General features: G+C 46.7%; 1 protein-coding gene across 1 annotated transcript; it reads right to left on the reverse strand.

The window, feature by feature from the left end:
- Positions 1-1,056: 1,056 nt before the first annotated feature.
- On the reverse strand, positions 1,057-114,426 carry CNN3 (calponin 3). Its single transcript, XM_063939827.1, has 7 exons — positions 114,201-114,426; positions 47,838-47,959; positions 39,164-39,230; positions 12,545-12,682; positions 5,516-5,632; positions 4,518-4,664; positions 1,057-3,759 (listed from the first exon to the last, which is right to left on the reverse strand). Exons 1-7 carry the CDS (start codon positions 114,255-114,257, stop codon positions 3,412-3,414), a joined length of 996 nt encoding a protein of 331 aa, XP_063795897.1. The 5' UTR covers positions 114,258-114,426; the 3' UTR covers positions 1,057-3,411.
- Positions 114,427-144,179: the final 29,753 nt, after the last annotated feature.

Below are 144,179 nucleotides of genomic sequence, written 5' to 3' on the forward strand. Positions count from 1 at the left end.
CCATTTTAATTGTGTCCACCCGTCCCCCACGCAGACATAAAACTTACAAGACTGCAGGGCCGAGTGGGAAACTTCACTCATGCGGTGACTGCATGGGGAGCCAGAAGGAGGAGGCGGGTGACTGCCGCCGTACCATCGGGCTTAGCGGCTGCTGACTGCGCAGCATGATCTCACAGGTCACGCTGCGCGGAGGGAGCCGGGCAGCGTTGAGCGTCCGAAGGACGCATTAATGGGCCGCCTGATCCTGGCCTATTTTTGGCCTAAATCCCAGTATCCCGCCGGTCCCGGGATTGGCCACCCTACTGCAAATCATAAGCTATGTGGGCAAACAGGTGAATCCTGTCCCTCACCACATAACTGAACCTAAAGATCACATATAAAACACAACTTATTTCATATTTTATTCTGAATTTGTCAGTAACAAACTTTTAGTGTCGTGAAAAAATATTGTGATACTCTAGGGCAGGCATTCCCAGCCGTGGCCCTCAAGGCACACTAACAGTGCAGGTTTTAGAGACATCCTGGCTTTAGCATAGATGGAAAAATCAAAATGACTGAGGTACTAATTAGGTCACCTATGCTCAAGCATGGATTTCCATAAAACCTGGACTGCTAGTGTACCTTGAGGACAGGTTCGGAAAGCCTGCTCTAGGGTGCAGGGATTCAAAAAAGTTAGGGAACCTCTGGCCTAGTCAGAGTACTTTGGCGATGTCATTTCTGTTGCCCTGCCCCCAAGAGCAGCTTTTTGTAGTTTCTGCACTTTGTAGCAGCCACCAGCTCTGATTAGTCTATAGAGCTAGAAGCGGCATTGCTGCCATCTCCGTAGACCAATCAGAATGCAGAAGCAGCCACCAGCTCTGATTAGTCTATAGAGCTAGAAGCAGCATTGCTGCCATCTATAGCCCAATCAGAATGCAGTAGAAATGTAATTTGCTGGAGGAAGCCATATTAGTTTTTCTGCTTCATATTTCTCCTGTAAGAAAAAAGCTTGGTTAGAAATAGTCTGAAAACAACTTACAAGTAACACAGTACAAATAAAAAGGACACTGAAGCAAGTTTGAGATTCAAAAGGAAAAAAAATAAAACAATTTATTTATTAAAAAAAATAAAATACACTGGGATCAGTTTATGCTGAGAAATGTGGCAATAAATACACAAACAAAAGAAACCAAGCACTTCTACATGGATAGAATATGGCACAGACATTGTTAATGCACTGTCATTTTAAGCTTTTGATGCCCAAAAGATGCCCGCAGCACAATCTACTGCAGAGCCCTGGGGCAGTGGAAACACCATGTCCTGATCTTTGGACCAGCTCCCTTTGAAGACAAGTTAAGTATTACAGTGCAAGCTTTAAAAAAAGGTGTAAGGTTTTCAGGCCAAGAACACAAGGAAAATGTGTTCTACACGCTCCGCATCACCGATTATGTGGTCCCACAATGGGCAGTCGCACCCTGCCAGGTTAGAACATGAATTACCATTTACATTCTGGAATGTTGTGATCAGTAGGGATAGGTGCAGACTACACTAAAACACTTATTAACCCTGGAAGAGTTACTGCTGAAATGCCAAGTATGTAAATAGCTTCCTTCGCCTAGGTCAAAATGCAGGTAGCAATTTTGTTGGCTTTACCAATAGTACTCATCAATATGCTGCCTCTCAATTCACTATGCGCCAGTGACCTGCAGCGAGGCAGAGTGGTGTCAGTCCATAGGAAATTGTGGGACTGAATATTAGTCCATCGCACAAAACGGCTGCCAAGGTGTAGGCAATAGAGGATACTGGTCACGCGCATGCACTACAAAGTCTTGTCCAAGACATAAGGTGCCCAGAATCTGCCCTATGTCAGAAATCCTGATATCTGGTATACGGTAATACAGGGGCAACCAGTGTCCTACACTATGCACCCACAAACATACATGCATATAATCATAAACATTTAGCTTTTTGTTTTATGCTGTGAAGAATATTTCGGTAGTTTGGGAGGGGTAATTTTCCCTTTCATTAAAACCAAATAGAGGTCATAAGAAAAAAAAATTGGTGAGTAAATGATATCAACCTATTGAAATGTCTACAGTAACGCACAATCAGCTCTTCCAGCACAATTTAAATCATTCACATACCGAGATCCCCACTTCTGCCAACATAGCGCTTACCAACTGGTGAAATTCTGCTTCCTGAACAGGTCTGCAGCTGGAACGGCACCAAGAGCCCTGTTCTTCCAGAATTTCTACACACAAAGGGGTAGATTTACTAAAGTGCGGGTTTTCAAAAGTGAAGATGTTGCCCATAGCAACCACATTCTAGCTATTACCTAGACCAGGCTTGGCCAACCTGTCCCAGCATGGTCTGGCACAGTTTTGCCATAAGGGAATGCTAAAAATTATTATGAGTTAAGACTGTAATCTGTGTATATCCTCAACACTGTACAGGTAGAAAGGGGGAGTGTGGTATAAATCGGGTATGACTGCTCAAGTATGGAGAAACAGGAGAGAGTGCAGTTAGAAAACATCCACTAGAAAAATATATAGTCTGCCATTTAAAAACAATCTTAATTTCTAAAACTGTAGCAATGTCACTGTATTTATCCACATAGGTCACATAGCATGTGCAAAAACTCTGAATGCTATCCCATTTAACACCATGCTGCACCACCGCTGACAAGTGGTCCCAAGAGAACAGGTCAAGGCAAGGATTAGAACACTTTACAACTATCAAAGCAATTGTTACTTATTAAAAAAAAAAAAGTGGGGCCATTAGCCACACACAGACGAGGGAGCTAGTCTGCAGGCCAAACCAATATGCAGCTAGTGACATCACTACATCATGAGGTACTTCATGCCTAAAACCTCACTGACTGCAATCGCACTCAGAATGGCTAGGCTGAAATCACATGAATATTGGTTCTGTGTACTGTGTATAGACAATGGCTTCATATCAGGGAAACACAAGCATAGTGTAGACAAAATAGTAGGAGAGAAACTTAAAACTTTGTTTAAAAAAAAAAAAGAAGTTACCTCTCATCATTATATTGGTCTCATGTATCAATGACATTTAGTAAAACACAAAGCGCTGTAGAATTTTATGATCCTAGCGTGCACCATGATATGTGTAGCAAAAATGCATAGTCCCAATATAGCATAACTGACTGTACAAAATCTCCCTTCATTATTCACAGTATTCCTTTTACTTCATATGCAGTGTCTGTGTAACGCTGCAAGACAACCTCCATCTTAGCACTACAAGGCAACTAGGGGACACAAGGCAGAAATAAAAAAGGAATGTACATAAGGCAAATTTTCTTTCCATAGTAAAGCATAGTAGTGTTTAAGGAAGACAGATAAAATGACACAAGGCTAGCTTGGTGTTCATAGAATAAAATAAGGCCCTAATACTGATTAGACTATAAATCTAATAATCTATGCCCTGATCACTGTACTGCCCATGGTAATCTCTAGGGTAATCATCAGGATACTCTATAGGGTAGTCTTCGGGGTACTCTGCCTGGTAATCACTGTCGCTGATTTCTGAGCCATTTGTTCCAGTTCCTTGGCTGCCATTGTGTATGATGGGCTCAGTTGGGGCAGCACAGTACTTGGGGTCGTACACTTGTCGCCCAAGGCCATACACGCTCATTCCTTTCTGGGATGCCACTTTGTTGGTGCCCATTTGTAAGGAAATTGTGGAGTTATCCAACGGCTGCAGAATTCCTTTCTGATCATAGATATCTCGTCTTGTTCCCGGTGCAGACATGCCCGCCTAACAGGAGGTAACAAAAAAAACAAAAAAAAAGTTATAGGTTTTCAAAATTGTTACTTCATTACAAACATTACAGTTATCCGGTTTACTAATATTGCGCCCCAACTCTGACTACATAGTACCTGAGCTGCCGACACACTGCCTGAGGGGGCATGGCCATAAGCGACCTGGTACAGGGGCTGTGGTCCCCAGACAGCCCCAGAGAGGCCCAGGCACTTTGTACCTCCACCTTCCCCCCTCTCTTACACCCCCGGCCCAGATTTACTACTGAATTGAATCTAAGGGCCTAATTCAGATCTCACTGCAGCAGCAAAATCTTTCTCTAATGGACAAAACCATGTGCACTGCAGGTAGGGCAGATATAACATTGCAGAGAGTTAGATTTGGATGGGTTATATTGTTTCTGTGCAGGGCAAATACTGGCTGCTTTATTCTTACACTGCAATTTAGACTTCAGTTTGAACACACCCCACCCAAATCTTTCTCTGCACATGTTATATCTGCCCCTCCTCAGTGCACATGGTTTTGCCCATTACAGAAAAAAATGTGCTGCTGCGATCAGGTCTGAATTAGGCCTAGAGTCCCAAAAAGAAAAGAAAAAAATCTGAAAACCATTATCTAAATTGTTCAGATGTCATTTCAGTAATGACATCATGATCTACGCAAATATAGATTCTTACATAAAACTGCTGGTGAAATTCAGCTGAACTGGCTTATTGCATTAGTAGACAAACATTTGGTTTAGAATTCACATTTACCTGGCTGGCGCCTTTGTTTGTTCCCATCTGTAAACTTATTGTTGTCTGATCAAATGGTTTATCGGTTTGCATCTTCGGATCATACAGATGCCTTCTTGTACCGTAGGCGGTCATACCAGCTTGACTTGCACATTTGTTGGTTCCCATCTATAGGAGAAAGTGGAAAATTAGATAGATATATGCAGTAACCAGAGGAAGTAGGCTGCATCTAGGGCTATTGCTTAAAAAGGTACAGTATAACGACAGGAGTCAGTATGTATATATCACGGGCACTATATTTGCGGTAAACCAGTTGTGGCTGCTGTGAATAGTGTTCCGGCGGCTAATTGAAGTCCCCCCTCAGTGACCAAGCATGTCATGACAGTAATGCTCGCTACCTGATGCCACCAAGCTGTGCAAGACACCACTGTTATCCCAGGAGACTAAGCCACATCACTTCCTATATAAATCATACGTACAGCCTTGCTTAATGAGGTTATATAAAAGCAAAGAGGTGGGGCGTATAGGTTGCTTGGTACATCACATAGGCCCTTAAGGGTCAGAGGTAATCTGTTGCTAACAGACAGCGATTTTGTGGGCTTTTCCAATATTCATGAGAAAGCAGAATACCAACTCTCTAGGAACCAGGGTCATCACCCATGCAAACAGGACAGACTGCCACAAATCTGCATGGCTTCCGATTATGGGCAAATTATGGACCGATTTTCACAAAGTAGACTCCGCACCAGTGAGAGAGGTCCGGTGTATAACACATATCTGTCAGCACCAGTGAGAGAGGTCCGGTATATAAACATTTGTCAGCGCCAGTGAGAGGAGTTTGGTATAGAACACACATTTGTCAGCGCCAGTGAGAGGGGTTTGGCATAGCACACATTTGTCAGCACCAGTTAGAGAGGTCCAGTATAGAACACACATTTGTCAGCGCCAGTGAGAGACGTTGAGTATATAACAAATATAAGAAGCACACATGAATTCCGTTTCCCTCCTCCAGATGTTACCTGTAAGCCAATAACGCTCTGTCCAGCTTTCAGTTTCTCGTCATCAAACTGTCGTCTATGCTTTTCTGCATACTTCACTCCAATGTCCACTGTAGTGTGAAAACCTTTTGTTTTTGCCTAGAATGAGAGCACATTTCTGCTTTCACACTGGGATTTTTGGCAGACTTAAACAAAGCTGAACTCTTAGAAACCAGATGTAATGCTGTGCGTTACAGGCTACCTGCTGAACATGACAGCTCTCCAAGTGTGTGCACTATTCTGACTGATTACGCTCAAAGTAATCAGTTACACACTTTGATCTCAAAAGCAATCACTTAAGACGTGAGTACCCACATCCTACCTAGGAATGCCACTACTGCCAAGCTGATTCAAAATAAACTGAAATAGGAAGAAACAGATTATCTGCATGGAACGAGTATTTTCCAAACCCTATAATAAAGTGAGGTCACATGCACAGAGGATAGTAGCTTGAAAGCAAGGAGCCAGGACAGCGGGCCTAAATCATATGTGGTTGGAGTTGCTATCACTGCTGCTTCCTTGGAAGTGATCAGTTACGATCCAAACTGCGTTGCATGAAATCACTCACCATCAAGCAGCTTGTGGCACCCATGGGGGCACGCAAGCCGCCCATTGCAGAGGCCAGGTAATCTCCGTCCAACGTATTGGATCCCTGGCCTGCCTCCCCCTAAACGGCGACATGCCTCCATTTTCACAAACAAGCCGTTGCCACTCCCTGCCCTCCAAACAGCAACAGACCAATAATCTGTACTTTGCACATCAGGAAGCAACTCCAACTACATCTGAATAACCACCTTTGGTGCCTCCATTGTGTATATTCAGGAGTTACACAATTTACTTTATTGATGAAACTAAAATCTATATACACTTTATGGAGGAAAGACTGGCCGTGGCTCCCAGTTTGCTAGGAAAGAATTGTAGCGTCACACTTAAATAGAACTACAATAGAACCTTCAATACTTTAACGTAGAGTTCAATTCCTAACCCATATTTACGAATAGTTGATTTGATAATCAACCCAAAATCACAATTTTCAATAGAACCATCAGAAATCGTTCTATTTGATTTTTTTTTCATTTCTCTCCATATAGAAAGGTCTGAAGCCTCAATATGATGGGAAAAAATAGGATTTTGGTACTTACCAGGTAAATCCTTTTCTTTGAATCCATAGGGGGCACTAGAGTACTCTTGGGATATGGACGGCTTCCGCAGGAAACAGGGCACTGAATATTTAAATTTAGAACTCTCCACCCCTCCATATCCCCGAGTACCTCAGTGTTTTTTACGGAGCCGAACAGGAACTATAGAGAGGTTGACAATGGAGAATTACATATAACATAACGGACAACAACAAAGTTGACACATAACGTTACTGACAACTAAACAGTTGACACCATAACCGATAGAACTTTATAGTTTGAACCAGTCGGTGAAAATGTGTTACCATAAGATCCCCTGAGCTTACTACAAACCAGGTAAAACTGCTCTGGGTGGGCGTCCAGTGCCCCCTATGGATTCAAAGAAAAGGATTTACCTGGTAAGTACCAAAATCCTATTTTCTTTTTCATCCACTAGGGGTCACTGGAGTACTCTTGGGACGTACCAAAGCTTCCCCCGTGGGCGGGAGAGCTGTGTCACCTGTAACACTAGGCGGCCAAAGCTAGATGCTGATGCCGCAAAACGTATCAAACTTGTAAAAGCGCACAAACGTGTGCACTGAAGACCATGTAGCCGCACGGCAAAGCTGCGTCGTAGAAGCTCCACGACCAGCTGCCCATGAAGTTCCCACAGAACGTGTGGAATGAGCTGTTACTGATGTAGGCAGCTGTAACCTAGCATTAAGGTAAGCCTGACGTATAGTCAGTGTTATCCTTCTGGATAAGGTCTGCTTAGAAGCTGGCCAACCCATCTTGGCAGCATCATAGAGAACAAACAACGTATCCGTCTTACGTACTGTAGACGTTCGGGATACATAAACGCGTAATGCGCGTAACACATCCAGAGTTCCAGAATGTGCTGTTAACACAGGAACTACTATTGGTTGATTGATGTGAAAAGATGACACTACCTTTGGTAAGAAAGCGGGATTCATCCGAAGTTCCGCTCTGTCATCATGAAACACCAAATACGGTGGCTTGCATGACAAGGCACCCAAATCTGAAACACGCCTTGCCGAAGCTAAGGCTAGAAGAAAAATTGTTATCCAAGTGAGAAACTGTATATCCACTTGCTGTAAGGGTTCAAAATATGAAGACTGTAAGAAATCTAAAACCAGATTCAAGTCCCATGGCGCTGTAGGTGGAATGAATGGAGGCTATACTCTGAGGCCACCTTGTAGAAAAGTGTGTACCGACGGCAATAGAGCCAATCGCCTTTGACAATAAATTGACAACGCAGATACCTGCACCTTTAGTGTAGATAAACGCAGTCCTCCATCTAACCCCGTCTGTAGAAATTACAAAAGACGGGATAACTTGAAAGAGGATGTCGGAAACTTCCGAGCTTCACACCAACCTATATAGGCACGCCAAATTCTGTAATAATGATCAGCCGTACCCGGCTTCCTAGCTCGTAACATGGTTGGTATAACCGATACTGGAATGCCCTCTCTTCTTAAGAGGGCGGTCTCAACAGCCACCCCGTCAAACGCAGCCGCGCTAAATCGGGGTAAAAGAACGGACCCTGTTGCAACAGGTCTGGACGTAGTAGGAGCGGCCAAGGATCGTCTGCGAGTAGTCCGCGGAGATCCGATAACCAAGCTCTCAGAGACCAATGAGGCACCACTAGTATGACTGTGACGGACTCTTTTGATCCGTTTTAGCAACCGAAAGAGCAGCGGTGGAAACAGATACACGAGGCTGTACGGCCACGCGATTGTGAGAGCATCCACCGCCACTGCCTTTGGATCTCTCGTTCTGGACACATACTGGGGCGTTTGGTAATTGTGGCGAGATGCCATCAGGTCCACCTGAGGGTAACCCCACCTGTGGACCAACATGTGAAACACCTCTGGATTTAATGCCCAGTCTCCTGGATGAAAATCCCGACGGCTGAGATAATCCGCCTCCCAGTTGTCCACTCCCGGAATGAACCCTGCAGACAATATCACCTGGTGGTATTCTGGCCAATTGAGGATTCGAGCTACTTCCCGCATTGCCATGCGGCTTCTCGTTCCTCCTTGGTTGTTGATGTATGCGACTGCCGTCGCGTTGTCTGACTGCACTTGGACAGTCAGAGAGCGAAGCATGTGTACTGCTTGTCGTAGTGCAGTGTAAATTGCGCGGAGTTCCAGGACATTTATAGACAGCAATCTGTCGTGATCCGCCCAGAGACCCTGTCGTTGACAATTTTGAACTACAGCTCCCCAACCTCTGAGACTCTCGTTCGCCGTTAGAATTATTCAATTCCAGCCGCCGTCTGCGGTTAAATTGTGTACCTTGAGCCCCAGAGTAGAGACACCCTCGCCCTTGGCGACAAGCTCACCCTGTGGGGAACCTGCAGATGCGAGGCCGACCACTGTGCGAGCACATGCTGTTGAAATGGACGCGAGTGAAATCTTCCGAACTGAAGCGCTTCGAAAGCCACCACCATTGTTCCTAATAGGCGAATACACAAATGTACCGAGAGTGTGCGTGGCTTGAGCACTAATTGTACCAGATGGCGAATAAGCTGTACTTTCTGTTGTAGTAGGTAAATTCTTTGATTTACCGTATCGAGAATCATACCTAGGAATTGAAGTCGTTGAGACGGAATTAGATGCGATTTCTTGAAGTTGACACTCCAACCGTGGTGTACGTTAGCAGCGCAAGTTGGAGGAGCATCTGTTGAGATGGAGCTTTTATGAGCAGATCGTTTAAGTACGGAACGATTGTCACTGCCAGGGATCTGAGATGAGCTATCATCACAGACATCACTATGGTGAATACCCGAGGCGCTGACGAGAGGCCAAACAGTAGAGCCTGAAACTGTTAATGGTTGTGGCGTATTGCAAACCGCAAGAACCTCTGATGAGGTGACCAAATCGGAATGTGTAAGTACGCATCCTTGAGATCAAGCGCAATCATGCAATCTTGTGGCTCCAAATCTGCAATTACTGACCACAGAAATTCCATCTTCAATCTGTAGTAAGTGACTTACTGATTGAGACTGTGACGGAGCCCTCCGGCTTCAGTACCACAAACAGACGGGAATAATAACCCTGACCTTGTTGGTGTCGTGAAATTAAAAACTGCTGAATCCAGAAGAGACTGAATGGCAATATGCCCAAACGCCTTCTTGTCGTCCGACAGAGGCAGTCCTGTCTTGAAAAAGCGCAGTGGCGGGAGACAGATTTCTTTTAACACTAAATTGCGGATACATCCATCAGTGGATGTCTGGAATCCCGGCAAATGTAACGTCTGAAGGCGCGCTCCCACAATTGGAAATCCGAGATGGCCTGGGAGCCCGTCAAGCCACTGGCTTGTTGGTGACTTTAGCGCCCTGGCGTTACAAGGAGTGGCTGTTTCTCTACCACAGCCTTGAAAGGACTGAAGTCTAAAGGACTTGAACGCCGGACCAGAGTATTTCCGTCTTGGTACCGGTGGAGGTAATGGCAGGAAACTAGACTCCCCACCCCCCCGCCTTGGCCTGAGAAATGAATTTGTCCAATTTAGGATCAAACAACTTCTGGCCACCATATTCTTTTGACCTCTGACTCCGCTTGCCAAGAACGCAGCCAGAGTACTTAGTATATGTTAGAGGCTCCTTAGTCTCTGTAAACTTCAGAGACTGACGCACTGGTCATTATCAATGTCTGGGCTGTCAAAAACTGCACCATCTGACTGCTGGTCTAATGTGCCCTCCTCACCCTTATTTAGCGCCGTGAGGTTTAGCATAGAATTGTCAGACTGCAACATAGCAGAAACGGTTAAATTATAAGACCAATTAAATTAATACCTTGTTACCCAAAGTGAAGTTGGACCTTTGCAACGGCTGAGACTCCATCCTTTAGATTTGGCGGTCTCATCCGAGACTGCGATCTTGCCGCTAGTGTCGAGCGGCGGCCAATTCTAATTGCAACCCAGCCCTTACATTTGCGTAACATAGGAATGAAACCGGGTTCCGGGGTGGAAACCTACAAAACATACTGAACATGTGGTAGATTCATGTACAGACATTGCAGTAAAACTTCTTTTTAGTCTTTGCTGGTGCCGTACTCATTATGCAGACAGACAACACAATAGACAAAGAGACACTTGCACGACTCAGTAAAATTGTTACTTAAGGTGTGTAATATACATATATATATGGCCGAAGTGCATTCACATGGCCAGCCTATATGAAACCTGAACCAAAAATTCCCACTAACACCCCTGCGCCTCCGGTGGAGTAGAGATGTAGGACAGGAACGTTCTGGAATTACAAACAGGAAGAAACAGGAAGCATGGTTAAAATGGCCCCCATGCCATGCTTACACTGATAATCACAGGTCAGGTTACAATACATGCCTCCTGTGTTTAATATAGGCTCAATAGTCTATTAACATAACCTATGGTGCATATGAATGTGGCAGCCCGTCATGCATCCTATTATAAGTTTTTCTTCCCTTGCAGCAGCGCTGTCTGTGATCAGACTTGTCCCCACCCCCCCCCCTCCCCCTCCCCCTATGTGTGTCTCAGCGGGGAGCGGGTACCAGGAAGCTGACCTGGTCATTGCAGGGAGGCGGGGGACGCTTGTGAAGACAGCGGCCGAGTGAACTGACTTGGCTGGCTGGAGCGGCGTGTAGCGGCTTCCGGCGGCACTAGTGAGAGCGCTGTGCTGCGCGGTTCTCCCTCGTAGCGCTGGCTTTGAAGTCCCTACAGCGCGGACGGAGCGGCTGGGGCGGGCGCTGGTATTAGCGGCGGGTGCGGGCGGCAGTGACGAACACGGACCCCACACAGCGGGGCGGCAGCGCGCGCTGACCGCCTCGTCCCCCCCAGCATACCTTCTTTCCTTGTAGGGAGGGCTGCGACGGGCTTCCTTGTGTAAGCTCCGTCCAGCTCTTCAGTTCATGGCTGCGACGGGGCTTCTTTGTGCAAGCTCCGTCCAGCTCTTCAGTTCATGGCTGCGACGGGACTTCTTTGTGTAAGCTCCGTCCAGCTCTTGCATCAGTTCATGGCTGCGACGGGGCTTCTTTCTGTAAGCTCCGTCCAGCTCTTGCAGCAGGCAGTGAGCTGCGTGTGGCTGTAAGGGTGCTCTTTGTGAGGACCGACACGCCATGCGCTGCACCGTGCAGCGGCACTATCCCGGACCCATGTTTTTAGTAGAAACTGGGAAGGGATGTGCTGGAGTAGTAAAAAAAAGTAAAAATTAAAATCAATATTCAACGAAAAGTGTGGGAATCCACACAAGCCTCTGTTAGTGCATGAGCACAGAAAGAACACTGAGGTACTCGGGGATATGTAGGGGTGGAGAGTTCTAAATTTAAATATTCAGTGCCCCGTTTCCTGCGGAAGCCGTCCATATCCCAAGAGTACTCCAGTGACCCCTAGTGGATGAAAAAGAAATACAGTGTATGTAACCTGTTTTGACCAATAGAAATGCTTTGGTCTATTTTAGGTTTTGATTTTTTATGAATAGAACACTCAGAACTTCAAAATAGAACTCGCATCACACAGCAATTTTTAAAAGGAACTCAAAATCGACTTTTAGTAAATGAGCTATTTGGAACAGAAACACTGTAGTCAATTTTGTGGGGATGCGGATTCTATTCTGGTACATTTTAAATAGAACCAAAATCAACTTTTAGTAAATATACCCCGGGATGTCCATTGCCCTCCGGACATGAGGTAGTAATGATTTCCAGAGAGATAAAGTAAGACGTAGGAGATGATGCACGAGCAAGTACAATAAATCAGGACCTTAGGTTATGTGCTTGTACGCACCCACCGTAATGAGTGACTAGACTGAGCTGCTTGTACGTTGTGTTTCTTCTCTTGGTTTAATCAAATATTTATCATAGCAAAAATGTCTAGCAGAGTCCACCATGCTTACCAGACCAGCTAGAGCTGCCAGGGATGTCTGAACTTGGGTCATGTTTCCATTCTCAAAAAGATCATTAGCTTCAAAAATGTCATGTGGCTTCATCCCGTAATCCTGTATGGCTTTAATGAAGTTCCCGATGTTCTCCAGCTGTAGGACAATGACCAGGTTACACAATGTACAGTACATACAAATTCATCAGATTCTATAAAATGGACAGTATATTAACCAATCATTCAAGAGAGTGAAAAGGTATACACAATTAAAGTTGTACGGTGCTGAAACTAACAGAGCACCCGCCTGCCCTAACAGAGCACCCGCCTGCCCTAACAGAGCACCCGCCTGCCCTAACAGAGCACCCGCCTGCCCTAACAGAGCAAGCTGTTGCTGCTGTAAATACAAAGCACATATAGCTGAATATGACAGTGAATCTGCCGACTCCAGCAATACATGTTGACCTTTATGTTTGAATTTAAACATCTAACTAGGTTATTGAACATCCTAAGCTTGGCAGTGGTTGCATAAAACCTCAAACTATGGGGTCAAACAAATTAGGTGCGAGCTGCATTGTTTTATGAAACTTGCAGACATTTGCATGAATGTACGCTCTCGACAATTCTCCAATCCACCTAAAAAATACCTATTCACAGTACTCGCAGTGGAGGTTTGTGCATTGTCCGCCATATGCGATGTGAGAGAAGTGCATGAACTAGTGGGATAAAATCCAGAAACCCCCCCCCCCCCCCAAAAAAAAATATGACAATTTCGTTTGCAGCATCATATAGAAGGCTTCAGTGGGCATAAGGAAAGTCCTAGAGGTATTTAAAGAGCAAGCTGTTTTTGTTTTTTGCGTACGCTTTTGGGGCACTTGAGGCGACTCGTGAAAAATATAAGTGTACAAGTATTTTTTTACATGTGGAGTACCCTTTGAGAAAGGTGCAGACGCACCGAAACAGCCGCTGTCAGGGTGGGGGTAAACATGCTATCCAATGCCTGTACTCACCTGCTACATGTAAAGTATGGTTTTATGCCCTTGAGATGGCTTGCTAATCCTGCTTTTTGATAAAAAATAAATTGCATCCGGAAAGTATTCAGAGCGCTTCACTTTTTCCACATTTTGTTACAGCCTTATTCCAAAGTGGAATAAATTCATTTTTTTCCCCCCTCAAAATTCTACACACAATACCCGATAATGACCATGTGAAAAAAGTTTGAGATGTTTGCAAATTTATTAACAATAAAAAAAAAACTAAGAAATCACATGTACATAAGTATTCACAGCCTTTGCTCAATACTTTGTTGATGCACCTTTAGCAGCACTCACAGCCTCAAGTCTTTTTTAATATGATGCCACAAGCTTGGCACACCTGTCTTTGGCCAGATTTGTCCATTCCTCTTTGCAGCACCTCTCAAGCTCCATTTGGTTGGATGGGAAGCGTCAGTGCACAGCCATTTTCAGATCTCTCCGGAGAAGTTCAATCGGATTCAAATCTGGGCTCTGGCTGGGCCACTCAAGTACATTCACAGAGTTGTCCTGAAGCCACTCCTTTGATATCTTAGCTGTGTGCTTAGGGTCGTTGTCCTGCTGAAAGATAAACCGCCGCCACAGTCTGAGGTCAAAAGCGCTCTGGAGCAGGTTTTCATCCAGGATGTCTCTGCATTCATCTTTCCCTCTAGCCTGACTAGTCTCCCAGTTCCTGCCGCTGAAAAACATCCCCACAGCATGATGCTGCTGCCACCATGCTTCACTGTAGGGATGGTATTGGCCTGGTGATCAGCGGTGCCTGGTTTCCTCCAAACATGACACCTGGCATTCACGGCAAAGAGTTCAATCTTTGTCTCATCAGACCAGAGAATTTTGTTTCTCATGGTCTGAGAGTCCTTAAGGTGCATTTTGGCAACCTCCAGACAGGCTGCCACGTGCATTTTACTAAGGAGTGGCTTCAGTCTACCCACTCTTCCAAACAGGCCTGATTGGTGGATTGCTGCAGAGATGGTTGTCCTTTTGGAAGGTTCTCCTCTCTCCACAGAGGAATGCTTTAGCTCTGATAGCGTGACCATTGGGTTCTTGGTCACCTTCCTGACTAGGGCCCTTCTCCCCCGACCGCTCAGTTTAGATGGCCGGCCAGCTCTAGGAAGAGTCCTGGTGGTTCCGAACTTCTTCCATTTATGGATGATAGAGGCCATTATGCTCATTGGGACCTTAAAAGCAGCAGATATTTTTTTGTACCCTTCCCCAGATTTGTGCCTCGAAACAATCCCGTCTCGGAGGTCTACAGACAATTCCTTCATGCTTGGTTTGTGCTCCAACATGCACTGTCAAGTGTGGGACCCTTTACAGAGAGGTGTGTGCCTTTCCAAATCATGTCCAATCAACTGAATTTACTACAGGTGGACGCCAATTAAGCTGTAGGAATATCTCAAGGATGACCAGTAGAAACAGGATTGCACCCGAGCTCAATTTTGAGCTTCATGGCAAAGGTTGTGAATAATGACAAATATGTACATGCCATTTCTTAGCTTTTTTTATTTTTAACCTGCAAAAATCACCAAAAAAAAACATAACATTTTCACGTTGTCATTATGGGGCACTGTGTGTACAATTTTGAGGGGGGGGGAATGAGTTTTATAGTAAGAACTTACCTTTGTTAAAACTCTTTCTGCGAGGTACACTGGGCTCCACAAGGTAAGACATAGGGGTGTAGAGTAGGATCTTGATCCGAGGTACCAACAGGCTCAAAAGCTTTGACTGTTCCCAGAATGCATAGCGCCGCCTCCCTGCACAGGAGCTCAGTTTTTAGTTAACCAGCCCAAGGCAGTAGCAGGAAAAGACGACAACAGTTAGTAGCCACATACACCACACTCTCACGACAGGAGAAGTGTTAGCGGCTAAAGTCACACCAACCCAAAGACGCTAAGTGCATCAGGGTGGCCGCCTTGTGGAGCCCAGTGTACCTCACAGAAAGTTTTAACAAAGGTAAGTTCTTACCATAAAACTAGTTTTCTGCTGCGGGGTACACTGGGCTCTACAAGGAAAGACATAGGGGATGTCCTAAAGCAGTTCCTTATGGGAGGGGACGCACTGTAGCGGGCACAAGAACCCGGCGTCCAAAGGAAGCATCCTTGGAAGCGGCAGTATCGAAGGCATAGAATCTTATGAACGTGTTCACAGAGGACCACATAGCCGCCTTGCACAATTGTTCAAGGGTCGCACCACGGCGGGCCGCCCAAGATGGTCCAACAGACCGAGAAGAATGGGCCGTAATGTGAGCAGGAGCTGATAGACCAGCCCTCACATAAGCAAGTGCAATCACCATTCTAATCCATCTGGCCAAAGTTTGCTTGTGAAGAGGCCAGCCCCGTTTGTGAAATCCAAACAGCACAAAGAGAGAATCAGATTTCCTAATAGAAGCAGTTCTCTTCACATAGATACGGAGAGCCCGTACCACATCCAAAGACCGCTCTTTGGGAGACAGATCAGGAGAAACAAGTGCCGGAACCAATATCTCCTGGTTAAGGTGGAACGAAGAAACCACCTTAGGTAAATATCCGGGACGAGTCCTAAGAACCGCCCGGTCACGGCGAAATATCAGATATGGGGAACTACAAGACAAGGCACCCAAATCAGACACTCTTCTAGCTGAAGCAATAACCAGCAGAAACACCACCTTAAAGGGAAAGCCACTTAAGATCAGCTGAACCAAGAGGTTCAAACGGAGACTCTTGTAAACGCCTCCAAAACCACCGACAAGTCCCAAGGAGCCACAGGTGGGACATAGGGAGGTTGGATACGCAACACACCCTGAGTAAAGGTATACACATCAGGTAAGGTCGCAATCTTTCTCTGAAACCACACCGACAAAGCAGATATTTGAACCTTGAGGGAGGCCAGACGCAGGCCTAAGTCCAGGCCCTGCTGAAGAAAGGCCAACAGCTTGGCTATACTAAACTTGGAAGCGTCATAATGGTTAGATGTGCACCAAACAAAGTAAGAATGCCAGATCCTATGGTAAATCCGAGCAGAAGCCGGTTTCCGGGCCGGCAACATAGTTTGAATGACCGCCTCAGAAAACCCTTTAGCCCTCAAGACGGAAGCTTCTAGAGCCACGCCGTCAAAGACAGCCGGGCTAGGTCCTGGTAGACACAGGGGCCCTGAACGAGAAGGTCTGGGCGTTGTGGAAGTAGAATTGGATGCTTTGACGACAGGCCCTGCAGGTCTGAGAACCAGTGCCGTGTGAGCCACGCTGGAGTTATGAGAAGCAGGATTCCTCTTTCTTGTTTGAACTTCCGAATTACCCTGGGCAGGAGTGACACCGGAGGGAACACGTACGGCAGCCGAAACCTCCACGGCACCGCCAGCGCATCCAAGAATGCTGCTTGAGGATCCCTTGTCCTTGCTCCGAAGACCGGAACCTTGTGATTGTGTCGAGACGCCATCAGATCTACGTCTAGAAGGCCCCACTTTTCCACTAGGAGTTGAAACACTTCTGGATGGAGGCCCCACTCTCTGGCGTGTACGTCCTGACGACTGAGAAAGTCCGCTTCCCAATTCAGGACTCCCGGAATGAATATTGCCGATATGGCCGGTAGATGGCGTTCCGCCCAATGTAGAATCCGTTCTGCACAATCGTTGGTCCTGGAGCCACCAGTGCAGCGACAGACGGACCTCCGGAGTCAATGAGATCATGTGAGACCTGATCCGGTGAGGCAGGCCGTCCCACTTGGCTAGAATCAGCCTCTGGAGGGGGAGAGAATGGAACTGAGCATACTCCATGTCGAATGCTGACACCATGAGGCCCAGCACCTGCATCGCCGAATGTGTCGACACTTGCGGACGAGAAAGGAAGCAACGAATCCTGTCCTGAAGCTTCAGGACTTTTTCCTGAGACCAGAACAACCGCTGGTTGTGAGTGTCCAATAGCGCTCCCAGGTGCACCATGCTCTGAGCAGGGACAAGGGAGGATTTCTTCCAGTTGATGAGCCACCCGTGGGCTTGTAGAAACCGGATCGTCATATCCAGATGACGTAGGAGAAGATCTGGGGAATTTGCCAGGATTAACAAGTCGTCCAGATACGGCAGTATCCTGAACCCTTGACGGCGGAGTACCACTGTCATCACCGCCAGAGCGGTGCAGTAGTTAAACCAAAAGGTAACGCCCGAAACTGGTAATGGAGGTTGCCAATCGCAAACCTCAGATATTGCTGATGTGACACTGCTATAGGAATATGCAGGTAAGCATCCTGTATGTCCAGGGAGACCATGTAGTCCCCAGGTTCCAAGGCCAGAACTATAGAGCGAAGGGTTTCCATACGGAACTTGGAAACTTGGAAACTTTCACAAACCTGTTCAATGCCTTGAAGTTGAGAATGGGCCGGGAGGCCCATTCGGTTTCGGGACCTGAAACAGCGGAGAATAGTACCCCCGGCCCCTCTGAGCAAGAGGCACCTGTACTACGACTCCTGTATCTAGGAGGGTCTGTACCACCGAATGTAGAGTATTTGCCTTTGTCTGGTCCAACGGGACGTCTGTCCGGCAAAATCAATGAGGGGGTCGGTTTTTGAAGGCTATGGCGTAACCTCGAGTGACGACTTCCCGTACCCTGGCATCTGAAGTGGTCTTCAACCATTCCCGAGTATACCCTAGAAGCCGGCCCCCCACCCTGGGATACCCCAGGGGGAGGCTCGCCTCGTCATACGGCAGGCTCATCGGTCTTGGAAGCTGGCTGACGGGCAGCCGAGGCTCTTTTGGGCTTCGGCTTACCAGGTTTGGAAGTGCGGGCCTGCTTGTTGTACGCCTGACCTTTTGCTTTACCTGAAGGACGAAAGGGGCGAAAGGAAGTACCTTTAGCCTTCGACACAGAAGGAGCGGTACTTGGCAGACAGGGAGTTTTGGCAGTAGCCAATCAGCCACTATATTATTTAAGTCCTCCCCAAACAGAATATCTCCCTTGAAAGGGAGTACCTCCAGGGTTTTTCTAGAGTCCAGATCCACAGACCAGGATCTCAGCCACAATATCCGGCGAGACAGGACTGATGTAGTAGAGGCCTTGGCTGCTAGGATACCGGCATCAGAAGCCACCTCTTTAATATAGTGAGAAGCTGTGACAATATATGACAAGCATTGTCTAGCATGGTCAGAAGAGATTTCAGCTTCTAACTCTAGGGCCCATGCTTCAATAGCCTCTGCAGCCCATGTTGCTGCAATGCCTTTGTGCAGCACCCGTGAGGGTGTAAATCGCTTTCACACAACCCTCCACACGTTTATCCGTAGGCTCTTTTAGAGACGTGACGGTAGTGACAGGTAGCGCTGAGGAAACCACCATCCTAGTCTACTGGAGGAGGCGTTTCCCAATTTTTAGACAGCTCTGGTGCGAGGGGATAGCGAGCCAGCATCTTCTTTTGAGGCACAAACTTCTTACCTGGGTTTCCCCAGGGTTCCTGACGTATATCCACTAGGTGGTCAGAGTGAGGTAAAACTTGTTTAACCACCTTCTGACGCTTGAACCTATCTGGTTTCTTAGGAGGGGCGGATGGCTTGGGATCATCCGTAATGTGTAAAATTAACTTAATAGCCTCCAAAAGATCAGGAACATCCACATGTGAACTACCCTCCCCATCAGCAGTATCTGTGTCAGAATCTGTGGGGTCAGTGTAAGCGCCATCTTCATCAGACGAGGTGTCAGTGACAGCAGTGGATTGTGAGGAGATAAGTGCTCGCTTAGAGGACCCCTTGGTCTTAGGCGAGCGAGGGTCAGACTTTTTTTTAGAAGTCAAGGACTGGTTCAACTTCTTCAATTAAGCAGACAAATTATCCACCCACTGCGGGTTAGCTGCGGGGACCACATACGGTTGCGCCGGCATAGGAGGTCCCATAGGGGGTGTTAGTTTAGTAACTAGCGTATGTAGAAGCGTGGAGAAAGTAGCCCACGGTGGGTCATTCTGTACCTCCGTTGCCACAGTCCCACTGGTGGGCAAGGAGCACCCAGAACCAGAGCCCACAGCTGCTATATTCTCATCATAGGGATCTGTTGCATCAGCAACACCGGCAGTGTGTTAAGCCCCAGAACCGTTACCTTCAGAAGCAGACATGATATAACTTGCAGTATCAGGTAACAGTACAATTGTCAGCAGCACAATACCTCTTACCCAAACCCCTGCGCAGTGTAGTCAGCACAAGCAGAGATGCAGGAGAGATATAGTGACTAAAATCACAAAGAAAAATACGTATTAAGGTATATCTTGTGAAAATCGTATATAATTATAAAACCTGACGCACCAAGCCCCCTTAGGTTATAAAAATAAGATTTTACTCACCGGTAAATCTATTTCTCGCAGTCTGTAGTGGATGCTGGGACTCCGTAAGGACCATGGGGAATAGCGGCTCCGCAGGAGACTGGGCACAACTAAAGAAAGCTTTAGGACTACCTGGTGTGCACTGGCTCCTCCCACTATGACCCTCCTCCAGACCTCAGTTAGGATACTGTGCCCGGAAGAGCTGACACAATAAGGAAGGATTTTGAATCCAGGGTAAGACTCATACCAGCCACACCAATCACACCGTATAACTCGTGATACTATACCCAGTTAACAGTATGAAATATAACGGAGCCTCTCAACAGATGGCTCAACAATAACCCTTTAGTTAACAATAACTATATACAAGTATTGCAGACAATCCGCACTTGGGATGGGCGCCCAGCATCCACTACGGACTACGAGAAATAGATTTACCGGTGAGTAAAATCTTATTTTCTCTGACGTCCTAGTGGATGCTGGGACTCCGTAAGGACCATGGGGATTATACCAAAGCTCCCAAACGGGCGGGAGAGTGCGGATGACTCTGCAGCACCGAATGGGCAAACTCTAGGTCCTCCTCAGCCAGGGTGTCAAACTTGTAGAATTTAGCAAATGTGTTTGACCCCGACCAAGTAGCTGCTCGGCAAAGTTGTAAAGCAGAGACCCCTCGGGCAGCCGCCCAAGAAGAGCCCACCTTCCTCGTGGAATGGGCTTTCACTGATTTAGGATGCGGCAGTCCAGCCGCAGAATGTGCAAGCTGAATCGTACTACAGATCCAGCGAGCAATAGTCTGCTTTGAAGCAGGAGCACCCAGTTTGTTGGGTGCATACAGGATAAATAGCGAGTCAGTTTTCCTGACACTAGCCGTCCTGGAAACATAAATTTTCAGGGCCCCGACTACGTCCAACAACTTGGAAGCCTCCAAGTCTTTTGTAGCCGCAGGCACCACGATAGGTTGGTTCAGATGAAAAGCTGATACCACCTTAGGGAGAAACTGGGGACGAGTCCTCAATTCTGCCCTATCCATATGGAAAATCAGATAAGGGCTTTTACATGACAAAGCCGCCAATTCTGATACACGCCTGGCCGAAGCCAAGGCCAACAACATTACCACTTTCCACGTGAGATATTTGAATTCCACGGTTTTAAGTGGCTCAAACCAATGTGACTTTAGGAAATCCAACACCACGTTGAGATCCCAAGGTGCCACCGGGGGCACAAAAGGGGGCTGAATATGCAGCACTCCCTTAACAAAAGTCTGAACTTCAGGTAGTGAAGCCAGTTCTCTCTGGAAGAAAATCGATAGAGCCGAAATCTGGACCTTAATGGAACCCAATTTGAGGCCCATAGTCACCCCTGACTGTAGGAAGTGCAGAAAACGGCCCAGCTGAAATTCCTCCGTTGGGGCCTTCTTGGCCTCACACCACGCAACATATTTTCGCCAAATGCGGTGATAATGGTTTGCGGTCACTTCTTTCCTAGCTTTAATCAGCGTAGGAATGACTTCCTCCGGAATGCCCTTTTCTCTTCTTGGCCAATCCGGAACAATGAGTATAGTTCTTACTCCTCTTCTCCTTATTATCCTCAGTACCTTTGGTATGAGAGGAAGAGGAGGGAACACAAACACATCGCCTGAGGGTCCCTCGACCTGGCGCAATATCTTTCTAGCTTTTTGTTTAGGCAGGACGCCATCATGTCCACCTGTGGCTTTTCCCAACGGTTTACAATCAGTTGGAAGACTTCCGGATGAAGTCCCCACTCTCCCGGGTGGAGGTCGTGTCTGCTGAGGAAGTCTGCTTCCCAGTTGTCCACTCCCGGAATGAACACTGCTGACAGTGCTAACACGTGATTTTCCGCCCATCGGAGAATCCTTGTGGCTTCTGCCATCGCCGTCCTGCTTCTTGTGCCGCCCTGTCGGTTTACATGGGCGACTGCCGTGATGTTGTCTGACTGGATCAGTACCGGCTGGTTTTGAAGCAGGGGTTTTGCCTGACTTAGGGCATTGAAAATGGCCCTCCGTTCCAGAATATTTATGTGTAGGGAAGTCTCCTGACTTACCCATAGTCCTTGGAAGTTTCTTCCCTGTGTGACTGCTCCCCAGCCTCGAAGGCTGGCATCCGTGGTCACCAGGATCCAGTCCTGTATGCCGAATCTGCGGCCCTCTTGAAGATGAGCACTCTGCAGCCACCACAGCAGAGACACCCTGGTCTTTGGAGACAGGGTTATCAGCCGATGCATCTGAAATGCGATCCGGACCACTTGTCCAACAGGTCCCCCTGAAAGGTTCTTGCATGGAACCTGCCGAATGGAATTGCTTCGTAGAAAGCTACCATCTTTCCCAGGATCCGCGTGCAGTGATGCACCGACACCTGTTTTGGTTTTAGGAGGCCTCTGACTAGAGATGACAGCTCCTTGGCCTTTTCCTCCGGGAGAAACACTTTTTTCTGTTCTGTGTCCAGAACCATCCCCAGGAACAGTAGACGTGTCGTAGGGACCAGCTGTGACTTTGGAATATTTAGAATCCAGCCGTGCTGTTGTAGCACCTCCCGAGATAGTGCTACCCCGACCAACAACTGCTCCCTGGACCTCGCCTTTATCAGGAGATCGTCCAAGTACGGGACAATTAAAACTCCCTTCTTTCGAAGGAGTATCATCATTTCGGCCATTACCTTGGTAAATACCCTCGGAGCCGTGGATAGACCAAACGGCGTCGTCTGGAATTGGTAATGACAATCCTGTACCACAAATCTGAGGTACTCCTGGTGAGGATGGTAAATGGGGACATGCAGGTAAGCATCCTTGATGTCCAGTGATACCATGTAATCCCCCTCGTCCAGGCTTGCAATAACCGCCCTGAGCGATTCCATCTTGAACTTGAATTTTTTTATATACGTGTTCAAGGATTTCAAATTTAAAATGGGTCTCACCGAACCGTCCGGTTTCGGTACCACAAACATTGTGGAATAGTAACCCCATCCTTGTTGAAGTAGGGGCACCTTGACTATCACCTGCTGGGAATACAGCTTGTGAATTGCCTCTAACACTGCCTCCCTGCCTGAGGGAGTTGTTGGCAAGGCAGATTTGAGGAAACGGCGGGGGGGAGACGTCTCGAATTCCAGCTTGTACCCCTGAGATACTACTTGAAGGATCCAGGGAACCACCCGTGAGCGAGCCCACTGATTACTGAAGTTTTTGAGACGGGCCCCCACCGTACCTGGCTCCGCCTGTGGAGCCCCAGCGTCATGCGGTGGACTTGGAGGAAGCGGGGGAGGACTTTTGCTCCTGGGAACTGGCTGTATGCTGCAGCTTTTTCCCTCTACCTCTGCCTCTGGGCAGAAAGGACGCGCCTTTAACCCGCTTGCCCTTTTGGGGCCGAAAGGACTGTACCTGATAATACGGTGCTTTCTTTGGCTGTGAGGGAACATGGGGTAAAAATGCAGACTTCCCAGCTGTTGCTGTGGAAACGAGGTCCGAGAGACCATCCCCGAACAACTCCTCACCCTTATAAGGCAAAACTTCCATGTGCCTTTTAGAATGTGCATCACCTGTCCACTGCCGAGTCCATAACCCTTCTCCTGGCAGAAATGGACATTGCACTTATAGATGCCAGCCGGCAAATATCCCTCTGTGCATCTCTCATGTATAAGACTGCGTCTTTAATATGCTCTACGGTTAGCAATAAAGTGTCCCTGTCTAGGGTATCAATATTTTCCGACAGGGAATCTGACCACGCAGCTGCAGCACTGCACATCCATGCTGAAGCAATAGCCGGTCTCAGTATAATACCTGTGTGTGTATATACAGACTTCAGGATAGCCTCCTGCTTTCTATCAGCAGGTTCCTTTAGGGCGGCCGTATCCGGAGACGGTAGTGCCACCTTCTTTGACAAGCGTGTGAGCGCTTTATCCACCCTAGGGGATGTTTCCCAACGTGACCTATCCTCTGGCGGGAAAGGGTACATCATTAGTATCCTTTTAGAAATTACCAGTTTCTTATCGGGGGAAGCCCACGCTTCTTCACACACTTCATTTAATTCCTCAGATGGAGGAAAAACTACGGGTAGTTTTTTTCTCTCCAAACATAATACCCTTTTTTGTGGTACCTGGGGTAACATCAGAAATATGCAACACATTTTTCATTGCCTCAATCATGTAACGTGTGGCCCTATTGGAAGTTACATTAGTCTCATCGTCGTCGACACTGGAGTCAGTAGCCGTGTCGACATCTGTGTCTGCCATCTGAGGTAGCGGGCGTTTTAGAGCCCCTGATGGCTTTTGAGACGCCTGGGCAGGCACAGGCTGAGAAGCCGGCTGTCCCATATTTGGTATGTCGTCAAACCTTTTATGTAAGGAGTCGACACTGTCACGTAATTCCTTCCACATAACCATCCACTCAGGTGTCGACCCCGCAGGGGACTTTTCTCCCGCTTTTTTTATGGATTCTGGCAGGGGTATTTATCACATATATAGCCTCTGGGACTATATATTGTGATTTTTTGCCAGCCAAGGTATGAATATTGCTGCTCAGGGCACCCCCCCCCCCAGCGCCCTGCACCCATCAGTGACCGGAGTGTGAGGTGTGCATGAGGAGCAATGGCGCACAGCTGCAGTGCTGTGCGCTACCTTGTTGAAGACCGAAGTCTTCTGCCGCCGATTTTCAGGACCATCTTCATGCTTCTGGCTCTGTAAGGGGGACGGCGGCGCGGCTCCGGGACCGAACGATCGAGGTCGGGTCCTGTGTTCGATCTCCTCTGGAGCTAATGGTGTCCAGTAGCCTAAGGAGCCCAAACTATCTCCAATCAGGTAGGTTCGCTTCTTCTCCCCTTAGTCCCTCGTAGCAGTGAGTCTGTTGCCAGCAGATCTCACTGAACATAAAAAACCTAAAATATACTTTCTTTTCTAGGAGCTCAGGAGAGCCCCTAGTGTGCATCCAGCTCAGCCGGGCACAAGATTCTAACTGAGGTCTGGAGGAGGGTCATAGTGGGAGGAGCCAGTGCACACCAGGTAGTCCTAAAGCTTTCTTTAGTAGTGCCCAGTCTCCTGCGGAGCAGCTATTCCCCATGGTCCTTACGGAGTCCCAGCATCCACTTAGGACGTCAGAGAAATATAGGGATAGCAAGTTGAGCGAGAGACACGAAATGGAAATCACTCAGCAAGCTAATGCACACACATATAGTCACAGTTAAACAATGCATAGGTTATTACTAACAATAATACTGCACTGGATCAGCTTGTATATAGCTATGTAGTCAATAGATATAACACTGCACAATAAGAACTGCACGTATATCACAGGGTACTTGTACCAGAGAACCCTGACTAAATGACATGTAGAATACTTAAGTGTCATGTAAAGTCACAGCGCTGACAACCAGGAGGCTTTACACAGGAGGATTTGCCCAATCAGTCCCAGGAACAGTGTAGCTGAGAGAAATGGCGCCCAAACACTGACAGGAACATTTGCTGGAAATGGCGCCCTGGGGCTGGGGGAGGGGCTCCAGGTCTAAGCCTTATCCCCTCTGCTGGCAATACCACCAGGTACTGCGGTCTACACATAAAAAGGTTTTAAAGGGAAAACTGACCTGCACCCATGCCCTGGTGATCTAGTGGGATCTCCTGTACTGACACAGTGTCCACCGCCAGCGCGCGCGGCCCGCCTCCCACCGGCCGCGCCGGATCACGATAAAGCACGGGTCCCGCGACCGGGACCCACTCACCACCTCCTGAAGCGCGGCCACGCGATCCCGGAGAGCCCCCGTCGTGTGTGCCTGACTCTTAGGGCTGCCCAGAGCAACCCCTCTGTTATGTGCCTGCTATCTGCGGCACCAACTACAAAACTGAGCTCCTGTGCAGGGAGGCAGGGTTATAGAGGAGGCGGCGCTATGCATTCTGGGAACAGTCAAAGCTTTTGAGCCTGTTGGTGCCTCGGATCAAGATCCTACTCTACACCCCTATGTCTTTCCTTGTGGAGCCCAGTGTACCCCGCAGCAGAAATAGAATTTATTAAAGTTTGGAATAAGGCTGTAACATAACAAAATGCAGAAAAAGCGAAGCGCTGTGAATACTTTCTGTGTGTGTGTGTGTGTGTGTGTGTGTGTGTGTGTGTGTGTGTGTGTGTGTGTGTGTATATAAAGTAAGTATTTTTAGAGACACCTTGGCAAAAATAAAAAAAAACACACACATACATACATACACATATACATACACATTATATATATATATATATATAGATAGATAGATAGATAGATAGATAGATAGATAGATAGATAGATAGATAGATAGATAGATAGATATACACACACACACACACACACACACACACACACAGCTCAGAAAATAAAGGGAACACTAAAATAACACATCCTAGATCGGAATGAATGAAATATTCTTATTAAATACTTTGCTCTTTACATAGTTGAATGTGCTGACAACAAAATCACACAAAAATTATCAATAGAAATCAACTTTATTAACCCATGGAGGTCTGGATTTGGAGTCACACTCAAAATTTAAGTGGAAAAACACACTACAGGCTGATCCAACTTTGATGTAATGTCCTTAAAACAAGTCAAAATGAGGCTCAGTAGTGTGTGTGGCCTCCACGTGCCTGTATGACCTCCCTACAACCCACACAAGTGGCTAAGGTAGTGCAGCTCATCCAGGATGGCACATCAATGCGAGCTGTGGCAAGAAGGTTTGCTGTGTCTGTCAGCGTAGTGTCCAGAGCATGGAGGCGCTACCAGGAGACAGGCCAGTACATCAGAAGACGTGGAGGAGGCCGTAGGAGGGCAACAACCCAGCAGCAGGACCGCTACCTCCGCCTTTGTGCAAGGAGGAACAGGAGGAGCACTGCCTGAGCCCTGCAAAATGACCTCCAGCAAGCCACAAATGTGCATGTGTCTACTCAAACGATCAGAAACAGACTCCATGAGGGTGGTATGAGGGCCCGACATCCACAGGTGGGGGTTGTGCTTACAGCCCAACACCGTGCAGGACGTTTGGCATTTGCCAGAGAACACCAAGATTGCCAAATTCGCCACTGGCGCCCTGTGCTCTTCACAGATGAAAGCAGGTTCTCACTGAGCACGTGACAGACGTGACAGAGTCTGGAGATGCCAAGGAGAACGTTCTGCTGCCTGCAACATCCCCCAGCATGACCGGTTTGGCAGTGGGTCAGTAATGGTGTGGGGTGGCATTTCTTTGGGGGGCTGCACAGCCCTCCATGTGCTCACCAGAGGTAGCCTGACTGCCATTAGGTACAGAGATGAGATCCTTAGACCCCTTGTGAGACCATATGCTGGTGCGGTTGGCCCTGGGTTCCTCCTAATGCAAGACAATGCTATACCTCATGTGGCTGGAGTGTGTCAGCAGTTCCTGCAAGACGAAGGCATTGATGCTATGGACTGGCTCGCCCGTTCCCCAGACCTGAATCCAATTGAGCACATCTGGGACATCATGTCTCGCTCCATCCACCAACGCCACGTTGCACCACAGACTGTCCAGGAGTTGGCGGATGCTTTAGTCCAGGTCTGGGAGGAGATCCCTCAGGAGACCATCCGCCACCTCATCAGGAGCATGCCCAGGCATTGTAGGGAGTTTATACAGGCACGTGGAGGCCACACACACTACGGAGCCTCATTTTGACTTGTTTTAAGGACATTACATCAAAGTTGGATCAGCATGTAGTGTGTTTTTCCACTTTAATTTTGAGTGTGACTCCAAATCCAGACCTCCACGGGTTAATAAATTTGATTTCCATTGATAATTTTTGTGTGATTTTGTTGTCAGCACATTCAACTATGTAAAGAACAAAGTATTTAATAAGAATATTTCATTCATTCAGATCTAGGATGTGTTATTTTAGTGTTCCCTTTATTTTTTTGAGCAGTGTATGCATGCATGCATGCATGCATGTACATATACACACACACACACACACACACATATACATATATATATATATATATATATATATATATATATATATATATATATATATATATATATATATATATATATATATATATATATATATATATATTAGTGCTGGGCAAGATAACGCGTTATTAACTCGTTAATGCCATAAGGCAATAACGGCGATATTGTTAACGCTGCTGCGCCGGAAGCAGTAGCGGAAGAAGCCGCCGGAAGCAGTAATTCATCTGACCCCCTTGATGGAGAAGCCGCCGGAGAAGAGGAAGCCGCCAGCACCTTTTGAGACTGAGACATCTTCACAATATCTCTGTGAGTACTGGTTTGTATACAGGGCCCTAGCAAAGGCATAGGATTCCCTTATAGCTGCTCTTTAGCATTTAGTTTTTAGTTAGATAGGTAGCGATTAACTTAGAAGTTCTAACTAAGTTACCCAGCTCCAGCCAGCGCGCGCTACGGGATCCCACTCACCCAGTTCCACCGCGGCGCAGCTACCGCTTGTGTTCTAAGTTAGAACACAAGCGGGAGCTGCGCCGCGGTAGGACTGGGTGAGTGGGATCCCGTAGCGCGCGCTGGCCTGAACTGGGTAACTTAGTTACGCGTGGCTGAGGAGAAACCTCGGTCGCGTGGGTTGCAGCGCGCAGGGCAGCCCTTCTCTTCTCCGGCGGGCGCCGCTGTGGGACTGGATGAGAATGGTGCCGGCGCGCAAGTATCAGAGACAGCGCAAGAAGCACTTCTCACCGGCGGCTATTCACTGGTTCTATCAACGCCGCAGTGGGACTGGATTGACGGGTTTATGTACATTGGGGCTGATATTGCTTATATTAACAGGAGAGTTAAGGTCCATACACATTAGACTATGTCGCTCTGTGAGCGACATCGTCTAACGTTTCCCCCTCCCGGGCCGGCCGGTCGGCGGCCGCCTGTACGCACTGAGCGATATGACCGCTCATATCGCTCAGTGACGTCACGCCCCCGCCAGCCCTGCATGAAGGTCGTGGACGACAGTCCACATCCTTCATGCATGCCTGACCGACAGCGACGATCGTTGCCGACCCGCGGGGCCGCGCATCGGTCGTCGCTGGCGGCATACACACTTAACGATATAATGAGCGACGTCGCTCAAGGAGGGGGAAAATGAGCGACGTCGCTCATTATATCGTTAAGTGTGTATGGACCTTTAGTGGATGGGATTGGAAGTTTGGGCCTCCTTCATTCATTAAGGTCTCCCTGCTGAGCTATTATACTCCCTTTTATTGCTGGGGTGCCTAATCTGCTATAAACAAAAAATACCGTTTTTTTAAATAAATTTTTTATTTATTTAAAAATGTTTTCACAGAAAATGGAGAAAGGAACCGAAATCTTACATGGACATTTTCATTTTAAATCTCTACCAGATGGCACAGTTGATAAAACCAAAGTTATTTGTAAACACTGCAAAGCTGAATTTTCTTATCACCGGAGTACTTCGAGTCTGAAGTATCACTTAAATGCAATACACACCGTTGATGCCAGCAACTCACCCACTCAAACAGTGGAGGGAAGCTTCGGCAGACTACATTGGATACAGCGTATGGGAGAAGTATAGATAAACAAAAGCAAGAAAAGCTAACAAATAACATAGCGAAGTGGATAGCTACAAACTGCAGGCCAATTAGTATTGTCGAAGATGTCGGTCTGAGGAACGTTCTTAGGATCGCAACCAATGACAGCACGTATGAGCCTCCCTCAAGACGCACCATCACAAGAAGAATACATGACTTGTATGAAAATGAGAGGACTACAAAAGCGATGGCGTTACAATGTGTACCACATGTTGCTCTCACTGGAGATTACTGGACATCGCTGGGTAACCATAATTACCTCGGAGTTACAGTGCATTATATTGATGAACACTGGGAGCTACAGTCACATGCTCTGACTGTAATGAAAACAGAAGAGAGACATTTTGCTGAAACGTGCGCTGAACATTTTATTCATGTTGCACAGGAGTGGAACATTTCAGATAAAGCGGTATATGCAATTAGCGGCGAATCGCGGCAAATTATCGTCCGTTTTTCAATTCGACAGTGTAATTTCGGCAAGTGGGTGCCGAAATTGACCATATGCAATAAAAAACGGATTCGACAGTCCCGCTGCCGAAAAACGGGCGATTTGACGGATTTGTTCCGTTTTTTTTTAAAAACGGGTAAAAACGGGAAAAAACTCGGAAAAAAATGGCGTGGGGTCCCCCCTCCAAAGCATAACCAGCCTCGGGCTCTTCGAGCTGGTCCTGGTTCTAAAAATCCGGGGGGAAAATGGACAGGGGATCCCCCGTATTTTTAAAACCAGCACCGGGCTCTGCGCCTGGTGCAAAAAATACGGGGGACAAAAAGAGTAGGGGTCCCCCGTATTTTTTACACCAGCATCAGGCTCCACTAGCTGGACAGATAATGCCACAGCCGGGGGTCACTTTGATACAGTGCCCTGCGGCCATGGCATTAAATATCCAACTAGTCACCCCTGGCCGGGGTACCCTGGGGGAGTGGGGACCCCTTCAATCAAGGGGTCCCCCCCCCAGCCACCCAAGGGCCAGGGGTGAAGCCCGAGGCTGTCCCTCCCCCCCCCCCCCCATCCAAGGGCTGCGGATGGGAGGCTGATAGCCTTGAGAAAATGTAAAGAATATTGTCTTTTCCTGTAGTACTACAAGTCCCAGCAAGCCTCCCCCGCAAGCTGGTACTTGGAGAACCACAAGTACCAGCATGCGGGAGAAAACCGGGCCCGCTGGTACCTGTAGTACTACTGGGGAAAAAATACCCAAATAAAAACAGGAGACATACAACTTGAGAGTAAAACTTTATTACACACCTGCCGACACACATACTTACCTATGTTGACCCGCCGACTGCCACGTCTCCTGATCCGACGATCCGGGGTACCTGTGAATAAAATTATACTCCCCTCAATCCAGTGTCCAGATATAAATCCTAGTACTTGGCAAAAAAAGAAAACGAACAACCGATCCACACGGACTGAAAGGGGTCCCATGTTTACACATGAGACCCCTTTCCCCGAATGCCGGGACACCACGTGACTGCTGTCACCGAGGTCCCTTCTGCCAATCAGCGAGTGCAACGTCCTGGCACTCTGCTGATTGGCTGCACGTCTGAGCTGTCAGACAGCGCCTCGCAAAGCCTCTCCATTACTTTCAATGGTGGGAACTTTGCGGGTAGCGGTGGGGTTACCCGCGGTCAGCCGCTGACCGCGGGTAACCCCACCGCTCGGGCCTCGGGCTTCACCCCTGGCCCTTGGGTGGCTGGGGGGGGGACCCCTTGATTGAAGGGGTCCCCACTCCCCCAGGGTACCCCGGCCAGGGGTGACTAGTTGGATATTTAATGCCATGGCCGCAGGGCACTGTATCAAAGTGACCCCCGGCTGTGGCATTATCTGTCCAGCTAGTGGAGCCCGATGCTGGTGTAAAAAATACGGGGGACCCCTACTCTTTTTGTCCCCCGTATTTTTTGCACCAGCAGCAGAGCCCGGTGCTGGTTTTAAAAATACAGGGGATCCCCTGTCCATTTCCCCCCCGGATTTTTAGAACCAGGACCGGTTCGAAGAGCCCGAGGCTGGTTATGCTTTGGAGGGGGGACCCCACGCCATTTTTTTTCGGGTTTTTACCATTCCATTTAAAAAAAAAAAAGATATTTTAAAAAATATATAAATAATACTTGTGCCTCCCAAAAAGACAAACCAAGTACCTAATCCCTTCTAATATAAATAGATATGCTATTACCAATAAAAACACACCCAAAAAAACATGTTTTAAATTTTTTTTTATTAGATTCACCCACCAAAGTGTGGCGGATTGAAAATGACGAATTTACTGTCTAAAAGCACTGTTGTCGAATTTCCAATCTTCAATTGAATATACTTTTGTCGAATTGCCGCATTTGTCCCATTGCAGAAAAGTCGAATTTCAAAAAGTCGAATTTTAAAAGTCCGTTTTTTTGACGGAAAGTACTGAATTGCATTGTCGATTTTTTTTTTGGGGTGAAAGTGTCCCGTTTTTCGACAATTTCGGGAATTTGCATATACCCCAAAGTCGGTACACTTAGCACAGATAGTGCAAGAAATATGATTGCTGCTGCAAGACACCTGCCTTTTGAACATGTCCCCTGCACTGCGCACAGTCTCCAGCGTTCTGTCACAGTATCTCTGCAGAACAGTGCGTTTGACAATGTCCTGGCCAAATGCAGAAAAGTTGTAGGCCACTTTAAACACAGTCCAGCAAGTGCTGCAGAATTACAAAAACAACAAATTCAACATAGACAAAATAAGGAGTCGCTTATACAAGATATTCCAACCAGATGGAATTCGACTCTGGACATGATAAAAAGTGTCTGTAGAAATGAACAGCCACCGAGGGATGTCCTCACCACACACAACACCAAGATTGCCATGCCAACTACAGCTGAAATGGACAAACTGCAGAGGTTGGAAACGCTACTGGAGCCCTGCAGGTATATTTTACATACTTCATATATTTCATTTTTCCACTGTCCTGTCTGTAAAAAATATAGCATGAATGGGATGTAGTTAGGTAGGTTTAGGCACTTACTGGTGGTAGGTAGGAAGCAGGGAGGGTTAGGGGACTTTTGGGTATCTGGATTCCAGGATGCCGCTGTCGGTCTTCTGACCACCAGCATTCTCCCGTACCCAAAGAAATGGGTTTGATTTTTTTTTTTGGCTGTTGCAGGTATGTGACTGAACTTCTGGGAGGAGAAAATAAGATTTTACTCACCGGTAAATCTATTTCTCGTAGTCCGTAGTGGATGCTGGGGACTCCGTAAGGACCATGGGGAATAGTGGCTCTGCAGGAGACTGGGCACAGCTAAGAAAGAATTAGGACCACCTGGTGTGCACTGGCTCCTCCCACTATGACCCTCCTCCAGACTTCAGTAAGGATACTGTGCCCGGAAGAGCTGACACAATAAAGAAAGGATTTTGAATCCCGGGTAAGACTCATACCAGCCACACCAATCACACCGTATAACTCGTGATATTATACCCAGTTAACAGTATGAACATAACAGAGCCTCTCAACAGATGGCTCAACAATAACCCTTTTAGTTAACAATAACTATATACAAGTATTGCAGACAGTCCGCACTTGGGACGGGCGCCCAGCATCCACTACGGACTACGAGAAATAGATTTAACGGTGAGTAAAATCTTATTTTCTCTAACGTCCTAGTGGATGCTGGGGACTCCGTAAGGACCATGGGGATTATACCAAAGCTCCCAAACGGGCGGGAGAGTGCGGATGACTCTGCAGCACCGAATGAGAGAACTCAAGGTCTTCCTCAGCCAGGGTATCAAAATTTGTAGAATTTTGCAAACGTGTTTGCCCCTGACCAAGTAGCAGCTCGGCAAAGTTGTAAAGCCGAGACCCCTCGGGCAGCCGCCCAAGAAGAGCCCACTTTCCTCGTGGAATGGGCTTTTACAGATTTAGGCTGTGGCAGGCCAGCCACAGAATGCGCAAGCTGAATTGTGCTACAAATCCAGCGAGCAATAGTCTGCTTTGAAGCAGGAGCACCCATCTTGTTTGGTGCATACAGGATAAATAGCGAGTCAGTCTTCCTGACTCCAGCCGTCCTGGAAACATACATTTTCAAGGCCCTGACTACGTCCAGTAACTTGGAGTCCTCCAAGTCCCTAGTAGCCGCAGGCACCACGATAGGTTGGTTCAAGTGAAAAGCTGATACCACCTTAGGAAGAAATTGGGGACGAGTCCTCAATTCTGCCCTATCCATATGGAAAATCAAATAGGGGCTTTTACATGACAAAGCCGCCAATTCTGACACCCGCCTTGCCGAAGCCAAGGCCAAAAGCATGACCACTTTCCACGTGAGATATTTTAAATCCACGGATTTGAGTGGCTCAAACCAATGTGACTTTAGGAAACCCAACACCACGTTGAGGTCCCACGGTGCCACTGGGGGCACAAAAGGAGGCTGAATATGCAGCACTCCCTTGACAAATGTCTGAACTTCAGGCAGTGAAGCCAGTTCTTTTTGGAAGAAAAATCGACAGAGCCGAAATCTGGACCTTAATGGAACCCAATTTTAGGCCCATAGTCACCCCTGACTGTAGGAAGTGCAGAAATCGACCTAACTGGAATTCCTCCGTTGGGGCCTTCCTGGCCTCACACCACGCAACATATTTTCGCCATATGCGGTGATAATGTTGTACGGTTACATCTTTCCTAACTTTAATAAGCGTAGGAATGACTTCCTCCGAAATACCCTTTTCTTTTAGGATCCGGCGTTCAACCGCCATGCTGTCAAACGCAGCCGCGGTAAGTCTTGGAACAGACAGGGCCCCTGCAGCAGCAGGTCCTGTCTGAGCGGCAGAGGCCATGGGTCCTCTGAGATCATTTCTTGAAGTTCCGGGTACCAAGCTCTTCTTGGCCAATCCGGAACAATGAGTATAGTTCTTACGCCTCTTCTCCTTATTATCCTCAGTACCTTGGGTATGAGAGGAAGAGGAGGGAACACATAAACCGACCGGTACACCCACGGTGTCACTAGAGCGTCCACAGCTATCGCCTGAGGGTCTCTTGACCTGGCGCAATATTTTTCCAGCTTTTTGTTTAAGCGGGACGCCATCATGTCCACCTGTGGCCTTTCCCAACGGTTTACAATCAGTTGGAAGACTTCTGGATGAAGTCCCCACTCTCCCGGGTGGAGGTCGTGCCTGCTGAGGAAGTCTGCTTCCCAGTTGTCTACTCCCGGAATGAACACTGCTGACAGTGCTAACACGTGATTTTCCGCCCAACGGAGAATCCTTGTGGCTTCTGCCATTGCCGCCCTGCTTCTTGTGCCGCCCTGTCGATTTACATGGGCGACCGCCGTGATGTTGTCTGACTGGATCAGAACCGGCCGGTTTTGAAGCAGGGGCTTTGTTGAAGATGCGATCCGGACCATTGGTCCAACAGGTCCCACTGAAAAGTTCTGGCATGGAACCTGCCGAATGGAATCGCTTCGTAGGAAGCTACCATCTTTCCCAGGACTCGCGTGCAATGATGCACCGACACCTGTTTTGGTTTCAGGAGGCCTCTCACTAGAGACGACAGCTCCTCGGCTTTCTCCTCTGGGAGAAACACTTTTTTCTGGACCGGGTCCAGAATCATCCCTAGGAACAGTATACGTGTCGCCGGAACCAGCTGAGACTTTGGAATATTCAGAATCCAACCGTGCTGGTGTAGCATCTCCTGAGATAATGCTACGCCGACCAACAACTGCTCTCTGGACCTCGCCCTTATCAGGAGATCGTCCAAGTATGGGACAATTAAAACTCCCTTTTTCCGAAGGAGTATCATCATTTCGGCCATTACCTTGGTAAATACCCTCGGTGCCGTGGACAGGCCGAACGGCAACGTCTGGAATTGGTAATGACAATCCTGTACCACAAATCTGAGGTACTCCTGGTGAGGATGGTAAATGGGGACATGCAGGTAAGCATCCTTGATGTCCAGAGATACCATGTAATCTCCCTCTTCCAGGCTTGCAATAACCGCCCTGAGCGATTCCATCTTGAACTTGAATTTTTTCAAATATGTGTTCAAGGATTTCAAATTTAAAATGGGTCTCACCGAACCGTCCGGTTTCGGTACCACAAACATTGTGGAATAGTAACCCCGTCCTTGTTGAAGTAGGGGCACCTTGAATATCACCTGCTGGGAATACAGCTTGTGAATTGCCTCTAGCACAACCTCCCTTTCTGAAGGAGTCGTTGGTAAGGCAGATTTGAGGAAACGGCGGGGGGGGGGGGGATGTCTCGAATTCCAGCCTGTACCCCTGAGATACCACTTGAAGGATCCAGGGATCTACCTGTGAGCGAGCCCACTGATTGCTGAAGTTTTTGAGACGGCCCCCCACCGTACCTGGCTCCGCCTGCTGAGCCCCAGCGTCATGCGGCGGACTTAGCAGAAGAAGCGGGGGAGGACTTTTGTTCCTGGGAAGTGGCTGTATGCTGCAGCTTTTTTCCCCTACCTCTGCCTCTGGGCAGAAAGGACGCGCCTCTACCCCGTCTGCTCTTTTGGGGGCGAAAGGACTGCACCTGATAATACGGTGCTCTCTTTGGTTGTGAGGGGACATGTGGCAAAAATGCCGACTTCCCAGCTGTTGCTGTGGAAACTAAGTCTGAAAGACCATCCCCGAACAACTCCTCACCCTTATAAGGCAAAACTTCCATGTGCCTTTTGGAATCTGCATCCCCTGTCCACTGCCGGGTCCATAACCCTCTCCTGGCACAAATGGACAGTGCACTTGTTTTTGATGCCAGCCGGCAAATATCCCTCTGTGCATCTCTTATGTAAAAGACAGCGTCTTTAATATGCTCTACGTTTAGCAATATAGTGTCCCTGTCTAGGGTGTCAATGTTCTCTGACAGGGAGTCTGACCATGCAGCTGCCGCACTGCACAACCATGCTGAGGCAATAGCTGGTCTCAGTATAATACCAGTGTGTGTATATATAGCTTTTTGGAGAGCCTCCTGCTTTCTGTCAGCAGGTTCCTTTAGGGCGGCCGTATCTTGGGACGGCAGTGCCACCTTTTTTGATAAGCGCGTAAGTGCTTTATCCACCTTAGGGGGTGTTTCCCAACGTGACCTATCCTCTGGCGGGAAAGGGTACGCTATTAGTAATTTTTTTGAAATTACACATTTTTTATCAGGGGAAGCCCACGCTAGTTCACACACACGTCATTTAATTCTCCAGAAGGGGGAAAAACTACTGGTAGTTTTTTCTCCCCAAACATAATACCCTTTTTTGTGGTACCTGGGGTCACCTCAGAAATGTGTAAAACATTTTTCATTGCCTCAATCATATAACGAGTGGCCCTATTGGACATTACATTAGTCTCTTCGTCGTCGACACTGGTATCAGTATCCGTGTCGACATCTGTGTCTGTCACCTGAGGTAGCGGGCGTATTAGAGCCCCTGATGACTTTTGAGACGTCTGGGCAGGCACGGGCTGAGAAGCCGGCTGCCCCACATTTGGCATGTCGTCAAATTTTTTATGTAAGGAGTCGACACTTTCGCGTAATTCCTTCCACAAGTCCATCCACTCCGGTGTCTGCCCCGCAGGGGGTGACAACACATTTATAGGCACCTGCTCCTCCTCCACATAAGTCTCCTCATCAAACATGTCGACACAGCCGTACCGACACACCGCACACACACACAGGGAATGCTCTGACAGAAGACAGGACCCCACAAAGCCCTTTGGGGAGACAGAGAGAGAGTATGCCAGCACACACCAGAGCGCTATATAATACAGGGATTAACTAAATTATATCCCCTATAGCTGCTATATATGTATTTTGCGCCTAAATTTAGTGCCCCCCCTCTCTTTTTTACCCTTTTCTGTAGTGTAGACTGCAGGGGAGAGTCAGGGAGCTTCCATCCAGCGGAACTGTGAGGGAAAAATGGCGCCAGTGTGCAGAGGGAGATAGCTCCGCCCCTTTTTCGCGGACTTTTCTCCCGCTTTTTTATGGATTCTGGCAGGGGTATTTATCACATATATAGCCTCTGGTGCTATATATTGTGATATATTTGCCAGCCAAGGTGTATTTATTGCTTCTCAGGGCGCCATCCCCCAGCGCCGTGCACCCTCAGTGACCGGAGTGTGAAGTGTGTATGAGGAGCAATGGCGCACAGCTGCAGTGCTGTGCGCTACCTTGGTGAAGACTGATGTCTTCTGCCGCCGATTTTCCGGATTCTTCTTGCTTCTGGCTCTGTAAGGGGGCCGGCGGCGCAGCTCCGGGACCGAACACCAATGGCCGGTTCCATGCGGTCGATCCCTCTGGAGCTAATGGTGTCCAGTAGCCTAAGAAGCCCAAGCTACCACCAGTTAGGTAGGTTCGCTTCTTCTCCCCTTAGTCCCTCGCTGCAGTGAGTCTGTTGCCAGCAGATCTCACTGTAAAATAAAAAACCTAACATATACTTCTTTCTAGGAGCTCAGGAGAGCCCCTAGTGTGCATCCAGCTCGGCCGGGCACAGGATTCTAACTGAAGTCTGGAGGAGGGTCATAGTGGGAGGAGCCAGTGCACACCAGGTGGTCCTAATTCTTTCTTAGCTGTGCCCAGTCTCCTGCGGAGCCGCTATTCCCCATGGTCCTTACGGAGTCCCCAGCATCCACTAGGACGTTAGAGAAAAGTATATTTCATGCTCTGTGGTTCTGCCTGCTTTTTGCCATCTCTCTCGGGTCATGGAGAGTTCAGATGATGACCCTGCCTACGTGGTCAAATTTAAGTCTACATTCAGAACAGACCTGGAGACACGCAAAGAAAATGCCAACATTGCATATCTGAAGATTGCTACCGCATTGGACCCTAGATTCAAGGACCTCAAGTGTATACCCAAAGCTGAGAGGGGTGAGGTGTGGGCCTTAGTCACCAACTTACTAAAGGAACAGAGGTTTGTTGCAGAGAAACCTGTGGAAGCAACAACATCAGAGCCACCAAATAAAAAGTTAGCCCTATTGGCTGCTTCATCAGAGTCTGATTCTGAACAGGAGGAAGATTCAGTTGAGAACAGTGTGCGTCGATTCAGAGCGGAGCCCACCATCAGTACAGAGTCCTGTCCATTAGAGTGGTGGTCCAAACATGCAGGATCATACAGCAGTCTGGCCTCCATTGCACAGAAGTACTTGGCCACACCTGCAACATCAGTACCCTGTGAAAGGTTGTTTTCTCTTGCTGGTCATATTGTACAGAAGGAGAGTTTCTTTATCATCTGAAAATGTAAATAACCTTGTGTGTCTTAGCAACTGGCTTGGTGCAGAGCAGTAAATAGGTTACACACCTAAAATATATCTGTCCAATATGATGGGAACAAAAATCTGGGAAAGAAAACAGATTTAGATTCTCAGAAAACATTTTATTTGTAATTTTAATTTTTAACGTTTAAATGCTATTGTGTTAAGGGAAAACTGCAAACTAAATGTGTTTGCAGTGTTGTTTAATGTTATTGCACTGTTGTTTATATAGAAGTACTAAAAGTGCGCAATACACCACTTTTGAATTAATTATTGACTTTAGTCGGCTAACAATACGATTAATCGCTATTAATCGCATGAAATCCTGCGATTAAAAATTTTAATCGTTGTCCAGCACAAATAAATATATATATATATATATATATATATATATATATATATATATATATATATATATATATATATATATATATATATATATATATATATACACACATACATATACATATATATATACACATACATATACATATACACACACACACATACATACTACATATACACATATATATACACACACACACGTATACATACACTGGGTTAGGTGCAGAATATCAGCATAAAATGTACAAATCCAGTCTCACCTTGTGCCAGTTTATCTTTGCATCATTTATTTTCCTTATTGACCCTGGATGTAGCTTATTCATGAGACTAAAGAGAGGGGGAAAAATAAAATAGAAAAAGGTTAAAAAAAAAAAAAAAAGTAGGAAAAAAACAAACAAACATAACTGATATTCTTAGAACTTAAAAATAAGATTTTACTTACCGATAAATCTATTTCTCGGAGTCCGTAGTGGATGCTGGGGTTCCTGAAAGGACCATGGGGAATAGCGGCTCCGCAGGAGACAGGGCACAAAAAGTAAAGCTTTTCCGATCAGGTGGTGTGCACTGGCTCCTCCCCCTATGACCCTCCTCCAGACTCCAGTTAGGTACTGTGCCCGGACGAGCGTACACAATAAGGGAGGATTTTGAAACCCGGGTAAGACTCATACCAGCCACACCAATCACACCGTACAACTTGTGATCTAAACCCAGTTAACAGTATGATAACAGCGGAGCCTCTGAAAGATGGCTTCCTTTAACAATAACCCGAATTAGTTAACAATAACTATGTACAACTTATGCAGATAATCCGCACTTGGGATGGGCGCCCAGCATCCACTACGGACTCCGAGAAATAGATTTATCGGTAAGTAAAATCTTATTTTCTCTATCGTCCTAGTGGATGCTGGGGTTCCTGAAAGGACCATGGGGATTATACCAAAGCTCCCAAACGGGCGGGAGAGTGCGGATGACTCTGCAGCACCGAATGAGAGAACTCCAGGTCCTCCTTAGCCAGAGTATCAAATTTGTAAAATTTTACAAACGTGTTCTCCCCTGACCACGTAGCTGCTCGGCAAAGTTGTAATGCCGAGACCCCTCGGGCAGCCGCCCAAGATGAGCCCACCTTCCTTGTGGAGTGGGCCTTTACAGATTTAGGCTGTGGCAAGCCTGCCACAGAATGTGCAAGTTGGATTGTGCTACAGATCCAACGAGCAATCGTCTGCTTAGACGCAGGAGCACCCATCTTGTTGGGTGCATACAATATAAACAACGAGTCAGATTTTCTGACTCCAGCTGTCCTTGCAATATATATTTTTAATGCTCTGACAACGTCCAGTAACTTGGAGTCCTCCAAGTCACTTGTAGCCGCAGGCACTACAATAGGCTGGTTCAGATGAAATGCTGACACCACCTTAGGGAGAAAATGCGGACGAGTCCGCAGTTCTGCCCTGTCCGAATGGAAAATCAGATATGGGCTTTTGTAAGATAAAGCTGCCAATTCTGACACTCTCCTGGCAGAAGCCAGGGCTAGAAGCATGGTCACTTTCCATGTGAGATATTTCAAATCCACCTTTTTTAGTGGTTCAAACCAATGAGATTTTAGGAAGTCCAAAACCACATTTAGATCCCACGGTGCCACTGGAGGCACCACAGGAGGCTGAATATGCAGCACTCCCTTAACAAAGGTCTGGACTTCAGGGACTGAAGCCAATTCTTTTTGAAAGAAAATCGACAGGGCCGAAATTTGAACCTTAATAGATCCCAATTTGAGACCCATTGACAATCCTGATTGCAGGAAATGTAGGAATCGACCCAGTTGAAATTCCTCCGTCGGAGCACTCCGATCTTCGCACCACGCAACATATTTTCGCCAAATTCGGTGATAATGTTGCACGGTTACTTCCTTCCTTGCTTTAATCAAAGTAGGAATGACTTCTTCCGGCATGCCTCTTTCCTTTAGGATCCGGCGTTCAACCGCCATGCCGTCAAACGCAGCCGCGGTAAGTCTTGAAACAGACAGGGACCCTGCTGAAGCAAGTCCCTCCTTAGAGGTAGAGGCCACGGATCTTCCGTGATCATCTCTTGAAGTTCCGGGTACCAAGTCCTCCTTGGCCAATCCGGAACCACTAGTATCGTTCTTACGCCTCTTTGCCGTATAATTCTCAATACTTTTGGTATGAGAGGCAGAGGAGGAAACACATACACCGACTGGTACACCCAAGGCGTTACCAGCGCGTCCACAGCTATTGCCTGCGGATCTCTTGACCTGGCGCAATACCTGTCCAGTTTTTTGTTGAGGCGAGACGCCATCATGTCCACCATTGGTCTTTCCCAACGGGTTACCAGCATGTGGAAGACTTCTGGATGAAGTCCCCACTCTCCCGGGTGAAGATCGTGTCTGCTGAGGAAGTCTGCTTCCCAGTTGTCCACTCCCGGGATGAACACTGCTGACAGTGCTATCACATGATTCTCTGCCCAGCGAAGAATCCTTGCAGCTTCTGCCATTGCCCTCCTGCTTCTTGTGCCGCCCTGTCTGTTCACATGGGCGACTGCCGTGATGTTGTCCGACTGGATCAATACCGGTTTTCCCTGAAGCAGAGGTTCTGCCTGGTTTAGAGCATTGTATATTGCTCTTAGTTCCAGAATGTTTATGTGAAGAGACGTTTCCAGGCTCGTCCATACTCCCTGGAAGTTTCTTCCTTGTGTGACTGCTCCCCAGCCTCTCAGGCTGGCGTCCGTGGTCACCAGGATCCAATCCTGTATTCCGAATCTGCGGCCCTCCAATAGATGAGCACTCTGCAACCACCACAGAAGAGACACCCTTGTCCTTGGAGACAGGGTTATCCGTAGGTGCATCTGAAGATGCGACCCTGACCATTTGTCCAACAGATCCCTTTGGAAAATTCTTGCGTGGAATCTGCCGAATGGAATCGCTTCGTAAGAAGCCACCATTTTTCCCAGGACTCTTGTGCATTGATGTACAGACACCTTTCCTGGTTTTAGGAGGTTCCTGACAAGCTCGGATAACTCCTTGGCTTTTTCCTCCGGGAGAAAAACCTTTTTCTGAACCGTGTCCAGAATCATCCCTAGGAACAGCAGACGAGTTGTCGGCATTAACTGGGATTTTGGAATATTCAGAATCCACCCGTGCTGTTTTAGCACTTCTTGAGACAGTGCTAATCCCATCTCTAGCTGTTCTCTGGACCTCGCCCTTATTAGGAGATCGTCCAAGTATGGGATAATTAATACGCCTTTTCTTCGAAGAAGAATCATCATCTCGGCCATTACCTTTGTAAAGATCCGAGGTGCCGTGGACAATCCGAACGGCAGCGTCTGAAACTGATAGTGACAGTTTTGTACAACGAACCTGAGGTACCCCTGGTGTGAGGGGTAAATTGGAACGTGGAGATACGCATCCTTGATGTCCAAGGATACCATAAAGTCCCCCTCTTCCAGGTTCGCTATCACTGCTCTGAGTGACTCCATTTTGAACTTGAACTTCTTTATGTACAGGTTCAAGGACTTCAGATTTAGAATAGGCCTTACCGAGCCATCCGGCTTCGGTACCACAAAAAGAGTGGAATAATACCCCTTCCCTTGTTGCAGAAGAGGTACCTTGACTATCACCTGCTGAGAGTACAGCTTGTGAATGGCTTCCAACACCGTCTCCCTTTCGGAGGGGGACGTTGGTAAAGCAGACCTCAGGAAACGGCGAGGTGGATCTGTCTCTAATTCCAACCTGTATCCCTGAGATATTATCTGCAGGATCCAGGGATCTACTTGCGAGTGAGCCCACTGCGCGCTGTAATTTTTGAGACGACCGCCCACCGTCCCCGAGTCCGCTTGAGAAGCCCCAGCGTCATGCTGAGGCTTTTGTAGAAGCCGGGGAGGGCTTCTGATCCTGGGAAGGAGCTGCGTGTTGCTGTCTCTTCCCTCGACCTTTGCCTCGTGGCAAATATGAATAGCCCTTTGCTCTCTTATTTTTAAAGGAACGAAAGGGCTGCGGTTGAAAAGTCGGTGCCTTTTTCTGTTGGGGAGTGACTTGAGGTAGAAAGGTGGATTTCCCGGCTGTAGCCGTGGCCACCAAATCTGATAGACCGACTCCAAATAACTCCTCCCCCTTATACGGCAAAACTTCCATATGCCGTTTTGAATCCGCATCGCCTGTCCACTGTCGCGTCCATAAAGCTCTTCTGGCCGAAATGGACATAGCACTTACCCGTGATGCCAGTGTGCATATATCCCTCTGTGCATCACGCATATAAAGAAATGCATCCTTTATTTGTTCTAACGACAGTAAAATATTGTCCCTGTCCAGGGTATCAATATTTTCAATCAGGGATTCTGACCAAACTACCCCCGCACTGCCCATCCAGGCAGTTGCTACAGCTGGTCGTAGTATAACACCTGCATGTGTGTATATACTTTTTTGGATATTTTCCATCCTCCTATCTGATGGATCTTTAAGTGCGGCCGTCTCAGGAGAGGGTAACGCCACTTGTTTAGATAAGCGTGTTAGCGCCTTGTCCACCCTAGGAGGTGTTTCCCAGCGCTCCCTAACCTCTGGCGGGAAAGGGTATAATGCCAATAATTTCTTTGAAATTATCAGCTTTTTATCAGGGGCAACCCACGCTTCATTACACACGTCATTTAGTTCTTCTGATTCAGGAAAAACTATAGGTAGTTTTTTCATACCCCACATAATACCCTGTTTAGTGGTACCTGTAGTATCAGCTAAATGTAACGCCTCCTTCATTGCCAAAATCATATAACGTGTGGCCCTACTGGAAAATACGGTTGATTCGTCACCGTCACCACTGGAGTCATCGCCTGTGTCTGGGTCTGTGTCGACCGACTGAGGCAAAGGGCGTTTCACAGCCCCTGACGGTGTTTGAGTCGCCTGGACAGGCACTAATTGATTGTCCGGCCGTCTCATGTCGTCAAACGACTGCTTTAGCGTGTTGACACTATCCCGTAGTTCCATAAATAAAGGCATCCATTCTGGTGTCGACCCCCTAGGAGGTGACATCCCCATATTTGGCAATTGCTCCGCCTCCACACCAATATCGTCCTCATACATGTCGACACACACGTACCGACACACAGCAGACACACAGGGAATGCTCCTAATGAAGACAGGACCCACTAGCCCTTTGGGGAGACAGAGGGAGAGTTTGCCAGCACACACCAAAAGCGCTATATATATATATCAGGGATAGCCTTATAATAAGTGCTCCCCTATAGCTGCTTTGTTATATAAAAATATCGCCATAAATTTGCCCCCCCTCTCTGTTTTACCCTGTTTCTGTAGTGCAGTGCAGGGGAGAGACCTGGGAGCCGTCCTGACCAGCGGAGCTGTGAGAGGAAATGGCGCCGTGTGCTGAGGAGATAGGCCCCGCCCCTTTTCCGGCGGGCTCGTCTCCCGCTATTTTGAGAAATCAGGCAGGGGTTAAATATCTCCATATAGCCTCTAGGGCTATATGTGAGGTATTTTTAGCCTTTATAGGTACTATTTTGCCTCCCAGGGCGCCCCCCTCCCAGCGCCCTGCACCCTCAGTGACTGCCGTGTGAAGTGTGCTGAGAGGAAAATGGCGCACAGCTGCAGTGCTGTGCGCTACCTTTAGAAGACTGCAGGAGTCTTCAGCCGCCGATTCTGGACCTCTTCTGTCTTCAGCATCTGCAAGGGGGCCGGCGGCGCGGCTCCGGTGACCATCCAGGCTGTACCTGTGATCGTCCCTCTGGAGCTTGATGTCCAGTAGCCAAGAAGCCAATCCATCCTGCACGCAGGTGAGTTGACTCCTTCTCCCCTCAGTCCCTCGCTGCAGTGATCCTGTTGCCAGCAGGAATCACTGTAACATAAAAAACCTAGCTAAACTTTCTCTAAGCAGCTCTTTAGGAGAGCCACCTAGATTGCACCCTTCTCGGCCGGGCACAAAAATCTAACTGGAGTCTGGAGGAGGGTCATAGGGGGAGGAGCCAGTGCACACCACCTGATCGGAAAAGCTTTACTTTTTGTGCCCTGTCTCCTGCGGAGCCGCTATTCCCCATGGTCCTTTCAGGAACCCCAGCATCCACTAGGACGATAGAGAAAATCATGAAATGTTAGTTTAGGACATTCAGACTCCTTATATTTACTGTGGTATTCTAGGGACATTACTATTTTATTTGATGAACATTTACACTGTTGTGTCACATTATTATGACCACCTCCTAAATTTGACGTCTGCAGTGTGTAGCCCATGAAGTACGTTACGTGTTGTGCGCTAGCTTGGTGGGTATATAAGGTGTGCGATAGGCTGTCTGCACACATCACACGTTGCGGTCATGGGTAAAAGAGGTGATCAGAGTTACAAAAAAGGATGATAATCGACATTCGGGCCAAGGGTGGCCGTATTTCTGGAACAGTGCGGTTTGTGAACGGTTCATGTGCTGCTGTGGTGAAGGTGTACTGTAACTGGATAAATAGAACCATTGCAAATAACATGAAAACTGCAGAGCATCACGTGCCATTGATGTGAGAGGTGAATGTCGGCTATGAAGTTGCATGAGGGCCGATAAACGCTGCAGTGGAGCAGTTCACTTTCAATGTACCTGTGCCAACCAAACAGCACCTTATTGAGTCACTCCCAGCCCGTCTAGCTGCTGTCCGTGCTGCACACGGCAGTTACTCTGGCTATAAGCTGGTGGTCATAATAATGTGACTCAACTGAGTATATAGCGCTAGCATAGTCTTATGTGTGTTATATTTGTCATAATGAGGCAAGTTGATAAAAAAAGTAAGCACTAAATAGCACAATTGCGCTTCAATAAAATACTAGTTAGGGATACTTCAGCAACAAATAAACATAGGGAGAAATTCAATTAGCTGCAGTAACTTCCTGTGGCTAATTAAATATCCCTGGCTCTCCAATTAGCCCTGAAGCACTTATCAAGGATTTTTTTTCGGGACCCACTAAGGTCCCAAAACAAAACTGATAAGTGCTGTGTTTTCGCAATCACGAAAACGGGTGTAGTAGGTTATGCCGGCGGCCGGGCTCCCGGCGACCAGCATACCGGCGCCGGGAGCCCGACCGCCGGCATACCGACAGTGTGGCGAGCGCAAAAGAGCCCCTTGCGGGCACGGTGGCGCGCCACGCTATTTTATTCTCCCTCCAGGGGGGTCGTGGACCCCCACGAGGGAGAATAGCTGTCGGTATGCCCGGTGTCGGGATCCCGGCGCCGGTATACTGTGCGCCGGGATCCCGACATTCGGCATACTGAAGACAACCCCACGAAAACACATAGGATGCAGGATTAGTTCCCAGACCTATGTGTTTTCGCACAAAAATTTTATTTTTCTCACAAGATAGAAACAGGCCTTAACTGAACTGCCTGCAGAAAATAATCGGGCAAGAAGTTGCGGTAAACCTGTTTTTTTTTCTTGTGAAAATGTATTGTGCACAATTGAATTCCCCCATAGTAAGAATTCAAATTCATGTAGGATACTGGGACTTATTGAAGCTTACAATTCATATTTAGTTCAAAGAATTCATTTTTCATTCCAGTAAAGTACTTATTACATATTTGCAGTAGGAGTCTGCTGATCACAGTATGAGACAAAACACAATATTTCATAATCAAAAGAAAGCGTATCCATTATCTGTCTGATAAAAGTTCTGTAGTAGATTTTCTTTAATAGCACTTGGGTCATGGAACAAACAATTCATGCATGTTAGGGATATTATATTTCCCGGGTCTGGGACTCCAGGTCGACGCCAATTGGTTTACACACCTTAGGTCGACATGGGGGAAAGGTCGACATGGGGGAAAGGTCGACATGGGGGAAAGGTCGACATGAGTTATGTTTTTTTGTGTCCTTTTCTTCGTAGAGTGACCGGGAACCCCAATTAATGCACCGCTTCGCTCGCCATGCTTCGGGCATGGTGCCTTCGCTTGGCACAGATTACCGTTCCAATCGTAGACCACGTGGATCGTTAAGTATGAAAAGGTTCCAAAAAAGAAAAAAAATTGTGAAAAACTCATGTCGACATTTTTCCATGTCGACCTTGTTCCTGTCGACATTTTGTCCATGTCGACCTAAGGGGTGTCGCCCAATTGGCGTCTACCTAAGGTGTGTCGACCTGGAGTCCGGATACCATATTTCCCAATATAACAGAACAGATTAGCCCTGGAAATAACATCAGAAGAGGCTAAACATACTACGGAGCGCTTTTCCAAGCCAATGTATCTTCAGCAGTTTTGGCTGCTGAATTTAAAGGGGCAATCATGTACAATATAGGAGGTGGTGTTTTGTATTGAAAAATAAATGACCCTTGAACTCCAGCAGGCAACACACTTAGTTACTGAGACAAAGTATTTATATATTGACTGGACACTTCTATGTTAATCGTTACTGTTATTCCTACATTTTTGTCTTTAATAGATAAAAATAGAGCAATTATACATGGTAGTCAGAATTATTCACTGGTTTTTCTATTTGGTATGTTCAGTAAAATTAGTTTGTATGTAGTAGCACCCCCTTGAGTTGGAATGAATATAAATGATAAATTATAACAGAGGGGGAAATTCCACTGTTGGTGAAGATGGCAAATTACAGTTTCTGCAGCATTTAAAATGCCAGCAGCCCAATTCGTACCCCTATGGGGTAGCACTTGAGCAAGATTTCACCGATGGGTGTCTGGCAAATTCAGCCGGACGAAAAGTCGCCAGCAATTGAATTCCCCCCCAAATATATTTTATTGAATTGATAAATATTTCCAAAGCGGGCGATACACTTTTCTACTACGGTTTAAAGGAAGCTGCAAACAATTTGATGTTTCTTAAATTCAAATAGAGATGAAATTTGCTGAATCATATTTAAGTAACTTACATTTCATTATAAAATCGGTTTAGTTTGAACAAAATGAAAATAAATAAAAATAATTTTGAACTTACTGGCAGAGCATGACGCCGTCTCTCAGTCCGAGATGGAAGTTTTCACCAATCCTCATACCAGTGACCTCCTCTATCCAGAGACGCAGATCCTCTTCTACTTGAAGGTCATATTTCTGAGCAATCTGAAAATTAAGACATTACACTTAAGATATGGGTATTATACAGAAAATGTACGTGGATTTGTGGAAGGCCATAACAGAAAGGCTATTAAAAAAAAAAAAAAAAAAAAATGTATTCTCCAAACAATAGGTTTTATACCTATTTTAGGAGTGGAACTAAAGCCTCACTCTAATATGGGCCATACAACTGAGAAGTGATTCCCTGATCCAATGACCATGATGATCGTCGATCTGTCGGGGATCCCAATGATTTTTTTTTTAATCAGAATTGGCAAATTGATGATTTCCAACATGCTGTATTTTCCCGATCCACCGACCCAGTTAACGGCAAAACTGAAAATTGCCCCAATATTTACCAAATGTTTGGGCCCCGTTATCTTTAAAAAAAAAAAAAAAATTATATATATATATATATAACTTTCTATCAGTTACGCCAGGTTCAAACACAATTTGAACTTACACTCAAAACACAATTTCTTACACTCAAAACACAATTTCATCAAAGCTTACCATTCGTTATCCTAAATCTACATCTTCATCTCCTGACTAATTCTTCTCCCCAGGTCACCCTGCTCTTAATATGCAAGTTCACAGTAAGGGCACTCCTTCTCATGTTCGACTCCTACCACTATCAATGCCACCTGTGCTCGTAGAGGGAGATTTCTCAAAGCTTGGAGAGAGATGAAGTACTAACCAATCAGCTCCTGTAATTTTCTCAAACACAGCCTCTAAAATGACAGCAGCTGATTGGTTTGTACTTCATCTCTCTCCAAGCTTTGAGAAATCTCCCCCCTCAGTTGCATCTTAGACCCAAATGTATTAAGCCTTAAAAAGTGATAAAGTGGAGACGGATAAAGAGTGATAAATGACCAGCCAATCAGCTTCCTAGCTGCCATGTGACAGCCTGTGCTTGAAATATGACAGGAGCTGATTGGCTGGTCCTTTATCACTCTTTTTCTGTCTCCACTTTATCACTTTTTAAGGCTTAATACATTTGTGCCTAAGTTCCATTCAGACTTCCACTCCCAGCGACTAACCTTCACTTTCCTGTCAAGGGTGGTTAAATATCTACCTAGTTTGCTGCTTTGTGTTGTTCTTTCTAAGATATGTCTGCTTACATTAAGCTACTGTGTATGATGCGGGAGACTTTGGCCCAGATTTATCAAGCCTTGGAGAGTGATAAATTGCACAGTGATAAAATACCAACCAATCAGCTCCTAACTGCCATGTTACAGGCTGTGTTTGAAAAATGACAGGAGCTGGTTGGTTGGTACTTTATCACCATGCAATTTATCACTCTCCAAGGCTTGATAAATCTGGGCCACTATGAGGCACCTTAAAAATAATAGATAATCATGATGGTAACAGCATGCATAGCCAGGATTAGTGCTTTAAAAACATGCTTGTATGTTTAGAGGGGATCGGTATGTGATCCCGCCGCACAGTATGCCAGTATACTGACATCGGGATCCCAGGCACTAGAATGCTCACCACAGATTCTACTCTCCCTCTATGGGTGACGGACACCCATAGAGGGGGAATCACCTACCTCGCCGGTATTCCGGCAGTGGTATTGTACCCCCGTCGGGACCCCGGCAGGCGCTATGTTAACCACCTACCATTTAGGAGGTGCAATATAATGAAAACCAGGTATAGTGCTGCAGGGGTACAGACTGGTGATTTTAGTGTGTAATACTGTATGTGACGGGGCACAGGTGTGTGTAATCTTAACAGACTGGTTTGTAATTCATTTTTTTTTCCGGGTCAGTAACAAGTCCCTCTCCTACAGTCCTTATTTAGCACTCTAGTTGTTATAGAACAAAGCTTTGTCATGCCACTTCAAGTACTCGGACATTTAACTGCATTATTACTAAAGGAAGTATCTTATAACCAAGTAGCAGTAGTGCTATGTGTACTGGATAGCTTCTATAAGCAGAAATACAATAGTCAAACAATGCAAGGCTTGGAAGCAGTCTATATGATCCATGGGATTACAGTAACCCCACAGATCACTTGGCAGTGTTGTTGGAATCTCTGAATAAAGCACGTCATCCCACTTCCTGTAGTATTTGTGCAGCGCTCAGGAGCCATAACCAGACATACATTACACTGCAAACTATCACATGACTGACATGTTCTTTCATTTTTGAATAATTAGAAACTAAAGAAAAAGAAAAAAAAATGTTTCGTTTCATTTGAGCAGTTTTATTTTGTGCTTTAGTCTGCAGCTGTAAAGTGCACCTGGTATATTGGTGCTTTTGTTGCTATGGGTTATATAGTAAACTGCTTCAGGGCTGAAAAAATAAAGTCTGTATTCATTATTGTAACAGGTAGTATTACTAATTCATCCAGGTTTATACAATTAAGAAAGAGTGGGAGACTCACATAAATATGGCACCATTTAGTCAGCAATTTGTGAAGGATCATCTGCCAACAGGTGGAAGACAACACAATCCATCCTCAGCCAAATAAATTTTTTGTAGCTTTACCATTTAAAATAAGACTGTCATGTAGTTTTCAGGAAAGGTATTAAACCTAAAGAATAATGGTTACGAAAAACTTCTCCGATTAGCTTTTAACTAGCATGCATCAAGTAAATTCTATAAAACGATAGGTGGAAGAAGTGGATCGGTTGCTATGGGCAACTTTCCAACTCTTTAGAAAGTTTGATACATCTACCCCTATGAGGGAAATCCATACAAGACAGGACTCCATAAGAAAAAGCTTTACCGCATTTTTCACAAATTATGCATTTCATTAATGTATTAATTCAGAAACACCACACAGGAGGCAATTTACTATTTTATTAATTATAGCTGAAAGAATGGCTATTGGGAGCAAAATTTATTTAGACACGCCAACCCGAAGTACAGACAAAGCTTACAACACTGAGCCGGTGACACTATCGAGACTTGGCGCACAACTGTCACCTCATAATACAAATATGGCTTACCACATTATGAGCCAGTGAAATGCTATGGAGACATGGATACCACATATCACCCCACAGGGCAGACCAGGCTTGTCCCATTATGAGCCACAAATACTAGAGACATGGATCCCACATATCATATCACTCCACAATACAAATAAAGCACAATTGTTATGCCGATTGCCAATAATTTTGCCTAAACGCCAATAAAACAACCAAAATAAATCCAGAAACGCTCTGCTTCATTTATCTGATCGGTGACACGTTCAAAAGATATTATTCTCATTAGATTATTTATATAAACCCACCACAACTGGCAATTACAAGAAAACCATCATATGTTGCACCCAGGGGTGTATTTTCAATATGAGAACAGAACCTGGTGTCTTCATAAGGAGAACAGAATGACAACGTTGGAATGGAGAGAGTTAAACCTCCTGGGCTGGGGGTGGATCAGGATGGTATGATTGTCTACAGCCAATCAGGGAAAGTGAGAGGTGGTGTCAGTGGTTGTATTGGGCTGGTTCTGTGTGGTACCTTGTCTCTTTCAATTTGCCTTCAGGCCGGTGAGTGTCTTTGTGGTGTTGGAGATTAGTGTGCTCCCAGACAGTGTAGTTGTCTGTTTACATCTTTTAGTTGTGGGTTATAGCAACCTGCTTACTCCCCCTCTCCCCTCCCACCTTGTTATTACTTTAGTTGCTCTCATTTATTAGCCCTATGATGGCCACCGCCTCTCGTCCCCACCGTTCCCCCCGGACCCCCGCCCGTTACCGTTCAGAGGACGGCAGCGGCGGGGTTTCCATGGAGCTCGAAGTCGCTGCTGCCCGCTCGCGGGCTGTTTCGGCCGGCGTGGGTGCGCGCGGAGACGGGCGATGATGCTGTTTCTGCCCTGCCGCCGCCAGAGTTGGTGGCCGGGCGTGGGCGGCCAGCAGGCGGGGAGGTGCTGCGGCCGAGCCTCGAGCTGCAGCTTGCTCCCCCGTTGTGCGCGGTCGCGCGCCGCCTGAGGGTAGTGTCTGCAGGAGAACGGGAGCGCGCAGCGGCACCTGCAGTCTGTAACTCTCCCCTGCCACTTCCCACTGAGCCAGAGACTGTTCACGGCCGGGAACGGCGGGAGGCGCCGAGTGCGGGGACGCGCGTTCCCTGCACAACAGGCAGTTTTTACCTCCTGCTGGGGGGAGCTTCAGGGAGCAGACACCTGGAAGCTCCCGCCATCAATTCTCCCCCTTCCAGGAGCCTTAGCGGGGGGTGGGGTCATTCGAGCGGCGGTGGTCATGCTGCAGGGGGATTGGAGTGTTCAGTGGGCGGAGCTAGGATTAGGGAAAGGGGCCGCAGGCCCCCTGCGCGGGTCCCTAATGTTATTGATGGGGGGTCCTCTGCGCTGCCCATCAGGCAGCAGGTTGGGAGGCAGGGTGAGCAGTATGCTGAGTGTAGGGCTTGTTCAGGCAGGGGCCGGAATCTTTCGGAGGATCAAGGGGGCGCTGTTGACTTAGCATCTGCACTGTCATCAGTGGCGGCTGCTTTAGCTCCGCTGGTGGTGGCTGTGTCCCCTGATGTTGCCGGGAGTTCCACCGCGCGGCGGGGCTTCGGCCGTTCAGTCGGGTTCGTCGGCGGGGCGGATTGTGCGTGCCTGTCAGGATTTTGGGGAGGCCGCGGCGCAGTGGGGCGGTCAGCAAGCGGGGGTTTCGCGCAGGCGTGTGATGCGGGATGCAGTTGATCCTGCCAGGTCGCTTGCTTCTGGGGCCTCGGCCCGTGTGGAGTCTTCTTTTTCAGATGGACACGGTGACGCGGATGATGAAGACGACGAGGACTTTGACGTTTTCGCAGCAGAGGCGGATGAGTCGGCGCATTCTGAGGCGTCAGGTGAGGTGTCGATTCCTTCTATTGGCGAGGGGGAGGATTTATCCTCGGCCTCCTCCTGCTATACTGTTTCTGACAGTACTTCCGTTTCTTCATCCTTGTCTTCAAGCGCGTCAGACGCTAGTAGCGCGATGAGAGCGAAAAAGCGCACGGTTAAGTATGCGAAAAGAGCGACCGTACAGCGCGAGCATCGGAAGAGGCGCAAGCGGCTGAGTGAGAGCGAGCGCAGGGCTAAGAAGCGGCGCAACCTGCCATGAGTAGTGCGCTGCGATTATACGGCGTTGAGGGGCCTGCGTGATAGCTGCCGAAGGAAGATCAGTAAGGGTGAGTATGTAGATGTTTTTGTGCTGACGGAGGATGCAAAAAAGGAATTTAAGGCGGCTAGAGCTAAGGAAGGAGTTGGGACCGACGCATTTCGGTCATATGATAACTGGCTGGCTGGTTTTAGCCGCCTGTTATCTAGAGGATAGACCGGATGAGCATATGAACATCATTCGGTACATACACCTTATTCACGACATGCAGCGAACGTCCAAGAGATCGGAATGGCATATATAAGACGAGAAGTTTCGGCGCAAACAGGACTGTTTGCAGGTAATGGATTTCGGGTGTAAGGACGTTGAAGTGTGGCTGGACGTCACTCGGGCTACGCAAGATTCGAAGGAGCCCCGGGGTACAGGGGATGATGTTCAGCAGGCTGGCCCTTCTGCACAGGGGGCCGGTTCGGAGGCTGTGGCTGGGCAGAAGTCGGGGGCGGCAGGTCGAGGTTTTGGCCAGTCGGAAGCGAGAGGGAAATGCTTTGCGTATAATAATTCGGCATGCTCGTTAGGCCGCAAGTGTCGTTTTCGACACTTATGCTTGCGTTGCAGTGGATTTCATCCTGCCTCGAACTGTTTGAGGGAATCGACAGGCACCAAGGTCAAGAAAGGCAGGAGCAGGAAAACCCGCCGGTGGCGGGGGTGCTCAGTAGGGCTCAGACGCCAGTCAGGTTGGATACTATGGCCAAGTGGCTTAGATGGTATCCAGATCAGGAGGCCGCAGAGTTTTTGTTTAAAGGTTTTCAGTTTGGTTTCCGCTTGCCGGCGAGTACGGGCCTCAAGGAATCTTCAGTCAGCTCGCGCTTTTCCGTTTATTTTACATGAGAAAGTTGAAAAAGGTTTGTCTGGGCAGAATGGCGGGTCCGTTTGCGCTGCCCCCCCTGGAGGATCTGGTTATTTCTCCAGTGGGGGTGGTACCTAAGACGACTCCGGGTTCCTTTAGGCTCATTCAGCATCTGTCTTACCCATCGGGGTCATCGTCAACGATGGGATACCTCCTGAGCAATGTTCGGTGGTTTACCAGTCGTTCGATGAGGCTCTTGGTATTGTGCGGGATTACGGTTCGGGCGCCCTGATGGCCAAGATTGATGTGGAGTCGGCTTTTAGGTTGCTTCCTTTACATCCTGACTCATTTCGTTTTATGGGTTTTCGTATCAGGTCGGAGTATTTTATTGACAAGTGTTTGCCAATGGGATGTTCCGTATCTTGCTCATATTTCGAAAAGTTCAGCACCTTTTTGCATTGGTGCGTGGAGTCTTCCACGGGGGGTCACGGGGTGGCGCACTACCTTGATGACTTCTTGTGTGTAGGGCCTGCAGAGTCCGATAGTTGCAGTGAGCTGTTATTTAGCATCAAATCGCTTTTTTATCATTTCGGAGTGCCAGTGGCTGAAGATAAAAGACTGAAGGTCCCTTTTTTGGTTATCATTTTTGGGTATCGAAATTGATACGGGGGCAGGTTCGTGTCGCCTTCCTCAGGCCAAGGTGGCCAAGCTGCGGGAAGTTATCGGGCAGTTCTTGGCATTGCGAAAGGTCACGCTTCGGCAGGCTCAATCTTTGTTGGGCCTTTTGAACTTTGCTTGTCGGGTCATCCCGATGGGCAGGGTTTTTTGCCGAAAGTTGGAAAGGGCAACGGCGGGGTGTTCCAGGCCGCATCATTTCATTTCATTTCTTCAGAGATTAAAAGAGATTTGGCTGTTTGGGCCGCTTTCTTGGAGGATTTCAATGGGGTGCGGATATGGTTGACTTCGGTTGTCCGCAATGCTGATGTACAGCTTTTTACCGACGCGGCAGGTTCCTCTGGGTTTGGGTGCTACCTCGACGGGTCTTGGAGCGTGGCTTCTTGGCCTGAAGAATGGAGCAGTAAGGGTCTCACTGTTGCTGCTCAAGCTTTTCCCAATTATGGTGGCTTTGGAGGTCTGGGGAGAGCGTCTGGCTGATTGCAGCATTTTGCCCAGATGCGATAATCTGGGCGTGGTGCATGCGATTAACAATCAGAGGGCGAAGTCGGTCGTGGTACTTGTGCAGCTTGTGTTGGCTTGTTTGCGTTGGAATGTTTGGTTTCGCGCGCTGCATGTTCCCGGGGAGGATAATGGAATTGCCAACGCTTTTTCACGGGAGCAATTTCGAGTTTTGGCACCTGAGGCTGATGCTCTTGGGATACGCTGTCCCGATTATGTTTGGCAGGTGATCGGTCCGGCCTGGAGGGAATAGCGATGCGGTCATTAGCACCGAGTACGCTCAAGGCTTACAGTCAGGCTTGGAGTGAATGGGAAGAGTTTGCTCGCGGACGTGGGCATGAAGGTGGGCATCGGCTGATGCTTTCTTTTATTTGGCAACTCTTCGTCACTGGTAGGTCTAGAGCGGTCGTGTCACGGTACCTGGCGGGGATTTCATTTTTCGCTAAGCTCAAGGGTCTCCCTGACGTTACCAAGAGTTTCCTCCTTGCGAAGGCTCTGAAAGGTTGGGCGCGGTTGTCGCCGACGCCGCCTGATAGGAGACGCCCGATTGATGCGGCCCTTTTGCCAGCGGTTATTGGAGCGGTTGCCGAAGTTGCTTCTTCAAGTTTTGAGGCTTTGTTATTCGAATTAGCTTTTTCCATGGCGTATCATGGGGCTTTTCGCATTTCAGAGTTGGTGGCGCCGTCGAAGTGGAAAGATTCGACCATGCTTCGGGAGGATGTGGTTGTGGGTGAGAGGTCCTTGCTGTGTAGACTGCGTCGCTCTAAGACGGATCAATTAGGTAGAGGGCGATGGGTTACTTTGGTCTCGTCTTTGGATGATCGCATTTGCCTGGTGTTTCTGGCGGCCCGCTATGCGTCAGTTCGGCCCTCATTGAAGGGGTCCTGGTTGCTGCATTATGACGGGTTGCCTTTGACGAGATACCAGTTTCGTGGATGTTGAGTCGCTGTCTGTCCGGCATCGGCCTTTCACCCGCAGCTTTCGGTACGCATTCGTTACGGATAGGAGCGGCTACGTCAGCCGGTTTTTCTGTCAGGGAGATCCAATCGTTGGGCCGTTGGAAGTCTTCCAGCTACAAGCGTTATATTCGCCTGGTGTTATAGGTTTTTTGGTATTGGAACTGTTTGCGATTTGATTGTTTAATTGTTAAGTACGTTAACGTCCAGTATGTTCGTGTGTTATCCCCTGTTCATCCTACTCGGGGATTAGCTACTCGCTGCTGCTGGCAGTGGGGGTCTGGAGTTATTTTTCACTTTTTTGCCTGACTTGACGGACTGAATTCGGTTTATTCTATTCTAATTCGGCTAATTGAAAGTCCCTCGGCAGGCTTTTTAAGTTTTACCTCCAGCTGAGTTCTCTGTCCCCCCCCCCCCACCCATTTCCTTTTTTCTTTTTCATTTAATTTTATTCCTTTCCCATTGTGTCTTTATGTTCGCTTCGATTGGCTTTAAGCTTGTTTGTACGGCCAGGCCGTGGTATTCAAAAATAAATTTTTCTTTTTGGCAGATCCTTCAGGTTTATTGCAAGTTTGCATTCATTTTGGCCTAATTTACTAACTTACTTTTATTTAATTTCCTTCATTTTAGGTTGGGAGGAGGATGGTTTTACAGTGTGGGTAGTTTGTCACTCCTACGTGTACTGGGCGGCCAGGTTTTTGGCATCTAAGGGGGCGCAGTTTTTTCCACGGGCTCGTGGTATTCGTTGGCTTGGCTGGCGTGGAATGTTGTGGCAGGACCTTAAAAGTAGGCTATTGGGTCAGGCTCGGGTGCATGGTGTCCCTGGAGTTTTGTTGGTGCACCTATGTGGTAATGATTTGGGTAAGAGGACAGATTTGAGATGTTCTATGATAAAGGATTTGGCTAGTATTGCCGTGGCCTAGCCTCAATGTACATTGGTTTTTTCTTTCATAGTTCCAAGATTGTGTTGGCGGGGAGTGCCGAATGGTCGCCCTATTGATGAGGCCAGAAAAAAGCTGAATTCGGTAGTGGCGAAGTGGGTTCTGGCTCACGGTGGTGCGCCATGATAGGATCAAGTATCGTTAGGATTACCTTTTTCGGGCCGATGGTGTGCACTTGTCGCAGGAAGGATTGGTGTTTTTCCTGGAGGATCTGTTTTCTGTTTTGGATCATTTGGGTTGTGGGTATGGTGGCGGTGCGAAGCCTCTTTAAGAAGAGCCTTTCGCTGTTGGCGGAAAAGAGCGGCAGGTTCTCGTGTTGGAGTTGTTAGTCACAGTTTTTTAGTCGGTTTGGTGCTGTTTAGGTGCAGTCTCCTTCGTTGACTGTTATATCTGCTGGACCACCCTTCAGGGGGCAGCGTCATCACCCTTCAGGGTGGGTAGTCAAGATGAAGGTTGAGTGGATACCTATGTTTTGGGATTTGGAGTGGTTTAGATTTAATTAGCTTGGGGTTTTTTGTGTTTGGATTTCAGCCGTTCTTTTTTCTGGCCACCATACTCTTTATTAATATTCATATTAATTTCATTTTATTATAGGTTTTCTCTAGTTATTTAGATTAATAATAAATAGCCAACAACTTTCTGCCAAAATACATGTGGCGTTACTCTATTGTTAAGTTGTTTAGAATTGTTCATTGTCATGAGGGAGTGAAACCCCTCAGCCAGTAGGAAGTTTAAGAGTTTGCAAAATACTTTAGTATTTTAATCATTGTGTAAACACGTTGATGTAGGTCAGCACACCATGAACTCCCTGAAAGCGTACCTAAGAGCATATGCTGTGTAACATTTGTAAAGTTACTCTCACTAACATTTTGAAGCTTTAATACAAATATTTCAACATACACTTTGAAGTGTAAGACAATTACACACAAACCAAAGCAGGCGTCCATCACACACTGCCCTGTAGGCTTTTTACATAGTGTAAAGCAAACATTGACATTCAGCATCTCGAAACAGTTTCTAATTCTAAAAGACAAATTTCCAGGATATAAAAGGCGGTGGAGGGATCTTGTATCTGTGTGTGTGTGTGTGTGTGTGTGTGTGTGTGTGTGTGTGTGTGTGTGTGTGTGTGTGTGTGTGTGTGTGTGTGTATGCTTCATGAACTGGAACAGCTCTTATCGGCTTTTTAACCTTTTAATAGTCCTCACATTCCTTCACAGTTTACACCATTAGCATCAACACATGCACATAAGTCTAATATAACAGCTATTTTTTCACACATCGGTGCCACATTCTTTTAGGTCTGACAGAAGCAGTGAGCTAACTGCGGCAGCAGGGACGCCCGCGGGTTCCCTAGCAACCAGCAACGTCACGTCCTGGCTGAGTGAAGGGAACGCCTACCGGAAGCCCCGCTGAACGCCAGTGCCCGCAGCACCGTCAGCCGGTTTCTCTCACTACAGGGTTTAAAAGGTAAGACAAACACATCATTCTGTTTTTTGTTTGCAGCAATAGCACACAGCCTTGAAAAAAGCGCCCTGCGTGGCGCTGAAACGTTGGCGTAATGTGCCATCTTTCTTATTGATTTTTCAAATACACTTGAATTTATTTCACCAAGACCCAGGAGTGCCGCCTGTTCTTGTAATTGAGGGATTGGATTGATACTTCACCACCTCTAACAGGAACACCTTGCTTGATATAGATTATATATATATATATATATATATATATATATATACACACACACACACACACACACACACACACATATATATATATCCACATACATGCATACATACCTGCATACAATGTAGAAGGACCGGCACTCCCCCTGTTATAATCAACAATGCTCAGGTGCATCTGAAAAAGGTGGTGATAAATAGAGGTCTTCTAGCAAGTAGCGGCACTCTGAGACGCTGTATATCAGTAAGTCACAATAAAATGCATTTAATAATTCATCCCGTGAGCCAATGTTTCAGGGCCACTATTGCCCCTGGTTCATCACCTCGACAAAGGGGCAATAGTAGCCACGAAAATAAGATTTTACTTACCGATAAATCTATTTCTCGGAGTCCGTAGTGGATGCTGGGGTTCCTGAAAGGACCATGGGGAATAGCGGCTCCGCAGGAGACAGGGCACAAAAAGTAAAGCTTTTTCAGATCAGGTGGTGTGCACTGGCTCCTCCCCCCATGACCCTCCTCCAGACTCCAGTTAGGTACTGTGCCCGGACGAGCGTACACAATAAGGGAGGATTTTGAATCCCGGGTAAGACTCATACCAGCCACACCAATCACACCGTACAACCTGTGATCTAAACCCAGTTAACAGTATGATAACAGCGGAGCCTCTGAAAGATGGCTTCCTTCAACAAGAACCCGAATTAGTTAACAATAACTATGTACAATTTATGCAGATAATCCGCACTTGGGATGGGCGCCCAGCATCCACTACGGACTCCGAGAAATAGATTTATCGGTAAGTAAAATCTTATTTTCTCTATCGTCCTAGTGGATGCTGGGGTTCCTGAAAGGACCATGGGGATTATACCAAAGCTCCCAAACGGGCGGGAGAGTGCGGATGACTCTGCAGCACCGAATGAGAGAACTCCAGGTCCTCCTTAGCCAGAGTATCAAATTTGTAAAATTTTACAAACGTGTTCTCCCCTGACCACGTAGCTGCTCGGCAAAGTTGTAATGCCGAGACCCCTCGGGCAGCCGCCCAAGATGAGCCCACCTTCCTTGTGGAGTGGGCCTTTACAGATTTAGGCTGTGGCAGGCCTGCCACAGAATGTGCAAGTTGGATTGTGCTACAGATCCAACGAGCAATCGTCTGCTTAGACGCAGGAGCACCCATCTTGTTGGGTGCATACAATATAAACAACGAGTCAGATTTTCTGACTCCAGCTGTCCTTGCAATATATATTTTTAATGCTCTGACAACGTCCAGTAACTTGGAGTCCTCCAAGTCACTTGTAGCCGCAGGCACTACAATAGGCTGGTTCAGATGAAATGCTGACACCACCTTAGGGAGAAAATGCGGACGAGTCCGCAGTTCTGCCCTGTCCGAATGGAAAATCAGATATGGGCTTTTGTAAGATAAAGCTGCCAATTCTGATACTCTCCTGGCAGAAGCCAGGGCTAGAAGCATGGTCACTTTCCAAGTGAGATATTTCAAATCCACCTTATTTAGTGGTTCAAACCAATGAGATTTTAGAAAGTCCAAACCACATTGAGATCCCACGGTGCCACTGGAGGCACCACAGGAGGCTGTATATGCAGCACTCCCTTAACAAAGGTCTGGACTTCAGGGACTGAAGCCAATTCTTTTTGAAAGAAAATCGACAGGGCCGAAATTTGAACCTTAATAGATCCCAATTTGAGACCCATAGACAATCCTGATTGCAGGAAATGTAGGAATCGACCCAGTTGAAATTCCTCCGTCGGAGCACTCCGATCTTCGCACCACGCAACATATTTTCGCCAAATTCGGTGATAATGTTGCACGGTTACTTCCTTCCTTGCTTTAATCAAAGTAGGAATGACTTCTTCCGGCATGCCTTTTTCCTTTAGGATCCGGCGTTCAACCGCCATGCCGTCAAACGCAGCCGCGGTAAGTCTTGAAACAGACAGGGACCCTGCTGAAGCAAGTCCCTCCTTAGAGGTAGAGGCCACGGATCTTCCGTGATCATCTCTTGAAGTTCCGGGTACCAAGTCCTTCTTGGCCAATCCGGAACCACTAGTATCGTTCTTACGCCTCTTTGCCGTATAATTCTCAATACTTTTGGTATGAGAGGCAGAGGAGGAAACACATACACCGACTGGTACACCCAAGGCGTTACCAGCGCGTCCACAGCTATTGCCTGCGGATCTCTTGACCTGGCGCAATACCTGTCCAGTTTTTTGTTGAGGCGAGACGCCATCATGTCCACCATTGGTCTTTCCCAACGGGTTACCAGCATGTGGAAGACTTCTGGATGAAGTCCCCACTCTCCCGGGTGAAGATCGTGTCTGCTGAGGAAGTCTGCTTCCCAGTTGTCCACTCCCGGGATGAACACTGCTGACAGTGCTATCACATGATTCTCTGCCCAGCGAAGAATCCTTGCAGCTTCTGCCATTGCACTCCTGCTTCTTGTGCCGCCCTGTCTGTTCACATGGGCGACTGCCGTGATGTTGTCCGACTGGATCAACACCGGTTTTCCCTGAAGCAGAGGTTCTGCCTGGCTTAGAGCATTGTATATTGCTCTTAGTTCCAGAATGTTTATGTGAAGAGACGTTTCCAGGCTCGTCCATACTCCCTGGAAGTTTCTTCCTTGTGTGACTGCTCCCCAGCCTCTCAGGCTGGCGTCCGTGGTCACCAGGATCCAATCCTGTATGCCGAATCTGCGGCCCTCCAATAGATGAGGACTCTGCAACCACCACAGAAGAGACACCCTTGTCCTTGGAGACAGGGTTATCCGTAGGTGCATCTGAAGATGCGACCCTGACCATTTGTCCAACAGATCCCTTTGGAAAATTCTTGCGTGGAATCTGCCGAATGGAATTGCTTCGTAAGAAGCCACCATTTTTCCCAGGACTCTTGTGCATTGATGTACAGACACCTTTCCTGGTTTTAGGAGGTTCCTGACAAGCTCGGATAACTCCTTGGCTTTTTCCTCCGGGAGAAAAACCTTTTTCTGAACCGTGTCCAGAATCATCCCTAGGAACAGCAGACGAGTTGTCGGCATTAACTGGGATTTTGGAATATTCAGAATCCACCCGTGCTGTTTTAGCACTTCTTGAGACAGTGCTAATCCCATCTCTAGCTGTTCTCTGGACCTCGCCCTTATTAGGAGATCGTCCAAGTATGGGATAATTAATATGCCTTTTCTTCGAAGAAGAATCATCATCTCGGCCATTACCTTTGTAAAGATCCGAGGTGCCGTGGACAATCCGAACGGCAGCGTCTGAAACTGATAGTGACAGTTTTGTACAACGAACCTGAGGTACCCCTGGTGTGAGGGGTAAATTGGAACGTGGAGATACGCCTCCTTGATGTCCAAGGATACCATAAAGTCCCCCTCTTCCAGGTTCGCTATCACTGCTCTGAGTGACTCCATCTTGAACTTGAACTTCTTTATGTACAGGTTCAAGGACTTCAGATTTAGAATAGGCCTTACCGAGCCATCCGGCTTCGGTACCACAAAAAGAGTGGAATAATACCCCTTCCCTTGTTGTAGAAGAGGTACCTTGACTATCACCTGCTGAGAGTACAGCTTGTGAATGGCTTCCAAAACCGTCTCCCTTTCGGAGAGGGACGTTGGTAAAGCAGACTTCAGGAAACGGCGAGGTGGATCTGTCTCTAATTCCAACCTGTACCCTTGAGATATTATCTGCAGGATCTACCTGCGAGTGAGCCCACTGCGCGCTGTAATTTTTGAGACGACCGCCCACCGTCCCCGAGTCCGCTTGAGAAGCCCCAGCGTCATGCTGAGGCTTTTGTAGAAGCCGGGGAGGGCTTCTGTTCCTGGGAAGGAGCTGCGTGTTGCTGTCTCTTCCCTCGACCTCTGCCTCGTGGCAGATATGAATAGCCCTTTGCTCTCTTATTTTTAAAGGAACGAAAGGGCTGCGGTTGAAAAGTCGGTGCCTTTTTCTGTTGGGGAGTGACTTGAGGTAGAAAGGTGGATTTCCCGGCTGTAGCCGTGGCCACCAAATCTGATAGACCGACTCCAAATAACTCCTCCCCTTTATACGGCAAAACTTCCATATGCCGTTTTGAATCCGCATCGCCTGTCCACTGTCGCGTCCATAAAGCTCTTCTGGCCGAAATGGACATAGCACTTACCCGTGATGCCAGTGTGCAGATATCCCTCTGTGCATCACGCATATAAAGAAATGCATCCTTTATTTGTTCTAACGACAGTAAAATATTGTCCCTGTCCAGGGTATCAATATTTTCAATCAGGGACTCTGACCAAACTACCCCAGCACTGCCCATCCAGGCAGTCGCTACAGCTGGTCGTAGTATAACACCTGCATGTGTGTATATACTTTTTTGGATATTTTCCATCCTCCTATCTGATGGATCTTTAAGTGCGGCCGTCTCAGGAGAGGGTAACGCCACTTGTTTAGATAAGCGTGTTAGCGCCTTGTCCACCCTAGGAGGTGTTTCCCAGCGCTCCCTAACCTCTGGCGGGAAAGGGTATAATGCCAATAATTTCTTTGAAATTATCAGCTTTTTATCAGGGGCAACCCACGCTTCATTACACACGTCATTTAATTCTTCTGATTCAGGAAAAACTATTAGGTAGTTTTTTCATACCCCACATAATACCCTGTTTAGTGGTACCTGTAGTATCAGCTAAATGTAACGCCTCCTTCATTGCCAAAATCATATAACGTGTGGCCCTACTGGAAAATACGGTTGAATCGTCACCGTCACCACTGGAGTCAGTGCCTGCGTCTGGGTCTGTGTCGACCGACTGAGGCAAAGGGCGTTTCACAGCCCCTGACGGTGTTTGAGTCGCCTGGACAGGCACTAATTGATTGTCCGGCCGCCTCATGTCGTCAAACGACTGCTTTAGCGTGTTGACACTATCCCGTAGTTCCATAAATAAAGGCATCCATTCTGGTGTCGACTCCCTAGGGGGTGACATCCTCATATTTGGCAATTGCTCCGCCACCACACCAATATCGTCCTCATACATGTCGACACACACGTACCGACACCCAGCAGACACACAGGGAATGCTCCTAACGAAGACAGGACCCACTAGCCCTTTGGGGAGACAGAGGGAGAGTTTGCCAGCACACACCAAAAGCGCTATATATATATATCAGGGATAGCCTTATAATAAGTGCTCCCTTATAGCTGCTTTGTTATATCAAAATATCGCCATAAATTTGCCCCCCCCTCTCTGTTTTACCCTGTTTCTGTAGTGCAGTGCAGGGGAGAGACTTGGGAGCCGTCCTGACCAGCGGAGCTGTGAGAGGAAATGGCGCCGTGTGCTGAGGAGATAGGCCCCGCCCCTTTTCTGGCGGGCTCGTCTCCCGCTATTTAGAAAAATCAGGCAGGGGTTAAATATCTCCATATAGCCTCTAGGGGCTATATGTGAGGTATTTTTAGCCTTTATAGGTATTCATTTGCCTCCCAGGGCGCCCCCCTCCCAGCGCCCTGCACCCTCAGTGACTGCCGTGTGAAGTGTGCTGAGAGGAAAATGGCGCACAGCTGCAGTGCTGTGCGCTACCTTTAGAAGACTGCAGGAGTCTTCAGCCGCCGATTCTGGACCTCTTCTGACTTCAGCATCTGCAAGGGGGCCGGCGGCGCGGCTCCGGTGACCATCCAGGCTGTACCTGTGATCGTCCCTCTGGAGCTTGATGTCCAGTAGCCAAGAAGCCAATCCATCCTGCACGCAGGTGAGTTGACTCCTTCTCCCCTCAGTCCCTCGCTGCAGTGATCCTGTTGCCAGCAGGAATCACTGTAAAATAAAAAACCTAGCTAAACTTTTTCTAAGCAGCTCTTTAGGAGAGCCACCTAGATTGCACCCTTCTCGGCCGGGCACAAAAATCTAACTGGAGTCTGGAGGAGGGTCATGGGGGGAGGAGCCAGTGCACACCACCTGATCTGAAAAAGCTTTACTTTTTGTGCCCTGTCTCCTGCGGAGCCGCTATTCTCCATGGTCCTTTCAGGAACCCCAGCATCCACTAGGACGATAGAGAAACATTGGCTCCCAGGATTAATTATATTATATGCACTTTACTGGGATTTACTAATATACCGCGCCTCTTACACAGCTTTGGATGGAACCTCTATCTCCCTGTGTCAATTTTCACATAGGGGTGGAGCTTTGACAATCCTTAAGAAGCTTAGAAAATGCCTGTTTAAGCCAGAACAAGGATCTCCTACTGTGGATTGTTAAGAGTCCGCCAGGACCCACCAGAACAGGAAGTGCAGACTAGGTGCTGATTTTAAGTCAAATCTGAAGCCACCAAAAACGAAGCAAAGCCAACATGTGGGCTTATGTAATAGGTGCTGCAAATGCAGCCTGAAGAGTAACAATAGTTCACATGGAACTAATGGGAATACATGACAATACATTCCTAATGCATTGAAAAGCCACGTGTTGCTTGGTAATAATATGAAGATGCTACTGTAATACTACTTACAAATATATCTGTAAAAAGTACTAGCTATGATAAAGGGAACACTTTAGTTAGTAATGAAGCAAGCCACTCCTAACATCCAAAAGATGCAGAAACCACTAGCACATGTGAATTATGGGTAATCATATGCAAACGACCATGTATGGAGAGCCGAAACTGCATAGTGTACCATACGACAACAGAAGAGAGCTACAGTTCCTTCCAAGCATAAACAGTTCAAGGACATGCAAATCACTCTACCAAGCTCTCTGACAAGAATGTTTCACTTATGGAAAAGTTCCTTTAACTTTCTGCATGGAGCAACCAAAAGGAAGACATTTCACATGACCTAATTGCATAAAAATCTGTTTCAAATTTCAATGCAACGGCAGGGCCGCTCGCCAAATGTTATAAACTTTTCCTGCACAATTCTTGGAGTGGGAACTTCAGAAGCTTCCCATAAAAGGCTGTGTCCAATACGTGGGTACGATCCTCTTTCAGAACGCTTCTGCTCCAATACTGCATGGGTCAAATGAATAAAACATTTTATCTACGTCAATATTCCATAAGGTCTGCCAGGCATTGCCTGTATCATTTTCCAAAAACCACAAGCTTTTATTTGTTTCGAAAGGGCTGTCATAAGGATTCTAGCACATGGATTTGAAGAGAATGAAGGAGGAGAACAATTAGTTTACTTAAATGCATTTATTTAGAGATTGCTTCTCCTTGCACTATTTTTGTGTTACTAGAGCTATAAAACACATTTAGTTTATAAATCCACCAGAAAGCCCACTTCTCCTTTGTTAAGAGTCCTAAGTGCATGATGGACTATTCAATTCAGCAGGATGTCCTGCCAAACACTGCCATGATGTTCAGGGGTTTTCAAACGGTTATGGCTAAAACCAAGTTGGAGAAAGGACCTCTTACGTCACCAGTGGGAGGAGCAAGACCTGAACAAGGTACCCGAAAATCAACGCTCGCCATGCTTCGGGCTCTGTGGCTCGCTTTGATTGCCACCAGGTTACTAAAGGGAGTAGTTGGTGGTGTGGATAGTGAAAGAACTATCCTGCCGGGCTAGCTCCTGCCCCTGACGTCAGAGGTCCTTTCTCCAACTTGGTTCTAGCATCTACAGTTTTCAAACTTGCATAATAGGTAAAAGTGTTTGTTCCAAACTTGTATAAAAACACTGAAACATAACTAATAAGACATTTTTCTTGGGTAGCAGTTGATTTACAGACTAACACAATACAGACAGTCATAATCCCAACAGCCACTGACATAATAGTCAAAAAACAGACATGGTCAAAATACTGACATTCATTATACAGACATGTTCAAAATGCAGATATGTGTTTTTAAAGGAATTTTTGTCCAAAAACAGACTTTATACTTTACCATCCCAGTTGACCTGGAGGGGAAATATAAAAGCGCGGCGAGGCCACGCAGTAAACTTAGGTTAACATGGACACAGTCTATGTCGACATGGACACTAAAAAAAAATCCAGGAAAACTCATGTTGGTATTCTCCCATGTCGGCATTTCAATGGTCGGTATTCTGAATATGACAGCATTTTGAACATGTCGGCATAATGAATGTCGGTATTTTGACTGTAGGTCAATGGCTTTTGGGATTATGACCTTCTGTATGGTGTCCGTCGGTAAATCATACTGAACCCATTTATCTTTACACCAAAATGCAGGAAAGACTTAAAAATTTTATGAAACACTAGCTGGCTATCACTTTCCAATCATTAATAAGAAGTCCAAAAAGTACTTTCATTCTTCATGCACTTATCCCAGGTTACTTTTGGTAGAAAAGTCACACAATAGACTACCATGAACTGGCATTTCCAATTGGATCTTGCATTTCTTGGGTGCGCGCATTCATGCAATGTATGAGAGATTCGTGAAACAAACTTGCATCTGTTTACACAAACACAAAGTGTGAAAGTCACATGCGGCCCAATGTTTATACAGCACCTCTGCACTATGGACAGCCTCATCCTGCTCCAAAACGCAGTAAACTGAATAAGGATAATCCAGGAAATAATACCCAAAAATGGACTCCTCTCATACTCAACCACTGATGTCTTGTTTAAATCGAACACCAATTTATTATTGGTCTCACCTAGCACAGGTTACAGCCAAACTGTCACTACAGTCCAGGTTTTAAGGAGATCCATGCTTGAGTTAAGGGTATATTTCTAAAGTTTTCATCTTGTTTAACAAGCCTTAAATGGTGCTCCAACCGATCAGCTCCTAACTGTCATGTGTTAGAATAAAGGAGCCGATTTGGTTGGAGAACCATTTAAGATTAGTTACAAGTGATAACAAGAATATCACTTGTCGATAGATCTGCCACTTAATTAGTGTTTAAGTTAATTTGATTTAAGTGGCAGATCTATCAACAAGTGATATTCTTGTTATCACTTGTAACTAATCTTAAATGGTTCTCCAACCAAATCGGCTCCTTTATTCTAACACATGACAGTTAGGAGCTGATCGGTTGGAGCACCATTTAAGGCTTGTTAAACAAGATGAAAACTTTAGAAATATACCCTTAACTCAAGCATGGATCTCCTTAAAACCTGGACTGTAATGGCGGAGTTTGGATAACTCTGGGTTAAAAGGTACATACGTCATAAAATACACATTTTAAATGATACAATTCAATGGGATGCACGATGCATCGCGCCACTCATCTGCATATCTGCATTTATTACCGACGAGAGCCGTCAGAGTTGGGCCTTCCGGGTTTAGGACCAGAACGTCCATCTGTGCCTGCGCCACGGGAACGGGGTGCTGGGAGGGATCCGGATGTATCCCTCTCAGGGGAAAAAGACTGATAGAAGCCCATAGGCTTCTATATGGTATTTCAGAGTTTAGTGCATATGTGGTAAGTGGCCAAACTGCATTTTTGGAGGTTTGTCCCTTTTTTTTTTTTTTTTTTTCTTTTTTTTTTTTTTTTTTTTAGAGTTGCTGCATCCCACCCATAAACTGTGAAAGAAATGATAATGGGATCAGTCCGTACAAGAAAGTAATGGGTAAACTATTATTGTGGATGAACATATTTCCGAATGATCTTTTAGAGTAGATCATAAATGCGCTACATACAGTGATAATGGAATCTCACCGAATCACTGCACGTAAGATAGCTGCTTCACAGGTACATTAAGTCACATTGGAGGGTAGCCATAGTACCGTACAGAGGATTATTAGATCACTTCAACTGGCAAATTTATGTAGGATCAAATATTAAAAGGAATATTTCCTTTCTGGATGATTATGGCGTGTGCATACCCACTGCTATAAATATGGAAACACATAACATCCTACTATGTAAAGTGTCTATGGGTTCTAATACAAAAATGTGCACCACCATGCAGAATGCATACTCACTTTGGGGGCTGCCATACGTAGTTTCTGGCAATCTGATCTGAAGGCAGTATACTTAGGATGGAGAGCTAAAAAACTCCCAATCCTTTGTTTTTGTTTTTATAGAACTTCTAAGCCACACTTCAACACTGCAATACAAACCAACAAAGGGAACTGTCTTGGGAATCTAGTCAAAGGGTCGAAAATAATAAAAAGTCATCATCATAATGGCAACCAGAGGCGGCTGCAGCGCAGTCCAAAATCCAAATAGGGGAGCCACACCAACTGCCAGTGAGTACGTTTGGGATGACAGTCGCTGGCAGTTGGTGTGGCTCCCCTATTTGGATTTTGGACTGTGCTGCAGCCCCACCTCTGGAGCTGCCACTGATGCCGACAGAATGTAGAGGTATGTCGACATTGTTAAAATGTCAACAGGCAACGAGTCTACATTCGCAGAATGACAATAGGTAAAATGTCAACATTAGAGTTAGGCTGGAGAGCACATACTGTATAAAGCTGCTAAATACATCTGGGCCACGTACTCAGTCACCGTTTTGTGACAAATGCTTCCATTCTGTACCCAGAGAACATGTTGTAATCTGATCATTTTAATATGATCGCAATAGAAAAATGATTTACAACACTGCGATTTAGATCGGACATCACTGCTTGCATAACGTAAAGACTTGGAGGAGGATCATCGAACAGTTTAAATTTACCACTTTATCCAACTCCACTACTGATTGCTCTTACCAAATCCATTTTAATTGTATATTGATTAGCTTACAAAAATAGCCATATTGCCTGAATGTATTTTAACATATACATCCAGCTTCATTACCTGCAGAATTTTACAACTAACACACATTGAACATTCATAACTTTGGTATAAGAATATTGTCAGATTAGAGTGTTCTCCCTCTAGACCTCAACTGTCTCCTACAGTATATGGAGTATCCTATAACCAAACAGCGACATCACCCAAAAGGTGAAAAGTTCCATTTTGGCCAATACATGCCCACGTGACATTATTAGGTTCTTATATCTTCTTGTGCACACAGATGTTTGCTTTGGGCATTAGAGAACAGGCAATGATAATGCCAGCTGAGGACATGACTGTAGAAGCACCATGGTAATAGAAAAGGGGATGTAGTTATGTGACTGACGGTCAGGAGACTGGCGGTCACATAACCGCCCCCTGCATCCCGTACACTGAAAATACAGACTAAAAGGGACTATTCCCACTCGTGGGTGTCCATGACACCCATAGAGTGGGAATAGAACCTGTGGCACCAAGCCCACAAGGGGCTTCGTTGCGCTCGCCCCCACTGCCGGCATTTTGTGGCCGAGATCCTGGCCCCAACCCTAGAAAAGGAAACCGCTTGTTACAGGAATATCTATTTCAAAACTACCCGAGACACAGGTAAATTTTGCCGCCTTGTGCATTTTTCCTAAGACCACTGAAATTAGACAACCCTTTTCATTAGGTCACACAGGAAATGATTGATTATTGTAACTTTACTTTTAGGTTCACATTGGATGATATTGCACTCGATCTCCTGTCTAAAGTGACGGTAATCAACAGGGCGATATTCAATTGCGTCACCCCCAGTGGGTGCAATCTGAAATGCATATGCCGGCAGCCATTGCACTCGATCAGAGCTACAATTGAATAATTGAGTCATTTTGCTTTGTTACTTTAAATTAAGTATTATTAACCCAACCACGTTTCCTCAGGTAAAATGGAACCCACAATTTAAAATGCCATATTAATCCCATTACAGCATAGGATTGGCATGCCAATTACACTCTCTAACACTCATTAAATCCCTGCTAGGTGATAATGGCGATATCGGGGAGCTGTCTGAACCTCCCCATCACTTTCTTCTGTCCTATAGTCCCCAAGAGAACTGCTCAATAGGATTCTTCATAAGTACAGGTACATGTAAATAATATGACCATGTTCTATTCAGACTATTGCAGCAAGAGTTATTCCCTACTCAGAGCTGGAGGTGCCATTAGGCAGATGCCTAGGGCACCAAATCCTGTGGGGGCACTGCTGGGTCTTACCAGCCGTCGCTAGCCCTGCATTTTACCCCTGCTTCCTGGCCTAGGGCAAGCTATCCACAGCACTTAGTTACATGACTGACAAGTTAAGTGATGTAATGAGGCCAGTGCTGCTGCACCAACACCCAAACCTTGTTCCTTCCAAAGCATGAGCAGCTCATCTAGACTTTCACCCGCCCCCTTCCAATGTCCACCATGATAGACTGCAGGTACTTTGGAGTGGGGAGGCAAAGGGGTGGCTCGTACCTCCCACCAGTCAGGAGGGGGGGGGGGGGGGGGGTGAACGAGTCAGCTGTGAAGACACACCCCACCTCCACACCGATGGTTCCACCTCCTTACAAGCAGCGCAGGGCCTGCTTCCTGAGACTGCAAAGTGGAAACAGCATGTAAAGTAACAGTGGTGAAAAGCTCAGCAACAGGTTAATACGTATAAGGCGTATGCTATGTGGGTTTTATTAGGACGACGAAGGGGTGATTGTAATATACTGTACATTAGTTGAATGGTTTAATGTTTTTATTGGGGGTTAAAAAGGGTTCTTTTTTTAATTAGATTGAGTGATTTGAGGAATACAAATGTAACTAAATAACAATGTGGGAGTTATTAGTGGGTATGGAGGAATTAATTGCTACAACAATGCTGAATACATTTTTAGTAGGGTTACTTAATAGTGAGGTTGTATGGAGGTCACAAAAAAGTGTTAATCTTATTGTTTATATAGGTTGTAGTTTCATTTTTTACATTTGTTAATAAATCTAAAAATAAACGTAATAATACTTTAAGAACTTTTGTTTGTATGCGAGGGGTTGGGTGCAGGGTTATGGGGTAGCAGGGGAAGTATCATGTAGCTGTGCCCAGGGCACCTAGAAACTTCCACCGGCCCTGTACCTACTACCGGCTATTCTCCGGCGTTCGTGCACTGAGGTTTAGCTGGCATACCTAGACTGCAGCAAATGTCTCAGATTTGGTATTTATTGCTCCACACCCTAACAAGCCAAGTTATCAAATATCTCCTTGTGCTTTACTCCATGTGTTAGCCATTGACAAAACTATTTTAGTATTTCAAAAACACATTCCATGCTAGAAAGCAAAACCACAAAGAAACATATCATCACTCATCTATAGTACTTTCCCAGCTCCCTCTGCCTGGTGCCTCCGTCCGCTTTTTGTTTGGCTGGAGCGAGCACGTTAAGGTGCTTTTCATGAGCAGACATGGTCATATAAATTTTTAAATGTCTTTAATGTTAATTCAGACAAATAATAAGTTATTCAGCTCTACATTATTCTTGTGCGATAGAATAGGAGGATAAGTGGGAATATACAAGACAACTATCTATTTGTAGGGGATACCGCTGTTGGGATACGGACAATCGGACTCCTGCCCAGTGGGATTACTACAAACAGATTATATAGGTAATGGATAGAAATATAATGCTTAACATTTTTTTTACCAGTTTACAGTTCCCATTACAGTATACACAAGGAGCCCTATAACTAATGGATGTGATGGGCTTTGCTCTGTGAGTGCTCTTAAGTTATGTATTATTAGGATTGAGACTGCACATCATGACCTACAGATACCAATGGAAGATTAGCCACAGAAGTAGGATATACCCTGCGTAGAATATACCAACATCACAGAATATATTCTGTTTTATTATGTACAAAAACTGCCATATGATCTCTTAACGAACAGCCTAGAATATATGCACCACCTAATCTTATAAACAGATGCCATGTTTACCTTGCCTCAAGCAGCATGAGCTGAATGCAATGCATTACAAAGTAGAGCATTAATCAGGTTCAAGAACTTTCCCTACTGATATTTTGGAATTACCCATATATTATAGAAAGTAAATGCAGAATAATATGATAACCGTTTGCAACTCATCAATTCAGGCCTACAAGCATTTACCATTCCTTATAACTAACCACCAAATAAATACAATCTAAGCACCTAGCCATGCCTGGCTTCTGCACTAAGGCTGGGTACACACTATACGATATATCAGTGATGGGGAACCTTTGGCACTCCTGCTGTTAAACTACACATCCCAGCATGCCCTGCTACAGTTTTAGCATGGCCAAATAGCAAAACTGTAGCAGGGCATGCTGGAATGTGTATTTCAACAACAGCAGGAATGCCAAAGGTTCCCCCATCATTTATATATTGTTCGTACAGCGGACAAACGATAAATTGCATGTGCATTGGCTCGTATGTACAGCCGATAAGTCTGGATGAAATCATTCAAAGACATATAAGGTAGGCCCTGCAGCACAGCAGATGCAGATACAGTTACATACATAGTGAGGTTGAAAAGAGGCAAAATGCCCATCGGATTCAACCTGTATTCTGTGTTAAGCTGTTCCTATTATAATGCACCTGCTGAAATAATGGTTTAGTACCAATTGACAACCATGATTCTTACCACTCCCAGATATTAAATTACACTAAATGCTATATCCCTGGATACTTTTTCCAGTTACAAATTTGTGAATTCCATTTTTAAAATGTATTTACAAAGTCTGCCATTATTACCTTCTCCGGCAGGGAGTTCCAAATCTTTGTTGTACTTACCGTGAAGAACCCTTTCCTACGTTGTGTACGGAATTTTCTCTCCTCTAGCCTCAGCGAGTGCCCACGTGTCCTATACTGCGTTCTTTTAATAAACAAATCCCTGCTAATTCCTTGTAATGACCCTTTATATATATTTGAAGATATTAATAATGTCTCCTCTTAGACAGCTCTTTTCTAGTTTATATATATTTAACCTAGTAAGCCTTTCCTCGTACTCCAGTGTCTCTAACCCTTTAATCAATTTAGTAGCTCGCCTTTGAACTCTTCCTAGTTCCCCCGATATCTTTTTTATAATATGGTGCCCAAAATTTAACACAATATTCCAGGTGCGGACGTACCAATGATTTGTACAGTGGCAGGATTACATCTTCGTCCCTTGTCTCAATCCCCCGTTTTATGCACGCAAGCACTTTACTTGCCTATATTTTCCCCATTTAGAGTGTAGGATGCCTGTGTGTTTTTTTGTCCTAAAATGCGTAACGTTCCATTTTTCTATATTGAAACTCATTCCCCATTTAGACGCCCAGGTTTCGAGTTTAAATAAGTCATTCTGTAGAGACTCCACATCGCTTTCTGAATTACCTTACACAGTTTAGTATCATCTGACACTGTGCTTTCCAGGCCTATTCCTAGATCATTAATATATTGAACAGTAGCAGGCCAAGTACGGACCCTTGTGGTATTCCGCTGACTATTGGTGCCCAGCTGGTGAATAATACCAGATTTAGAAAAAAGGAACTCGTATACCAAGAACACCTATTTTATTCCTCCTTGTAGTCTCACTACTCTGCCACCTATTCTTGGTATATGAGTTCCTTTTTTCTAAATCTGGTATTATGTAGTAGTTTATGTTGATACAAGCATTGTCGCTAATATTGTTATATATTGGGACCTGGGAGGCTCAGTCATGTTTATGTTCTATTTTTTCTAGATATACTTTTAATTATTCGGCTTCATTATATTATGATTGGATTTGATGATTCATGTATGGCCCTTCTTGAAAAAGATCCTGGTTTTTGGATCGAAACCTTTGAGGCTACAATAAAAATTTTCTATTGAAGAAATGTGTGGACTGTATACACAGTGAGAGTGCACCCTCCACCACGTGGAATTCTCGTCTACATTTGCGGACATTTCGTCTGTCCGGAGCACCCACCATTAGGAGCTTTGATGAGAGTGCAGAACCCTCGTTTATAATATATATATATATATATATATATATATATATATATATATATATATATATATATATATATATATATATATATATATATATATATATATAATTTTTTTTTTTTTTTATATATATTTTTTTTTTTCAGTATTTCCACTTTTATATCTATCTCTCACTACATTTGCCCGCTGCTATCTGCAGGAACTGCCAACAATGACATCACAACTGGTCGGGCACACTTAAATACCCACCCATTTGTGATGTCTGGCCAGACACGTCGAACAGTCGACTGGCAAGTGTGTATAGCTTACCTAATCGATAGCTTGATCGGCAGGTCTGTCAGACTGTTGACTCTGTACCCAAAATAAAGTGGCCATTCTCCAGTACTGGACAGGATACCATTTGCCCCAAAACAGCCTGAATTCTATGAGACATAATTACAACAAGGTGCTGGAAAATAGGCTTTTCAATTCCTACCGGTAAATCCTTTTCTCGTAGTCCATAAGAGATATTGGGGACAGATTAGTACGATGGGTACAGACGGGTCCAAAGGAGCCAGTGCACTTTAAATTTCTTCAACCGGGTGTGCTGGCTCCTCCACTCTATGCCTCCTCCTAGAGCTCAGTTATAGGTAAACAGCGCCCGAAGGAGAACGACATACTTGAGAGAAGGAACATAACAAAAAGTGTGGTGAGATTTTCACACCAGCACACCAATATATAAAACTTAGCCAGCAACATTTGGCAACATTAACAGCTGAACAGGAACACATAACCGAGAACCTGCAGAAAGTCACCGCCCCAATATCCCTTATGGACTACGAGAAAAAGGATTTACCGGTAGGTATTTAAAATCCTATTTTCTCTAGCATCCATAAGGGATGTTGGGGACAGATTAGTACGATGGGGATGTCGCAAAGCTTCCAGAATGGGTGGGAACGTGCGGAGACATCTGCAGCACCGCCTGCTTGTAGAACTTCATAAAGGTGTTCTTCCCTGACTAGGTAGCAGCTCGGCATAGTTGCAGGGCCGAGACTCAACGGGCAGCTGCCCAGGAAGAGCCCACTGATCTTGTAGAGTGGTCCTTCAGAGACTGTGGAACCAGTAAGGCTGCAGACGCATAGGCCTGTTGGATAGTAAGCCTAACCCAATGAGCAATAGACTGCTTAGAAGCAGGGCAACCCTTTTTCTGCACATCATAGAGCACGAACAAGGAATCTGTCTTTCTGATCCGAGCCTTCCTTTAGATATAATTTTCAAGGCTCGCACAGCAGCCAATGCCTCCGGAGCAGAAGTGTCAAAACTGGACGGAATCACGATAGGCTGATTCAAGTGAAACGCGGAGACCACCTTCGGCAGGAACTGCTGTATAGTCCTGAGCTCCGCTCTGTTCTCGTAAAAGACCAAGTACAGACTTTTGCACGACAAGGCCCACAATTCTGAGACACGCCTAGCAGAAGCCAAGGCCAGTAACATCACCGGTTTCCATGTGAGGTACTTATCTTCTACTGTCGTCAGAGGTTCAAACCAGAAGGACTGTAGAAGACTTAACACTACATCCAGATCCCATGGTGCCGTAAGCGGCACGAATGGAGGTTGTATGTGAAGCACCCCTTGCAAGAAGGTCTGAGCTTCTGGCAAGAGAGACAACTTCTTCTGGAAGAAGATAGAAAGAGCTGAAATCTGGACCTTAATGGATCCCAGATGTAAGCCGTTACCCACTCCTGCCTGCAGTAATCATAGGAATCTTCCCAAGTTGAATTCTGTAGAGGGATATGTGCGTTCCTCGCACTAAGACATATCTCCGCCAGATATAATAGTGTTTTGACGTCACAGGTTTTCTGGCTTGCACCATACGGACTATGACCTTTATGGAAAGCCCTTTGTGAGCTAGGATGGTCCGCTCTACTTTCATGCCGTCAAACGAAGCCGCTGTAAGTCTGGGTAGACGAACTGTCCTTTTTGAAGAAGATCCCTTCTTAGCGGTAGAGTCCAAGGGTCCTCCAAGGACATATCCAGAAGAGCCGCGTACCACGTTCTTCGGGGCCAAGCCGGGGCAATCAAGATTGCTTCCACTCTCTGATGTCTGATCCACTTGAGCACCCTTGGGATCAGCGGAATCGGAGGAAACAGGTAGACCAGCTGGTAAGGCCAAGGCAATGTCAGCAAATCCACTGCGCTCACCTTCTTGTTGAGATGAGAGGCCATCAAGTCGATCTGTGGGCATCCCCACTTGTCGATTATTTGCTGAAACACCTGAGGGTGTAGTCCCCACTCCCCCGTACGGAGGTCGTGTCAACTTAGGAAGTCCGCTTCCCAGTTGTCCACCCCCGGAATGAAGATCGCGGACAGTGCTCTTGCATTTCTTTCTGCCCAAAGGAGTATTCTTGACCATTATTGCATGCAGGCCTTGCTTTTTGTCCCTCCTTGTCGACTGATGTACGCCGTGGCGTTGTTCGACTGCACCTGGATCACCTTATCCTGGAGTAGAGGGGATGCCTGAAATCAGAGCATTGTAGATATCCCGAAGTTCCAGAATGTTGATCGGAAGAAGGGCCTCTTGGGCAGACCACCTGCCCTGGAACTGCGCCCCTTTGGTGACAGCTCCCCATCCTCACAGACTCGCATCAGTCGTGAGGAGGATCCAATCCTGAATCCCAAAGCTTTGACCTTCCAGCAGGTTGGAAGACTGTAGCCACCACAGGAGAGATTCTGGCCTGAGGCGACAGCTGACTCATCCGATGCATCTGGAGATGGGAACTGGACCACTTGTTCAGGATGTCCAATTGGAACGGTCTGGCATGAAACCTTCCGAATTGAATCACCTCGTACGAGGCCACCATCTTTCCTAACAATTTTATACAAAGATGAATGGAGACTCGAGCAGGTCGGAGCACCATGCGAACCATTTCTTGAAGTGTTCTTAATTTGTCCTCTGGGAGGAACACTTTCTGTGCTACAGTATCCAGTAGCATCCCCAGAAACAGGAGCCGTTGAGACGGTTCCAGGTGGGACTCCTGCAGATTGAGGATCCACCCGTGGTGTGACAGAAGTTGGATAGTGCGATCTATATGGAGCAATAGAAGCTCGCTTTTATCAGGAGATCGTCCAGGTATGGAATAACATTGACCCCCTGGACCCCGAGATGAAACATCATTTCCGCCATCACCTTCTGAATACCCTCGGAGTTGTAGACAGGCTGAAGGGTAACGCCTGAAACTGGTAGTGATCGTTCAGCAGGGCAAACCTCAGAGAGGCCTGATGAGGAGGCCAAATTGGGATATGTAGGTAAGCGTTCTTGATAAGCGTCCTTGATATCCAGGGACACAAATTGCTGTTGTTCCAGGCCTGCAATCACCACTCTCAAAGATTCCATCTTGAATTTGAAAACCTTCAGGTAAGGATTCAAGGACTTCAGATTCAGAATGGGTCTCACAGACCCGTCTGGTTTTGGTACTTCAAACATACTGGAGTAGTAACCCTGTCCTCATTGTAGTAGAGGTACTGGAACAATGACCTGGGACTGGACCAACTTGTTGATTGCCAGCAGTAGCGTACCACACATTTTCTAAAGCTGTTAAGCTGGATTTGAAAAATCGTTGGGGGGAATCTAATTCTGGAGGACTGAAAGGACGGAGTAGACTGTCCTGGGTAGGTACGTCTAGCAGGCGGAGCTCCCAAAGGGAGAACGTGGATTTTCCAGCAGTAGCTTTGGAAATCCATGCGTACAATTCACCTCCAAAGAGCCATTCTCCTGTGAAGGGAAGAGATTCCTCATTACGTTTGGAGTCTGTGTCAGAAATCCAGTGACAACCATATGGCTCTGCACGCAGACACAGCCATAGCCGTGGTCCTAGCATTAATATTGCCAATCTCTTTAACCACTTAACTGATGATTTTTCCCTTCAAAACTGTTAATAAAATAAATGTTAAAAAACAATGTTATTTAATAAAGTATTTTTCTAAGTATTTAAACATTATATTATACACATCTGCAGAATGGATCTCCTCATCAAAAACGGGGGAACAGGGTGGGGCGGCGCAGTCGCATGAGATCTGACCATGCCAGTTAAGGGAGTCACAGAGGACTCTTGCCGTGTCCTGAAGGTGATCCAGGAAAGTAACAGTATTAACTAAGGTCATATCACCCGAAAGACCTTCCTTAATTTGATTAGCCCAGGAATGAATTGCATGTGTCATCCAGCAACCTGCAATGACCGGCCTTTGAGCAACACCTGCAGCAATGTAAATAGATTTCAGAGTGGTCTCAAGTTTCCGATCTGCCGGGGCCTTTACCATAAAGGAGCCCGGAGCAGGGAGTATCGCCGTTTTAGAAAGGAGAGAGACTGAGACGTCTACTGCTGGAGACTACTCACAGTATTTCCTGCCTTCAAGTACAAAGGGGAATGTATGCAAAAACTGTTTTGACACCTGATATTTCTTATCTGGAGTCTTCCAGGCCATTTTAAATAAGTCATCCAATTCCTTGGAATCAGGAAATGTGACGGTCAGTTTGTCTTGTGGGAGGAAAAATTACTGGCGAGCAGTAGCTTCCACCAGGGGGAGCTTTAACACATCCCTAATAGCCAATATGAGGGGTTCAATACCCTGGGTAGGGGTGGAATCCCCACTTTTGGGGTCCACATCATCCCCATCATCCTGTATATCAGCATCAGTATCTGATAGGAGTGCAGGGAGAGCACATTGTTGTGCACCTGTATGAGACAGGGGTGGATGTTTAGCAGTTAGACTTGCCACTGCTTGTTGCAGTTCCTGAGTCTTATGTCATCTCAGCTCACTGCAAATGCCAATATCAGACATCATATTTTTGATAGCCCCCAACCAGGAGGGCTCTGGACTCACCCCCACATTAAAATCAGAATTCTGAGATGGCTGACTACACTGCTCACATGATATTAAGCCAGATGAACTAGGAGAGAATCTAGCATTACATACACTGCATGACTTCTGTTTTACCACTGCGAATCAGAAAAACCGGTACAATACACATACAACACATCCTGATATTGATCTATTGCAAACCTGCCCTATTGCATGTGAGAGGAGACACAGGAGAGAGGACCCCAACGCAACCAGCGCTGCACAGCCCCAGAGAGGCTGTCAGCGTTTTTATGTGTAAACACAGTGAGAGTGTAATATTATAAAATCCCTCAGAGGGATGTTATTGTTTACTAATATAGCGGCTCTACCCCTCTACACCAGGTACCAGCGATCCAGGGACTGTTTGGAGGAGCTGTGGAGGCGGCTGCTGCTGCTATGCAAAGGAAGGCGCCAAAATGCTGCTGAGCCCGCTCTTGTGTAGCTCCGCCCCCCACCATGGCGCCGGAGCTACTTCTGTATATTTATACTGGCCATGTCTCCCAATATGTACAACCTCACATAAATGCTTGGTTTACTATATTTAGCCAGTCTCACGCAGGGGCTATAGCGGGTCTCCCCCACAAGGGACGCGTACGCCACACCCGCACAGTAAACTGGGGGACCCCCCTAGCAGGGCCCCCGGTTGGTACTCCCCACCGATCACCTTCAGGCAGCGTTAGGGGTGTGCGGCATGCTGCAGCTGCGACAGCTAAGGCGCCATGCCCCGCTGAACAAACAGCCCCTCAGGACAGTGGTCCTGCAGTGGGGAAGCGGCTCTGCACCTCAAGAGGCCGGTGACAATCCCCCCCCCCCCCCAACTCCCACGATGCAGGTATGCTGTTGCCCAAACAGCATACCGAAAGAAATAAAACTTTTAAAAATAAATTGAAGAAAATCTTTGGAGCTTGCAGAGTGTGCATCCTCTCCTGAGGGCACTTTTTTCTAAACTGAGCTGTAGGAGGAGGCATAGAGGGGAGGAACCAGCACACCCAGTTGAAGAAATTTAAAGTGCACTGGCTCTTTTGGACCAGTCTATAGCCCATCGTACTAATTTGTCCCCAATATCCCTTATGGATGCTAGAGAAATATAGGATACAATACCTATGGGCCAGATGCATCATCGCTTGGAAAAATAAGAATTTACTTACCGATAATTCTATTTCTCGGAGTCCGTAGTGGATGCTGGGGTTCCTGAAAGGACCATGGGGAATAGCGGCTCCGCAGGAGACAGGGCACAAAAAAGTAAAGCTTTTACCAGATCAGGTGGTGTGCACTGGCTCCTCCCCCTATGACCCTCCTCCAGACTCCAGTTAGGTACTGTGCCCGGACGAGCGTACACAATAAGGGAGGCAATTTGAATCCCGGGTAAGACTCATACCAGCCACACCAATCACACCGTACAACTTGTGATCTAAACCCAGTTAACAGTATGATAACAGAAAGAGCCTCTTAAAGATGGCTCCTTAACAATATAACCCGAATTTGTTAACAATAACTATGTACAGTATTGCAGATAATCCGCACTTGGGATGGGCGCCCAGCATCCACTACGGACTCCGAGAAATAGAATTATTGGTAAGTAAATTCTTATTTTCTCTATCGTCCTAAGTGGATGCTGGGGTTCCTGAAAGGACCATGGGGATTATACCAAAGCTCCCAAACGGGCGGGAGAGTGCGGATGACTCTGCAGCACCGAAATGAGAGAATTCCAAGTCCTCTTTTGCCAGGGTATCAAATTTGTAGAATTTTACAAACGTGTTTTCCCCCGACCACGTAGCTGCTCGGCAGAATTGTAATGCCGAGACCCCTCGGGCAGCCGCCCAAGATGAGCCCACCTTCCTTGTGGAATGGGCCTTAACAGATTTAGGCTGTGGCAGGCCTGCCACAGAATGAGCAAGTTGAATTGTGTTACAAATCCAACGAGCAATCGTCTGCTTAGAAGCAGGGGCACCCAACTTGTTGGGTGCATATAGTATCAACAGCGAGTCAGATTTTCTGACTTCAGCCGTCCTTGAAATGTATATTTTTAAGGCTCTGACAACGTCCAACAACTTGGAGTCCTCCAAGTCGCCAGTGGCCGCAGGCACCACAATAGGTTGGTTCAGGTGAAACGCTGATACCACCTTAGGGAGAAAATGCGGACGAGTCCTCAGTTCTGCCCTATCCGAATGGAAGATTAGATAAGGGCTTTTATAAGATAAAGCCGCCAATTCAGATACTCTCCTGGCGGAAGCCAGGGCCAGTAACATAGTCACTTTCCATGTGAGATATTTAAAATCCACCTTTTTCAATGGTTCAAACCAATGGGATTTGAGGAAATCTAAAACTACATTTAGATCCCACGGTGCCACCGGAGGCACCACAGGAGGCTGTATATGCAGTACTCCTTTAACAAAAGTCTGTACCTCAGGAACTGAGGCCAATTCTTTTTGGAAGAATATTGACAGGGCCGAAATTTGAACCTTAATAGATCTCAATTTGAGACCCATAGACAATCCTGATTGTAGGAAATGTAGGAAACGACCCAGTTGAAATTCCTCCGTCGGAACACTCCGATCCTCGCACCACGCGACATATTTTCGCCAAATGCGGTGATAATGTTTCGCGGTGACTTCCTTCCTTGCCTTAATCAAGGTAGGAATGACTTCTTCTGGAATGCCTTTCCCTTTTAGGATCTGGCGTTCAACCGCCATGCCGTCAACGCAGCCGCGGTAAGTCTTGAAAGAGACAGGGACCCTGTTGTAGCAGGTCCCTTCTCAGAAGTAGAGGGCACGGGTCGTCCGTGACCAACTCTTGAAGTTCCGGGTACCAAGTCCTTCTTGGCCAATCCGGAGCCACTAGTATTGTTCTTACTCCTCCTCACCGTATAATCTTCAATACCTTTGGTATGAGAGGCAGAGGAGGAAACACATATACTGATTTGTACACCCAAGGTGTTACCAGTGCGTCCACAGCTATTGCCTGTGGATCTCTTGACCTGGCGCAATACTTGTCCAGTTTCTTGTTGAGGCGAGACGCCATCATGTCTACCATTGGTCTTTCCCAACAGTTTATTAGCATGTGGAAGACTTCTGGATGAAGACCCCCCTCTCCCGGGTGAATATCGTGTCTGCTGAGGAAGTCTGCTTCCCAGTTGTCCACGCCCGGGAAGAACACTGCTGACAGTGCTATTACGTGATTCTCCGCCCAGCGAAGAATCTTGGCAGCTTCTGCCATTGCACTCCTGCTTCTTGTGCCGCCCTGTCTGTTTACATGGGCGACCGCCGTGATGTTGTCCGACTGAATCAACACCGGTTTTCCTTGCAGGAGTGGTTCCGCCTGGCTTAGAGCATTTTAGATTGCTCTTAGTACCAGAATGTTTATGTGAAGAGACTTTTCCAGGTTCGTCCATACCCCCTGGAAGTTTCTTCCTTGTGTGACTGCTCCCCAACCTCTCAGGCTGGCGTCCGTGGTCACCAGGATCAAATCCTGTATGCCGAATCTGCGGCCCTCCAATAGATGAGCCTTTTGCAACCACCACAGAAGATATACCCTTGTCCTTGGCGACAGGGTTATTCGCAGGTGCATCTGAGGATGCGACCCTGACCATTTGTCCAACAGATCCCTTTGGAAAATTCTTGCATGGAATCTGCCGAATGGAATTGCTTCGTAAAAAGCCACCATTTTTCCCAGGACTCTTGTGCATTGATGTACAGACACCTTTCCTGGTTTTAGGAGGTTCCTGACAGGTCGGATAACTCCTTGGCTTTTTCCTCGGGAAGAAAAACCTTTTTCTGAACAGTGTCCAGAATCATCCCTAGGAACAGCAGACGTATCGTCGGAAAACAGCTGCGATTCTTGGAATATTTAGAATCCAGTCGTGCCGTCGAAGAACTACTTTAGATAGTGCTCTTCCGACCTCCAACTGTTCTCTGGAACTTGCCCTTTTTAGGTCGTGCAAGTAAGGGATAATTTAGATGCCTTTTTTCTTTGAAGAAACATCTTTTCGGCCATTACCTTGGTAAAAAGGCCCGGGGTGCCGTGGATAATTCAAACGGCATCGTCTGAAACTGATATTGACAGTTCTGTACCACGAACCAGAGGTACCCTTGATGAGAAGGACAAAATTTGGACATGGAGGTAATCCTTGATGTCCAGGGACACCATATAGTCCCCTTTTTTCCGGTTCGCTATCACTGCTCTGAGTGACTTTATCTCGATTTGAACCTTTTATGTAAGTGTTCAAAACATTTTAGATTTAGACTATGTGTCACCAAGCCGTCTGGCTTCAGTACCACAATATAGTGTGGAAAAATAATACCCTTTTCCTTGTCGTAGGAGGGGTACTTTGATTATCACCTGCTGGATATACAGCTTGTGAATTGTTTCCAATGCTGCCTCCCTGTCGGAGGGAGCCGTTGGTAAAGCAGACTTCAGGAACCTGCGAGGAGAAGATGTCTCGACTCTCCAATCTTTACCCCTGGGATAATACTCGTACGATCTAGGGGTCAACTTGCGAGTGATCCACTGCGCCCTGAGACTCTTGAGACTACCCCCCCACCTTGAGTCCGCTTGCACGGCCCCAGCGTCATGCTGAGGACTTGGCAGACGCGGTGGAGGGCTTCTTTTCCTGGGAAAGGGCTGCCTGCTGCAGTCTACTTCCCTTACCTCTATGTCTGGGCAGATATGACTGGCCTTTTGCCTGCATGCCCTCATGGGAAAGGAAGGATTGAGGCTGAAAAGACGGTGTCTTTTTTAGCTGAGATGTAACTTGGGGTAAAAAAGGTTGGATTTCCCAGCTGTTGCTGTGGTCCCCAGGTCCGATGGACCGACCCCCAAATAACTCCTTCCCTTTATACAGCAATACTTCCATCTGCCGTATGGGATCTGTATCACCTGACCACTGTCGTGTCCCTGACATCTTCTGGGAGATATGGACAACGCACTTATCTTGATGCCAGAGAGCAAATATCCCTCTGTGCATCTCACATACATATATATAGAATGCATCCTATTAAATGCTCTACATGAATAAAATATTTTCAGTCAGGGAATCCGACCAAGCCAACCCAGCACTGCATCTCCAGGCTGATGGCGATCGCTGGTCGCAGTATAACCACCGTATGTGTGTATATACTTTTTAGGATATTTTTCCAGCTTCCTATCAGCTGGCTCCTTGAGGGCGGCCGTATCTGGAGACGGTAACGCCACTTGATAAGCGTGTGAGCGCCTTATCACCCTAAGGGGTGTTTCCCAACGTACCCTAATTTCTGGCGGGAAAGGGTATAACGCCAATATTTGCTATCGGGGTAACCCTACGCATCATCACACACTTCATTTTATTTTATCTGATTCAGGAAAAACTACAGGTAGTTTTTTCACTCCCACATAATACCCTTTCTTGTGGTACTTGTAGTATCAGAAACACGTAACACCTCCTTCATTGCCCTTAACGTGTGGCCCTAATGAGAAATACGTTTGTTTATTCACCGTCGACACTGTATTCAGTGTCCGTGTCTGTGTCTGTGTCGACCGACTGAGGTAAATGTTTTTAAAACCCCTGACGGTGTTTCTGAGACGCCTGGACCGGTCCTAATAGATTGTCGGCCGTCTCATGTCGTCAACCGACCTTGCAGCGTGTTGACATTCTCACGTAATTCTCTAAATAAGCCATCTATTTCCGGTGTCGACTCCCTAGAGAGTGACATCACCATTACAGGCAATTTCTCCGCCTCCTCACCAACATCGTCCTCATACATGTCGACACACACGTACCGACACACAGCACACACACCGGGAATGCTCTGACAGAGGACAGGACCCACTAGCCCTTTGGGGAGACAGAGGGAGAGTCTGCCAGCACACACCAAAAACGCTATAATTATATAGGGACAACCTTATATAAGTGTTTCTCCCTTATAGCATATACAATATCGCCAAAATCAGTGCCCCCCCTCTCTGTTTTAACCCTGTTTCTGTAGTGCAGTGCAGGGGAGAGCCTGGGAGCCTTCTCTCCAGCTTTTCTGTGAGAGAAAATGGCGCTGTGTGCTGAGGAGATAGGCCCCGCCCCTTTTTCGGCGGGCTCGTCTCCCGCTATTTTTGAAGTTAGGCAGGGGTTAAATATCTCCATATAGCCTCTGTGGGCTATATGTGAGGTATTTTTTGCCTCTAATAAGGTTTTTATTTGCCTCTCAGAGCGCCCCCCCCAGCGCTCTGCACCCTCAGTGACTGTTGTGTGAAGTGTGCTGAGAGGAAAATGGCGCACAGCTGCAGTGCTGTGCGCTACCTTTATGAAGACTCAGGAGTCTTCAGCCGCCGATTTTGGACCTCTTCTCTCTTCAGCGTCTGCAAGGGGGCCGGCGGCGCGGCTCCGGTGACCATCCAGGCTGTACCTGTGATCGTCCCTCTGGAGCTAGTGTCCAGTAGCCAAGCAGCAAATCCACTCTGCACGCAGGTGAGTTCACTACTTCTCCCCTAAGTCCCTCGTTGCAGTGATCCTGTTGCCAGCAGGACTCACTGTAAAGTAAAAAACCTAAGCTAAACTTTCTCTAAGCAGCTCTTTAGGAGAGCCACCTAGATTGCACCCTTCTCGTTCGGGCACAAAATCTAACTGGAGTCTGGAGGAGGGTCATAGGGGGAGGAGCCAGTGCACACCACCTGATCTGGTAAAAGCTTTACTTTTTTGTGCCCTGTCTCCTGCGGAGCCGCTATTCCCCATGGTCCTTTCAGGAACCCCAGCATCCACTTAGGACGATAGAGAAATGATAAAATGGAGTGAAAAAGTGCCAGCGAATCATCTAACTGCCATTTTTCAAACACAGCCTGTGACATGGCAGTTAGGAGCTGATTGGAGAGTGATAAAATGGAGAGAGAAAAAGTGCCAGCCAAACGATGATGCATCTAGCCTACGGAGATTGTGGTCCATGGTGAAATAGCATCAAGCACTTGCTGCAGATTGGGATGTGGTGGAACGGGAGATTTGCAGCCAACCAATGGTGCTTTACTGGATCGAGATCTGGTGACTGTGGAGACCACTGACGTAAACTGAACTCCATCATGTTGGAGGGAGGAGCTGGAGAGGACATGTGCTTTGTGACAGATATTTAATTTACCTGCTGGAAGTAATCAGTAGAAGACTGGTAGACTGTGGACACAAAGGAAGCATATGACAAGCAACAATACCTCCGTAAGCTGTGGCATTTAAATAATGCTTAATTGGTATTACGGATTCAAGTGTGTGCAAAAATAAATACTGCCACACTGCCAGCATGAACTGTCGACAGAAGGCAGGATGGATTCATGTTTGTTACACCCAATATTGATCCTACCATCTGCATATCACAGCAGACGCCAAAATTAATCAGTATAGGATTTTTTTTTTTTTTTATTAGTGTACAATTTTGGAGAGCCTGTGCCTAGTGCGGCCTCAGCTTTACGTTCTAAGCGGACATGGGTGGAACCTGGTGTGCTGTCATGCTGCTGCACCCCCACCATACCACCCCCCCCCCCCACGTTATCAATCATCCCAGTGAAAGTAACAGATCACATATCTTTCCCATTATGGTACATTTTTGGAGTTGGTGCATCCTGCCCTTGGTCCAAACTGAACCTCTTGACATGTTTGTATGTTTTTATGTATGGAGTTCCTGCTACTTAGCTGCCTAATTAGATATTTGCATTAACAAGATGTTCTACCAAACAAAGCGGCCTCTGAGCGTATGTACAGTACGTTTCTTATTTGCCCATGACAGATAATGTACTATGCTATATAAATACTCCAGGGCTAATTAACCTCTAAACCATCATTATTAGCACCACAAATGTTACATGCAACATGACAGAATCTGAAGCACAGAACAGTTTCTTGACTCTCCAAACACAGCTGAGCTCTTCAAATGGAAATACAAACAGATTTATTGCAGTGCTTACTCAGCGACAATTGCAGAGACCTCTCTGTATACACAAAGAGCCTTGGACCAATCACAGCAGATATTCCAGCCACTGGCTGGTGCAGGTCACTCTGAACACAGCAGTATTCTCCTGCTTTGCATTTACAGATCAGCAAGAAGCTGAGGCTCTGGCACAATGTAGGACATACTAAAGACTGCAAGTGTGTACACAGGATAAGCTACCATCTCCAAAAACTGTAGGAGACTTCCACCCCTCTAATACAGCTTTCAGATCACAATGTCGGGTCGCACCCGGGAATTGGAAACTGGTCCTTCCCATGTGCAACCCGGCATTGGACCCTTTCACACTGGCTTCCCGACCCAGCAATATGCCGGGTCAGGTTGCCATCGGGGGCGGGTACAGAGGCGGCACTGGGTAGATGATATCATTTATAGGATAAAACTCCTCCCACTTTAACCAAATCTATTTCACCACTAGCGGGATGTGAATGTGAGGCATCCCACCATTGATTGCATGCATAGCAGAGTTCATTAACGCTGTATGCATGTAAATTTTAACAAAGGACAGCTTTCCTGATAAAAGTTGTCCTTTGTGGCGTGGGGACTTCCAGGTTTGTGACCTGGGAGTACTTAGCATGCATGGCCGGCGGCCAGCGGGTGCCGTAGGACACTGGTAAGGATCCTCAGGGAAACATTGCAAAGACAGCCCATAGGCTTCTATTAGGCAATGTCATCTATAGATGGTGTTGCCTACCGGATCCAAAAGAAACAACTTTTCAGAGCTCTGTGCATATGGAGAATGCGGTCAAAAGAGTGAAAACCATTACTCCAAATAATAGTCCTTGGCCAGACCATGAGATGCACTTACCAGTTTATACAGATATGGAGTTTCTCCCTAGGTCGTACATGAACAAAATACAATTTAAGTTAATCTTCTCAAATACATATTAGTTCCTTCTACTTCCACCTCAGACAGATTAGATAATATTGGAGGTGGAGAATGCATTTCATGTAAACCCATTGTTAAACTGCCCCCTTTTATTTTTGGTTTAATGGTGGAATCAGTGGCAGAGACCGTATAAATAACTCCAAAATGGTTCAGGGCCATATCTTACGGGATGGTGCAGAACCATGCTCTCCCAAGTCACCAGCTAGTCCTTCTCAGCAGGAAAATATCCATTCATATGGCAATGGAACCCACCTACATCCCTACAAGGAAGGCTGCAGATTCCCTATTCCTCTAAAATACACAGAGGATTTTCTCTCCGAAGCAAGACTGGGCCATCAAAGATGGACAGATGGCTTGCTAGAACTCCAGCGACTGGTTAATAATGGTTCCATGCTACTAATTTATGCCCAGCCACTAAGGACCCCATTTATCGAGCCTTGGAGAGTGATAAATAGCACAGTGATAAAGTACCAGCCAATCAGCTCCTAACTTCCATGTCACAGCTGTGTTTGAAAAATGACAGCTGGGAGCTGGTTGGCTGGTACTTTATCACTGTGCTATTTATCACTCTTCAAAGCTTGATAAATCTGGGCCTAAGTATCTAACCCTCATAGTAATTACATAAAACTGATCAAAGTTAAATCATGCCATTAAACAAAAAAACCATTTCAATGTAAAATAGCAATAATGTATCAAGTTCATCTCCGCTTCCAAGAATGGACAGTTTCTCTTAATGTGGGTACAAAGTAAACGACGTCGCTCATTTTGACCATTCCCGACTGACGTTGTTTACTATAATCGCCCAGTGTGCTTAACGCCAACAATGAGCGACGCGCGGGCCTCAGTGTTGGCCGTGCACGCAGCTCAATTTGGACTCCTCGTCCAAACCTGAACGCTCCTCTGGCCGGTCATGGCATGACATCACTGTGTGATATCATTAGTGATATTGCAGTGTGTATGCCCATCCCGGGAAACACTAGCACATCGCCTAGTGTGTACCCACCTTTAGATTTTCCATTCACATATTTAACAGATCTCTCCCTTATTTTTCATGCAATGTCTACATTCTACTACAAGCCGTCAAGTTCCTTACTCCATTCTCCAATAGTTTACAAATCACTAGAAAAAAAAAGACACAAATCTCAAATTCGATGGGGTTCTAACAGTCACCGGTATCCGTTCCCAAGCCATGGCTCTCTTGGAACAAAACTGCACGAAGAAATGTCATACCAAGTACTTCAACTCATTCATGGGGGCTCGATTCAATTCAGCGCAAATTGCATAGTGCTGGGAATTAGCTCCCGAAGCTATTCAAATCAGCGTGCTGTTATGTCAGATGAGGCCGTTCCTCGCAGACTAAACAGGGTGTTTTGTCACGAGAACTGGCATTCTCCGACTAAAGTGCCTGACGCAATGCTGTTTCCGCCTTGCTAAGGGCAGAAAACAGCATCACGCCAAGCACTTTGTTAGGATTTCTGCTCGCACCCCTCCGGGGGTTGTGAGAAGAAATCCTCTCACATTGCCGAATTGAATAGCACCGGGAACCAATTCCTGGCGATATTCAATTTGTGCTGAATTGAATCGAGCCCACTGTATATCTTAAATTACATATTAATAGTCAGAATTAACTCATAACTTAAATATAGATTACAATGAAATGTTCATTAACCCACTATAGATCAACTTTCTATGTTAACTTTACAGAATAGAATAGAGATACTCACCTTTATGACCAGACCAATTATCAAGTTTCTGCTATATTATAATATTATTATTAAAATAATAATAATGATGTCACCTAGTCTAATTAAACGAGTTTTACACTTGCTCGGTATACCCCTATTTGGAATATCCATACTGTATGGTCCTTAACTATAAAATATAATCTCTTCTGTCATGGTTTCAATAACTGGTTAAATAAGCCTCACTTATAATAGCAGAGATTATTCTTACAGGCGTGCACTACGTAGCCAGCAGCTGAAAACGTTTCGGCAGGACAGGGGGGGGGAAGGGGAGGAAACTTAGAGCTAAAAGAAATTTACTGTAAATAGAAGTCAAGGAGCCACCATTATTAATAATGTGCCTTGGAAGTGTTTAAAAAAAAAAAAAATTATTCTTGAATAATCTAGTCATTTATTAGATCATCTTTTACTGGAGAACAGATTAACACTTTTTAACAGTAATACTAAAGGGAAGATTCTGCCTCTTTTCTGCTGAGCGTGCAAACTGGCTGACCGGGCAGCAAATCACAGGAGGAAATAGAATCTGCTTTCCAGGTTAGGGAGGACTAGCTCTTTGTACACGCAGCATTTAAAGGCCTCCTGCACACATGCTTTGAAAAACCTAGTGCTTTCTCCTTGCTTCTAAAAGACCATTGCAATCATTATAAATTATATACAGATTCTGATTACAGCACACACAGTTTTATGAAGTCCATTCTGAAGTAAAGTCAATCATGAATATCCTGAAATTTTGCCAAAACAAAAAACAATCCCACATTATGAGAAGATAGATAGACGCGAGTTGCTGTTGTTACGATGTGGAAATGCCGCCAAAGGCGACGAAACTCTCCTCCCTCACCCTGGACTTTCACACAAAGCCTTATTGTCCTGCAAACAAAAACTCTGCAAGTCTGGGGGTACATAGCCACACTCACGTCTGCAAGTATTCTCCGTCTAATTGAACTGACCGACATGTGTACCATCTTAATGGCTTGGAATGTAATTTAGTGTTCAGAATTGCTACCTTGCAGTGTCTTATTCTGACAAGTATTACTGTATGTGTGCACCCATTTACACCGCTAGGCCAAATCTGGGAACACAACAGGGGTGACACATGAGTATTAGCTGTGGTCTCACAATATAGCTAGGGGTAAGTCAGTTGGGCTGTTCTAAAGAGAATACTGTAGTAGGTTTTAGTTTAATGTTATTGCACAAAACAGAGAAAAACCCACAAGTGCGTCATTTAGTCATTAGAAATGTTATATGAGCTCAGTGAAACCGCACTGCTTATATTATCAATGTCAGGCATTGACACCAATGCAGTGAGTCACAGGATTTCTGACGTAATACAGTGTACGCCATTCAGAAAGCCAGTTCATTTAATCCATCTTCACTCCACCTGTGCTTCCCATTGGCATAGTTTCATACATGCACGTCAGCTTTTATACAGGACTGCCATATTACACAACCTCCATCTAAATTCCCTAAAATGAAAGCGTGGGTGCAGAATCCAATGAATTTACCAGGAAGAACACAAACGCCAGAGGAACTGGTCAGGAATTGTACTTCTGACCCTGCTGTGAGACAGCAATGCGAACCACTGAGCCACAGTTCTGCTCATACATGTGCATAAAACTTGCAAAAAGGACACATGCTAACATGCAGGATAATGCACAGATCAAGGACTTCCCAATCATCATCATCTGGCATAAGCTTACGTTTAACACTTTGTTTGCCTTTCAGTACATTCAGCGTCATCTGCAGCACAAAAATGTCACATAACTTGTGACTAAAAAAAATAAATCCCATTTGTACACAAACAAAAAAACACCCTTTTTACAAAAGGTAAAGGAATCTTACTTTATTTAAATGTGAAAATAAATGTACTAGATTTTGAAATGGCGGCATCAAGACATTAACAATTTCATACCAAAGTTAATAACTCACACAGGAATTTTAGACAGCCAAGACCAGGATACCACAGCAGTCTTAAGCAAGGATATGCAGATATACAATGACAAAATAAACCTTGGGGCATGGTGCCAGTGCATAAATAATAACATACTAAATAAACACCAGTTATAATGTCACACAGATTAGATCAGAAGACTACAAGCAATTGTAAAGAAATACATTTAAACTTTACAAGTTATTCATATCCTATATTTGGCTAACCAGGATGAAAAAAATAATTTAACATAGGCTTTACTTTACAGGTTTGTACTTTAATTATGGCTGTATATGTTTAACTGGTTTAAGCCACTGGTCTAATATGTATATTCTTATTCAGAGTATAACACAGCTTAGATGAACAAGTACTTTCCTACATGACATTTTGTTGTACTTCTAATAAACAGAGAAAGGGAAAAAGGAGGAATCTTATACTGAAAACAAAACTAAAATGTATCCTAGTAAATAGAAGTGACTGTACATTAAAGTGCCAACACAACCAATTTGGACAGCATACCGTCTGGAAACTACAGTATACGCCTCATCAGGCCTTTCCATATAAAATGTGTCTATCTGTCCTGTTATGCATTCGGACACTGGAATGAAACCAATGCAAGCTGGATCAGTTAAATCCTGCCAGGTTTTAGGGAGGGGTTAGGGCTGTTTCACAAGTGGCAGTTTTGCCTTGATGGCAAAAAGCCGGACAAACTTTGCCGGATGGCAAAAAGCCGGACAATTTCTTACACACACACACACACACACACACACACACACACACAACAGCTTTGAGCATGCACCGCAGCAGGAGCGGCTTGACAAAAAAAAAAAACCGGTGTGTGAGAAAACGCCCATTCACACACACTGTTCACTGCCTACAAGGACGGCACGGCCCCGGCAACTGGGATTTTTCAGTTGATATTTCCGGCTGCAACCCGGCAGCCGGGCCGGGGCTGTGCAGTGTGAAAGGACCCTACCCCTTACATTATTAAATAACAATACCGGCACAGGAAAAAGCCATCCGGCTTTTTCCCACCTGGCAAAAACCGCTGCATGTGAAACAGCCCTTAGGGTCCCAGTCGGACCTCCTGTTGCTGTACTGCAGACAAAAAACTTTGACACTGGGTGCCTGTACTGGATGAACTGTAATAACTGACAGAAATGGAGGTAGGAATACAAAAAAAATACTGTGTACTCAAAAGCCATGGAATAGCAACACTGATAACAGAAGGAAAACTTTAAAGCCATCTCGCGATCTAAAGGGGATTATAAAACTGAAAAGAAAGGAAAGCTGGGGATTAGGGCTACTGGGGACACCCAAAAAAAACAAAAAACTGTGCAGCCACCTCATGGATGTGTGGGAAGAGCTGATAAATTGATAATTATTTTTCAGATGTTGACCGTTCCATCCAACTTAGTGATAATTAAATAACTTAGAGATTTAAACCTGGCCAATGCCCAGCTACAGTAATACAACACTAAGAACACCTCCAAGATTGCTTTAAATGTTTTGGCTGCAGTGGAAGCTGCTCCCATAATAAAGGTTAGATTACTGTAAGAAGAAGTTTATACCATATACAGGAGCATCTATAATCGCCAAGGCCGTTTCCTACTTCAGACACACCCTTCCACTAGCGTGTAGTCTCTCCTTTACCTTTACATATGAAAGGCTTTCCATGTACAGTACATACACCGTGCGATTTTCCATACGGTATCGACTATATAGTCCATATCACACTGAAACATAGTGCATATCGCACCGTGTGTATAAGATTGCGATGTCGATGCACGGTCCCGCGGGATGGACATCGCAAGAAAATGTAGTGGGTGCAGGCAGGGCCGATACGGACTACATGCCTCTGGGCACAATATAAGAGTATATTCAATAAGAGTCGGGTCCATTCCGACATGCAGTTGTCGGAATGGACCCGACAACCCCTATTCAAAGAGCGGCCAAATCAGACTTTCGGATTTGGCCATTCCCCGTGTCCTGTCCTGCCGCTGCTGACAGCGGCTGCCGGAGCAGCGTGAGGTTTCCAGTGGCGGCTGGAGCTGGCAGCGGGAGTGATGTCTGCAGCGGCGGGGGAGGCACTACAGGTACTACTCTCATCCCTGTAGCCCGCCGCACCGCTACCCGTCTCCTCACCTCAATCCGGCTTGTTTTCAAGTGGGATTGAGTTTGACGGAAAGGGGGCCAAAACCTGTCGGATTTGGCCCTGTTACCGACAGAGGCAGGTGGATCGGTGGGTATTCCGCCGATCCACCCACTTTCCGACAGCATTCCTACAAGTCAGGTTTCCCGACTTGTCGGAAAAAATGTGCCCCTATAGCAGAGATTTTCAACCTTTTACAACTCGCGGCACACTGAACAAGAGTTAAATATTGCCACGGCACACTCAAATATAATGATGATGCAAGGTGCAGTTTCGTGTACTAGGATGTCATGTCGCAGCTTCTCCATAGGTAACGCCTGAGCCACATCTGAGAAAGCCAGAAGAACCCAACACTGCTAGGGCCCAAAATTAGAACTGGCTCTTCAACCACTAAACCCACCAGTAATGATCATTCCAAGGCCTCAGTAGCGGCAAAACCCTGACAGGCCTGACTCTTACTGAATACAGCCCATAGTCCGTATCGGCCGCGACACCCCATTGCACCGTGTGTAAGCACCTTAAGTGTAGTCATTTGTAATGTCTCTGTAATAGGATAATTATTGTTTGCTTATAGGGCAATTAGGTGTATATAACAAAGGAATTTATTGGGAAATACCCCACAAAAGCAGTTATCAGGGGATACCTGCAAATAGCACAGCAAGTGTCACCAGGCGGTAAGATGGGTGGTGTGGAACAGGAGGTTGTGAACCTATATTTTTGTTCGCAAAAGCAGACCCCGTGAGTGTCTATGAGGGGTGCTAATTGCAGATATTACAAAGTGTGATATGCAGCGATAAATTATAATTATAGCAATCCATTTCCAAATATTTGTAAATATAGCCCTGAATGTGAATATAACAGACGGACATAAGATAGAGTATTAGACTATGCATAAAGTGTATGCGATAATTTTTTTTATTATTATTTCAGGGGGGGGGGGGGGGGGGGGATAGGAGTAAGCGTGTTTTACCCATTTTACTCAACATGTATCCATAATGTGCATGTGATAATAAACACATAGTGAGGGTCGACTTAAATAGACTTGTCCCACGAGATCTCAAGTCCGGGGCGAGATGGGGCGCCATTGCTTTGGTCTCAAAGTCGTTTCAACAGCAACTCGCCCTTTGGGGTCAGTTCAATTTGCAGAAAAAGTTTAATGTATTAAGTGTATTCTATTAAAAAAGGACAATCCTTTTAAAATGATGTACATGTTAAAAGCAGATGGAACGTATAAATAGCTGTCTAGCAGCTGGTTGCCCCCAGTGGAAATAAGCTTGCCCCTGGAATGTTTCCAACTTTGATCAGACAGCCGAGTTTCTAGGTTTTCCATTGTGTAACTTTCCTTTGATTTACCAGATGATTCTTTTCCCATTTAAGGTAAAGCTGCACAAATAGATCACTAATCTGTATTACTATTTCTGAAATGTAGTGAGACACTGATACAGGCAAACCGAATGGAGACAGAACAGATGGTGGAGACCAGACAAAGGTAAAAATCATACAATGACACGTATAGCATGGGATGTATAGACTAATAGCCCATAAATCAGGGAGGCAGTGGGGCAATTCATAGTTCTGCCAATGCCTGGGCCAGGGGATCAGGGGAAAACCATCATGTTGGAAATCCTCGATTCACCGATTCTGACCAAATAATGACTGGATCAACAAGTCGAGGATTTGTAACATGCAGATTCCCCAACTGATCGCCAATCATAGATTTCAGAAGAGAGAGGACTGGGTCATAGATGTATGGCCCCGCATTATGCCTAATCTGCTCTCAACACGCGATTACTGCTATGGGGTCTATTCCATTCTAGTCAGAACCGCTGTCTAGTCGGAAAGGCTTCAGTTTCCGACTTTTTTAGGTCGAATCATGATTCGACCTAATCAATGGGGCTGCCGTTTTTTCTGACTTGTTGGCAAGTCAGACTCGTCGAAAACCATGTGGATCGGCAGATTAGCAGCGGATTCACATTTTTTGTGGGATTTGTGACCAAATCTGCCAGGTTTTAGTCCCATTTTCGACAATGTCAGACTTTAAAAAAAGTCGGATTGACATTGTCGGAAACGGACAAAACCTGTCGAATTTGGCCTCAAATTGAATACTGAACTGTCGGATCTTTTCCATCAGAAAGGATCAGACATCAATTGAACAGACCCTCTGTTCTCCAAGCTGTAAATAATTCACAGTGACCACTTCCCTGTCTTACAGCTTGGGCCAACTCCTCCAATCTACACCACACACACGGGCCACAGGCTACCCTCCTGCTGCAGTACCAGTAACCCCACCATCAGAGCCTGCTGTAACTGTCTACTTACCGCACACAGGAAAAGTCAAGCCTACTCCCCCTTTATATTCCAGCAGTAGGTGCCAGTAAGGGCAGCAATGGAATAATGCAATAACTGTGATGTATGTTCTGCCCCCCTCCCATAGCTATATTGTACTGTGCACCAAGGTGTATTTGCTGGATTACAAACATATAAACACTGTATTATGCCATCTAATGACCTTTTAAAAGTAATTTATGTACCGGTTCAGGAATTTCTTTAGAGTCTAAAGTTTAGATGTTTTATTCATCCAGTGAAGGGCACTACCGTGAGATGCGTTTTGTTTTTTTTAAGTGTTTCTTTTTTCTTTTAAACTGTGGCAAATTAGGGGACACCACAAGGAGGAAAGATTTGGGAATCTGCCTTATACAGTGTAAGAGAATGGGATTTACTATGTAGTATTTTATTTGCAAAAGGTCATTTTGCACTAAAATTCACAATTTCTGCCTCCAATTTACACGAGTATAACATACGGAGAATCAAAATAATCTGTGTATGTGATGCATATCAAAAACACGTACGTAATACATCAGAATATTTCCTTTTAGTTACGGTTTGTTTTGCTTTTCACTTTATTGTTCTTCTACTTTGGACCCTGTCCATGTATTACCATGAATGATACATATCACCATGGACAATATTATTTGGATTTACCTTAATCATGTTAAGTCTGTACAATATATAAAATGGGATCTAGTCAGGATCCCAGCAGTAAAATCCTTATGGTCACAGTGAGGACGGATCATGAAGGGGAGTGTTAGGGTGAGGCACTAGGGGAGGGGGGTTGGGTTAAAATACTCACTGCGGATCTGTTGGCATTCTGACCATTGGGATTCCGCTGTCTGCATACGGACCGCTGGCACTTCATACCCAACCCAAATAAATGGGCACTGAACCCGTTACACGTTTGATTTCAGCACTGTACCCGTAAACTGATACAATTTCAATATTTTTTGTTAAATGTTTCTAGTGTGCAAGTGCACATCAGTTTATGTATATTTGTATTTAAAGACCTCAATGCTGTAACGTAATGGGTTTAGGTAGATTTTATTGACATTCAGCATGTATCATGTGGACAGCAATGAAATGTCAGCATGATTACAAAAATAAGAATTTACTCACCGGTAATTCTATTTCTCGTAGTCCGTAGTGGATGCTGGGTACTCCGTAAGGACCATGGGGGGGGGGTATAGACGGGCTCCGCAGGAGACTGGGCACTCTTAAAAGAAAGATTAGGTACTATATCTGGTGTGCACTGGCTCCTCCCTCTATGCCCCTCCTCCAGACCTCAGTTAGGGAAACTGTGCCCGGAAGAGCTGACATTACTAGGAAAGGATTTGGAATCCAGGGTAAGACTCATACCAGCCACACCAATCACACCGTACAACTCGTGATAACTATACCCAGTTAACAGTATGAACAATAACTGAGCCTCTCTCACAGATGGCTCATACAATAACCCTTTAGTTAAGCAATAACTATATACATGTATTGCAGAGAGTCCGCACTTGGGACGGGCTCCCAGCATCCACTACGGACTACGAGAAATAGAATTACCGGTGAGTAAATTCTTATTTTCTCTGACGTCCTAGTGGATGCTGGGTACTCCGTAAGGACCATTGGGATTATACCAAAGCTCCCAAACGGCGGGAGAGTGCGGATGACTCTGCAGCACCGAATGAGCAAACACAAGGTCCTCCTCAGCCAGGGTATCAAACTTGTAGAATTTTGCAAAAGTGTTTGAACCCGACCAAGTAGCAGCTCGGCAAAGTTGTAAAGCCGAGACCCCTCGGGCAGCCGCCCAAGAAGAGCCCACCTTCCTCGTGGAATGGGCTTTTACTAATTTAGGATGCGGCAGTCCAGCCGCAGAATGTGCAAGCTGAATCGTGCTACAGATCCAACGAGCAATAGTCTGCTTTGAAGCAGGAGCACCCAGCTTGTTGGGTGCATGCAGGATAAATAGCGAGTCAGTTTTTCTGACTCTAGCCGTCCTGGAAACAAAGTTTCAGGGCCCGGACTACGTCCAGCAACTTGGAATCCTCCAAGTCCCTAGTAGCCTCAGGCACCACAATAGGTTGGTTCAAATGAAACGATGATACCACCTTAGGGAGAAATTGGGGACGAGTCCTCCATTCTGCCCTTTCCATATGGAAGATCAGATATGGGCTTTTACATGACAAAGCCGCCAATTCTGACACACGCCTAGTCCAAGCTAAGGCCAAAAGCATGACCACTTTCCACGTGAGATATTTTAGCTCCACTGTCTTAAGTGGCTCAAACCAGTGGGATTTTAGGAATCCAACACACGTTGAGATCCCAAGGTGCCACTGGAGGCACAAAAGGGGCTGAATATGCAGCACCCCTGTAACAACGTCCGAACTTCAGGCAGTGAAGCCAGTTCTTTTTGAGAGAAAAAGGGATAGGGCCGAAATCTTGGCCTTTATGGATCCTAATTTTAGGCCCATAGTCACTCCTGACTGTAGGAAGTGCAGGAATCAACCCCCCTGGAATTCCTCTGTAGGGCCTTCCCGGCCACACACCAAGCAACCTATTTTCGCCATATACAATGAAAAAGTCTTGCTGTCACGTCTTTCCTAGCCTTTATCAGCGTAGGAATAACTGCAGCCCTTTTCCGCTAGGATCCGGCGTTCAACCGCCATGCCGTCCAACGCAGCCGCGGTAAGTCTTGGATCAGACACGGTCCCTGTTGCAACATGTCCTGACTGAGAGGCAGAGGCCATGGGTCCTCTGAGAGCATTTCTTGCAGTTCCGGTTACCGAGTCCTTCTTGGCCAATCCGGAGCAAAGAATATTGTTCACACTCCTCCGTTTATTACAATTCTCAGCCCTTGGGTCTGAGAGGAAGAGGAGGGAATATATAGACCGACTGGAACACCCACGGTGTTACTAGTGCGACCACAGCTATCGCCTGAGAGTCCCTTGACCCAGCGTAAAACCTTTTTTATCTTTTTATTGAGGTGGGACGCCATGTAATCCACCTGAGGCAGTTTCCATCAATTTGCAAAACTGCGTGAAGACTTCCTGATGAAGTCACCACTTTCCCGGGTGTAGGTCGTGTCCACTCCCGGAATGAACACTGCTGACAGTGCGCTTACTTGATTCTCCGCCCAGCGAAGAATTCTGGTGGCTTCTACCCTCGCCACCCTGCTCCTTGTGCCGCCCTGGTGGTTTACATGAGCCCCTGCGGTCTGACTGGATCAGAACCGGTTGGTCGCGAAGCAGGAACTCCGCTTGACTTAGGGCGTTGTATATGGCCCTTAGTTCCAGGATATTGATGTGAAGGCAAGTCTGTTGGCTTGACCACAAACCTTGGAATTTTCTTCCCTGTGTAACTGCCCCCCACCCTCGGAGGCTTGCATCCGTGGTCACCAGGACCCAGTCCTAAATGCCGAATCTGCGGCCCTCGAGAAGGTGAGCACTCCGCAGCCACCACAGGAGAGACACCCTGGCCCTGGGGGATAGGGTGATTAACCGATGCATCTGAAGATGTGATCCGGACCACTTGTCCAGTAAGTTCCATTGTCCTTGCATGGAACCAGCCGAAGGGGATGGCCTCGTATGATGCCATCATCCTTCCCAGAACTCGAGTGCAGTGATGCACTGACACCTGTTTTGGCTTTCAATGGATTCCTGACCAGTGTCATGAGCTCCTGAGCTCTCTCTATCGGGAGATAAACCCTCTTCTGGTCTGTGTCTAGGATCATGCCTAGGCGAGGCAGATGAGCTGTAGGAACCAACTGCGACTTCGGAATATATAGAATCCAGTCGTGTTGCCGTTTCACTTCCAGAGAAGGAGATACGCTGTCCAGCAACTGCTCTCTTGATCTCGCTTTTATGAGGAGATCATCCAAGTATGTGATAATAGTGACACCTTGCTTCCGCAGGAGCACCATCATATCCGCCATTACCTTGGTGAAATTGGTAATGACAATCCCGTACCGCAATTCTGAGGTACGCCTGATGAGGTGGATAAATGGGGACACGAAGGTATGCATCCCTTATGTCCCGATTCATTTCAGGCTTGCAATGACCGCTCTTAGCGATTCCATCTTGAACCTGAACCTTTTCAGGTATATGTTCAGGGATTTTAATACAATATGGGTCTAACCGAACCGTCTGGTTTCGGGATTATAACATGGTCGAATAATAACACCCTCTTGTTGAAGGAGGGGACCCTTGACCACCACCTGTTGAAGATACAATTTACGAATTGCAGTTAACACTGGCTCCCTCTCTTGGGGGGGAAGCACGCCGGGTCCTCGGTGAGGGGGCATCTTCTCACAGTCCAGCCTGTATCCCTGCGATACAATTTCTATTGCCCAGGGATCTAACAGGGAGTGAACCCACTTGTGGCTGAACTTACGAAGGCGTGTCCCCACCGGGCCTAGCTCCGCCTATGGAGCCCCAGCGACATGCGGTGGATTTTTGTAGAGGCCTGGGAGGACTTCGGTTCCTGGGGACTAGCTGTGTTGTACAGCTTCTTTCCTCTGCCCCCAGCTCTGACAAGAAAGGACGCACCTCAGACTTTCTTGTTTCTTTATTCGAAAAGCTGCATTTAATAATGTCGTGCTTTCCTAGGCTGTGCAGGAATATAAGGCAAAATATCAGAATTACCAGCTATAGCTGTGGAGACCAGGCCTGAGAACCTTTCTCCACACAATCCTCAGCCTTCCATATGCCTCTTAAGTCGGCATCATCTGTCCAATGTATATTCTACAGGACACGTCAAGCAGAAATCGACATAGATTTTGTCTCTAGGACCCAGTATACTCATGTCCCTTTGGGCATGCTTTATAATTATATATCTATCACTTAAGACAGCATCTTAAAATATTTATATGCATACTAGGGTCTCAATCTCTGCTGATAAGGTACCTGTCCACGCTGCCACAGCGCTATAAACCCATGCCGACACAATCGCCGGTCTGGGTAGTATACTAGAATGTGCACACTATCTGCATGATCCCTGAGAATAGCAAGTGCTACCGTCTGTGCAAACAGGACACCCAAGGGGAAGATTCTCAACACATCCTGGCCCTAGAGGGGAAAAGGATACAGCCTGAGAATTCTCTTGTGGGAAGCTGCCGTCTCTTGTCTGGAGATTCCCGCTCTTTTTCCTCATGAGAGGAGGGAAATTTACCTCAGCATTCTTCCCCTTAACATGTGTACTCTCGTGTCAGGGACAGATGAGTCATCAGTGATATGCAAATCATATTTTATTCCAATAATCATATATTGAATATCTTTTAGCCCTCTTGGCTGTAACTTTGCATTATCGTAGTCGACAGTGGAGTTAAACTCTGTGTCGATACTTTGTTATTTTGGATAGTGAACATAGAGAGACTCTGAAGGACTCTGTGACATAGGGACAGACCAGGGTAGATTTCCTTTCTGTTCCCTAACCTTTTGTGCAATAATTTTACCTCAGCACTTACACATATCCAAACAGGTGTCGGCGTTGTCGACGGAGACACCCTCCCACACACATATCCGCTCTATCACCTCCTTAGAGGAGCCTTTTACCTCAGACATGTCGACACACGCATACCGACACACCACACACACAGGGGATGCTCTATTTGAAGACAGTTCCCCCATCAGGCCCTTTGGAGAGACCGAGAGAGAGAGTATGCCAGCACACACCACAGCGCTATATAATACAGGGATGTACACTATACTGAGTGATTTTTCCCCTACAGCAGCTTATATACACAGTTTTGCGCCTAAATTTATGTGCCCCCCCTCTCTTTTTTACCCTTTGTGTACCAGGATACTGCAGGGGAGAGCCTGGGGAGCTTCCTTCCAGCTGAGCTGTGAAGAGAAAATGGCGCCGGTGTGCTGAGGAAGAAGGCCCGGCCCCCTCAGCGGCGGGCTTCTGTCCTTTCATGTACTTTAATGGCGGGGGTTACTGCACATATACAGTTTATCAGACTGTATTATGTGCTTTTCGCCAAGTAATGTAATCTAATTGCTACCCAGGGCGCCCCCCCCCCCCCCAGCGCCCTGTACCCATCAGTGACCGGAGTGTGTGGTGTGCTAAGGGAGCAATGGCGCACAGCTGCAGTGCTGTGCGCTACCTTAATGAAGACCGGAGTCTTCAGCCGCCGATTTTCAACTTCTCTTCGTTCTTCTGGCTCTGCAAGGGGGAACGGCGGCGCGGCTCCGGGATCGGACGACAGAGGACTGGGCCTGTGTTCGATCCCTCTGGAGCTAATGGTGTCCAGTAGCCTTAGAAGCCCAAGCTAGCTGCAAGCAGGTAGGTTCGCTTCTCTCCCCTCAGTCCCACGTAGCAGTGAGTCTGTTGCCAGCAGATCTCACTGAAAATAAAAAATAAGAATTTACTTACCGATAATTCTATTTCTCGTAGTCCGTAGTGGATGCTGGGGACTCCGTAAGGACCATGGGGAATAGCGGCTCCGCAGGAGACTGGGCACATCTAAAGAAAGCTTTAGGATTATCTGGTGTGCACTGGCTCCTCCCCCTATGACCCTCCTCCAAGCCTCAGTTAGGATACTGTGCCCGGACGAGCGTACACAATAAGGAAGGATCTTGAATCCCGGGTAAGACTCATACCAGCCACACCAATCACACCGTACAACTTGTGATCTGAACCCAGTTAACAGCATGATAACAGAGGAGCCTCTAGAAAAGATGGCTCACTACAGCAATAACCCGATTTTTTGGTAACAATAACTATGTACCAGTATTGCAGACAATCCGCACTTGGGATGGGCGCCCAGCATCCACTACGGACTACGAGAAATAGAATTATCGGTAAGTAAATTCTTATTTTCTCTAACGTCCTAAGTGGATGCTGGGGACTCCGTAAGGACCATGGGGATTATACTAAAGCTCCCAAACGGGCGGGAGAGTGCGGATGACTCTGCAGCACCAAATGAGAGAACTCCAGGTCCTCCTCAGCCAGGGTATCAATTTTGTAGAATTTTACAAACGTATTTGCTCCTGACCAAGTAGCTGCTCGGCAAAGTTGTAAAGCCGAGACCCCTCGGGCAGCCGCCCAAGATGAGCCCACCTTCCTTGTGGAGTGGGCATTTACAGATTTTTGGCTGTGGCAGGCCTGCCACCGAATGTGCAAGCTGAATTGTACTACAAATCCAACGAGCAATAGTCTGCTTAGAAGCAGGAGCACCCAGCTTGTTGGGTGCATACAGGATAAACAGCGAGTCAGTTTTCCTGACTCCAGCCATCCTGGAAACATATATTTTCAGGGCCCTGACAACGTCTAGCAACTTGGAGCCCTCCAAGTCCCTAGTAGCCGCAGGCACCACAATAGGTTGGTTCAGGTGAAACGCTGAAACCACCTTAGGGAGAAACTGAGGACGAGTCCTCAATTCCGCCCTGTCCGAATGGAAAATCAGATAAGGGCTTTTACAGGATAAAGCCGCCAATTCTGACACGCGCCTGGCCCAGGCCAGGGCCAACAGCATGACCACTTTCCCTGTGAGATATTTTAACTCCACAGATTTAAGTGGTTCAAACCAATGTGACTTTTGGAACCCAAAAACTACATTGAGATCCCAAAGTGCCACTGGAGGCACAAAAGGAGGCTGTATATGCAGTACCCCTTTTACAAACGTCTGAACTTCAGGGACTGAAGCTAGTTCTTTTTGGAAGAAAATTGACAGGGCCGAAATTTGAACCTTAATGGACCCCAATTTCAGGCCCATAGACACTCCTGTTTGCAGGAAATGTAGGAATCGACCCAGTTGAATTTCCTCCGTCGGGCCTTACTGGCCTCGCACCACGCAACATATTTTCGCCAAATGCGGTGATAATGTTTTGCAGTTACATCCTTCCTGGCTTTGATCAGGATAGGGATGACTTCATCCGGAATGCCTTTTTTCCTTCAGGATCCGGCGTTCAACCGCCATGCCGTCAAACGCAGCCGCGGTAAGTCTTGGAACAGACAGGGTCCTTGTTGGAGCAGGTCCCTTCTTAGAGGTAGAGGCCACGGATCCTCCGTGAGCATCTCTTGAAGTTCCGGTTACCAAGTCCTTCTTGGCCAATCCGGAGCCACGAATATAGTGCTTACTCCTCTCCATCTTATCAATCTCAGTACCTTGGGTATGAGAGGCAGAGGAGGGAGCACATACACTGACTGGTACACCCACGGTGTTACCAGAGCGTCTACAGCTATTGTCTGAGGGTCCCTTGACCTGGCGCAATACCTGTCGAGTTTTTCCCAACGGTTTATAATCATGTGGAAGACTTCTGGGTGAAGTCCCCTCTCTCCCGGGTGGAGGTCGTGCTGAGGAAGTCTGCTTCCCAGTTGTCCACTCCCGGAATGAATACTGCTGACAGTGCTATCACATGATTTTCCGCCCAGCGAAGAATCCTTGCAGCTTCTGCCATTGCCCTCCTGCTTCTTGTGCCACCCTGTCTGTTTACGTGGGTGACTGCCGTGATGTTGTCCGACTGGATCAACACCGGCTGACCTTGAAGCAGAGGTCTTGCTAAGCTTAGAGCATTGTAAATGTCCCTTAGCTTCAGGATATTTTTGTGAAGTGATGTCTCCAGGCTTGACCATAAGCACTGGATATTCCTTCCCTGTGTGACTGCTCCCCAGCCTCGCAGGCTGGCATCCGTGGTCACCAGGACCCAGTCCTGAATGCCGAATCTGCGGCCCTCTAGAAGATGAGCACTCTGCAACCACCACAGGAGGGACACCCTTGTCCTTGGTGACAGGGTTATCAGCTGATGCATCTGAAGATGCGACCCGGACCATTTGTCCAGCAGGTCCCACTGGAAAGTTCTTGCGTGGAATCTGCCGAATGGGATTGCTTCGTAGGAAGCCACCATTTTACCCAGAACCCTTGTGCATTGATGCACTGAGACTTGGCTCGGTTTTAGGAGGTTCCTGACTAGCTCGGATAACTCCCTGGCTTTCTCCTCCGGGAGAAACACCTTTTTCTGGACTGTGTCCAGGATCATCCCTAGGAACAGAAGACAAGTCGTCAGAACCAGCTGCGATTTTGGAATATTGAGAATCCAATCGTGCTGCCGCAACACTACCTGAGATAGTGCTTCACCGACCTCCAACTGTTCCCTGGATCTTACCCTTATCAGGGAATCGTCCAAGTAAAGGATAACTAAAATTCCCTTCCTTCGAAGGAATATCATCATTTCGGCCATTACCTTGGTAAAGACCCGGGGTGCCGTGGACCATCCATACGGCAGCGTCTGAACTGATAGTGACAGTTCTGTACCATAAACCTGAGGTACCCTTGATGAGAAGGGTAAATTTTGACATGAAGGTAAGCATCCTTGATGTCCCGAGACATCATGTAGTCCCCTTCTTCCAGGTTCGCAATCACTGCTCTGAGTGACTCAATCTTGAATTTGAACCTCTGTATGTAAGTGTTCAAAGATTTTAGATTTAGAATCGGTCTCACCGAGCCGTCCGGCTTCGGTACCACAACAGTGTGGAATAATACCCCGTTCCCTGTTGCAGGAGGGGTACCTTGATTATCACCTGCTGGGAATACAGCTTGTGAATGGCTTCCAAAACTGTCTCCCTGTCAGAAGGAGACATCGGTAAAGCCGACTTTAGGAAACGGCGAGGGGGAGACGTCTCGAATTCTAATTTGTACCCCTGAGATATCACCTGAAGGATCCAGGGGTCTACTTGCGAGTGAGCCCACTGCGCGCTGAAATTCATTGAGACGGGCCCCCCACCGTGCCTGATTCTGCTTGTAAAGCCCCAGCGTCATACTGAGGGCTTGGCAGAGGCGGGAGAGGGTTTCTGTTCCTGGGAACTGGCTGATTTCTGCAGCCTTTTTCCTCTCCCTCTGTCACGGGGCAGAAATGAGGAACCTTTTGCCCGCTTGTCCACGAAAAGACTGCGCCTGATAATACGGCGTCTTCTCATGTTGAGAGGCGACCTGGGGTACAAACGTGGATTTCCCAGCTGTTGCCGTGGCCACCAGGTCTGAAAGACCGACCCCAAATAACTCCTCCCTTTAATAAGGCAATACTACCAAATGCCGTTTGGAATACGCCTCACCTGACCACTGACGTGTCCATAACCCTCTACTGGTAGAAATGGACAACGCACTTAGACTTGATGCCAGTCGGCAAATATTCCGCTGTGCATCACGCATATATAGAAATGCATCTTTTAAATGCTCTATAGGCAAAAATATACTGTCCCTATCTAGGGTATCAATATTTTCAGTCAGGGAATCCGACCACGCCAACCCAGCACTGCACATCCAGGCTGAGGCGATTGCTGGTCGCAGTATAACACCAGTATGTGTGTAAATACATTTTAGGATACCCTCCTGCTTTCTATCAGCAGGATCCTTAAGGGCGGCCATCTCAGGAGAGGGTAGAGCCCTTACAAGCGTGTGAGCGCTTTATCCACCCTAGGGGGTGTTTCCCAACGCACCCTAACCTCTGGCGGGAAAGGATAGAATGCCAATAACATTTTAGAAATTATCAATTGTTATCGGGGGAAAACCACGCATCATCACACACCTCATTTAATTTCTCAGATTCAGGAAAACTACAGGTAGTTTTTCCTCACCGAACATAATACCCTTCTTTTTTTGGTGGTACTCGTATTATCAGAAATGTGTAAAACATTTTTCATTGCCTCAATCATGTAACGTGTGGCCCTACTGGAAGTCACATTTGTCTCTTCACCGTCGACACTGGAGTCAGTATCCGTGTCGGCGTCTATATCTGCCATCTGAGGTAACGGGCGCTTTAGAGCCCCTGACGGCCTATGAGACGTCTGGACAGGCACAAGCTGAGTAGCCGGCTGTCTCATGTCAACCACTGTCTTTTATACAGAGCTGACACTGTCACGTAATTCCTTCCAACAGTTCATCCACTCAGGTGTCGACCCCCTAGAGGGTGACATCACTATTACAGGCAATCTGCTCCGTCTCCACATCATTTTTCTCCTCATACATGTCGACACAAACGTACCGACATACAGCACACACACAGGGAATGCTCTGATAGAGGACAGGACCCCACTAGCCCTTTGGGGAGACAGAGGGAGAGTTTGCCAGCACACACCAAAGCGCTATATATATATATATATATATATATATATATATATATATATATATATATATATATATATATATATATATATATATATATATACACACACAGGGATAACCTTATATAAGTGTTTTTCCCCTTATAGCTGCTGTATCTTTAATACTGCGCGTAATTAGTGCCCCCCCCCTCTCTTTTTTAACCCTTTCTGTAGTGTAGTGACTGCAGGGGAGAGACAGGGAGCTTCCCTCCAACGGAGCTGTGAGGGAAAATGGCGCCAGTGTGCTGAGAAGATAAGGCCGCCGATAAGGGGGCGGAGCCTATCTCCCTTTTTTTATGTATTTTGGCAGGGGTTAAATGCATCCATATAGCCCAGGAGCTATATGTGATGCATTTTTTGCCATCCAAGGTGTTTTTTATTGCGTCTCAGGGCGCCCCCCCCCCAGCGCCCTGCACCCTCAGTGACCGGAGTGTGAAGTGTGCTGAGAGCAATGGCGCACAGCTGCAGTGCTGTGCGCTACCTTGTTGAAGACAGGACGTCTTCTGCCGCCGATTTTCCGGACCTCTTCTGCCTTCTGGCTCTGTAAGGGGGGCGGCGGCGCGGCTCTGGGACCCATCCAGGCTGGGCCTGTGATCGTCCCTCTGGAGCTAATGTCCAGTAGCCTAAGAAGCCCAATCCACTCTGCACGCAGGTGAGTTCGCTTCTTCTCCCCTTAGTCCCTCGATGCAGTGAGCCTGTTGCCAGCAGGTCTCACTGAAAATAAAAAACCTAAACTAAAACTTTCACTAAGAAGCTCAGGAGAGCCCCTAGTGTGCACCCTTCTCGTTCGGGCACAAAGATCTAACTGAGGCTTGGAGGAGGGTCATAGGGGGAGGAGCCAGTGCACACCAGATAATCCTAAAGCTTTCTTTAGATGTGCCCAGTCTCCTGCGGAGCCGCTATTCCCCATGGTCCTTACGGAGTCCCCAGCATCCACTTAGGACGTTAGAGAAAACCTAACAAATACTTTCTTTTCTAGGAAGCTCAGGAGAGCCCCTAGGGTGCATCCAGCTCTGGCCGGGCACAGATACTAACTGAGGTCTGGAGGAGGGGCATAGAGGGAGGAGCCAGTGCACACCAGATATAGTACCTAATCTTTTTTTTTTTTTTTTTTTCTTTAAGAGTGCCCAGTCTCCTGCGGAGCCCATCTATACCCCCCCCCCCCCCCCCCCCCCATGGTCCTTACGGAGTACCCAGCATCCACTAGGACGTCAGAGAAACAGTGAAAACCTGGTGGTGCAGTGATCACTTAACTGCTAGCGGGTCTCTGGTGAAGACTTCTGGGTTTGGTGGTCAGAAGATGGTGACATCTGCCTGTCATCCAGCGCTAATGCCCCTAATCCTCCCCTGCAGCAGCCTAAACCTCACCTCTAGTGCCTAAACCTAATGTCAGCATTCTGCAGATGTTATATCACCAGTGTCGGCTTTATAGCTGTTGGCACTGTGGCGTTGACAATCCCAATATTACGTAATGTCCAACACTGTATCACGCTGGTCAGCATTACTGTTTCACAATGCTGGCTAAGGAGCTGTATTTTGTATGGGTTTCCTCTGGGTTTTTTTGTTTGCTTCAACAGTCCCAAAAAACATACAGCGAAATTCAACTACTAGAGGTGTGGATGCTCATGTGGAAAAGAATCTGGACAACAGGGGCATACACTGATATTGATGATGAAATACGCCATGGATAAGCCCTGTATAATATGGTGACACTAGATACATGTTAATCATTAACAATTATAACTTTAATCAATTGATCTAATAAAAAGGTGTAATCTCATTACATTTGTAGTGCGTACAACCTATTTATGTATATAAGTCATGTGGTGATCTCCAGGAGACAGATTTCGCTGGTGCCATCTGTAATCACATATCTATTGAAAGAGGCAGACTAGATTGGCCAAGTGGTTCTTATCTGCCATCAAATTCTGGGAGTCATTCCGAGTTGTTCGCTCTGTATTTTTTTCTGCAACGGAGCGATTAGTCGCTAATGCGCATGCGCAAAGCCCGCAGTGCGACTGCGCCAAGTAAATTTGCTATGCACTTAGGAATTTTACTCACGGCATTACGAGGTTTTTTTCTTCGTTCTGGTGATCGTAATGTGATTGACAGGAAGTGGGTGTTTCTGGGCGGAAACAGGCCGTTTTATGGGTGTGTGCGAAAAAACGCTACCGTTTCTGGGAAAAACGCAGGAGTGGCTGGAGAAACGGAGGAGTGTCTGGGCGAACGCTGGGTGTGTTTGTGACGTCAAACCAGGAACGAAACTGACTGAACTGATCGCAGATGCCAAGTGTGGAGCTACTCAGAAACTGCTAAGAAGTGTCTATTCGCTATTTTGCTAATCTTTCGTTCGCAATTTTGATAAGCTAAGATTCACTCCCAGTAGGCGGCGGCTTAGCGTGTGCAAAGCTGCTAAAAGCAGCTTGCGAGCGAACAACTCGGAATGACCCCCTCTGTTTCTATCCATATCCACTGGAATTGAACTGCACTAGTTAACACTAGCATAAATGCATCTACAACTCAACCCTATTGTTTCCACTAGCACATGGGTCCCCTGGTTAGAATACAATCATCTGATGCTGTTTTTGTGTCCACAACTCCACCTGATAAGTAGCTAGAGTTATTTGGGTATTTCCACAATTCACATTCCCTTGAGCCCGGTTTCTCTCTCCATTTCCTCCTTTCTTTTTTCCTTCCCACCCACTGTAATTTTCTCTTTTAATATTTTTAAAAGTTGGATTATCTAACAATCCATTATACTGGTCTTGTGTTTACTCTATTACACTGATCTCCATGTGGTCACTGATTACTATTCTCTTAAGGCCAGTACTCACGGCCCGATGCGGGAGAGATGTGTGCTGAGCGTGTGGAGGTACGGGGGGGGGGGCGCTCATTTCACACAGCGGGTGAAGTGAGCGACCTGCTAGATTGGCCTGCATGCAGGCAAATCTAGCACCAGCGATAGCGATGCGCAGGGCTGCGCATCGCTATCACTGTGAGGGGTACACACGGAAGGATCTTGCTGAAAATCTAAGCAATCTAGTCAGATTGCTTAGATTATCGCTCCGTGTGTACCCCCCTTTAGTCACAATTTGTGTTTTGGGGTGTTTACAGTGACTGTATGGAACACTTGTTTTGCTATTACTTTTTTAATAAAAACAGGATTTTAAAAAATCCTATAGTTTCCTAGGTCAGTATATGTACTTGGGTTTTACTTGCTCTTGTTTGCACTGCATTAGTGTTGTTCTTTTCCCAATGCCTCCTGTTCCTTTCAGCATATCTAATGCAGGTTGCATGCACTGAGGTCAAAGGAGTGACCTCCAATAGCCTACTCAATGCAGGCAGAAGTCTAATTAGAAAGAAACCACAGATTAAACACCTTTAAGTTTAAAGGCCCATATAGACAGGCCGATGTGCGAGAGATGTGTGCTGAGCGAACCGCTCAGCACACATCTCTCCCGCCGCTCAGCACAGCGCGATCTGTGCTGAGCGTGCGGGGGGCGTTCATTCCACCCAGCGGGTGATATGAGCGACCCGCTAGATTGGCCTGCACGGCAGGCCAATCTAGCAGCAGCGATAGCGATTCGCGGGGCTGAGCATCGCTATCGCTGTATGGGGTACACACTGAGCGATCCTACTTAAATTCTAAGCAATCTAGTCAGACTGCTTAGAATATCGCTCCGTAACTCCAATTTTTAAACACAAATCAAACAACAGCATTAAGGAGGGCCAAGTGTAAAAAAATGTCAAACATATTTGAGTAACATTCATTGAAAACTTTTTTTATTTTTTAAATAAAATAAAATATAATAATATTATATTAATATTATTATTATTATTAATAGAGCTATATAGGAGGGTGTCCTCATGGGGAAATGGGGCAGGTGAAAAGCATTTAAGATGCCTTTGTTGAAAGTTTTTTCTGAATAAAACAGCCAAAAGACTGGAGCACTCCTGTTTATAGTATTATTTTATTTATATGGCACCACATGGGATCCGCAGCGCCAAATTACAGAGTAAACAAATAAGCAAAACATGAAGACAGTGACTTATAGGCCCTACACATTGGCCGAGCTGCCCGGCGGCGGATACGGCCGACGGGCGACCCGGCGGCGGGGGGGCAGTGACAGGGGGAGTGAAGTTTCTTCACTCCCGTCACGCGGCTCCATTGAAGTGCAGGCAAATATGGACAAGATCGTCCATATTGGCCTGCATGCACAGCCGACGGGGGGCCAGCGATGAACGAGCGCGGGGCCGCGCATCGTTCATCGCCTCCACACTGAAAGATATGAACGAGTTCTCGTTCATTTATGAACGAGATCGTTCATATCTTTAACACAAATCGGCATGTGTGTAGGGCCCTTTACTGTTCAATACAATATAGGACAAGTACAGGGTATATAAACATAGCTGCGCCAGTAAACAGCACTGAAATAAGTATCAGGGTGGCAGAAAACCGAAGGATTTGGTGCCATCAAAGGGAGTATTGAGAAGATGATAGGTTAAGTAAGAGACATAAAAACACACGAGGGAAGAGGACCCTGCTCGTGAGAGCTTACATTCTGAAGTATGCCAGAAGTCTACGTGCAGTGGAGGTTTTGTGGGCTCTAACAGTATTCAAGGGAATAGTGTCCACCATTATCCAACAACTAGTGACATCACTCCGTGATGTCATAAGTTGCGAGTGACTAGACGTACCGAACCAATATTCTGTCCGCTGAACGGCTGCCTTCACTGCTCAGATGAAGAGATGATAGGTGCACATTAAACAACACAGGTATTGAAAACAAGTCATTGCAGTATTATGTTCCTCCCTGCCACCCAAGTAAAACAGTTCAGCTGTTCAAGTGTTTACCTCTCCTGCCTGTATAGGGCGAATATAAATGAAAACCACTCAGTAATAAGGAAGGGGCAGCCTGGTAACTAATCACAGCAGGGATAAGCTGCACAAAAGACCACTGCTGGGACATTTTGCTTTCAAGATCCTGTTAAAACTCTACTCGGACATGAGAAAAATCACAGTAGCAAGAAATGTCATGCAATAAAAAGGATCAACATCGAACAATCCCCAAAGTGCATAAGATGGTAATGTCACTATAAATCTCTCTCTGAAAACCCAAGTCCAGTATATGAGATGGTGGAAAACAAAATTTCAAGAATGTTTGGGCATGGGTATCCGGAATGTATCGTTGTTCCCCTTTAGGCTCCATATTGGTCATATCTGAGAGTATATTCTGGTCTCCGTGTGGTTCCAGAGTCTATACAAGTCTGCATCATGGCATGCTATACACATAGGTTAGCTTCCAGCAGATACACTGGTTACTTTGCGGATAAGCGGAGATACAAATGCTAAGTGGGTGTCCTGCATACAATGCTGCTTTGCAGGATCTCATTTTTACATAATAATATATTTCCCGTTAGTCGTCATCTGGTCACATGGCCATGATATAAAACATATGCTACGCATTTAGAGTATGACACTGCTGGAAGTGTTTACACTGACCGGGGTCAGTCCCTACTTGGATCTACACCGTAAGTGTCCTGAACAGCAATTTAAGAACATAAACGGTTAAAGCGATGAATCCAAAAGGACTTCTCACAACTTGAGAATGAAAGAGGGAACAACAAGAGCTGAAGGGGTTATTGAAATGTGGAAGCCAGCCGCAAGTCTTTGTGCTGGAGATGCTGGAAGCGGACAATGAGCATTCTGTATGCAGAGCCCACACCATTGGACGCTTCCCCTGCCCAGAAGCCATGAGGTAATGCCCCTGGAATGTGATGGGGGGGAAGGGGTGGGAGAAGAGATTTTATTTTTTGTCCCCCTGATTTTCCCAGACTATGGAGGCAAGGCTAATGGACGTCCACCAGACAAGCAACACCTTCAGTTTCCTTTACAAAACACTGCACAGAGGAAACTTAAAGGAAGGTGCTCATCCATCAGTCACCAGGCCATCTAATGACGGGCAGCTGCTGCTAACTTTTAGCCTTTTTGATGGAATTGTTGCAGCTCTTATGACAAATAACTTTCACATTTCTGCGAAAACCTTTAAAAGCTTAGAACTCCGAAGGACACCAGAGGTAAAGCACCTACGTTTACACTGGTGTAAAAAGAAAACGCGTAAACAAATAAAATAAACACAAAACAATGCAATCCTGCAGCTGTGGGGCTTCTACAGACCATATGTAACTATGGATGGGAGTACAGCATACGGATCATAGAGCTCCAACGGTACCAAGAATCAGCCTGCTGATAGTAAATCCAACATTCATATATCCCCTACCATGCAATATATACACAGAAAGTTCATGTGCTTGTGTCCCAAATATCAACAACAATGTGGAGGTTAAAGGCCACAATTAACAAGATAAACTGAGCAATAGAGGAGATTGGGGGGAGCCTCTTACACTAAATTCCCAGCACATAAGAGACTGCAATGCACACATTAGTCCAATAGTACAAAACATAAAGCAGAAGACTTTTAGTTTACCCTTATGGTGTAACAATGAGGGGAGTGCAGCATATAGATCATGGAGGGTATTAAAATAAAGTTATACACTTTAAAAAAAATAAGTAATAGGTTAGAACAGTGGCATTACAGCTGGGGTGCACACTGATGTACCTCTGCAGAATAAGCAATGCCTGCTGATAAGAGTGACAGCACAATGGGGGCTAGTAATGAGGGGGGATTTATAACCTAAGTACAACAATAATAATAGTGATGCATCAGAGCAGCCCATCGTGCAGATGAGCCCCAGAGTGCGGGGAGGGGACCCAGAGCAGCGGGCAGGGTGTGTGTGCAGAGCCCGCTATGGGGAGAGCATATGGATGACCCTCAGGACTGTAGAACGCGGGATACAGGCTTACATTGCCAGGCATACAGGAAAAAGCGGGTGCATATAGGTTATACAGACTCCACGCGTGAGCAGATCCCGTGTGCTCGGTGTCGGGATCAGTGGAGGGATCACGGTGATCCCGCAGTCACAATAACGGTCCCGCTCCATCACGTCCTGTGCAGTTACCTTGTTTTTGACCTCAGCAGAGAGTCCGTACGCCGGTCCCTTGTTGAAGTTAGACATGGCCGGTTCCCCTCTCTGTGTGATGTGCAGGATCCGGGGTCAGCGCTTCTCAGTGCGGCTGCAGCGACAAAAACGATCCGGTGCTTACAAAACCTTCCAGCCACTGCTCCCAACAAGCAATCGCCAGTGGGCGTATCTCCACGGAGATGGGCGTCTCTCCCATTAGATGGGCGGGGTTAGTGGTGGTCGCGGGACGAAACCCGAACCGCCCAATGAAAAGCCGAGGGGCGTGACGAAAGTGAAAGCGCTGGAGTGTTGGTTATAGGGAGACATTAACCCGTTCACTGCGGTAGCCGAGTCCGTACTGCTGCTGCTTCTTCTTGCTTGTTTGTTTGTGCGTGTGGGCGAGTCCTGCTCATCTCCATATGGGTGTGTCTGGGTCCGAGCTTCAGCGTAAAGACCAGCGCACTGACCACTTCACTGATAAACATTTTCACCAAAACTGCGAGGAAATTGTGTTTTTATCATGTAATAAAGTTTAAAAAGTCTTTTTAAAAATATATTTAAATATTTTATTTAGAAAAATATACCTTGGCTGCAGATGTTATCAAACGCGTTCCTGAAGGGATCAGTACTAAATCCCACTGGACGGGATCCCGGCAGTCGAAATACTGAAGCCGGAATCCCTATCACACAATACCGACAGGGGTGGCGAGCGGAACGCAGCCCCTTGCGGGCTGGCTTCGCTCGCCACGTTGCGAGCACACTATTGTATTCTCCCTCTATGGGTGTCATGGACACCCACGGAGGGAGAATATGTCGGGATTGCGCCGGTCGGGATTCCGGCGTCGGTATTTCGACCGCCGGGATTCCATCCGGCGGGATCTTGACCGCATCCCTTCCTGAAGACACCCCTCAACCGCCCAGGTTTTAAGTTTATCCATGCTTGGCCACAGATGATTTAATTAGCACCTCAGTCAGTTTCATTTAACCATCTGTGCTGAGCTATGGATATACCTCAAACCTGGACCATTGGCATACCTCCCAACTGTCCAGATTTTCGAGAGACAGTCCTATTTTTTGGGGTCTGTCCCGCTGTCCCTCTGCAGGCCGTAGTGCCCCACAGTTGGGAGGCTCCTGCACTCGCTGCTCTGCTCAGTTCAGAGCAGCGGTGAATAGACGCGTCTTATTCCTGGGAGGCAGAGGGCCAGGGGGCATGGCCAGCAGCTCGCAGAGCGTTAACGATGCCCCCACTGTGACTAAAACGGGAGGCATTGCCCGCTACTGCGACATCCCCATGAAGCTACGCCCCTTTTCTCACAGGCCATGCCCCTTTTTCGGCACCGCGCAGCCCCCATTGTAATTTTAATTAAGGGATTTCCTCCACAACAGACGGAGGAAGCAGCACTGATGTATGAGATACGACCTGGTCAGGTAAAGCACTCCTGGCTGTGGTTGCATCCCGTACATTAAAACCAGGCTGGCTGATATGGTTAAATAACTCCTATCCAGCACATGACCTACAACTATTACTCTGCTCTCATCTAGCTAGTTGGTAAAAAAAAATAAGAATTTACTTACCGATAATTCTATTTCTCGTAGTCCGTAGTGGATGCTGGGGACTCCGTAAGGACCATGGGGAATAGCGGCTCCGCAGGAGACTGGGCACATCTAAAGAAAGCTTTAGGATCACCTGGTGTGCACTGGCTCCTCCCCCTATGACCCTCCTCCAAGCCTCAGTTAGGATACTGTGCCCGGACGAGCGTACACAATAAGGAAGGATTTTGAATCCCGGGTAAGACTCATACCAGCCACACCAATCACACTGTACAACTTGTGATCTGAACCCAGTTAACAGCATGATAATAGAGAAGCCTCTAGAAAAGATGGCTCACTACAACAATAACCCGAATTTTTTGGTAACAATAATTATGTACCAGTATTGCAGACAATCCGCACTTGGGATGGGCGCCCAGCATCCACTACGGACTACGAGAAATAGAATTATCGGTAAGTAAATTCTTATTTTCTCTGACGTCCTAGTGGATGCTGGGGACTCCGTAAGGACCATGGGGATTATACCAAAGCTCCCAAACGGGCGGGAGAGTGCGGATGACTCTGCAGCACCGAATGAGAGAACTCCAGGTCCTCCTCAGCCAGGATATCAAATTTGTAGAATTTTACAAACGTATTTGCTCCTGACCAAGTAACTGCTCGGCAAAGTTGTAAAGCCGAGACCCCTCGGGCAGCTGCCCAAGATGAGCCCACCTTCCTTGTGGAGTGGGCATTTTAAGATTTTTGGCTGTGGCAGGCCTGCCACAGAATGTGCAAGCTGAATTGTACTACAAATCCAACGAGCAATCGTCTGCTTAGAAGCAGGAGCACCCAGTTTGTTGGGTGCATACAAGATAAACAGCGAGTCAGATTTTCTGACTCCAGCCGCCCTGGAAACATGTATTTTCAGGGTCCTGACCACGTCAAGCAACTTGGAATCCTCCAAGTCCTTAGTAGCCGCAGGCACCACAATAGGTTGGTTCATGTGAAAAGCAGAAACCACCTTAGGTAGAAAATTTGAGGACGAGTCCTCAATTCTGCCCTTTCAGAATGAAATATTAAGTAAGGGCTTTTATATGATAAAGCCGCCAATTTTGACACACGCCTGGCTGAAACCAGGGCTAACTCGTCACTTCCATGTGAGATATTTTAAGTATACAGTGGTGAGTGGTTCAAACCAATGTGACTTTAGGAAACTCAACACAACATTGAGATCCCCAAGGTGCCACTGGAGGCACAAAAGGAGACTGTATATGCAGCACCCCTTTTACAAATGTCTGAACTTCAGGCACTGAAGCCAGTTCTTTTTGGAAGAAAATCGACAGGGCCGAAATTTGAACCTTAATGGACCCTAATTTTAGGCCCATAGACAGTCCTGTTTGCAGGAAATGGAGGAAACGACCCAGTTGAAATTCCTCTGTAGGGGCCTTCTTGGCCTCACCCCACGCAACATATTTTCGCCAAATGCGGTGATAATGTTTTGCGGTTACGTCTTTCCTGGCCTTGACCAGGGTAGGGATCTTCAGGATCCGGCATTCAACCGCCATGCCGTCAAACGCAGCCGCGGTAAGTCTTGGAACAGACAAGGCCCTTGCTGGAGCAGGTCCTTTCTTAGAGGTAGAGGCCACGGTTCGTCCGTGAGCATCTCTTGAAGTTCCGGATACCAAGTCCTTCTTGACCAATCCGGAACCACCAGTATAGTTCTTACTCCTCTCCTTCTTATGATTCTCAGTACTTTTGGTATGAGGGGCAGAGGAGGGAACACATACACTGACTGGTACACCCACGGTGTTACCAGAGCGTCCACCGTTATTGCCTGAGGGTCCCTTGACCTGGCGCAATATCTGTCTAGTTTTTTGTTTAGACGGGACGCCATTATGTCCACCTTTTGTTTTTCCCAACGGTTTACAATCAGGTGGAAGACTTCTGGGTGAAGTCCCCACTCTCCCGGGTGAAGGTCGTGTCTGCTGAGGAAGTCTGCTTCCCAGTTGTCCACTCCCGGAATGAACACTGCTGACAGTGCTATCACATGATTTTCCGCCCAGCTAAAATCCTTGCAGTTTCTGCCATTGCCCTCCTGCTTCTCGTGCCGCCCTGTCTGTTTACGTGGGCGACTGACGTGATGTTGTCCGATTGGATCAATACCGCCTGACCCTGAAGCAGGGGTTTCGCTTGACTTAGGGCATTGTAAATGGCCCTTAGTTCCAGAATGTTTATATGAAGAGATGTCTCCAGGCTTGACCATAAGCCCTGGAAATTCCTTCCCTGTGTGACTGCTCCCCAGCCTCGCAGGCTGGCATCCGTGGCCACCAGGACCCAGTCCCGAATGCCGAATCTGCGGCCCTCTAGAAGATGAGCACTCTGCAACCACCACAGGAGGGATACCCTTGTCCCTGGTGACAGGGTTATCCGCTGAAGCATCTGAAGATGCGACCCGGACCATTTGTCCAGAAGGTTCCACTGTGCGTGGAATCTGCCGAATGGGATTGCTTCGTAGGAAGCCACCATTTTTACCCAGAACCCTTGTGCATTGATGCACTGAGACTTGGTTCGGTTTTAGGAGGTTCCTGACTAGCTCGGATAACTCCCTGGCTTTCTCCTCCGGGAGAAGCACCTTCTTTCTGGACTATGTCCAGAATCATCCCTAGGAACAGAAGACAAGTCGTCGGAATCAGCTGCGATTTTGGAATATTGAAAATCCAATCGTGCTGCCGCAACACTACCTGATATAGTGCTACACCGATCTCCAACTGTTCCCTGGATCTTACCCTTATCAGGGAATCGTCCAAGTAAAGGATAACTAAAATTCCCTTCCTTCGAAGGAATATCATCATTTCGGTCATTACTTCAGTAAAGACCCGGGGTGCCGTGGACCATCCCTACGGCAGCGTCCGAACTGATACAGTTCTGTACCATAACCTGAAATACCCTTGGTGAGAAGGGTAAATTTTGACATGAAGGTAAGCATCCTTGATGTCCCGAGACATCATGTAGTCCCCTTCTTCCAGGTTTGCAATCACTGCTCTGAGTGACTCAATTTTGAATTTGAACCTCTGTATGCAAGTGTTCAAAGATTTTAGATTTTAGATTTTAAAATCGGTCTCACCGAGCCGTCTGGCTTCGGTACCACAATAGTGTGGAATAATACCCCGTTCCCTGTTGCAGGAGGGGTACCTTGATTATCACCTGCTGGGAATACAGCTTGTGAATGGCTTCCAAAACTGCCTCCCTGTCAGCGGGAGACGTCGGTAAAACAGACTTTTGGAAACGGCGAGGGGAATACGTCTCGAATTCCAATTTGTACCCCTGAAATATTATCTGAAGGATCCAGGGGTCTACTTGCGAGTGAGCCCACTGCGCACTGAAATTCATTGAGAACGGGACCCCACCGTGCCTGAACTTGTAAAGCCCTAGCGTCATACTGAGGGCTTGGCAGAGGCGGAAAAGGGTTTCTGTTCCTTGGAACTGGCTGATCTCTGCAGCCATTTTCCTCTCCCTCTGTCACGAGCAGAAAAGAGGAACCCTTTTGTCCGCTTGCCAACCAGGACTGCGCCTGATAATACGGCGTCTTATTTTGAGAGGCGACCTGGGGTACATCCCCTCTTTTAAGGCAATACTTCCAAATGCCGTTTGGAATCCGCATCACCTGACCACTTTACTGGAATAATTGGACAACGCACTTATACTTGATGCCAGTCGGCAAATATTCCGCTGTGCATCATGCATATATAGAAATGCATCTTTTAATTGCTCTATAGGCAATAATATACTGTCCTTATCTAGGATATCATATTTCCAGTCAGGGAATCCGACCACGCCAACCCAGCACTGCACATCCAGGCTGAGGCGATTGCTGGTCGCAGTATAACACCAGTATGTGTGTAAATACATTTTAGGATACGCTCCTGCTTTCTATCAGCAGGATCCTTAAGGGCGGCCATCTCAGGAGAGGGTAGAGCCCTTGTTTTTACAAGCGTGTGAGCGCTTTATCCACCCTAGGGGGTGTTTCCCAACGCACCCTAACCTCTGGCGGGAAAAGGTATACTGCCAATAACTTTTTAGAAATTATCAATTGTTATCGGGGGGAAACCCACGCATCATCACACACCTCATTTTATTTCTCAGATTCAGGAAAACTACAGGAAGTATTTCCTCACCAAACATAATACCCCTTTTTTTTTTTTTGGTGGTATTCATATTATCAGAAAAGTGTAAACTTTTTCCATTGCCTCAATCATGCAATGTGTGGCCCTATTGGAAATCACGGTTGTCTCTTCACCGTCGACACAGGAGTCAGTACCCTTGTCGGCGTCTGTATCTGAGGTAACGGGCGCTTTAGGGCCCCTGTATGAGACGTCTGGACATGCACAAGCTGAGTAGCCGGCTGTCTCATGTCAACCACTGTCTTTTATACAAAGCTGACACTGTCACGCAATTTCAACAGTACATCCACTCAGGTGTCGACCCCCTAGGGGGTGACAACACTATTTCAGACACTCTACTCCGTCTCCTCATCATTTTTCTCCTCATACATGTCGACACCAACGTACCGACACACAGCACACACACAGGGAATGCTCTGATAGAGGACAGGACCCCACTAGCCCTTTGGGGAGACAGAGGGAGAGTTTGCCAGCACACACCAGAGCGCTATATATATATACAGGGATAACCTTATATAAGTGTTTTTCCCTTTATAGCTGCTGTATTGTTATATACTGCGCCTAATTTGTGCCCCCCTCTCTTTTTTAACCCCTTTCTGTAGTGTAGTGACTGCAGGGGAGAGCCAGGGAGCTTCCCTCCAACTGAGCTGTGAGGGAAAATGGCGCCAGTGTGCTGAGGAGATAGGCTCCGCCCCTTTCTCGGCGTCCTTATCATCCTTTTTCTGTATGTTTTGGCAGGGGTTAAATGCATCCATATAGCCCAGGAGTTATATGTGATGCATTTATTTTAGCCATATAAGGTTTTTTTATCGATTTATTGCGTCTCAGGGCGCTGCCCCCCCCAGCGCCCTGCACCCTCAGTGACCGGAGTGTGAAGTGTGCTGAGAGCAATGGCGCACAGCTGCGGTGCTGTGCGCTACCTTATCTGAAGACAGGATCGTCTTCTGCCGCCGATTTTTCCGGACCTCTTCGCTCTTCTGGCTCTGTAAGGGGGACGGCGGCGCGGCTCCGGTGACCCATCCAGGCTGAACCTGTGATCGTCCCTCTGGAGCTAATGTCCAGTAGCCTAAGAAGCCCAATCCACTCTGCACGCAGGTGAGTTCGCTTCTTCTCCCCTTAGTCCCTCGATGCAGTGAGCCTGTTGCCAGCAGGTCTCACTGAAAATATAAACCTAAACTAAAACTTTCACAAAGAGCTCAGGAGAGCCCCTAGTGTGCACCCTTCTCGTCGGGCACAGAAATCTAACTGAGGCTTGGAGGAGGGTCATAGGGGGAGGAGCCAGTGCACACCAGGTGATCCTAAAGCTTTCTTTAGATGTGCCCAGTCTCCTGCGGAGCCGCTATTCCCCATGGTCCTTACGGAGTCCCCAGCATCCACTAGGACGTCAGAGAAATACTATTGTCGTTCTTAGATTCAGAATGGAGTCACATAGTAACCCTCTTGTATCACTGCAGAAAAGTGTTTGGTGATACAATGTATCCATTAACATTTGCAGTATTTGTATGGAAGTAGTTGTATAGACACATTAAAACTGCGCAGCAGAATTCTACCACTCAGAAACTAGGAAATCTGCAAAGAACCTAATTTGCTTATTTATTAACTAGGTGCTTCATCGCGCCCTACGGGCGCTCTTCACACCGTCGCAAGGGGCTACGCCCCCTTAACCCTTGCATGCCTTTCTGGGGTTCAATATTTGTATTATATAAAGTATTACTGTACCTGCATTCCTTTGTTAGTGGTTAAATATTGCACAATGAAAGGGCGTGCGATGGTGAAGGAGGCGCAGCCCCTTGCGACGGCGTGAACAGCACCTGCAGGGCACGATGTACAGAATGTTGCGGGTGCGGGGGGGACTGCGGATGGTGTCTGTAGATGCTGCAGGTGGAGGGGGGGCAGAAGTGGGGGTGGGGCCCGGATGGGGAAGAGTCGGGAGGTGCTGCGGGTGGGGGAGGGGCAGAGGAGTGGGGGATGCAGATTGGGGAGGGGTCCGGAGGCACTGCAGGTGGGGGAGGGGCAGGGGTGCCATGGGTGGGAGAGGGGCAGGTGTGGGGATGTTGTGGATGGGTGAAGGGTTCCGGAGGTGCTGTGGGATGGGAAGGGGCGGGAGTGCCGGGGGTGGGGTAGGGGTCCGCAGGCGCCATGGGTAGGGGAGGGGCAGGTACGGGTGGTGCGGCGCATAGGGAAGGAGGTCCGGAGGTGCTGCTGGTGGTGGAGGGGCAGGTGCGGTGGTGCCATTGGTGGGGGAGGGGTGGGTGAGGGGGGGACCGCGGATGGAGGAGGGTGTCTGCAGATGCTGCGGGTGGAGGGGGGGCAGGTGTGGGGGGTGGATGGTGGAGGGGACCTGGAGGTGCTGTGGGTGGTGAAGGGGCGGAGGAGTGGGAGCCGCGGGAGCCGCGGGTGGTGTAGGGGGTCTGGAGGCACAGCGTGTGGGGGAGGGGTGGAGGGGAAGGTGCGGAGGTGTGGTGCATTGGGGAGAGGTCTGGAGGCACTGCGGATACTGTACCTGCCAAAAAGGTAGTTGGAGGGTATGCAGTAACAGGGCCAGGACAGGGGTGACAGGGTCAGAACAGGGTTGACGGGGCCAGGACAGGGGTGACAGGGTCAGAAAAGGGGTGACGGGGCCAGGACAGGGGCGACGGGGCCAGGACAGAAATGACAGGGACAGGATAGGGGTGACAGGCCAGGGTAGGGGTGGCAGGAACAGGACAGGGGTGACAGGGCCAGTATAGGGTTGACAGGGCAAGCACAGGGGTAACAGGGCCAGGATAGGGGTAACAGGGCCAGCATAAGGGTAACAGGGCCAGCTTAAGGGTGACAGGGCCAGCATAAGGGTGAAAGGGCCAGGATAAGGGTGAAAGGGCCAGGATAAGGGTGAAAGGGCCAGGATAAGGGTGACAGGGCCAGGATAAGGGTGAAAGGGCCAGGATAAGGGTGGCAGGGCAAGGCCAGGCGTGACAGGAACATGACAGAACACAGGGCACGGGAGAGATTGGTATTAGGGACAAAACAGTGGTGACAGACAGATGTGTCACTGCTGCTGGCTGCTGCTGTTCCACTCCAACCTGTTGGGATCTGCTGCTGGTGGAGACTTGGCATGGCTGACTCTCTTAGGCTGGAGTCCTGCTTCCTCTGCCCGTCCGCATCCCTCCCCCCCCTCCTCAGTCACACACCGCAGACCTCGCACAGCTGCCGGGCACTGTGGTAAGGGGAGACTGGGAGTGACTGGTTAGCCCCCAGGAGATGCTGCGGCTGGAGGGAGGAGGGGGTCGGAGCCTGCAAGCAGCTCGGACTTCTGCAGCGTTACCCGCCGGCTAAAGTGTGTGAAGGAGCTGGGCGCACCTCACTGTGGGTGGCAGCGCTGCAGCTAGCGGTGGGGTTGCCGGGGCTGGAGATAACAGAGGCAGTACGGAACCTGCACAGCGGCAGGTGCCCCACAAAACTGCAGCTAAGAAGCGTGGAGTGTGCCAGAAAGTGACGCTCCTCCGCGCCAGAGAGGGGGGGGGGGGGTCAAGCACACAGTGAGCCGGTGCCCGTCTGTCTGTACGGCATACCCCCTCACACACCCCCATACCTCCCAAATGTCCCAATTTTCGCGGGCCAGTCCCATTTTTTTGGGTCTGTCCCGCTGTCCCACCCGCGGGTCGCAGTGTCCCGTGGTAACGGGGGGGTCAGTTGGAAAGCTCCTGTACTCGCTGTTCTGCTTAGCAGAGCAGCGGTGAATAGTGGAGACAGAGGGAGAGGGGGCATCAGGGGGTATGGATTAAGGGGGGATTCCAGCAGCAGAGCCGGATTAAGGGGGGGGCAGGGGGTACGTACCGTTGGCCCCACAGTTTTAGGGGGCCCCCCCGGCTCGAGTAGCTCTGTCCCAGCTCAGAAGCCCCCCCCCCCCGTCCTGCCAGCAACAACGGCAGCATTGTGCTACTGTCAGCACACGCTGCTGCGTGTTGGCAGGTCTGTGGTGTTGCAGGGAGGCAGCAGTCTCCCTGCTTTCTTTTGCCTGTGCGGGTGTGTAGGTGGGAGCGACCACCTCCTCTGGATTTACCCCTAGCTGAGGGGCCAAAATTCCATAAAAAAAAAAAAAACGGAATTTGCGTAAGGGGGCGTGGCCTCGCGTCCACGATTAGGCCACGCCCCCAACCCACAGCAGGCACAGCAATGAGATAGGGCTCCCCTGTCTCAAGTGCCCTGGCCCCCCCGGACTCATAATCAGCCCCTGGGGGCATGCCAGCAGCTCACAGAGCGCTGGCCATGCCCCCTCATTGACGAAAACGGGGCCCTCCCGTGAAGCCACGCCCCCTTTTCGCCGAGTGTGTGTCCCTCCTTCTGTCTGAAGAAAGCTCCTGCAGAAAGCTGGGAGGTATGCACCCCTGCCTGTGCCATGCCCATACTATCTGCTTCTGCTCCTAGTCTCCTGTAGATTTGGCCAGATCTGTGACTCATTTGACTAACTCCGCCCACTGTTGTGACTCCGCCCAGCGTTAGCAAATGAATCACAAAGTCACAGATCTGGGCTATTATATAGGAGATATGTAGTAACTTGTTAGTATTCAGTTATCTTTCTCATGGATTGTTAGTCCATATTCTCATATTAGATATCAGTGGAATCTTTTTGTGTTCAGTCAATTCATAGTTGTTCCTTTTAGCAGTAAAATATATATTTCAAATATTGTATTCTATCCTGCATGGTAACAAGTAGTGTTTCCTGATCTCCTAAAACATGGGAGATGTCAGGAATAACCGCTTGTTGCCAGCTAAAGATCAATTAAAACTCAGTATTTGCGCCACAAGTTCAACTCCAACCAAGAATTTGTGTGTAGTTCACATGTTCTTCCATGTGTGATAGAAGAACATACAAACTCCAGTTTCTTCCAAAGTCCAGCATCCATACATAATGTTAGGTTAAATGGCTTCTTACAAAAATAGGCCCAAATATGTGTATTCTGCTTAATAATCACCATAAGGATTAATTGATGCTACTATTTTAAATTGTGTTGGTTGCTGCGCTCTCCACACCACAGACCAATTTCCTGGACTGTCTCCTGTTAGGTAGTGTCTTACAGCACTGAGGTCATGGGTTCAACTGCAGCTAGGGCCCTGTCTGTATGTTTTTCCCACGTTTACGTAGGTCTACTAGGGGGATCCTGGTCTCCTCCGGGTGTGATATAGAAGAGCTACAGTGTCTAGGGAGACAGTTATTAGGTTGACCTTTTATGGTCGACATGCATTAGGGCGACAGGGACAAAAGGTCAACAGGTAAAAGGCAGACTGTGGGTAAGATTGACAGGTACAAATGGTCAACAGGGTCAATGCTCGACATGGATATTTTTATATTTTATTTTTTTAAGCTTTTTGAGTGTCATTTTGTATGTTTCATCATATGTGACCACAATCAGTGGAAATGTGTATGCTCGCCACGCTTTGGGCAAGGTGTCTTACTCTGCTACCGCTGCGCCTGTTACAGGTTACTATTCCCAATGTAGTCCACGTGTATAGTAAATCAAGCAACAGTTGTGAAACATGTAAAGAAAACCTCAACACAAACTTGTGTCGACCATTTGTGTGTCGACCATTGTCATGTTGACCTTTTGAACCTGTCGACCTTAATTCATGTTGACCTTTCTTCTGTTGACCTTTTGTACCTGTTGACCATATGGTGTTGACCTGTTGACCTAGAGCCTAATTCAGACCTGATTGCTGTTGTGCGAAATTACACAGCGGGCGATTATCGAATGACTGCGCATGCATATGCACCGCAATGCTCAGGCACAAGCCCAAACAGCGACAGAATGGTGCCAAATTTTCAATCACTAGGCGTACGCAAGGTTATTGAAAGGAAGCGGACATTTGGGGGTGGTAACTGGCTGTTTTCTGGGAGGGAGTGTGACGTCAGCTCTGACCCCGCTCAGCCTGATTCTGTCGCACTGTAGAAGTAAGTCCTGGGCTAGGCACACACTGCACAGACTGGAAAAATCATTCGATGGTGAGTGAGTAGTGAACAGATTTGCAGCTGTCCGCTGTCTGGCGAAGTTTTCGCACACTGTACGCATGCATTCGCACACTTGCACGGGGCAGGTTTTCTCTCTCTATAGCCGGCGGCTATCTGATCTCAGACCTCTGCAAATTTGCAGAGGAGCTATCAGGTCTGAATTAGGCCCTTAGACACTGCTGGGCTATCATCCATATACCGTTTCCTCCCGCAGTCCAAAGACATACTGGTAGGATAATTAGCTTCTGATAGAAATTAACTAATGTGTGTCCATCTGTGTGGTAGGGTAAATGGATTGTAAGATCTACTGTATCAGGAACTGATGTGAATGATTAAATATTCTCTGTAAAATGTTGTATACTATGTAGATGCAATATGAATCAATTTTAATAATAAGACATCAATTATGGGCAATAATTGGACATACGGTATGCTTTCATAGCCTGACATTCCAAAAAAAAAATTAATGGACAATGTTTGGTTGTTTGTTTTTTCTATTTCTGTAAAATATTAAAAGTACTAGAAACATATGAAGAATTGTAATAATGATTTTTAAATACATTTTCAGCTGTAGAATGGTTAAAATACATACACTACTACTAATAAATCACAACAAGTAAATGTAGGTAGTTTCCACTGCGGAAAACTGCATCTGTAAAATTGCTGTTGGGAAACTTCCCTTACAGTGTCACACTGGTTATTTTCCTGCTGCAGTTTTAAACAGCTTAAGGATCACTCATTTATAATCATGCTGTAGAAAATCACAACTCAAAATATTGAGCATTTTTATGATGATTTTAAGGTTCTATGGGGCTAATTCAGACCTGATTGCTGCTGTGCGTTTTCGCACAGCAACGATCAGGTCTGAACGGCGCATGACAGACAGCCGACGGCTGTCTTAGCCCTGCGATCGCCTCTGCCTGATTGACAGGCAGAGGCGGTCGCTGGGCGGGAGGGGGTGGACCACAGCATTTGAACGCAATTTAGGGGGCGTGGTTCGGCCAAAGCAGTCGTGCCCGGACCATTGGGGGGGGGGGGGCGCGGCGGCTGCGTGATGTCACAGGCAGCCGCTGCGACCCTCACACTGATGAGTAGCTCCTGCCAGCGCCGCCGTGCGATGCTATTGTATTTGTGCGGCAGGGTAGGGCCAGAAATTTAGCACATCTACGATCAGGTCCGAATTAGACCTTTTATAAACAGATTTTTTTTTTTTTTACAATTCTGTGCATAACAGCAGTGGATGATCCATGTGTGCCAGGAGATTGCTAGTGAATAGCTAGAGCAAAACCGCTGTTGTGAAATCCTCCAATAATGTTTAATGGATATCTAGAATATGTTTACATCAACTATCAGCTGCCTCCCATTTTCACACCCATTTCTCTCTCTACACCATTTTCCTCCATAGCTCCACTCTGTCTTATTTATGTAGTTTATTTATATAGTTCTAGCATATTTACATACACTTTACAATTGGGAACAAAACAGTAGTAAAACAATGCTGAATGACAAATCCCTGCCAGAGATGTAGCTTGGTGACATGGTGCCCGGAGCAAGGGTATGTTTTGTGCCCGCTCACCTGTACTGAATTAGGTGCATGTTACATCTGAAAATAATAAAATATTTAAAAATTCTAAATCGGCGACAGAACCGGTTCTAGACCTTGTGGAACTCAGGGTGATAATGTCGATATTATCTTAGACCGAAAAGCTATACCTCTAGATACACTATTACCGTGGAGCGGCTATGGCCGCTAGACTACACGTGCTATGCACTTTGTACGCTATTTGCGTACAGAGTCCTGCACGTGGTACGCACTTGGCGTACACACGCCGCGCTGAGTGTACAGAGTACACACAGCGAGCGCACACACAATTGATAACCTTTAATGATACAATGCAATGATATGATTATACTTTAAACCCTTAGCAGCAAAGTACTGCAACAATGTTATACCTTAAACCTTAAGTAGCGCTGACGGTATAAAGTACCCGCAGTGCGTACACCTTATCAATACCTATACACCGTTTACAGATAAATACACTTTAAAACCCTTGCAGGAAAGTGAAGACACAACACTGATTTGTAGTTGCAACCACAGGGTTCTAAGGCCACAGTGGATTAATTCCAAAAGGTAAACAGGACAAATCATACACTACAGGCTAACAAGATAAAACTAAACAGAATAATGGCTACAGAGAATGTACATACGTGAGAATGTTCGCAAGCGCAACCCGTCCGGTCCTCCGCTGGTCATACAGATAGCGTTCAGAGTCTGTGACCGGCCAGGCAACAATGGGCTTTTTATACACAACATGCATACACAATACAATGGTCACTGTAATCTCATTGTCCATTGGACACAGGGATGTGTCTTTATATTACAGAAGAGGTCATAGGTGGATTTTAATAGATGGGCGATGTCTTTCCCCAACTGCTCTTGTGGGTGGTATCCTCTGGATTCCCGCCGCATACATAATATACAGTAAATACAGTTAGTGTTCATATTCTGCTTCTGCACATAACTATACGCTGGAACATGCGATCTTTCTCTAACCAACACCGGAATGTTACCCTCAAAATACCCTACAGCTGGATACTAGACATCACCTTCCAACCTTTATCTGACCCTTCCTATCATGCAAAGGCGAATCTCTTAGTCCAGGAACTGTTTAAACTGTTGATACTCGCTGATGCGGTCTAGGGGAGCTATATCTAAAATGTACACTATTTGGGTTAAATATATAATGTTCTAATAACCCTCTATGCGTTTCACAAACTCTACCGTAAATGCACATACCACGCGCTAAGACGCATGGCCGTGGAAAGCTCCTTTACGCAAATTGCGGATATGTGCACGCACGGCAGACTGAGTGCACGCGCAGCGGGCATGTGCATGGGGTTAGTACGTGGGGCATGCATTACAATATTTTTCGACTTTGACAGGGTGAAAGTGTACTTTGGGCACCCCACATATAAAATATGGATAGTGCGCGCCAAAGAGGTGCAACAAAAATATAGGGGTATGGCTTCATGGGGAAGGGGCATAGCTTCATAATACAGGTTGATTCAAAAGTTGCAGTATACCCTTTTGTTTCAAAAACTGTGCAGGAAATGGGAAAACTGAGTACTCCAGTAAGGTATGGGTGAGGTGAGCTATCTTTTAGGGTATGTACTGAACATGGGCGTCATCTTGAAATCGGACATCTTGAATCTAAGTCAGTTTTTTCAAATGGAAAGGGGGGCGTTTAACATATCAAACAACATAAAAATTTGCTGAAAAGTTTATTGCTGCAAACAGATTTTAAATAGCAGTTATGGTTCAAAAGTTACAACACTTTTTTTGTTGCAGGTAACTGAAGATGGCTTTGACAAAAAAGAGAAACTTACTGCAAAGTGGTAACTACATAGGAGTTTGCGCAATAATTAGCAGATAGGGGGTGTATAGTAAATACTGGCTGCTTAATTTTTACACTGCAAATTAGATTGCAGATTGAACACACCCCACCCAAATCTAAATCTCTCTGCACGTGATAAAGCTAAATATTTATCGTATATATAACCCAATATGAGGTCTTAGAACACTGTACGCTATCTACGTAAGAAGTACCGTAGGGGTACGCAAGTTGCGTATCGATCGCTTAGCCGTGATCGAGACGCTCAGGCGTCACGTTCACTCACGGCCAAGTGATCACAGGCAGGCACGCTATTGGCTGTTGACTATCGTAATGATTCGCTATAGCGTAGCGGCGCTCGGGACCACGAGGAGATCACCAGCGATGCAGACGCTCACAACGTTAAACCTTTATATCTATACCTTTGGCAATGAAATACACAGCAAACCTAAGTGTAGAGACAGAGTGTAAGTGCAACCTGGTGTAACCTGATTAACTACAAAGCTGCTTGAGCGTCACCGATGCTCAGGGAATACTTAACACTAAAAAGAATACACAGATACCTGGGCTTAGGGTCCGAAACCTATTATATGTATTATGACTATTATACTTGCAAAAAGAATCACAGTACAAAGCATACACTACAATATAACATAAACCAACTAACCAGATAACTATACAGGAAATACAATACAATACAATTAAGTCTAATCAAGGGAAAATACGAGAGAAAGAGAAGAGAGGGAGAGAGAGAAATGGCTCACAGTAAGACAATATGATTACGGAGAAAACTTACGCACAAGGGGAACGATCGCATGCGCCTCGATATCCAGCTCCCGATTATCAGCAATGAGAACCGTTGAAGAGAGAGAGCTGGATACGGTCGGCCTGCCTATTTATGCCCCACACACAATACAATTCAATGGTCCCTACAATCTCATTGTTCATTGGACATAGGAATTCGGCTTCGCATTATAACAAAAGGTCATAGGTTGATTCATACAGGTGGGCTGTGACTATTTCCAACTGCTCAGGTGGGAGGGAAACTGGGTTTCCCGCCGCATGGGTAATAAAGTGCAAATAAAGTAAATGTTCATAAACTTCTTATGTCCATAACTATTCGCACGAGCGATTGATCTGCTTCAAACCAACACCGGAACATTTCTAATTAAATATTCTTCCGATGGATACTAAACACCACTGTATTACTCCTGTCTGACCCTTCGTATCAAACAAAGAGGGATTCCTCTGTTCATAAACATTCTATATTAACCAAACTTTCAGAATCTATCAAAGGGACCATGATCTACAAAATACATTATTAGTGAAAATATGTAACGATTGAGTCGCACGCTACGACTACACAAACTTTACCGTAAATACGCATACCGTGCACCAGCGGGTGCACGCAACAGCGGGTATGCGCCTTCACGGGAGAGCGCACGCATGCGCAGCGCGGACCAGTGTGAGGTGCAAATATGGTAGTGTGCATAGAGATATTTTTCTGACTTTGACAGTCCACCCTTTGGCAGTCAATAATAACTGCCACTTCCTGAAAACATTTCAAAAGGAGAAAAATATATGTTAGGGGTTAATTCATTTCCATGGTTGGGTGAGGGAGGAGAGAGGAGTAGGTGTGAAGAGGGTATGACCTAGTGAGATAGCAGAAGCATGTGTGTATGAATCCGTGTTTGGGGGGTCATGTATCATCGTGCCGTACGTGTTGTAAATCAAGCTTCGAGGTATTGCGAAGTATACATTTGAATTCCTTCTTATCCCGTGGTACGGGTCTGTGGATGGGCTGTCAAACTTTACCGAGCTTTTTTCGGATTTTGAACAAAATGGGGAGCACATTTTAGTTGATGATACATGAATAGGGGAGGTATGTGGTTGCTGATATTTGTGCCTGTATTCCCTATCGACTATGTGTGTTATTACCTGAGGGTTGTAGAGATGAAGATAAAGAACACTTATGGGAAATGCAGTGGTATTCTATGTCAGGTTAATGTACATCTGTCGGTTGAAGTTTTGTTCGGTATCAGTTGAAAGTCGTCTTCTTTGCGCTGTTTTGCTCATTAGGCGTGAGCAATAAGCTTTGTCAATGCCATTAGATTTACAAAAAATGTTGGGCTAGCGTAATTTTAAGAATTCTAGGGAAACTGGGGATCCATGGCAAAGTTCATCAAATGTCCATATCTCAAGTGGTCAAAACTCCTTCTTTGGTCCATCCGTTGTCTGTATAGCGTCTCATCAACTTCCTCGTCCAAGGGGGTCTTGTTATCTTGGAGAAAAACCAGAAAAACAGGTGAAAGAAACGGACCGTATAATCGCATTTTCATCACATCATTGTTTCTATCGTTGGGTCGTAAATCAAATCCAGGTTAATTACAGTTTCCTAACTCCTCAAACTCATCACTCTGGTACTTTGTTTGCACCTCATTAAAGCCTGCCCGCATCTAAATATCAATCCAATCGATATAACGACACCTAAGATACATAGTAGAAACTTCCCAACATCCATTATGACTCCTTGAGCCCAGTCTCCCAAACCGGAGAACCAATTTCGCGGGTTCAACCATGACACCCAACCAGTCAGCTCATTACCTACAGCAGCAAGAGTGAGATTGTGTTTTCGGCGAAATTCCCACTTCAATTGGAGAATATCGTCCATCTTTTGGTCTATGACCTCGACCGGATCCTCGGTGCTATTCGTGATATACGTGCAACACTTCACGCCGTACTGTGTTGCTAATGTAACACAATATCCGCCTGTCACTGCTGTGAGGTAATTAAGAACCATTCTATGCTGTACCAGTTCTGTTTTATAAGCTTGAAGTTCCCTTCCCGTATATCTAAACGTGTCATCATACATTTCAGTGATATTGTCTAACAAATTTGCGAGCGCCGATATGTATTTATAATTTAGCACTCCTCTAGCGGTGCGGGTGAAATCTAACGCGATTAAGAATTGAATCCCGGTGGATTCACTTATCAGATCAGAGGCCGGATGCTCTGTCTTCTCTATCAGGTGCCTTTTAACGACGTGCTCGTAATGGGTGTGAGTATAAGGAGCTTGGGCACCACGATGTATGTCTTTCATTTTATCATGTGTTACAGTCATCACTTCAGGCAATACTTTTCCAATATAACACAATCCTTCAGAGTTTGGGGCAAGCCACTTGTACGCCTTTCTCCCGCATATGAAATATGCATCATCGGGGAGAACATATGGGACGGAGAAGGACATAACCATATTACACACCTTCCAGGTGAAATCTCCTAACCCTAATTCTTCCATCTGCTTAATACACGTATCAGGTTGTACGATATGTGCACAGTATCCTGGTGATACTTCTCCAACTCTAGTAATCCTATTTCCTAAGGTGTATCTATACCAGAAAGATTTTCCTCTACTGGCTATGTGGCGTACAAGCTCTGTATCTGTAGGCATTCTATCTGCTCTATGTGAAAAGGTCATGGTGTGGTTACTCCATGATACTTCCCAATTTCCCGGCTTTCTGGGATTGGAGATGTTAAAACATAATAGGGACCTATCCACGTGGTATTGGTGGAGCTTCAAACTAGGAGGGCTGGAGATATTAAACCTCCGGTCCACCGGTCTCCCACCATTTAACTCAAGTACCTCCCCTATCGTTAAAGGAAATGGCACTAGCCCTGATTTGCTATGACCTTGAGGTACTTGAGAGCATACCCAACAATCTGTTTTGTTTAACACATTACCCACTAAGGAGTGATAGTCACTCAATGGATGCCGGTCCATATGGATATTAAAACTGGATTGGCATTTCTTAATGCACCCATCTTCAATGACATTGTTACAGAGCCTACAGATACAGTTTTCCTCAGCTAACAATCCGTCACAATTTCTTCTATGGTCAATGCTATCGGATCGTTTTCTGATACTCGCCTTTGCTTGTTGGTTAGGTTGATCTTGGAAAACTACGCCTCCATCTTTATCATCAGAACCCATTCCAGAACCTCTATCGACCTCCATGGTACTCTCGCCGGAACAGACTGCTCTGGTCAACATCATGGTCAACAGGAAAATCCGGATCACAGTCTCTTGGGGCAAGTCCATCTTATAGGAGGAAAAGGAGAAGAATGAGAAGGAGGAAAAAGAAATTTGAGGGAGAGGGGATGGGAAGTGGAGGAAAATAATAAAAGGGAGTGGGGAGTCGACAACAGCTCTCGGTCTTCAAGGCTCAGGTGCCGCCTCAGTCCTCCTGGAACAGACACTCCAGTGATACAACCTCTACCGTCTGTTCCTTATCACGGGACTTCTCTGGATCAGCAACCTTCTTGCAGTGGGATGAATGGACCCAAGTCTCCCTCTCAGCAACCTTCAATGCCGTAGTGCTAGTCAATAAGACCTGGTATGGTCCTTCCCATCTGTCAATAAGGCAACCTGAGCGTAGAAAATTTCGTATCATTACATAATCCCCAGGTTCAATGTCATGACAATTACTATCAGGTAGATCAGGAATCACCAACTTCAGACTATCATTTTGATTCCTTAACTGTTTACTCATGTTAATCAAGTACTTTACAGTTACTTCATTGTTACATTTCAAATCATCCTGAGGGTTAATCATGACATGCGGTTGTCGACCAAACAAGATTTCAAAGGGAGACAGATTAAGAGGGGACCTGGGAGTGGTTCTGATACTGTACAATACAATGGGTAAAGCTTCTGGCCATGTCAATCCTGTCTCTGCCATCACTTTACTCAATTTATTTTTAATAGTGCTGTTCACTCTTTCGACCTTCGCACTCGCCTGTGGACGGTACGGAGTGTGCAGCTTGCTATCAATTCCCATCAACTTACACATTCCTTGAAAGACATCACCTGTAAAATGGGTACCCCTATCACTTTCGATTATTCTAGGGATACCATATCTACATACAAATTCCTGCACAATTTTCTTAGCTGTAAACATAGCGGTATTTGTAGCTGCAGGAAATGCTTCGACCCAATTCGAGAAAACATCTATACAAACAAGTACATATTTCAAATTCCGACAAGGGGGTAATTGAATGAAGTCAATTTGTATTACCTGGAAAGGGCCGCCGGCAGGTGGGATATGGGATGGTTCTGTAGGTATTGCCTTTCCAATATTCTTTCTCAAACAGGTAAGGCATGACATTGCTCTTTTACTCGCATGAGAGGAGAATCCTGGGGCGCACCAATAGGCTCTTACCAATTTGCACATTCCCTCCTTGCCTAGATGAGTCAGCCCGTGAGCTGCTTCAGCCAGACATGGAAGATATGCTCTGGGGGCCACTGGTTTACCATGTCCATCCGTCCAGAGTCCTGAGGACTCCTGGCCACATCCCTTTGCCTTCCAGACTGCCTTTTCCTGTGTGGAACACAAATTTTGCATTTCACACAACTTCTGTGTGTTAATGGTATTAAATACCATCAATTGTGTGGTGTCTGTCTGTATGGGGGTAGCAGCTGCTAACTTAGCAGCTTCGTCTGCTCGGCTGTTACCAAGTGATACTGGGTCTTGGCTATATGTATGTGCTTTACATTTGATAACAGCCACTCTGTCGGGTTCCTGTATCGCTGTTAGAAGCCTTTTTATGTGAGCTGCATGCGCTACCGGTGTACCAGCTGCCGTCATGAAATTTCTGAGGCGCCATAGGGCTCCGAAATCATGGACTACCCCGAATGCGTATCTAGAATCGGTGTAGATATTGGCTGACTTACCCTTAGCCAATTCACATGCTCTGGTTAGGGCGACCAGTTCAGCAACCTGGGCTGAGTGAGGTGGGCCTAGCGGTTCCGCTTCTATGGTGTCTTGGTCATCTACGACTGCGTATCCAGTACACAAGTCTCCCGAGTCTGACTGTCTGTGACAACTACCGTCCGTGTAGAACGTGAGTTCTGCATCTTCCAGTGGGTTGTCACTGATGTCAGGCCTTGCGGTAAAATTTTGGGTCAAATATTCCATACAATCATGTGTATCTTCCTTTGTATTAAATCCTCCTTCCCCATCACTCTCACCTTCCACCCTTTGTGCCTGACCAGGCACACCTGGGAGATATGTTGCAGGATTTAATGCACTGCATCTCCTTATGGTAATGTTTACGGGGGCCATTAGTGCCAATTCCCATCTTGTAAATCTCGCTGATGAGACGTGTCTGGTTTGGGCAGAATTCAATAAGGCTGATACTGCATGTGGCGTATGGATTGTGAGGTTGTGGCCTAGCACGACATCTTCGCTTTTTGTCACTAGCAATGCTATCGCAGCAACGCTTCGCAAGCATGTGGGGAGGGATCGCGCTACCGTGTCTAGCTGAGCGCTGTAGTATGCAACTGGCCTGCTGGCATCACCGTGTTTTTGGGTTAGTACACCTGCCGCGCAACCAGCATTTTCTGTTCCGTATAGTTCAAAGGGTTTCCCATAGTCTGGCATACCTAGTGCTGGTGCCTGCGTTAGGCACTGTTTGAGTCTCTCAAATGCTGTTTCGGACTCGTCTGTATGCGAAATCCTATCAGGTTTGTTTGAGGAGACCATTTCCTGCAAAGGTAACGCCAAAATGGAAAACCCTGGGATCCAATTACGGCAATACCCACACATTCCTAAAAACGTTCTGATCTGTTGCTGGGTTTGTGGCAGAGTCATGTCTCTAATTGCTTGGATTCTATCAGCGGTCAGGTGTCTCAGTCCTTGTGTTAGACAGTGTCCCAAATATTTTACCTTAGTTTGGCATAATTGCAACTTGTCTTTGGACACCTTGGGGTAAATTTACTAAGATTCGTAATTTCCGAAAAAAGGTCAAAGTTCAATCACGAATGACATCGACAGTGTAAAACTGCAACTTTTTGAATTGATTACGATGGATTTACTAAGCTGTCGTATTCGGGTTTTTCTTTTCTTCCGATGTCGATGTCATTCGTTTTTTTTTACCTATTTTTACGGCAGTGATTAGCAAAACACTGCCGTTTTTTTTTACAATCAATCTCGGCCGGATCTGTGTGATCCGTGCTGGGGTTCTTATTTTTTTTTTTTTTAATTAAACAATGTAAAATCCCCAAAAAAATTGCGTGGGGTCCCCCCTCCTAAGCATAACCAGCCTCGGGCTCTTTGAGCCGATCCTGGTTGCAGAAATATGGTGAAAAAAATGACAGGGGTTCCCCCATATTTAAGCAACCAGCATCGGGCTCTGCGCCTGGTCCTGGTCCCAAAAATACGGGGGACAAAAAGAGTAGGGGTCCCCCGTATTTTTAAAACCAGCACCGGGCTCCACTAGCTGGACAGATAATGCAACAGCCGGGGGTCACTTTTATATAGTGCCCTGCGGCCGTGGCATCAAAAATCCAACTAGTCACCCCTGGCCGGGGTACCCTGGGGGAGTGGGGACCCCTTCAATCAAGGGGTCCCCCCCCCCCCCCCCAGCCACCCAAGGGCCAGGGGTGAAGCCCGAGGCTGTCCCCCCCCCATCCAATGGGCTGCGGATGGGGAGGCTGATAGCCTTTGTTGTAAAAGAAAAGATATTGTTTTTAGTAGCAGTACTACAAGGCCCAGCAAGCCTCCCCCGCATGCTGGTACTTGGAGAACCACAAGTACCAGCATGCGAAGGAAAAACGGGCCCGCTGGTACCTGTAGTACTACTACTAAAAAAATACCCAAAAAAAGACAAGACACACACACCGTGAAAGTATAATTTTAATACATACATACACACATACATACATACTTACCTTAAGTTCCCACGCAGGTCGGTCCTCTTCTCCAGTAGAATCCAAGGGGTACCTGTTGAAGAAATTATACTCACGAGATCCAGGGGTCCAGGCTCCTCGGGAAATCCAGGGGTAATCCACGTACTTGACAAAAAAAACAAAACGGTGTCCCGACCACGAACTGAAAGGGGACCCATGTTTGCACATGGGTCACCTTTCCACGAATGCCAGAAAGCCACTTTGACTTCTGTCTAAGTGGGTTTCTTCAGCCAATCAGGGAGTGCCACGTTGTAGCACTCTCCTGATCAGCTGTGTGGTCCTGTCCTCACTGACAGGCAGCACACGGCAGTGTTACAATGTAGCGCCTATGCGCTACATTGTAACCAATGATGGGAACTTTCAGCTCAGCGGTGACGTCACTTTAGGTCAACCGCAGGGCAGAAAGTTCCCATCATTGGTTACAATGTAGCGCATAGGCGCTACATTGTAACACTGCCGTGTGCCGCCTGTCAGTGAGGACAGGAGCACACAGCTGATCAGGAGAGTGCTACAACGTGGCACTCCCTGATTGGCTGAAGAAACCCACTTAGACAGAAGTCAAAGTGGCTTTCTGGCATTCGTGGAGGTGACCCATGTGCAAACATGGGTCCCCTTTCAGTTCGTGGTCGGGACACCGTTTTGTTTTTTTTGTCAAGTACGTGGATTACCCCTGGATTTCCCGAGGAGCCTGGACCCCTGGATCTCGTGAGTATAATTTCTTCAACAGGTACCCCTTGGATTCTACTGGAGAAGAGGACCGACCTGCGTGGGAACTTAAGGTAAGTATGTATGTATGTGTGTATGTATGTATTAAAATTATACTTTCACGGTGTGTGTGTCTTGTCTTTTTTTGGGTATTTTTTTAGTAGTAGTACTACAGGTACCAGCGGGCCCGTTTTTCCATCGCATGCTGGTACTTGTGGTTCTCCAAGTACCAGCATGCGGGGGAGGCTTGCTGGGCCTTGTAGTACTGCTACTAAAAACAATATCTTTTCTTTTACAACAAAGGCTATCAGCCTCCCCATCCGCAGCCCATTGGATGGGGGGGGACAGCCTCGGGCTTCACCCCTGGCCCTTGGGTGGCTGGGGGGGGGGACCCCTTGATTGAAGGGGTCCCCACTCCCCCAGGGTACCCCGGCCAGGGGTGACTAGTTGGATTTTTGATGCCACGGCCGCAGGGCACTATATAAAAGTGACCCCCGGCTGTGGCATTATCTGTCCAGCTAGTGGAGCCCGGTGCTGGTTTTAAAAATACGGGGGACCCCTACTCTTTTTGTCCCCCGTATTTTTGGGACCAGGACCAGGCGCAGAGCCCGATGCTGGTTGCTTAAATATGGGGGAACCCCTGTCATTTTTTTTCCCATATTTCTGCAACCAGGATCGGCTCAAAGAGCCCGAGGCTGGTTATGCTTAGGAGGGGGGACCCCACGCAATTTTTATAGCAAAAATAAGCACTTTCACACCCCTTCCCACTGATATACATGCACGGATCTCATGGATCCCTGCATGCATCTCAAATCACGGATAAAAAAAGCAGGGGGTAAATTTACTAAGATTCGTAATTTCCGAAAAAAGGTCAAAGTTCAATCACGAATGACATCGACAGTGTAAAACTGCAACTTTTTGAATTGATTACGATGGATTTACTAAGCTGTCGTATTCGGGTTTTTCTTTTCTTCCGATGTCGATGTCATTCGTGTTTTTTTACCTAATTTTACGGCAGTGATTAGCAAAACACTGCCGTTTTTTTTTTACAATCAATCTCGGCCGGATCTGTGTGATCCGTGCTGGGGTTCTTATTTTTTTTTTATTTAATTAAACAATGTAAATTAAAAAAAAAAATGCGTGGGGTCCCCCCTCCTAAGCATAACCAGCCTCGGGCTCTTTGAGCCGATCCTGGTTGCAAAAATATGGGGAAAAAAATGACAGGGGTTCCCCCATATTTAAGCAACCAGCATCGGGCTCTGCGCCTGGTCCTGGTCCCAAAAATACGGGGGACAAAAAGAGTAGGGGTCCCCCGTATTTTTAAAACCAGCATCGGGCTCTGCGCCTGGTCCTGGTTCCAAAAATACGGGGGACAAAAAGAGTAGGGGTCCCCCGTATTTTTAAAACCAGCACCGGGCTCCACTAGCTGGACAGATAATGCCACAGCCGGGGGTCACTTTTATATAGTGCCCTGCGGCCGTGGCATCAAAAATCCAACTAGTCACCCCTGGCCGGGGTACCCTGGGGGAGTGGGGACCCCTTCAATCAAGGGGTCCCCCCCCCCCAGCCACCCAAGGGCCAGGGGTGAAGCCCGAGGCTGTCCCCCCCCCATCCAATGGGCTGCGGATGGGGAGGCTGATAGCCTTTGTTGTAAAAGAAAAGATATTGTTTTTAGTAGCAGTACTACAAGGCCCAGCAAGCCTCCCCCGCATGCTGGTACTTGGAGAACCACAAGTACCAGCATGCGGCGGAAAAACGGGCCCGCTGGTACCTGTAGTACTACTACTAAAAAAATACCCAAAAAAAGACAAGACACACACACCGTGAAAGTATAATTTTATTACATACATACATACATACATACTTACCTATGGCCCCACGCAGGTCGGTCCTCTTGTCCAGTAGAATCCAAGGGTACCTGTTGAATAAATTATACTCACGAGATCCAGGGGTCCAGGCTCCTCGGCAAATCCAGGGTTAATCCACGTACTTGTTAAAAATAAAAAAAACGGTATCCCGACTACGAACTGAAAGGGGACCCATGTTTGCACATGGGTCACCTTCCCACGAATGCCAGAAACCCACTTTGACTTCTGTCTAAGTGGGTTTCTTCAGCCAATCAGGGAGTGCCACGTTGTAGCACTCTCCTGATCAGCTGTGTGCTCTTGTCCTCACTGACAGGCAGCACACGGCAGTGTTACAATGTAGCGCCTATGCGCTACATTGTAACCAATGCTGGGAATTTTCTGCTCAGCGGTGACGTCACTTTAGGTCAACCGCAGGGCAGAAAGTTCCCAGCATTGGTTACAATGTAGCGCATAGGCGCTACATTGTAACACTGCCGTGTGCTGCCTGTCAGTGAGGACAAGAGCACACAGCTGATCAGGAGAGTGCTACAACGTGGCACTCCCTGACTGGCTGAAGAAACCCACTTAGACAGAAGTCAAAGTGGGTTTCTGGCATTCGTGGGAAGGTGACCCATGTGCAAACATGGGTCCCCTTTCAGTTCGTGGTCGGGATACCGTTTTTTTATTTTTAACAAGTACGTGGATTAACCCTGGATTTGCCGAGGAGCCTGGACCCCTGGATCTCGTGAGTATAATTTATTCAACAGGTACCCTTGGATTCTACTGGACAAGAGGACCGACCTGCGTGGGGCCATAGGTAAGTATGTATGTATGTGTGTATGTATGTAATAAAATTATACTTTCACGTTGTGTGTGTCTTGTCTTTTTTTGGGTATTTTTTTAGTGGTAGTACTACAGGTACCAGCGGGCCCATTTTTCCGCCGCATGCTGGTACTTGTGGTTCTCCAAGTACCAGCATGCGGGGGAGGCTTGCTGGGACTTGTAGTACTGCTACTAAAAACAATATCTTTTATTTTACAACAAAGGCTATCAGCCCTCCCATCCGCAGCCCATTGGATGGGGGGGGACAGCCTCGGGCTTCACCCCTGGCCCTTGGGTGGCTGGGGGGGGGGGACCCCTTGATTGAAGGGGTCCCCACTCCCCCAGGGTACCCCGGCCAGGGGTGACTAGTTGGATTTTTGATGCCACGGCCGCAGGGCGCTGTATAAAAGTGACCCCCGGCTGTGGCATTATCTGTCCAGCTAGTGGAGCCCGGTGCTGGTTTTAAAAATACGGGGGACCCCTACTCTTTTTGTCCCCCGTATTTTTGGGACCAGGACCAGGCGCAGAGCCCGATGCTGGTTGCTTAAATATGGGGGAACCCCTGTCATTTTTTTCCCCATATTTCTGCAACCAGGATCGGCTCAAAGAGCCCGAGGCTGGTTATGCTTAGGAGGGGGGACCCCACGCAATTTTTTTAGCAAAAATAAGCACTTTCACACCCCTTCCCACTGATATACATGCACGGATCTCATGGATCCCTGCATGCATCTCAAATCACGGATAAAAAAAGCAGGTCTGTTTTTTTTTAGGACTTTTTTACGAGTTGTAATTTTTCACGGCAGTGTTTTGTGTTTTTTTGCTTTGCACTTCTTAGTAAATGACCGAGATTCATACTTAAACAGCCGCGTTTTGACCGATGGTGTATTCATTCGTAATTTTTTACCTAAACTAGCAAAAAATTACGAATGCCCTCATCACTGCCGTGATTAGTGTTTAGTAAATGACCGAGATTTACCGAGATGACACTTTGATGAAAAAACGGCATCTCGGTCAAAATCGGGAGCTTAGTAAATATACCCCCTTGTGTCCGGTGTCTGAAAGATGAAACAGGAGCTGTTTCGTATCCTTCAGAGATGCTTCCAGTGAATCTGAACACAGTAATAAATCGTCCACATACTGTATCAATACTGATCCACTGTCTGGTTGGAAAGACTGTAAACAATCATGCAAAGCCTGGGAAAATATACTTGGACTATCTATGAAACCTTGGGGTAATCGAGTCCACGTGTATTGGACTCCTCTGTATGTGAATGCAAACAAATATTGGCTGTCAGGGTGCAGAGGTACCGAAAAGAAAGCGGAGCAGAGGTCAATAACAGTGAAAAATTTGGCAGTGGGAGGGATTTGCATTAGGATGACAGCTGGATTTGGCACTACGGGGAACTGACTCTCAACTATTTTGTTAATCCCCCTTAGATCCTGCACTAGTCTGTAACCCCTCCCCCCACTCTTTTTAACAGGGAAGATGGGACTATTGGCAGTGCTGGACGTTCTTACCAGAATGCCCTGTTGTAGCAAGCGCTCTATTACTGGGTAAACTCCTAACTCCACCTCTGGCTTCAGAGGGTACTGTGGGATTTTTGGAGCTATCCTACCATCTTTTACTTGTACAACTACTGGAGCTACGTTTGCCATTAATCCAGTGTCCTGTCCGTCTTTTGTCCAAAGTGACTCTGGTATCTGAGAGGTCATCTCTTCTACTTGGGATGGATTCCTATTTGTCATAATGGTATGTGACATTAATTTTGACGGGGAGTCTAACATGTCTCGCACTTCCTGAGCGTGATTCTCAGGTATGTCCAAGAATACACCTTCAGGAGTACAATAAATGACGCACCCCATTTTACACAGTAAGTCTCTTCCCAGGAGATCGGTTGGTGCCGATGCAGCCAGCAAAAAGGAATGGTTGGTATGCAAAGGCCCTATTGTAATCTCGGCTGGTTTGCTAACAGGGTAGTGCTGGACTACTCCTGTTACTCCCATGGCTGGAATTGTCCTACCAGTGGTTCTCATGCCCACTGTCGAATTTATCACTGACTTGGCCGCCCCTGTGTCTACAAGAAAGTTTAAAGTTTTACCAGCTACATTAATTGCGATCTCGGGTTCACTTCCAAGATTGGCAATTAATTTTACTGGCTGCAGATTACAGGTATGGCCACACCCCTATTGGGTATGGTGACCTCCCTGAATCCCGCTGGCAGCAACTACTTGTGAGGGAGATAGTTGGGAACTACCAGAGGCATGCCAGTCTCTGTTTGGGGGATATCTTTTTGTTTCCCCTGTATGTGGCTCATAACTCCGTTTCTGCGGACCTTGCTCCCAATGTCGTGTGTCGTGTCGTTGTCTAGGGGTTTGGTATGAGTTTCGTGGATTCTTTACTCTACAATCTCGTGCATAGTGTCCCTGTCTTTGACAAGAATAACATGTTACCATAGTTGACTTACCCACAGGGTTTGGTGGTACATACGCAGGCTGCTTTGTGGTCAGGGCCTGTATACTTACCGACATTAGCTTATCACTCTGCGACTCCCTGTGTCTGGTGATGTTTCGGTCGTGATCAATAGCAGCCTCTCTCAAAGTGGACACTGACAGACCTCGCCAACATGGTTGCGTGGTCTGTACCCTTGCCTTTAATGTTTCCTTCAAACCATCCATTAGTACAGATACTGCTACTTCTTGATGGTTTGGATTTGTCCTAATGTCCTCTATACCAGTGTACTTTGCCATTTCTAATAGTGCCCGGTGAAAATATTCTGCAGCTGTTTCTGACTCTTTTTGTTTAATGGAAAATATTTTGTTCCATTTAACAACTGCTGGAAAATGCTCCTTTAACTGTAAGTTTATCCTTTTTACGTTATCTTTGTTGTACACATCTGTAAGAGGTACATCCAGATCTAGTCCACAATCAGCTAAAAATTGAGCTGAGTCGACATTGGAGGGTAAACAAGCTCTTAGCAATATCTGCCAATCTTTATTATTGGGCTCTAAAGTGTTTCCTAAGTCTCTGATGTATTTTTGGCTGGCAACTAAATCTTTTCTAGGGTCAGGGAATTCAGACACTATGGTCCTTAATTCCATTCGGGAAAATGGGCTGTACATGGCAATGTTCCTTATGGGAGTGGCTCCTGATGCGTCTGTTTTCCCATTTGGCACTGCTATTACTCTAACAGGTGTGATTCTAACAACCTCATTCTGTGTAGATTCTACAGGCTGTGGTGAAATAGTTTCAGCATAATGCATGGTGCCGTACTTACCAGTTGATACGACCTCACCTATCCCTCCGCTAGGGGCCTTTACTAATCTCGTGGGTGGAGCTGTGCCTACTGTGGTCTCTGCTATGGTGGCTGCTAGAGAGAGCGCTGAAATCGTTGCCGATTCGTCCTCTTGATCACACTCCTGAGGAAAGTTCAAAACAGGGTACAACTTGCACGGGTTAATACTTGTATGGGTTAATGGGTTAACATTATCATTAACATTTACACAGTTACTAAGTGATTGTGCGTTACACCTTAGTGCGTCCTTCTCCGTAATCAACTTCTCTCCTGCTATATATGGTGGCGGCGGGGCCGTGGCAATCAGTTTTCTGTTAGAGCCAGATCCCGCCGCCTGAGCCAAACCTCTCTGTATCTCACCTTCCTGTTGCCACAACTGTAAATAATCATAATGCTGGATTCGTCTCTTTGTTGATTTTATGAGACATATCCTCCTCCTTAAATTTTGTAACACCTCTGGGCTGAAGCTACCT

Source organism: Pseudophryne corroboree, chromosome 9 (genome assembly GCF_028390025.1).
Source record: "Pseudophryne corroboree isolate aPseCor3 chromosome 9, aPseCor3.hap2, whole genome shotgun sequence".
Lineage (NCBI taxonomy): Eukaryota > Metazoa > Chordata > Amphibia > Anura > Myobatrachidae > Pseudophryne > Pseudophryne corroboree.

What these genes read in the sequence shown, in the direction of transcription:
- CNN3 (XM_063939827.1), bottom strand. Translation starts at nt 114,257, where the DNA reads ATGTCTAACTTCAACAAGGGACCGGCGTACGGACTCTCTGCTGAGGTC. An exon ending in TGGCAGCTCTAGCTGGTCTG is followed by an intron (nt 5,633 to 12,544) that starts GTAAGCATGGTG and finishes CTCTCATTCTAG; the next exon opens with GCAAAAACAAAAGGTTTTCA. An exon ending in CAAACAAAGGCGCCAGCCAG is followed by an intron (nt 3,760 to 4,517) that starts GTAAATGTGAAT and finishes ACCTCCTGTTAG; the next exon opens with GCGGGCATGTCTGCACCGGG.